At 38.9% G+C, this 144,179-nt stretch overlaps 1 protein-coding gene across 1 annotated transcript; it reads right to left on the bottom strand.

Moving 5' to 3' along the window:
- Positions 1-25,867: 25,867 nt before the first annotated feature.
- On the bottom strand, positions 25,868-120,690 carry LOC118815838 (disks large-associated protein 2-like). Its single transcript, XM_036582224.1, has 10 exons — positions 119,542-120,690; positions 95,731-95,945; positions 89,013-89,169; positions 87,913-88,132; positions 38,100-38,446; positions 35,532-35,617; positions 32,863-33,263; positions 31,777-31,868; positions 30,900-31,053; positions 25,868-26,276 (listed from the first exon to the last, which is right to left on the bottom strand). The coding sequence occupies exons 1-10, from the start codon at positions 120,613-120,615 to the stop codon at positions 26,059-26,061; spliced, it is 2,964 nt and encodes a 987-aa protein (XP_036438117.1). The 5' UTR covers positions 120,616-120,690; the 3' UTR covers positions 25,868-26,058.
- Between the last annotated feature and the right edge of the window lie 23,489 nt (positions 120,691-144,179).

The raw sequence follows: 144,179 nt of genomic DNA, 5'->3' as shown, positions 1-144,179 counted from the left end.
ACACCTGTGGACTCCTCTACTTAGGGCAGTGGCAAACAGCAGCCCTTTGTCACACCTTTGTAGAGGGGTGACTGGTACGGTACTTAGCCCAGGTGGGTATTTAGATGAAAAGGAAAGGAAAAAGAAACGAGGGCTGGAAAAAAAAGAACAATTGCCCCAAAACAACCGTAAGAAAAAGAGGGTTAAAAAAAAGAATAAATTGCCCCAAAACTACTTAAAAGACAAAAAGAAAGCTTAAGCAAGAAACGGCTCCAGCCAGACATAAAGTGTTTGTTTTACAAGAACGAACAGGTGAAACATAAAGCTGGTCTTCCTCTCATAATTACAGAGGAAATGTCTTGTTTTCTATTTCTTTTATTTCACTTTTCTATCTCAGCATTTGTTTAAGCATGCTGTTTTAACGTCCCCTTTGTATAAAAAAAGATATTTTAATACGATGATCAAGCTGATAAACAATAGACATTTTAAGATCTCATCTTTACCACGTGTGCTAATAATTCTGGAGGGCTCAGTAAATTGAGAAACATACAGGGAGAAAACAATGACACATTGCACCATTAACTTGTACTGATGTTTATGGTAGTAGTAAATGGCAAAGGCATAGGTAGCTCTACACTCTTAAAGATGGTTCTTCAAGGGTTCTTTAGTGAAGACAATGGTTCTATATAGAACCATGAACACTCAAAGAACCATTGGCATGCTTAAATGGTTGTTTGTATGGTGAAATCATTCTTCAGATTGATGGACAATGTGATGTATATGGTTCTACGAAGCACCAAAAATGGTTCTGCTGCTGTTATAAGCGTGACACAATAACAACAGAACCCTTCTTGGTGCTTCAAAGAACCCTTGAAGAACCTTTTTTTTTACTCTTATCCCCCAAGTACTCTTATCCCCCCAAGTGTCCAAAATAGCAAAGGTTTTTGAACAAAATGAACAACAGTAAACAAAAATGATTCCATGTACACTCTGGCCTAAAGCAGTTCAAGTAGCCGACTGTGGCAGTTTGGCCTCATAGACTAACAAACACTAGCAGAGCTACTTTGGATTTATTCTGCTCATATTGGCAAAAAATCTTCTGCCAAAGACATGAACATTGGGACAAACGAACAAATCACAGGCTGTCCCACAAATCCAAGACTCTGCAGTTATTTTCAGGATGGATGAAGGATGCTCAGAGAACACACAATCAACACAGCATGAGGATTCACACTAAGCCTGTAGAGGAAAAATGTCTGGAGAGAGAGATATAATCACCTCAGCCCAATCAGTACAAAAAGATGGAACAGACAATACAATAAACAGAAGTGCCCACGAGATCCGGAATTATTTATAACATGCTCTTAAGACAGTTCTGAAATAGAACATGAAAACTGAACCCAAAATAACAGTGGCACAAGCCTCTGAGGTCCTGAAGAGAAATCTACTGACTCCTGTCTGCTTTTAAAAAGCATAAGGGTCATTTTTGGTGCCCGAGTCCAATATTTTCACCAAAAAAATATTTAATAAATACCTGATGTATATCAAATTATTTGTCAGACAATTTTCAGTGCATCAATATAAAATCCATTTTAGTTTCTTTTTTTTGGCTGCAAAGGTCTAAAAATGTCAGGTGGTGCAACCATCTAACCATATATAGTGATTAAGTAAAATATCAAAAGGTAATTTAGGTTTAATAAATTCTAAATAAAACAGTTTGGCATGCTTTTATGGTTGAAAACTTTAAAGGTGTATATAAAGGCAACTTTAAAATAAAGGTGTGTATATAAAGGCAACTTTAAAAGCGCTCAACTCACCGAAAAACCTCTGTCCACAAGTTCTCACATCCTTAAATATCAGGCAGCACAACCAACAACAGAGGACTTTTATTTTGACATGCTTTTATGAAAGAGGGCATCATAAAGAAGACCCCAAGTGACCTTCATGGCCAAGGTCAGTAGCCCTTTCACACATGTTGGAGAAAATGTGTTTTTTGGTTCAGTGTACCATGTGAGGCAGTCTGACCTGAGGAGAACCATGAAAATGTGTTACTATTATAATAATGTTTATTCATTTGAAACAGTGTAAATATAAACTCAAGTTAAAGGACAAACAGTAGATGTCTGTTTAATTTGAAATTAGTCTGAAAAGTCAGGTGGCTCAACCAGTAATTTTCAAATGGAGCAAACAGACCAGCAGTTTTTTAAGTGATCAACTAATTATTTAACAGCCTATGACTAGTGAATGAGTACTAACAAGCAGGCTAGTTATAGCAAGCTAGCTATTCTGGTCATAGTTTACCTCAGATTTATACTGTGCCTAGATATTTTCACTCGTAACTATTTACCCTTTCATTCTGTACGATGTATTTTTAATAAAGCCTAATGTTTATCTCAGAGAGGAGCCGCTAAAACAGCGCTGGATTAGAGCAGCATAAACAGATAAAACATAATGAACAAAGGAGGGAAAACTATTGCTGTTTTAAACTAATAAGGTACATTTATTTTTGTCTTAAACTGGCCTGAAAACCCCGTTACCATCTAGATTATGGTAACTGACTAGCGTTAGCGCTTCTGACTGACTAAACTGTTTACGTTACCAAGCCAAGGTATATTAACCTGAGCTGAGCTTCCTCAAACCTCTGTTATTAGTACCCATCTTTATAAGTCTGTTAATAATATGTCTCAGAATGATAATTATCAGAATAATGGAGGGCTAATTTATTTTTCTTAGCTGTAGCGGTTAAAAGACCATTCAGCTTTCACTGATCCGTTAAGATTCTGTTGAATTTTGAAATGAGTGAATGTGTTTGCGCAGGCTCAGCAGCTAACACGGCCATTATTAATGTACAACTGTGAGATTTATGATGATAAAGAAAAAATGCCAACAGCACCATAAATCAGTTTTGATTTATACTGGATGAACATCTAAAACTACCCATTTGATTTTTTTTATCAAACATTTTAATACTTGTATTCACAAATTTGCATTGTCAGTTATTTTGTTAAAAATCAGTCATGTGACCTAAACTCAATTTAATACGATAAATAAATAAAAAAAAAAAAACATTTGTCATACAGTTTGATCATTAAAATTTTTTTTGTTGTTGATTTCTGCAAGCATTTGTCCAAATAAAATTTAGGAAATTTCCAGAAATTTAAAGAAAACTTTAGAAATGTACATTACTGGGTTCAAATATAGCACTATGTAATTTTACAATTATTTTACTATGACAGGACAGTTTAAGGAAAGTCCACTCACTGTAAGTTATTACATGAAATGGTTATGAATTCACTGCCTGATGTCTGAGACATTGTTGTATGATAGTTTTGAGAAAATTCTGGTCTAAAAATCCGATATGGTGGAGGGATACATGCTGGGTGTTGTGGGGTGGAATAGCCCCCAAATAAAACATTCATCACTATTCCATATTAAAATTTAGAAGACATGTTCATTGATGGTTTTGGTTCACTGGTGGTTTTGCATAGGAAATAAAATGTCTATAGTTGTGTTGTTGTCATGGTGACCCCTGGTTTCTATCACCACCGCTGTAAAGAAATCTGAACCATTTCACACCAAACCATTCTGAATCACTCTGTTTACATCTCACACACTGCATTATGCAGACATTTTGAAAAATTGGTGGGATTCCCCTTTAATGGTGGACACAAACCACTGTAATCCCAGAGCTGTTTCACAGATTTTGACAAGTTTCTGCTTTTTTTTCACGAAACTGTGCATTTTAAAAGCCCCATTTTGTCCTCACTTTAACACATGCTGGGAACAAAATGGGGCACTCCAAAAATGGTGAGATCAATATGTAAGCTTTCCAATAAAAGTGATGAGAAGGTATTTTCAGCATCCCCACCATAAACAAAGCCTAAAGACCCTTCTATTCAGTGTCTGTATCCCATTTTCAACCTCAGCACATGAGAAATACCACAGCACTGCTGACAGAAGAGTCTGACATACATTATATTCCTTTTTATGTCCTGCTGAATGTGCAGCCAGGTAAACAGTGAGGAGGCTAACAGTAGCCTGTCTCTCACCCTCTACAGACAGCACTCCACAGAGCAGTTACAGGACTAAACATGTCAGAAACAGCTCTATATGACACGCACTGAAGGTCAAAATCATCGCAGCAGAGTTTAAACCGCAGCTGAGGAGAGTAAAGCTTCAACGCACCTTCACTGAGAATCACCTTCCTTCCGCACAAACGCACTGTTTTTTCCCCGCCCGTATTCCGCCATCCTGCGCTGTGATTGGCTAGTACTTCATACTCCCAGTTGTCTCAGCCAATCCTAGCGCAAATGGGGTGGGGCTTTCCGGAAAACGGGCGGGAAAATAAACACTGCAGTCCCTGATCACCTGCCTATATACACAGCAGACCTTATCCTACAATAAGTACTACGTATACAACTAATAACAATAATTTTACATATAGTGATTGTTTATTCATATTTCTAATGTAAATCTAACATTACATTTTGTTATAGCTCCATAATTCCATAGTATATCCCTCTATACTGCCTAACTCCAGCTCTTACTTAGCGAGCGAATTTTGAAATGTCAAAGGTGTTGCATCTTGGCAATCAAAGCAAAACACTGTTTAGCTTGTATAGGACAGATACATTATTCTCCTTTACATACACTTAAAATGATGGTTCATCAGTAAAGACAATGGTTCTATTTAGAACCATGAGTTCTGTATAGAACCATTTGTATTCTTAAATGGCTCTTTGCATGGTGAAATGGATCTTCAGATTGATGGAGAATGTGTTGGTTCTATATAGCACCAAAAGGGTTCTTCTGTTGTTACAGATTTGGCATCATAATAATAAAAGAACCCTTTTTGGTGCTGTACAGAACCATTTTCAAAAAAATTCAATATAGAACCATATACAACACATTCTCCATCAATCTGAAGAACATTTCACCCTGCAAAGAGCCATTTAAGCATGAAATGGTTCTATATAGAACTCATGGTTCTAAATAGAGCTACTGTCTTTACTAAAGTAGCCTTGAATAACCATATTTTCTAATGATGTACATTTATCCAGTTTTAGATTTTGAACTTTGGAGAATAATGGAGATATTCAGTTTTTAATTCATGCTTTATTCAGGCTGAAAGACAGGAGGCTAGACAGTGTTCAGTGTTCATAGAGAACACCGGGACACTTTCTACTTCACCTTTACTTTCATGTTAAACATTTTCATTTCAGTGGAAAACACAAAAACAGAGGGTACACTATGCTATTGATTTATGAGGGAAGAACAGAAAAATGCTGTAAATTTACAGTAGAACATAGTTTTCTTCAGAAAGCTCCATCACATCATCTCCATTTGACAACTGTAGTTACCACTGCGTGAGCTTCCCTTCTATTAACAGCTCCAGTAGAGCTTCATAACCTGTTCTTACCTCCGGAAAACTGTGTGACACTGTGTTCCTTGTTTTTGCTGCTCTTCTTTTTTTGTTTTCCTGGCGATTCTGAAAGCCTGATTTGAATTTTAGGCAGCATCTTCACTTGAATAGACCTCTGAAGCTGTGCATCACTCTGTAATCGGCATCATGACAATATTAGGAGCTCCGGGTTTAAGGTGGTTTTCTTTATGAGAAAAATGAATAGCATTTTTGAAAGTCACCAAGGTCACAGGAGCCCCTGGAGTGGTGAAAGAATGCAGGATGCATTGCTGCTGGCAACGTAGTTAAAATTAGCCTTTAATTATTATCTAACAAAAAAAGTATTTCGATTAAGAACCTATTAGTAAACCTAAGACACGTTTGGAGCCCTTCGAATCGTCCTAAACGCCCCTCCCTATATGGCACTTCTGGGTAACTCTTCATTTGAAGGCTACCTACACAAAGACATCATAACACATGGATTCCAGTAATGACAAGACCTGATAAGATGGTTAAATGAGTAAATGACATTATAATGACATAACAGACCTTGAAATAAAGTGACAGGCATTTTTCAACTTGTAACACTGTTATGAAGCATCATTCCTAAGAAATGGAACTTAGTTACATATCCAGTTTATGTACCGTAGCATCTTCTAAATGTTCTGCATGTAATTTTGGAGTATTAGTTCTGCAGCATTTACTGACTGGGTTATTCTATAAGGACTCATTGTGAAGATGGGGCTCGCTCACTGGCTGTGTTCTGTTAGAATAGCAAGTCTTTTTTCATGTATTTATGCATTTTAAATGCAAACATATATGACAGGAAAGCATCAATCAAAATACACCAACAATAGAATAAAACCGACTACAGCCTGTTGATAAAACACAACAACTTCTGCATCAGCTGTGCCTTCTTTAACAGGAGTGAACACTACAAAGCTTCTACTTAAATAAAGATTTTGTGGCTGCAGACATGAAGCCCGGGGTCAGCTGTTAGTGTCTGCAGCCACAAAATCTTCATTTTATGTCTTTTTTGTCTTCTATACATGCGTTTTTTTCAATGCTTATGCATGTGTTATGAAGTCCCTATGTAGTTCGGCTTAAAGCGTTACCAAATATATAAGAAACGAGATACAAGACATCTTTATTGTCCCTGTACAAGTACAACGAGATGTCGTTTGGAGCAAGCCTGTAGATGCTTAACCCCTTAAATGGCCAGGACCCACGGGCAGGCCCCAAGTTTTATTAAACACTTCTATAACCTTTTATAAAGAACAGCTCAGTCAGTTTGTATTAAAGGCCCTGTAGTTACAGAATAATAAGCCTTAGTGTGTAACAAGTCTGGTATTTTAAAGGATTAGTTAAAGGTAAAACTATTAAGTATAAAAGTATAAACACACTTATATAGACTAAGATACAAAATATAGGATAAATAAAATGTAGTGATATATATATATATATATATATATATATATATATATAAATACATAGAATAAAAATAAAGCATCCATAAAAAGAATAAAGTGTCCTTAAAGAAAAGTGTTCAGTACTGGGAGCAATGTTGGAGGGATACTGCACAGAACAATTATTTCACCTGAAGGCCTGGTAGAACAAATAATTATTGCACTTGAAGGGTAAATAAATAGAAAAACACTAGAATTGCACTTTTACCCCTTAACAAGCCATAGGCCCACCGGCAGGCCCAAAGCTTTATTATACACTTCTAGAACCTAAGAATAGCTCAATTTAATTTGCATTGAAGTCCCTGTAGTTACTGAATAATAAGCTTTAGGATTAAATAAACCTGGATTGTTAAGGGATTAAAGATAGTAGTATAATAATAGACACAGTCTCTGGTTAGGACAGTGCGGTCAGTGCCAGTAAATGGACTGCACATAACAGAGGATGTGCAGATATATAAATGTGGTAGCACAGCTGAGGTCCAGTACAGTATTTTTCTCTAGGTATAATAATGACTGTTTAATCTGTCATTTAATGTCACAACTATAATATTGGCAGAAACAGTTAATCTGTGGATCTGTGATGATTAGTATTGTCTGAGCTGTATTAAGCCGAATGAAATGTCAGTTAGGTAACTTTTCTTCTGGGCTCCTCAGCAGGAGTGTGTGACACTGTTGATCTGTCTGTTTTGCTGGTGGGAATTGTAATCGGTTAATGCTTCACTCAGTATTTAGGAGGTGGAAGGAGCTCTAGGCTTTCAGTGGAGTTTGAGTAAGAATAAACTTTCAGCTTAAAGCTCAGTAATTATGCTTCTCACAAATTGAGCTCTTTACAAATGCACACAATTTAACTTCACTTAAAGGCCCCCATGTCACAGATTTTTTTCTCACTTTTGAAGTAAAGTGTTTGCTGTAGTATGTAGACACTGCTAATCTTTCAAAATGTACAATTTGCTACCCAGTCTAGAAAGTCCATTTGTGGAAACTAAGCTGCAAAAACAGCCTTCCTTGAATTCGTCACGAAAAACCAACGTTTACAAACATCTGCATAATCAGCCTACAGCTGAATACAGTTTAGCTCCGCCCACTCATGATGAGTCCACAAACAAATCTAAACAATGGCAATGAATGAGGGCTAAAATGACTTTCATAATGCAGGTTTGAAACAATAAAAATCAGAATCAGAAATAAAAATAAAAGAATCCGTTTCTTTACAAAAAATACATTTTATTTACTTTCACTACCATATTGGGATGTGTTCTGGTGTTTTAGGTGTACTGCATTAACATTTCGTCGGGGAATAACAGTGTTTACTAACCTGTTTTTAGGTTGTTAAAGTGGTTTTGTATCTAGAACCAGTACACAACATTGTAATTTTGTACTTTACTATCAAAGCACACACAGTTTGGAAACATTTTAAAACTGGTTATTTTGTTGTTTTAACTGCACACTCAAAATTATATTTCTTCAAGGGTTCTATATAGAAACATAATCACTCAAAGAACCCTTTGCATGATTAAAGGGTTCTTTGCATCATGAAAGTGTTCTTCAGATTGATGGAGAATGTGATGTAGATGGTTCTATAGAACCTTTTTGAAAAGGTTACAATGTCAGGCTTGTCACAATAGAAGAACCCTTTTTGGTGCTTATATAAAATAATTTTCAAAAAGGTTCTATAAAGAACCATCTACAGCACATTCTCCATTAGTCTGAAGAACGCTTTCACAATGCAAAGAACCATTTAATCATGAAAATGGTTCTTGGGTGTTCATGGTTCTATACAGAACCATTTTCTTTATTAAAGAACCCTTAAAGAACCATCATCTTAAAGTGTGTAGAGTTGTGCTGTCTAAGGAAGTGTGACAAAGGAAGTGTCAGTGTTACTACTTTTAATCACACTGAGATTAAGGCACTGCTTGTTGTGTCTGAGGTGTTAATGTCGCTCTCTGTCCAGTGATTTATATTCATTCTCAGTGAGAACGTTTCTCAAACAGCTCTCAGCCCAGAGTTCATTCAGCTCGGACCAGCACAAAGCCGTGCGGGACGAAAGGTAAATGACCCTTCAGGTGAGGCTTTGGTAACTCCGTCACTGGACTGTTGCTGTTCAGCGGAGGGTCCGTGGGCAGGGTTTATGGTGGATGGTCAGTTGTCTAGAGCTGTAGCCAGACAGTCCAAGGCCAACTGCCCCCAACAGCACGGCCCAGCGGGGAGACACAGTCGCATCTCCTCTCACCTCCACACTCTGCACAGCCTGCGTCTGAGACAAACACGCAGACGTACATACAATCAGCTCCATAATTACGGGCAAAGATGAGTAAACAAAAGTCACACAAATGTCTTTTACCTCAATTAAAGTCTCCATTTTTCATTCATGCATGGCAGCTGTCCTTTACATCGTTTGAGACCCTAAACCCTAAATTAATCTAAATAATTAATGTAAAAAAAAAAGTTTTTTTGTAAATGTTAACATATTTGCAGGATTGTTTACTTCATCAGATTCATGCTATAGCTGTATGTCAGTTATAAGGTTTGGATCCTCAAATCTGCTGGTATTTCCATCTACAAAGTTCTGCTCTATGGGTGACCGTGGTTTTAGTGTATTAGGTGCCCAATTATGGAATGAACTTCCTGAGTCTCTAAAACATTCTGGATTATTACATTAACTGTAACCTTAAAAATAATGAAAGCACTTTACAAAGTCAGGAGTTTGTTGTTGGTCCTTTAAGTTAGTGCTGCTTTTCTCTGGTTTACAAAGTCAGGATATTTTTGTCTTGAAAAATGCATGAAAATAAAAACACATTTAGATTTTCCATATAATTCTGCATATTTTGACTATTAAATTCTGTACATGTTTACTATTAAAGTCTATAAATCATATTTGAATCCATTTTAAGCTGTGAAAACGTGCAGATAGTAAACATTTAGTCCACTGTATGAGGAGTCTGAGCTTACCTTCAGATATCTGAAGTATCCCGGAGAAACTCTGGGCAGACGGAAAAACATCTTCGCTGTCTCCATGACCGAGGTTAAGGAAGAGACTTCAGAGTGTTTGAATGAAGCGTTTATGAGCTGAGGTCAGTAAATAAAGAGCAGACAGAACAGCGGCTTCACGTCACTGTGTGTATATATAGAGTCTTCTTCAATTACTTAATCCACCACGTGGTTGATCTGTGTGCCGGACAGAAGAGTCTGGTGTGAGGGCTGAGGTGTGGAGACAATCTGTTCCACTTGTGTACACACACACACAAATGACTGAAGCATGCACAAGGGTCACCGAAGGGCAGTTTTCCAGCCAAACAGGGTGCATGTTGTCTGTGGAAACAGCAGGAACACTGCCAGGACAGTGTAAGGATTTTCAACTAATATGTAGGTGGCTTAACTGCAGTAGATCAGGTTTATCTTTATACCTAACACTCTTATCTGTGAAAAGAACTTAAGACCAAAGAGTACTACATAATGCCATGTGTCCATATACAGTACTGTACAAAAAAGAACACACTTCATTTATTTAATTTTACAGTCAAAACATTAAATATATATAATTCTTTTTTTTTCAGGAGATTAGGTTCAAGATAATCCACTTACAAAAAAAAGGAGAAAGTCAAAGGAAACCAAATGAAAAAACAGGCATGTTAAAACTGTGATTCAAAGCTACAGAGAAAATGGGACTCCTAACAACCACCTGGAAGACCTGGTAGACACCAAAACTGTCCCCATCAGATAAACAGCACTTAAAGCTTTCATCTTTGAGAGAGAGGAGAAAATCAAGCTGCTTCAGATCTGAAAACATCCACAGGTGTTTCTGTCCATCCTTCCACTGTGAGAAGACGACTCAGCGCTATGGGTCTGAAAGGATGTGTAGCTGTCAAGAAGAACCTCACTGAGAAAAGGAGACGGACACATCAAACAAAGAAGCTGAACAATGGACTGACCACCCCAGAGTCCAGACCCCAACATCACTGAATATGTTTGATTGCTTCAGAAAATGATCAACCAGCTTCTAAGACTGAACTTTGGAGGTGTGTCTGCAGATTTCTTTGAGAAACTGAATCTCCTGAAAAGAATAGAAGCAATAATGAACATCATGATGTTCAGTGAGAAAAAGGTGTTTTAAGTGGATAAAAATTGGCAACATTTTTTAAAATTTAGGTTTATTTGTAAAGATTGTTTATAAGTGTGAATCTCATTCCTGTTCAAACACACCAGTCAGTCCCTGAGCTTTTAAGAAGGACTGACATTCACAACACAGCAGTGACTATTTTTAAACTAAGTTTTAGTAGATGACATCAGAGTCCTCCTGCTTAGCTTAAAGCAACAGGCTGAAAAAAATCTCATTTACACAGTTTTCCTTCTTATGCCAAATGAAGCTGATCAGCCAAGATATATTTGGAGTCTGAAATTTGTTTTTTAAGTTGGTGACACTTTATTTTGAGTGGTCCTTTTTAAAAGAAACAAACACTCAACAGACTCTCAGTAACATGTCAAACACATATGAGCGTTGGGATTAGGTTTTGGGTTGAGGTAAAGTTTCGGTTTTTGGCAAGGTTGGGTAAGGTTCGGTTTTGCGTAATGGAAGTAAGATATACAATACATACAATACATCTACTTAATGTAACTAACGTATCAGAAGAACATCTTCAAGAAGCAAAATTCTGACACCAAACGTCTTGGTTGCCTAACTACATTTTGTGATAAGCAGAAAGTTCTGTACATTTTTATTCTTGCTACACTACATTTTTATAAAATCAAGGGTTCGTCAAGGGTTCTTTAGTAAAGACAGTGGTTCTATTTAGAACCATGAACACTAAAAGAACCATTTGCATGCTTAAATTTCTCTTTGCATGGTGAAATTGTTCTTCAGATTGATGGAGAATGTGTTGTATACGGTTCTACGTGGAACCTTTTTGAAAATATTTCTGTATAGCAGAATTCTTCTACTGTTACAGTGCCAAGCTTGTAACAATAGAAGAACCCTTTCTGGTGCTATTTAGTACCATATACAACACATTCTCCATCAGTCTTAAGAACCATTTCACCATGCAAAGAACCATTTAAGCAGGCAAATGGTTCTGTATAAAAAATCATGGTTCTACACTGAGCCACTGCCTTAACTAAAGAACCCTTGAAAAACCATCTTTTTAAGTGTGTATATACAGGTTAGTGTGTATGCAAAGGTGAGGTGTTGTTTATGGTTCTCTACAGCAGCAACAAAGGTTCTTCCATTGTTACAAGCTTGACATCATAACAATAGCAAAACCCTGTTTGGTGCTATACAGAACCATTTTCAAAAAGGTTCCATGTAGAACCATATACAACACATTCTTCATCAGTCTGAAGAACCATTTCACCACTGAAATGCTGCTTTGAGTGTTTATGGTTCTACACAGGGCCACTGTCTTTACCAAAGAACCCTTGAAAAAACATCTCTAAGAGTGTATCACTTTAAGGTCTGTGTGGTGTACAGTGTTGTGCGTGTAACAGACAGGGATTTGTGTTTTTTGGCAGGACAGCAGCTGCCCCCCGCATTCTCCACTGCAGGACTCCTACCCCCTGCCCTGTTTCCTGATAGGATCACCATGGCTGCTGTGAAAGCCAGAGAGAGAGATTAATGTCCTCTGGGACACAGGTTACTGTGATGGTGTTAGACTTTATTTATAAACAACAACAAGACTACTTACACATGGCTGCTTCCACCATTAGAACAGAGCTCACGGTGTAGGGTTATGGTTCACTACAGCGAGGTCCAAACCCATTTCACCCCTAGCTCCTACCACTTAGCCCTCTGTTTTGCACGTTCACGCCTAGGGGTAGCGTGTCCCAACTGTTGTTGAGATAGAGGGGTAGGGTGAAGTGTTAGGACTACATGGCCCTCCAAACGGAGGTTTTTCAGAGACTCACTCCAAATGGAGTCTTATTAGAAAAGAGAAAAGCAGCAAGATGGCTGCACAAGCAACTAAAGAAACCCACAAATGTGAGATTTTTCTCCGTTAAAACATTATGAGAATCATTGTATTATCTTAGTTTCAGTGTATATCTGTTTCAATGTATTATGGTCCCTTTCTTTATTACCAAGCATAAAAATCAGTAGTAGTATGCTGATGTCTTGGTAGCTAGCAAGCTAATTTTCCTGTTCTGTTAAATGGTACAGCAGTTACATTCTGGCGCCTCAGGTGTGAGAACTGCTGCTCCATTTAAAGTGGAATGCGAAAATTCAAACTAAAAGCTGGCGAATATCTGACTTCATCTTCATATCACTAATTGTCACTAATCACTAATAATTGTCAACCCCTCTTTGAAGGCATATGATGCCCTAACTGTAACTAAAGACTGGCAGGGAGGTTTGTAGAGAGTGAGTAGATTCTGTTCTGACCTAAGAACAAATCTCAAATAAGAAAACATTGGTGAATGTCAGAATCTTCGCAAAAACTGTGGGTTTTAGGAAGAAATTTCTTCTTAAGAATGGTTGGCGAATGAGGCCCAATAATATCATAGTAAGGTATCTATGTATTCAACGGTAACATGACATCTATTTACATTTTCCTGCTTTCAGCAGACTTGTGTCCTAAATCCCCTGAACGTCCGGTTCCAGCCTGCTGACCCAGAGCACTGCAGATTTTCCCCTGATTTAACACACCTCAGTTCATCATCAAGAGCTGAATTCCTGGGCTGAATTAGGTGCGTCACAGCAGACAAGCACTAAACTCTGCAGTTCAGAGCCTCTACAGGACACCAGTTTTCATCTCCTGCTTTAGTGCACATTAACCCAGAAAAGTGCACTTCCTGAAGAAAATGCAGATTGCTAGGGTGCTGTTAGATTAGGTTGCTATGGTATTTTAGACTGTTGTTAGGTTGTCACTAGGGTGCAGCTTGGCAGTTGCTATGTTATCCCAAGTGGTTGCTAAGGTGTTGCTAGGCGGTTTCGATTGTATCTTAGGTGGTTGCTGGGTTGTTGGTTCATATGTTATTCCAAGTGGTTGCTAGGGTGCTGGCATGTTGTTGCTGTGCTCCTGGAAATGGTTGCTAGGGTGTTGTTAAGTGGTGGCTTTGGTATACCAAGGTGTTTGCTAGATTTTTTGCTAGGTGGTTTGTATGATATATATGGTGGTCACTAGGGTGTTGCTATGTGGTTGCTTTTGTACTGGAGGTGATTGCAAGAGCTGGTTAAAATGGTATCTCTCATGGTTGCTATGGTGTTACAGGTGGTTGCTAGGGTGTTAGTGTACTTGTATGATAATGGGAAACTTATGAACAACCACTTTTGGAGCAAAACAACAAGTGCGTTTACATGCACTCAGCAATCCAATCAAAAACGGTTCATGTAAAGTTCATGTAAACGTGTTGATCAGATTACTGACAAAATAAGATTTTCTGCAGTTATTGGATTATTAAGTGCATGTAAACACACTCAGTACCAACTTAAAAACAAACAGTTTTTACCAAAACAGCATCTCTTCACCTGGAAATTAAACAGATAAATGAATTAAATGGATACTTTTTGTAAACATTCAGATTTTTAACAGGTGCAAAAACAAATGAAAAGTCATATTTGATGTACAAGAGGAGCTCATCAAGACTATAAATGAGGTATTTCTTATAGAGAATTCAAGTTGCCACTATAAATATTTAAGTTGAAAGCCATTACCAGAACAGGGACTGAAAAGCTGTCTGGCTCTGGTCACCACAACGGTCACACAGGATGATGGAATCAGATATGAAATCACTGACAAAAATGCAAATACATAGTTTTTTCTTCAAAAAAGTTTAATTGCAGTTCTATTTACAACAAATGATCATAAGCAATATTCAGTTATTCAAAGAGGCAAATTGATCAAATCGTAAATTAGGCAACGTACCGAAGCAAATTAATAAAACAGGAGGAACAAATTATATAAAGTCCAAAACCTTTCATAAAACTCATCTTGAAAAAGAAAGTCAACATTTTATATTCAGAGATATGAATGTGAATCGATAAATTATAAATAAATAGGCAACTACCAAACTATTTGTAAAATGCCAAAATACCAAACAGCAATGAAACATCAAACCATACATTCAGTTTTACGATCCTGCATGCTGTCATTTGTTTATAAAATAATCGACCAAATAAACAACCAAAACATGGTTCAGAATAGGAACGAATTCCCATTTAAATGAGGCATATGTTTATATATTAATATATGTATATTTCTGTTTACAAATAATAAATATTTGGCATTAATTCATCCTCATTATTGATATTTTAACTATTCAAAGACATCTGAATCTAAACGACTGTCTTCAGGGAGTCGTCCTCTCACGTTTCATTCCACAGTTCATGAGAGGTCTTGCTTTTTCTAACCACAAACACATCGAATGTCTTTTCCAACAAAGTTTAAAAAAATGCACTCTCCTCAGCAGAGAACGTCAGAGAAGAGAAAACGAGAACAAATGTAGCATTTCTCCCAATGGGTGTGGTCCGCAAGTGAGGGCAAAACAGGAGAAAAAACAACAACAACAACAACAAAAAAAACAAAACAAAACAAACAAAAAAACCCCAGAAATTTTATACAATCTGCTTAGAACCCCAGCTGGACTGTCAGATTGGAAAACTATCACAGCCTCAGACCAGAGAAAACACAGCGCCGCAGTATTCTGCACTTGCTCTTCTAAGGTGAGGGCCTTCAGGCCTTCTAGAAAAGCAAGCGTGCCGAGTTCCCTCTGAGCCGATCATGGGCCGAGTGTATTCTCAGTAAAGGTTATTGCTAATCAGGCAGTGGGGCGTTAGTCAGTGCCCAAGCCTTTAGACTCCTGAACTCATCCAATCAGCTGTCTATAGTCACAATCAGTCATTATACATTAACTCATCTGTCAGATTAGTGTGAAAATAAGGTAACAGGACATTTTAAAACATCCAACTAATGACACAAAGGAATAAGAAATAAATTGGTGTGAAAGAAAACTGAAGATTTGAAGATGTTTTTAATTACTCAGAAAACAATGATTTAAAAGTCAGAGATGTTATATTGTAGACACAATTGACATGTCCAGACTCTGCCCACAAAACGTTCTGTAGTAACTACTGTTGCTAGGTCGGACAAGCATTACAGAACGTTGGTAAAACCCAAATTTGGAGAGAATTGCTCGTTACGAATTATGTCTGAAAGGTTACACTGGTGGGATAGACTGGATGTAGTTTTGTGTTATATAGTCGCGATAATAGCTGTGTCCCAATTCAGCGGCTGCATCCTTTGAAGGCTGCATTTGAAGGCCGATTACGTCACAGCGGTGCAACTATTATGTCCCATTTCGAAGGCTCCTTCATATGTGGCCAAGAAATGTGTCCTTCTTTTCCATGGCAACGAAGGATCTAACGGGTGGATCCTTCGCCAGCCAACATATCCCGAGGTTCACTTCATGATGGCGAGGATTCGAGAACATGGCATAATCAGCAGAGGAGCAAACGGCAGCTGAAGAGACACTTTTAAATGTAAGTACTGGGTTTCAACTGAGCGAATAGCTAATGATACAAATGTTAAAAAATGCCAATTACGCTAACGTTTCGTCCCATCTTTAAAGAACTTTAAAAGAACTTGACAGGAGCGGTGTTTCGTGATGCAGCGGTAAGGGCGGGATCAGCGGTGCTATGATGTGAACAGAAAATCCGCCGTAGGGCAGACCGTCTCATTTCGGTTCAGCCTTCGCGGGACAAGCCTTCATAGACTGCATCCTTTGAAGGATGCAGCCCCTGAATTGGGACACCCCTAATGTCAGCATGGTGGCAAATCTGTGATTGATTACAACCTGCCAAGTTTCAATTCCATACAACAGCACAGTCTGGCTGAGCAGCGCAGCATTTTCAACTGGAAACTCAAGACTGTGCAGCAGCTTTAAACAAACAATAAAGTCTGATATGAATAATCAAAATGGGTTCCCGTACAGTGCCACAGAAAAAAACACTTAGGTTCCTTAAAGAACCTTTCAATGCATGGTTCTTTAGTAAACTATCTGTAAATGTGTGAGTGTAAAGAACCTTTTACAGTTTAAAGAACCTCAACATGATGTAAAGGATTTAGGAAGAATTTCACTTGGCATCAACTCTTAAAAGTAAGGGTGCCACAAAGGGTTCCTTGTAAGATGCCATAGAACAACTACTGTTGGTTCCCTAAACCCTTATAACTCCTTAAAATCCCAGGCCTATTACATGCTAAGGCTTATTATTCAGTAACTACAGGAATTTCAATGCAAAGTGACTGAGCTATTCTTAGGTAATAGAAGTGTTGTTAAGGGGTTAATGGATGGTTCTTTGGAGAACTATTGTTGTAAATGAGATGTTTAAAGAACCTCCACAAAGAAAAGGTTCTAGGAAGAACCCTTAAAATGGTGAAGAACTTTTATATTAGCAAAAACAATCTTTGCATCATGTGAACTTTCTTCAAGCCTTTCAAAGGTTCTTTACACTCACAAATGTCTTTCTCAAACAGGTGACAAGAACCAAAAGTGGTTCTTTTACATCATCATTCAAAGAACGCTTTGTGGCACCTTTGCTTTTTAGGAGTGTACTCTGACGAAAACTGAGACAGTTTCTTATTAGACTGCTATGAAAAAACACATTTGTGGGCAGAACATGAACAGGCCAACTGGACACATTTGAGATATATTATGTGAGTGAGGGTTGATTGTCCAGATCAAATGATTCTGATTCACTTGAATCCTCTGCAATGAGGACCACATGAGATGGTCTTGCCAGCAGTCAGAAAGTAACATAAACTGTAACATAATGACTGTTCATGGCATTCGCACAAAGTCACTCGCACATCAGAGGGTGTTAGAAAAGTGTAATCAATACGTCTGTACAAGTTCAAATATCTCACTGTGATGGTTTAAGCACCAGTAATTTTCAGGGGTTCACGGACAATAAATGGTTATACCCCTTACATTAAAAATTACAGTATATTAATGCATTCAGATGGGTAACAGCAGACAAAACAAGAGCATCACTGATAAAATAACTCCATGGATTCTGAAAAGAGGAACTGGAGACTAGTTTCTTTTAGGTTAAAGGGGTGCACCATAGCTGAAAGAAGCTGGAGAACAGTAATTTATTTCTATGGATGAGCATTTGATCATGAGGGCTCAATTTTGACAGGTGTGCTTAAAACAAAAAGTAAGAAATAATCAATGACAACTGAAAATGTAACTTTTGTAACAGTGTGTTCTCTTTCAGAGGGGAAACAGTGGCTAAAATCGGTTATTTTGCTTATATGGGGCACTAAGCTGAACCTCTGACTACTACTGAAAGTGACTGCTGGTCAGTTCCTTGGCAAAGAGGGTATATATAGATGTATATTATAGCTGTTGGAACAAAAACTCTTTTAGTGAAAGTTTAGACAAAATTGGAGATAAGTTTTTGTCCCGAGAGTAACGATATACTTATTAGACATTAAGTATTTGTAGTTGAGTGCAGGGTTCTGTTGGATAATGTGGGTTTTCAGGAGAAACCTACAAGGTTAAGGTTTGACTACACTCTCAGCGCTGGTTCTTCAAGGGTTCTTAAGTAAAGAAAATGGTTCTATACAGAACCATGAACACTCAAAGAACCCTTTCCATGATTAAATGGTTCTTTGGATGGTGAAAAAGTGCTTCAGAATGTGATGTAGATGGCTCTATATAGAACCTTTTTAAAACAGGTTACGATGTCAAGCTTGTAACAATAGAAGAACCCTTTTGGGTTTGAAAAAGGTTCTATATAAAACCATATACAGCACATTCTCCATTAATTTGAAGAACCCTTTCAAAATGCAAAGAACCCTTTAACTATGCAAAGGGTTCTTTGAGTGTTCATGGTTCTATATAGAACCATTTTCTTTACTAAAGGACCCCTGAAGAACCATCATTTTTAAGTGTATAGAGTTTGGTCTTTTCTTAAGACTTAATCTGAGTAAAATCCAATGCTAGCAGCCTCACTCTCGGCTGTCTCTAAGGACCGGTCATTAGATCAGGCTGAGGTTGCTGAAGTACAGAAGCGCTCCCTGAGACACCATCACTACATGTTTGGACTGGTATAAAACCGTATTTCTCTAAAGGAACTGGGTTGCACAGCTCTTGCATAAGCAAAGTAATTCCCCTTCTGCCAGATTTAAGAAACTCCTTTTCACAAAGTCAGTGATTGGTCAGTTTGGGGAAGTTCTATCTTCTCTGCGATATATTAGAGCAGACAGCTTCAGCTCATCACTGCAGTTTATTTTAGCAGATGCCCAGATTCTGGGCTTTAAGGCTGGATTTTCAAAGCCTTGCAAGAACCTGAAACAGCTTTCTGTCGAAGGCTTCAAGCACAGTGCTATTTCTTGGACCATTTCGCTCAAGACACATAGAATAAATTCAAAGTTTTGGTGACCCTCTGCTCTGTCCCAGACCATTCTGTGTATCCAGATCCATCTCTTTAGCCATGCAAGACACAGGCTTTCACTGAGAATGTTGGACATTCAGGTGTATGAGACCTTTGCAGAGGACAGATGGAGCAATTCTAGCTCTTTTGTTGTGCTAGAAGTTCTACATTTATTAGTTATCTAGTGGTTCTGGGGGAAAATGACTGTATCCTTATATATATATATAGTCTATATAGTAACAAGTGACAAACTGTAACCTTGTTAAGTAACTGACAAGGTTAATTACTTTGTTAATTCTCTTCTTGTTACTTCCGTTTTTGAGTGCCTTGCTATCCCTTTGCTGCTTTAGCACTGTGAATTTCCCCACTGTGGGACTAATAAAGAATGATTTTATCTTATCTTACACCATATGCAGTGAGTAAAGCACCTAAAACCTGCTTTACATGTCTGATATTATTACTCTGACTGTGCCTGATATTCTGTCCTATTCCAGATCAGACCTCCCCAAGCTGACCAACCATGGCAGCGAAGTTACAGATCAGAAACTTTGCTTATATTTATGCAAAAGCTGTGTTTATAACAAGAATACTTAACAAGATCTATTGGGGATTATTTTAGACAAGCAGTCAGAGGATTACACTGGCTAAGAAATAGTTATTTATTCATTTACCTATTTATAATTTTGACTGAGCACGGGAGAAAGAAACTGACCCAAGTGCATGTTCTCAAATGCCGAATGACTGCTGCTAGCTGGATGCATACATCATATTGCTTTGATCATAGAGAGAAGTATTTTGGAAGTCTTCTAGTTGTAGACTTGTAAATGCTGCTGAATTCTGTACGCTTCTCCATACTGACCCTATTAACGCGTGTAAGCTTGGTGCCAAATGGGGAATGCATTAGATTAATCTGTACAGACTGGGAAACAATCGTCGCTAGGCGTTTGTGTCATTCCCATGATTTGGTTTACAACCGTGACATAATGTTTAATTACTGATGCCAAATTAGATCCAATGATCAGACAAGAGTAGCTCTGCTTTGAGTTCAAACTGGCAATTTTGCAGTGCAGAAGCAGAAAAATACATCATCTTTCATGTAATAAGTATTTCCTATAGAAATAAGTATAAATAAGGGTGGCATTTGTTTTCTTGAGATCACTGCTTATTCAGTGTCAGGGAATACTGGCTAAATACTCAGTTTGCTGGTGGACAGACCACCTGAAGTTGATCACAGATGAATGAACATACAGACAAACACTGTTAATGTGATTTACATATTGTTAGCTTTTCCTCCGTTGATCAGAAACAACTCGAATGTAAATATCGCTCTCTATCGGCTTACTGAAACTAAGCCTTTACTCAGCCGTTGAGCTGCTGCATAGGACAAAGGCATGACAAAGTGCTTGGGTTTTGCCTTGAATTGATCCTTAGCCTTAGTTTGGAAAACCAAGGACTAAGAAGTGATATGACTGAGTGTCTGCCCATGGTATGATTCACTATTGCACGTTCTGGCAGTTACTGGCACTGCGATGTCAACAACATGGACATTTATGAAGCACGCAGACGGGTAACTGACGTCGAATGGTGTAAACCTGTAGCCCTAATGAGTCTGCAAGAATAGCAGCCAAATATGAGTCAAACCTCGACAAGATACTTCCATTCAAACTCAACCTCTACCACACGCATACACACACTCAGACACCATTCATGTACTTCACTGTCGTTCTCTCAGTGCACTGTGCACAAAACAAATCTGCGTCGATATGTTAATCTGACACTAAGAACATTGGTAATAAATGGAAGGTAAATGAACAGTAATCTAAGAAATCAATGCCTCACCAGCATCTCCAGAGTCAGAGAGAATCTGAAATACAAACCAAACAGAATCCCGTCTTTTGATTATGAGCAAATAAAGCCTAAAAAACACCTAAAGCTAAGCTATAAAACCTAAACTATTGCCTAGAATGACTAGAGATGAGCAGAAATCAATAAAAAGGCTCAGTTATAGCACGATCACTTCCACAGCCCTTATACTCCACCATCACGAGTCATAACAAGTAACGCCACATTCACAGTGCAGTATCTGGCGCTTGTCAGTGACTTGTCAACTCTGCAACTCTACCCAATCACTTAAAGTCTCCACTGTCTGTTTTAAGGCACCGAAGGATAATTCCATCATTGATAATCACTTATATTTCTATTCGAATAATGAAAGACACGTTGCATGTTATGTAATGGATCACGAAATATACTGACACAAATGGAACAACACTATCTCTGCAACAACAGAATGCCCTATAACTCTACAATATCATAAAACGTGTAAATAGTCCATGTGGGGAAGTTTGTGCAGAATAGACTGGCTGGAAAAGAGACTTGGATTATAGACTGCATTATAGTGTGCTCCAAACAGCACTCTGCACAGTAAACAGGTACATATGTGCCCCAGAAATCTGGTTAAACCTTTTCAGCAAAATTAAGCACTGTATTAAACATACAAACTGTGCAAAATTGGAACTAGACTCAAAAGTACATTAGTAGCAGCTTTTGTGGACCTGTCAATACCTCTGCACTCAGGCAATCTATTGTGGATCTACTGGGAAAAACAATATACACATAAAGGTTGGTCTTAAAAACCTTTTTAATATTTTGGCCTCTAGTTTAACAACAGTAAACAGTGTAAATGCTGAGGTATGTCTGTGGGTTTGACCAAGAGCGAGTCTGAAAATCCTGCAACCATCTGTTGAACTAGGTGGACAACAACAATGGCCAGAAACTGAACTGAACTGAACTCAAGGCTTATTACTCCGTTATTAATCTTAAGATTAGTAACTACTATGAGAGAGGAACTGAAGCGTGCATGTATATACAGGCCCTCAGAGTCGAAGGGGTTAAAATGATTGTGATTCATGAGCCATGTTACAGTCATTTTACACTCTTAAAAAGATGGTTCTTCAAGGGTTCTTTAGTAAAGACAATGGTTCTATATTTAATCATAGCCATATTCTCTGTTCATTTTGCTCTTGTGTTATGGTTTGCTATCTTTTGTCGACTAGAGGAAGATGGGTTCCCCTTTTTGAGTCTTGGTTCCTCTCAAGGTTTCTTCCTCTTACTCTTAGGGAGTTTTTCCTTGCAACTGTCGCCATTCGTGATGCTCATGGGGGCTTGGACCTGGATTTTTGTGTAAAGCTGCTTTGCGACAACGCCTGTTGAAAAAGTGCTATATAAATAAACCTTCACTTGACCTTGACTATATAGAACCATGAACACTCAAAGAACCATTGAGCATGCTTAAATGCTTCTTTGCGTTGTGAAATGGTTCTTCAGATTGACGGTTCTATATAGCACCAAAAAGCGTTCTTCATTTGTTAGAAGATTGACATCGTAACAATAGCAGAACCCTTTTTGGTACTATATAGAACCATATCAGTCTTTAGAACCATTTAAGCATGAAATGTTTTCATAGTTCTATACAGAACCATTTTCTTTACAACAAATGTTTGAAGAACCATCTTTTTTAAGTGTGTAAATTAAGATCTTATAAGGTGAAGATAATATTTTTTTGAAATTCATATTACAGAATGTTAAATACATAGATGAATTTGTTATTCCCTGTCCCCTGTATTGACCTTGACAACACTCACTTCACATATGCAGCTCAGTCTGTAAACTAGACAGTGACATCATTTGTGTTGTTTGGGCTCTGGACTCCACCACACTGGGTTTGAAATGAACAGAAAGGTATTTTGAGTTTGAAGTGAAGAATATCAGCCTCAATTCAAAGCTATTTATATATACATAACGTGTTGCTGTGAATTTACTCTGATTTTTCAGCTGCGTGATGACCTGCTTTACGGTCATTAACACTTACTTTTAAGAAACAACAGTGCCACTTCTTAAATCAACTCTGGCTAAGAAACAACTGATCAGACAACTTGTGATTCCTAAAAATGGTGGTACTATGAATAGTATGTAGTATATAGAGTATGAATAGTATGTAGAGTAGTATGAATCCTTTATGGTTCGCCCACTGCAGACACAAATACCCTAAAATTAAAGCTGATATTCTACACTTTAACCCCCGAGCCATTGTTTCATTTCAAATGCAGTGTGCTGGAGTCCAGAGCCAAAAAATTAAAACAAAAATTGTGTCACATTTTTGATGAACTGCACTGCATAAGTGTAACACAAAAGAATTTCTTATGAAGAGATAAAGAGACATTTCTTACAAAAATACATCACAATAAATTAACTCAGTTATGTCCTTATTACTGTGTTGCATTGCAAAAATTGTTTTACTGTTGTTAAACTAAAGGCCTTTGTAGAATCGCTGCTCTGTGAAGAAGCAAAAGGAAAAACAATACATAGAAAACAGTATTTGCACAACTGAGCAGTGAGTATAATGCATAAACCAAATTGCTGAAATAGTTATCTGATATTTGAGTGGATGTTTCAGGTACAAGCTTTCCATAGCAGCAGCAGAACTGTGGTGTTGTTGTTTGTTTTCTAGATGTTACTAGTAGAAGAGAATAATATATATATATTTTTTTTGCAGCAGAGGCAGTACATTCACACGTTTTTGCTAAAGATGACTTTAAGGCTGCCAGGTTAAGGAGCGCCAGTTTGGTTCTCATTTGGCAAGCTGCTATTGTGTATGAATGTAAGCAGCTGCTGAGATAAACTGGACACTAGTTATTGTACGCAGTTTAATACTGAGGGACTACAAACAGACAGCTCAGCCATATCAGTATGTATTAGGGGCAGGATACTTCACATGTAACACGGTCACTGAAAAGACGATAACTTGGCATTATAGCAGTTAGTGTAAGACTTTAAAATGGGAATTTCATGAAAGATTCGTATAAAAGAATAAATGGGTTGCAAACAATGGATGGACTTAGGGGAGCTGGTTAAGCCCAAGTCTTAACCTCCTCCACTGACTATTTGAAACATTAAAAATGGGGTGAATATTCATTCTAGTGAGATTTCTACCCTGTTTTCTGCATGTACTAATATAAAACTCTAAAAAAAACGAATTAATATTACATGTAGCTGAAACTATAGTATTGAAAGGAATTTGGCCCAAATCTGAAAACAGCACGAGAGCAAAATGAAAGTAAATCAGAAAAGGTTCCTAAAAAGCCATAATAAATACCATAAATATCTCTTATATCTCGTATGTGGAGTCTTTGTTTTTAGATTGCATTGTTTTTTCTGTACCTAGAGAATAAAATCTCCTTTTTTTTATCAGTGTCATGCTGTCTTTTATCAGATGCACTAGTTTTGGTCACAGCATAGCTGTCACAACATGGAAGAAAAATGTTTCACTAAATCAGGAGCTTAACACTTTTTAAATGTTCCATGTTTTGTTAAAAAAAACTGTGAGGGACATGAACTCCATTGCTCTTTAAAACAGACAAGGATCAAAACAGGTGCCTGATGAATGACAGCTTGAACTGAGAAACTGCAAATAAAAAAACAAATGAATAAAAAAACAGGCATTTTTTCCATTTTCATCCTTGTGTGCATGTGAACCAGTCAACAGCATTGAGGAACATCATGATACACTGGTACTGTGTTCAGTCACATCTAGATATCATTAAGTCATGTTCATTCAGTCTTTTATGCACACATTTCTTTCCTTTGATTTCTTTTTCTTAAAGGCGACGGGGGGCTTGGCACATAGTTTCACATGGTTGAACTCACTTTGCACCAGAATAAAAGTATGATATACAAAAGACTCATTTTTCCATTTTAAACAAAGACCTCTCCCTCCTACAAACCAAAGCTCGTAATTAGAGATGCATGTTAAGGAACATCTCTATTAAAAACCCCATAGATGGATTATGGTGTTGTGCACATAAGGGCTAGGTGAGGGACTTTATTTAAGAGTATAAAGCAGCACCATATACAGTAATTGAATACTATTAAAGTGTCTTTTGCACCTGCATGTCCCAGACTGCGTTAGAAGTGGTAAGACCTTGAGGAAGATTGGTGTGCCAAACGCTGATTAGCACTGTATATGATGTAAGCTAAAACGAAACAAAAAATATCTCTTCTGGTTTTGTCGCTGAATGAGTCGGCGAGTATGAAGTTGGTTCTACATGACTATAGAGAGGATCCTTTTTGAAATGGGAGGGGTAAACCGGTGTGGCCTTTAGAAGCAATCTCAGTAGCGCTCTTTGCAATTCAACTGCAACATTATCATGTGTGTGTCAACATCAACATTTCCCTTGGAAATACAAACAGGAATCATTTGAGGTGCAAAAATGCATTGTATAATATAATATAATATAAAATATCAATATATTCTCTTTTCTATCTAGCATGTAGAGTCTACTGTTTGTAAAAGGATAAATAGTGTATCTTTTCAAATTGAGATGATTCATGTAAAAGTTTACCTCACTAAACTCAACTCAACTGTCCATTTCCGTTTCCAACCGAGCGCCTTTTTAGAATTTCGCCAGCGCGAGTACCACCTCCAAAACCTTAGAGGTTACCTTCCGAGAGAAGCTTTATCTGTGGCCACATACTGCAGATGAGCTAAAAAATTGCTCTTTGTGACTCACCCTGAATGTGTTCTAGTCACATCATGCACAGTCCACCATGGCCCACTTCCATCTGTCTTTTTTCCTCCATGAAGGGCAACAAAATCTCAATCAACAAGGGGGCCGCCTTCGAGACCGCTGCGGAGGTCGCAATAATGGATTGCTAGCTGTATGTGCATTGAGAGAGCAGAAGAAAGCATTTAAACATGAATAAACAGTGGGGGCAGGACTGTGTGAATGGTTTCTGTAATAGCAGCACACACAGGTGAGAGGATGGCGCGGCTGGATGGACGAGTGTGGGTTTCATAGACGTGTCTGGGCCTCTGGGATGTAGATCTCTATACTGTCTGCCCGCTCTGTGGCTGAGTTCTGGCGGAAAGATGCGGCCCGCTTGGCGGCCATCAGCCTGCGGCGGGCCTCCTGCCTCTGCCGGTCCTGCAGGTCCAGAGAGCGCTCGCGCATCACCGCCCCACGACCTTTAGGGGGCCTCTTTGGCATGGGAGGAGGCCACTTCCTCTCCTGAGAAAGAAACCACAGTGAGAGAGAGAACTGAGAGAGCCCCCAGGGAAGGAATAAAAAAAAATAGTGTATTATCATAAAAACATTCGTAGGAATGCATGATGATATCGGAATCATATCAGTATCAGCAAATATCTGCTTAAAAAAAACATTGACTCATATTTCAAATTGATATTTGATTATGTATGTTTACTGTTCCCCAGAAGAGCAGTATTTTCAGGTAATGCTGGGCTACTGTACTAAAATATCTGCTTTTTTACTTATTTTATTGCATTTGTAACTCTAAATACAAATAAGAAATAAATGTTATATTTATGTGTAATGCTGATCTAAGCAGATGGATAGTCCAATCAGTTCTACATTTTATAAATGTTAATGTATTGGGCGGTAGATACTGGACATTCACATATTGCTGCATTTCTGTGTTTGTGTAAGCAAGTTTGTTTTTGTACTTTAGTGATGTAGCCAGGAATTTTCAGGAGAGGTGAGAAAATACTAAATAAAAAATATACGCTTATAACTGTGATGTCTGTTCTTCTAAATGGATAAATTTGACACACTCATCTTTTTTGGTTGGATGCCAGATGGTAGCAATTTTGTAGCAGAGAAAAAGCAGTTGCAGTCAGGGGTGGAATTTGTCATTTATTTATTTAATGGACGTTCTACTGTCAGCCATATAAACAGGAGCGTTGCTCGGCCAGTTTTAGCTCCCCCTAAATCATCCCCTTGGAATTATTATAAGGTTCTATTATTATTAGAAGGTTCTATCTGACATTTTAGTCAAAACTGAGTTATTTACATTCCTATTCTGTGACAACATCTTGACATTATGTGAGGTGTTTTTAAGTTGTTTGCATTTTTGGACTTTTTATCTAGAAAACAATTACAGTTAATTACAACATAAACATTAATTTTATTCATTTATCCATCTGTTCTTTATTTATTACAGTAGCTGGTTGCTGTCTGAACTAAAGGGCACTTAAACTAATGGTTTTCACCTAAACTAGGTGAATAATAAAAATAAGTCTCATAAAAATGTCATAGAAAGCATTAAAGTACCTTTATGTTTTAAAATAATTTACCAGTAAACTGTTTGTGTTCCTGGAAAAAAAGCAGAAAGTGAGTTCTTAGGATTAGAAGGCTCTGTCTGCATTAGACCTGTTCCAAAAAAACTCATTTACAGATTTGATAGGATTTTGATATTGTACGTTTAGAATACATTGAAGGTGTGTGTCATTTTCATGTATGAAAGAGGCGTGCTCCACATATCACTAAATTTCCTTCGGGAACAATAAAGTGTCTGTCTGTCTGTCTGTCTCTCTCTCTCTTTCTCTCTCAGTTCCGCTATTTGGACTCCGCAAAATAAATGTGCATTGTGAGTTCAAGCCATCGACAGTACTTTGCATTTATTATTCATTATTTATTTGTGCCATGGTGTCTCCAAATTTACAATATTCTGGGATGGCAGGGCTTGAATTGTGGGAGGTGCTGCTGCTGCTCTAATCCACCACTGCCTCAGCAGTGCTACCAGAGATTTACTAACCACAAAGTAATGTCAGTTGGTCAACTGCTGATGTTGTGACATGATTTTAGATCAAACAAAATAAACAAACATAATAACAAAATAAACAAAATAACATAAACATAAAAAATAAAAGGCCTTATTTAATATTTATAATACACAGGCTCAATCAGTATATGCACTATATGGACAAAAGTATTGGGACACATCTCTTAATCATCGAATTCAGGTGCTTCATTCAGTTTGACTGTAAAGGTACAGAGCGGTTCGGCGAGTGCTGAGGCGCACAGTGCATAAAGGTCGCCAACTCTCTGCTGACTCAATTACTGCAGAGTTTAAACCTCCTCTGGCATTAACATTAGCACAAAACCTGCACAGGGAGCTTCATGGCATGGGTTTTCATGGCTGAGCAGCTGCATGCAAGCCTTACATCAGCAAGCACAATGCCAAGCATTAGCTGGAGTGGTGTAAAGCTGCCGCCGCTGGACTCTGGAGCAGTGGAAATGAGTTCTATGGAGTGACGAATGCCAGGAGAACATTACCTTCCTGAATGCATTGTGCCAACTGTAAAGTTTGGTGGAGGAGGGATAATGCTATGGGGTTGTTTTTCAGGGGTTGGCCAAGAACGCTTAGCTCCTCTGAAGGGAAATCTTAATGCTTCAGCATATCAAGAAATTTTGGACAATTGTATGCTTTCAACTTTGTGGGAACAGTTTGAGGAAGACCCTTTTCTATTCCAGCATGACTGAGCCCCAGTGCACAAAGCAAGGTCAGTAAAGGCATGGCTGGGTGAGTCTGGTGTGGAAGAACTTGACTGGCCCTCAAAGAGCCCTGACCTCAACCCCGTCAAACACCCAAACAACTAGAACATGACTGTGAGCCAGGCCCTCTTGTCCAACATCAGTGTCTGACCTCACAAATGCTTTTCTGGATGAATGGGCAAAAAATCCCACAAACACTCTCTAAAATCTTGTAGAAAGCCTCCCAGAAGAGTAGAAGCTGTTATAGCTGGAAAGGGGGACCAACTCCATATTAATGCCTATGGATTTAGAATGAGGTGTGAATAAAGACAGTTGCTTGTTAGCTAGCTAACTTTAAAGTTCCCGTAAGATAAAGAAAAGGGGATAGGCCATTAAGCATAAACATTAGCTCACTGAGGTCCAACTATTTAAAAAATGTTAAGCAAATTTAACAAATTATTTGTTTTCATATTTCTGTAAAGTATTTACAAATAATCACACCAGTATTAGCTATATATTGTTTTTACTGTATATAGCTGACAGTGGTGTTGTGTTGTAAACAAAGTTTTATATCCCTGAATTACTCAATCTGTCGAGGGTCATTAATACATGGCAGCTCTTAGAAGGCCAGTCAGATGAGAAGATTTTTGCCAGTTCAAACAAACAAAAAAGAACTCATTGATCCTGAGTTGTAAATCTGAGTTTAATAAAAATTACACATTACTAAAGCCAGGCAGGGAGAGGGAGAGAAAGAAGCTGAAGGAGATTTACAGAGCTGAAGAAGTAGGTCTAATGAAGGTCAGTGATCAAGAAGAATATGCATGAGTGCTGTTTAAGCTTTCAGTTACAATTAATACTGAATTTATAGAAATGTTTTTTTTTTATATATCCTCATTTGTGAGACTAAATTTAGAAATATATATTTTTTGTGCTGTTTATTGTTAATGTGAGCATCTAGACTGTTTAATATTTAAGCGCAACTACAGAACAAAATCATGCACAAACTGAGACTGAGCCAATCTTTAATCTATAATCTAATAATGTGTTTGAATAACATATTTAGGAGCTGCAGCTTATCTTTATTTTATTAATAGGTATTATCTATCTTCTACTTCATTGCTGTTCAAAGAAAAAGAAGTATCTCCAAAATGGTAACCTTTACAGGAGAGGGTGAAAACCTTTTTTACTTTCGGTGTAAGTTAATGTAAAGACCTTTTTTAGAAGCAATTTTTGGCCAGTTTTGTTGGTACAATCATCATGAATTTTTCATATAATGTGAAAAGGACGGCTGTTGAGCTCAAAAAAATGGAGATACTTCTTTTGGACACCGACAATCTATAGATCCACACTTAACACAGTATAAAGAAACAGATCTTCTGTGTGCCAACTTGACCAAATTGGCCACTTTTGGATACATTTTTTGCCTGTTGTTACTCTAAAAGTTCATAATGAACAGGCATTTTGGGGCCGTTTAAAAACATCATCCTAGGGGAGCTTGTCCCCAGACCCCCTTAATAAAGGCTTAGCCCCCAGCTTTATGACAGCAGGTTTTAAAATGTATGCAGCCAACCTTCTACCGCTGTCTTGCTAGCTGACTAGATTCCAAACCAAATTACTTTCACAGAAACGACATACAATTCTGACCGGTTAATCCAGATTTTCACCACAGAAGCTGGTAGCCAGTACAATGTGACTGAACAAGCTGATGGACACAATAGGTCCATTTCATGCTTGTAAATAAAAAGGAGCGGATAAATATTAGCAAATCATTAAAGATGAATTTGTTGACTTTTAGGGACATCATTTTAGTGCCACTCAGCTTTAATGGTGCTCTGTTTATATCCATGAATAACAGCCATGAAATATTTAAGAGGGGCTGACCAAACAATGGCCGTGATTTGCTGCTGGTCTCTGTTTGGGGGGAAGAGAGATTCTCCCTCAGAACTGTCCTTGCTGATGGTTGACCACTTAAAAACAGTCTTTGTATTTATAATTATGCTTGTTCAATTACTTTTGAGCCTGTGAAAATGTAAAAAATGGCTGTAATTCCTAAAGAGTTGATACAATATTTTTATTAAAGCCCTTGAATTAAAGCTGAAAATCTACATGTAAATCACATCCTGACGGTTTTATTTCAAATCCACTACGGTGGTGTACAAAAATTGTGCCACTTATGGACCTGAGTGTACATCCTGAGCATTGTAAACTACTATATACTCACTGTGAGTAAAAAGATGGAGGAAATAAGGAGCTGATTCACTGCAAATCTGTTTACTGATCTTATTAATCACTGAAGTCATAAAAGAGACGAAGGTAGCAGAGATGGAATGATAGGGATCACTAGATGGAATTTTAGTAACTTGCCTTCTCCTCTGGACGCTCCACAAGCCTCCAATCATTGCTCTTAATCTGCTGCAGCTCATCGAACTTGGCAGTGACGTCATCGATGGAGAGCTGTAGAAGGTCCCAGAATCCGGCCAGATCCTGAGAGGTGGGCCTGGGCATAGCACTAGGGTCCTGCAGGGGGAAAAAAAACAAAATCAAAATGCATACCTTTGTTAAACAGATGATAAATCTTGTTAGAAATAAAAGATCACTTTTCTATTTCACTATTTTTACACAGAATGCAAAACATGTTCTAGATAAGTGGCACTACAAAATAATACCAAGCTGGTAGACTGAATGAGGCACCACTAGGGGTCACCACCTTATTTCACTTTGGGAATCCTGTCATCTTTTTCTGACAGACCTACCTGCACTATTACCACTACTAACACGATTCAGCCAAAGGCAACTCTATTTCAGTATAATTATAGCAGTGTTATAATTTCCACAAAATAAATCAGCCTCACTGAATCAGAGAAAATAAAATGTATTACCATTATTACACGTTACAATTAGTTTTACATTATCATTTTTATATGTCTAAAATACAAAATAGTACATGTTCTGTAACAATAAAGAAAATTAAACATTATACGTCAAAAAATCCCAGCATCACTAATGGAATGAAAACTGGTAGGGGTCTTTTATCCACGTTAGCATTTCTGGGTGAAGTATTCCCTTAACGCCTGTCATTTCACAGCCCTCACTTTCATGTTATTAGCTGCATTAATTCTCCCCAGATAGCACTGCACTAAAACCGTTTTTTAGTAATGTGACATTTGACTAGAAAAATCTAGCAAAGAATGCTAAATTAAATAGTTTTATTATCACTGTATTATATAAGAGTGGACTTACCAGATTTTGCTGACACAGCCAATAGAACTGCTGGAATTTCTGGGACATGAGAAGTTGTGCGCTGCCCACAGCACTCCGGATCTTTCCTAAAACTGAAGGCACAATGACAAATAGACGAGGGAAAAGAATGTTAGCGGACATTTTTAACTGTTTTACTCATTTCATTTACATACTGTAACTTCATTTTTGCCCAGTTTAGACACTCTCAATTGTTCTTGTTGTTCACTGGCTCTCTGGAGTGCAGTGTGTATGTGTGTCTGTGAGTGTCTTTGAACACTCACTCTCCTCTTTATTTAATGCAAATCCATGAATACTTCATGATTAAACAAACCACTTTTGATTCTCTGCTCAAAGTGTAAATAAGCATGCTTTTAATAATTTAGCTGAATAAATATTTAATATTTAGTCTTTTATTCAAATTTGTCCATTTCTCTAAATTTAGATACAGGTAATTATTTTTATTGTTCAGCTCATGGTAAGGGATAATGAGATTTTCCTCTGTGAAGACTTCTGAAAACTTACTCAATGTCAACAAAATACAAAGTGATAAAACATATAACAAATGATCTTTTGTATATTTATTACAAGCATATTATTATGTATGTGTATTATTAAAAAACCTTCTTGGGAAGTGTTGATACTACACTACCTGTCCAGAAGTAGTGCCAGCATTGGGCTGTAGAACAGTGGAACTGTGTTCTCTGGAGTGATGGAGCTCCATCCAATACCTTCGGGATGAGTTGGAGTGATCCAGAACTGACCATCCAACATCAGTACCTGACCTTACTAATGTTCAATCAACTCCTCACAGCAATGTTCAACATCTAGTGTAAAGCCTTCCCAGAAGAGTAGAGGCTGTTACTGCAGCAAAGGTGGATAAACTCCCTGTTGACCCCCTTCATTTCATGAACAGCTGTCTACAAACTTCTGGACAAATAGTGTACTTCAGGGAACCTTCCCTACATCCAGATTACAAGGCAGCATAAAAACGCTGTAAATATAGCTCAGGGTTTCTAGGGAGCAGTATGCGCCTATCTTGAATGTGTGCGCGCAATGCCTGATCTGATGACCCCTCAGAACACTCACTCTCCTCAGACAGGTCGTGCTCCTCGGCCTCGCGCTCCATCTCCTTACACCAGCCCTCCATGCGTTTGGTCTCATTGTGGAGAAGCTGCATGTACCAGCTGCCGTCACGGCGCAGCGGCGACACGCGGCCCGTCTCGGCCTCCTCCAGTGAGGGCTCCACCAGCCAGGGTTCAGGCTGAGGGCTGGGCGGCCCACTGGGCCGGTAGTCCTCACGGTAGCTGAAGAGACCCTGTGTGCGCACAGTGCGGACAGCACCATACTGCGTGGGGGTGCTGGGCTCAGAGTGCCGCTGGAAGCCCCCAAACTGCAGACTTTTATCCTCCATCGAGGGGAAGCCCTCCAGCTCCATGTCTGCCTGCACTGCCGTCGTCACGCTGTTGGAGCGCTTGAATCGGCCGTGCCTGAAAACACGCGCAAAGGGAGTTTGTTACAAGATACTGATAATATATTAAAACCACCGAAGACACAACTAGATTTCTAGTGAATTACACTGTTAAAACACTAACACTACTCATATAAATTAACAAAACATGATCATTAACAATAACATTAATAATAACACTATAAAACATAATATTATTAAAAACTCGCACATTTTCTAAGATGTTCTTAATATCCTGCAACAACATTTAACACTAGAAATCACAGGTGGGTAGTTCTGAAAGGTCTTGAAAGTAAAAATCCTCCCCAGGATTTTGTTCCAGCTGCCTACTTTCTCTAGTTAGCTCAAGTCAGCAGTAGAAGCATCCAGGCAGTTGAAACAAAACCCTGGGGAGGATTTTTTAACTTCTGGACCTGAACTACCCACCTCTGCTACAGATGTAAAATTCATGAACGTTTATGGCTGATTCCATATTTTTTACAGCCAAACTGGCTGATTTTATTAGCCATTTCTTTGTGGGCTACATTGTGTGGCTACATGAACAGATAAAACACACAAGCACAATTCCAGTGCTTTCTATTAGCCCAAGTCATTTTAAATTCTTACACAAAAAGTCAGCTGCCTGTTTAAATAACAGGAATCATTCAAGTGCTACATTCAAAATAATAGGCGACTGACCATTCCGCACACTGAGTCATGTACAATTATTATTCTACCGTTTTGGTTCAGGTGTAGCAGCAGAATTCAAATACAGCGCGAGTGCTCTTACCTGCCTCACTTTATTTACATCATAAAACTGCATCAGATCTGGCAGAATCAAAATAACAAATTATCCAATTGCCAATTTCAGTCTTAGCTGATTTTGACTGTGCACCAGTATTTCCTCCACATTCATTTTCCAAAAAAATGCCTCAATAAGCTGAATAACCTTTTTACTCTTTGAGCCTACATTCAGCAGCCCATAATACTACCTGGCTAATTGCTTCTTTTGAAACATTACATTTATATTTATCAGCTAACAACTAAGAGAAATATCTATGCCAATTACAGAACACTAAAACTGACTCTAAATGCAGGTTTGGGTGTTGAGCTGAAGAGTCTGTGATGGTAGTATTTTCACACTTTTTAACAGAACAACACTTAAAATGGTCCCTGACTTACTAAATATTGTATTATGTAATCTCTTAAGGAATAAAGCCGGGCTCCACGGTGGAACTACTGCCAAAGAAGGTTGAGTTCCATAACAGCATGACTGACTGTGCTGTCACTCGATGGGAATAGTGGCTCTCTGTTTGTCAGTTCAAAATGAGGACAGCAAAAAACCATCCTTCATGATTTAATTTCCAGTAAAAACGGCCACTAAGTACAACTCAATCATATTTCAGGAGATATTTCTGAAAAGATTAGATACAAAATAATCTACTTACATAAGGAAGGGGAAGGTCAAAGAAAAAAAGAATAAACTTAAGTTTCCAAAATTGGAGTGTAAAAGCTACAGAGAAAATGAGACTCCTAACAACCACCTGGAAGACCTGGTAGACACCAAAACTGTCCCCATCAGATAAACAGCACTTAAAGCTTTCATCTTTGAGAGAGAGGAGAAAATCAAGCTGCTTCAGATCTGAAAACATCCACAGGTGTTTCTGTCCATCCTTCCACTGAGAGAAGACGACTCAGCGCTATGGGTCTGAAAGGATGTGTAGCTGTCAAGAAGAACCTCACTGAGAAAAGGAGACGGACACATCAAACAAAGAAGCTGAACAATGGACTGACCACCCCAGAGTCCAGGCCTCAACACCACTGAATGTGTTTGATTACTTCAGAAAATGATCAACCAGCTTCTAAGACTGAACTTTGGAGGTGTGTCTGCAGATTCTTTGAGAAACTGAAAGTGAGTCTCCTGAAGAGTGGAAGCTGTAATAAAGGTAAAGAGTGACACACTAAACACTGAAAACACTCATATTTCATTCAGTTGTTGAGGCTTCTGTTAAATATGTTTCCTTTTTTTCCTAATGCTGAAAAATGAGTAATTTGTACTTAATGGCCATTTTGACTGGAAATTAAATAAATGAAAAGTCGTTTCTGATAGTTCTGTATGCTGCTTGAAAGCGGGGTCATGGAAGAAGGCACATGTTATCCCTCCCTTTCATAGACTGGTAGCTATAATGTGACAGGGGAGACAGTGGGTGGGAGAAGACTGGGAGAACACTGGGAGAAGAATGAATAAAAATAAATTTAAAACTAAGTATTAATAATAAGGGTCTTGGACACACAACGCAGCACTTACCGTTTCTCGTCCTCTACCTGGATCCCCACTGACTGATACTGCGGCAGACCTCTGCTCTCTGGCTCTGAGTCTGTGGCTGCTTCCACCTGGAAAGGGGAGAAATATATTCAACAAAGGTAAACAACCGTTTGAACTGGTTCAGCCTGTCAGCAGACGACAGCTCCCCCCGGCGCCAGAAGAGCTGCTAGCGTATGGAGGTCAGGGTGGGGAAGGGATGGGTGATGGATGTGCGGCTGGAAGTGTGCTAAAACTCACTGATCCTGAGAGAACGGCTGCAGCTGCTTCAGGCACAAACCTTAACACACACACACCATCCTCCACACACACTGCACTGCTCATACATATCCTTCACACACCCAACGTTCTCCAACTGTCTTTCTGCCAGTTAACAGAAGGCTCTGTGTTAAAATGCTCTAAATGAGGAAAAACTGCAGATTTAAGATGACATTAATGATTTAACTGTAGAATTATGACATCTAAGACATGTCCAGCTCTCTTTCTAAGTGTCGGCCCCATCATTGGAAGATCATAAGTTCAATCCCCACCGATGCCACAGCTATCCGTGACCAAGAGTCCAAAAAAGCAAAAATTGGGTTTGCTTTTTATGGGTAGGTAGGATAATCCTCCATCTCCCCAACTACTCAGCACAAAGCTAGTCAATGCAGGCTTCTGTTAGCGAACATAACACAATTGTCAGTTAGCGTTCTCCTCCAAGTACGTTGAGCTGTCCGATAACATTGCATTAGCTGCAGTTCTAAGATCCTCTGGCTGGCTTCACATGTTTGGGGGGAAGCATGTGTTATCCTCAGTTACAATTGAGTCTGTGGAGATGCCTCAGGTGTCTACTATACAATTTTTGGGAATTACCTTCGATGGGAGTCTGAGTTGGAGAGAACAACTAAACTGGGTTAGCAGAAAAATACATATATCTACTGGTATAACGAGGAGGGTTGGTCATCTGGTCAGCACAAATTGTCTTTTTACTCTTCATTCTTCTAATTCAAGCTTATCTTTCATATTGTAATACAGTCTGAGCAAGCACCTTTTCCTCTACTCTCCACAAAATTTTGGTTCCCACTTAATCAGATTTATATCTGTCACCCGCTCCTTTATTTCAGAAACTTCAGATTCTTACTATTTATGGCATTTTTCAAATATGTGTTTTCATTTATAAGATACATTCAGGTGAAGGAAATGTTCCAGTGCAGTTTAAGAATAATTTCACAGCAAATTCGTTCATCCATATTCAAATCTTCATACTTCTAAACTTCTCACTTGTAAAGGTCAATTTTTAATAAGATTTAGAGATACTTAAATATGGAATGGGCAAAAAATGGTCTTAGTTAAAGTATTCTAAAAGATGTTTAAAAGACTATGTAATACTCATATCGTAACTATAGTTCAGGAGTTAATATGGGTGTATAAATAAAGGAACAAAGTCTCATTTGCCAAAAAGACATGACTTAAATGCCTTGAAGTGTTGTTTCCATACATCTGTGTTGAAAACATTTAGAAGTGCGTTGAGTCGCTGTTTCAGATAAGCCAGTTAATATTTCAAAGCATCTTGTCCATTTAAAGTATTCTGCCAGCTTACGTAGGTCATATTTAGGGTAGTTATTTTTTTGTCCTCATATACGTTACTTAAATTTGCGACTGCAATGATACATGCATGAGAGATCCTGCTGGTGTGGGCTCATGCCAGTTTCCTCTCTTTCAATGATAGTTACAAAGGTGACTCAAGTGCTAATAGCTCACCCTTGTGGATGATAATCAGGATAACGTTTTCTTTTTCAAACTCCAATTATTCATGGCCAGTTCATATTTATTGTTTGTTGAAATAAATAATAAGTTCAGTAGAATAATCTAATTAATATTACTCAAACATAACTGTGTTCAGTACCAGAAACCATTACTGCTTTGAAAGAAACCATACCAATCAGAGATAAATATGTGAATGGCAATGCTGAGAGGGATGAGTCTGAAGAGGGAGGATGGAGCAGATTAATGTTACGATTACCCCTGCTGGATCTGTGCAGAAAAAACAGAGTGTCTTGGTCACATTTTTTCATTTGTATCCAATGTTATGAGATTATTTAATCATGCACACAGTACAAATAGAAGAGAATTGCTAAGAGTGTTTTTGCAACACATAAGAAAGAAAAAAGCTGTAAATCGATTATCATATTGCTAATCTATTGCAAAACTGTGCTGATAGTGGCCCCTGCGCTAACATTCCTCACTAATGACTTTGTTAGTCATTCTGATAAATGTGAGCTGTGTTGGTGTTGCAGGCAGTGGAGCAGCTGGTGTGGCCTCAGTGGGAGTGGACGTCTATAGCACATTAGCATCATTAATCCTTGTAGTTCAGGCTCGGCGCGGGTCATTCTGGCAGCCTGTCCTCGGCTCCACTGCATCACGACTCCGATCCCAATTTATGACTCCCACAATGCACTGGCTCGGCGGGTGACTCACTCTCTATTTGTATGCTCCTGGCTGCTCCAGGCTCTTGTGCGGGAGTGGGCGAGCGAGCAGCTGGGTTATAAATAAACGGAGGTGAAATGAGGTTACCTGAATTCCAATGGAGGAGCGCGGGGTCTTGAGGTATTCCTCCGCTTTGGACACCAGGATGGCCTTGTCGCAGGTCTGCACCGAAGTGTGGCTGCCCGTGAGCCGCTTGGTCTCCATGGCCAGTGTGACGGCCTTGGCGCTGTCCAGGCTGTCGGTGGATGTGTAGATGGCCCTGCCCAGGCTGTCCGTGGTCCAAAGCCCGCCTCGGGGCAGGCGTCCCTCATGATAAGCGTCCTGCGTGGACTCTGTGCTGCTCTGAGCCGTTACTGAGATGATGGGCTTGGTGGTACTGCGGGGTGGCACGGGAGGAGGCGTCTTCTTATAGTCAGGCGCATAAGTCACCGTTGCTTCTAGACATAAAGAGGGCACAGGACAAAGAGCCACATGATTATGACACTGTAAGAGTCTCATAACGAGGAAGCGAAAGGATCATATAAGCAGGATAATAAGGCAGAGTTGAGGTGAATGGGCTGGAAGTGTAATGAGGGATTATGTAAAATGCAGGGGAAGTGCGCCTGTACAGTGTGAGAAAGACGTTGTGTTGTTCACAGCCTCAAGCCATGTCCTACAATGCTGCAGCAGTTAAACAGCTTGTCTTCCAGGTAGTTCGGGGGTTTTGAGGGAAGTATAGTTCCTTTCAAGTGTAAATGAGAATATGATGATAATCCACCCAGATGGTGTCTACAGTGAAATAAGTTTTAATGAGAGACACACGCTCTTCAGAGGAAGGCTTCAAAGAAATTTGCGCAACTGGAAGTAGCCTTCAATACACAGAGTTGATTTATGTTTCTCCTGCTATCATAAAGGCCTCTTCACTGCCACATCACTGGGCTCCCTCACAGATGTTTGCTGACAGTTTCAGTATAATGTCTGTAGTTTCCTTCAGAACAAAATCATATATGTGGTAAATTACTGCTGTTGGAACAAAACCTTGTATCTCCTTTTTTTGTAGTTTTTTTAGTTCTTGACATAATTTGAAAATGCCTGTTGCTCTTAACATTGTGTGTAAATTTCCTGATGAATGGACCAAAAGAAATGGGCCAGAATGACTTGGAAAAAAGTCTGGTTCTATTGATTTACATTAAAAGTATGTTTTTTCCTTCTCCTGTAAAGTTATCATTTTGGAGATACAAGGTTTTGTTCCGACAACAGCGAAATGTAAAAGCTCTTTGCTTCGAACATTGTTAATTCATGACAATCACGGCAAATTAATAAAATGTTAAGAAGCATATTCAATTTTAAAAAGTTACTGTTTATTGCTACTACGTAGAAAATGTTATAAAAGTAAACAAATTATACATTCTTAAAGAATGTGTTTTTTAAGGGTTCTTTATTAAAGAAAATCACAGTGGCTGAGAAGACCCAACAAACTGCAAATAAAAAACAAGCTGCAAACTCAGAAAACACTTTAATCAAAATGACAACATGGGCGCTGCATTTTACAAACACGCTGCAAATTCGTAGACACTCTGCAAACTCAGAAAGCATTTTCATCAGAATGACGACACCGACACTACATTTCACAATCGCCCTGCAAACACAGAAAACACATACAACTTCAGAAAAGCTCATCAGCCAGTCACAACACAACGAATATGTTTCCGGAGGACACTCAGAGAGGACAGAGCCATTCAGACTTTAAAATTCTATGCAGCACAAACATATACCAGTAAAAGTAAGTTAACTTTTATTTTAACAGATTACTACTATCACTGTATCATAATGGGAAGCTGTAGAACTAGTAACACTAGATTAACTACCACAGGACAGCTATGACATGTCAGATAGCAAACTAGCCAGCCAGGTTAACCATGAATTTGGGATGTGATTGTCCGAGTGTCCGTGGTCTTCTCTACATCTGTCTCTAGTGTCTTGTCGGCTACCGTAGAAAGTGCATGATAAGCTGTTTGATATCAATTATTAAATAACAGTTAATTAGAGTTTTAAACTATAACTGAGCACTGCATAAAAATATGATTGACTTTTGAGAAGGGTTCTGTATAGCATCTACATCTACAGCACATTCTCTATCAATTTGAAGAACCGTTTAATCAAAGCGTTCTTTGAGTGTTCATGGTTCTACACAGAACCACTTTCTTTACTAAAGAACCCTTGAAGAACCATCTTTGTTAAGTGTGTACTATATAATAATAAGTAAATGCCATTAACTCAGCTCAGAGCACTACAAACTGCTTTCCATGCAGCCACTGAAGTTTAAAAAAATAAAGTCACATGTGGGAGCACGATAAATTGTCAGATGATAAGAAAAATACTCAGCGTAAAATTTGCGCTAAGAGATTAGTCTACCATGGAGGCTCTGACTCCTCACTTCAGGTGGTAATATCAGCTCTATTTCTCATCTTCTTTTCTAATGAAACAGTTTTACAGTGAGTTGAATACTTGACAGCACAAACAGCAGATCTGTTTATTGCGACAAAATCACAACCACAAGTTTTTATGGCTGTATCAGAGAAGAGTCTCCTCCTTACACCGTTAGTACAGCGCACAAGCTGCTCTGAAACTACCACAGACCATCTTACGCACTGACGCAAATTCAGGGGGGGCTCAGGTGGAACATTTCCTCCCCACTTTTAGCAAGAAAAGTCTGGGGGTCACAGGACGGTTATAGAAAAAAGTATCTAGATGAGCTGTTTGATATCAGTTAATACACGGCAGTTAATTAGAGTTGTAAACTGGAACTGAGCGCTGTATAATAATATATATAACTGACTTATGCCATAAGGATTATTAACAGTCCTTACTTTTTCTTAATTGTCATCATTATTATTATTGTTATTGGGGTATTTTACTAAAATATTTCAAGCAACATGCAGACAGAAAAAATGCCACTGTATAAGGCAACAAACTTAAATCCTTACACTTAATATATATGACATTATTATTCATGTTAAAATATATATTTGTTTTAATATTGACATACAAAGCATGAGACATCTCTAACAATGGGTGTTTTCACACTACAGTTTTTTTCTGGACCCAGGAACGCTTACTCTGCGAGTTTGGTATGTTTGGTCAAGTGTGAAAACTATTTTCAAGCCCAGGAGCGGATCAGAGAACCCATCTCTAGTCCTAGTAAAATCAGTGGTCTGGGGTTAACTTCCTGTGAGCTCTGGTGAAAACTTAAAAAAATAATAAAAAGCAACAAAAAGATAAAGTTAGTGCTGACCATTCTGCACACCTGCCCGCAGAAAAGTGACGTATGGAATTGCGCAATCGATTCACGGTTCGGATGGAATTCTTAAGTGTGAAAGCAAACCAGTGATGTAGGTGTACTCTGTTTATACAGGTTTATGTTTGAATTGTTGTATGTAAGCTTTAGCCGCCTGACATTGGTCCCTCTCGCTTGTCAGACTTAATGTTGATAGATGTAAGATGTGTGTCCAGCACAGCCGATGTGCACTGAAACATTGATTAACGCAGAGTGCAGGTACAGTCACAGAAGAACAGAATCCAGGCTTATTACACAGATGTCACTGTTAAAAAATGATAGACAGAAATGGTCAGGGTTGAGAAGATAGTATCAAAAATGAAGACATAAATAACATCATGACACATCCCCTGCTGTTCTGCCACAAATTTTATGATTTGTATAGATGTTTGTACATTTGAGGTGCATAGCTTTGTTCTATCTGCAAAAAAACATTAAACGATATGGGGACAGAACTACTGCACGAGACATATGCTTTATATGGTATAACCTACACTCTTAGCCATGTCAGCAGTTTGATTTGAATCAGATCTCGCACCCCAGAAATAAGGGGGGAGTATCATTTAGGGAGGTTTTAAATACTACCCCAGCAACATCTGCTGACATTTCCACCAAAATTAATCTTAAAAATAACCAGCCAACTTCTTTTATGAAGAACAGTGTATGCATGTTTATAACCTAGTTCATTAAGCACTCTGGATTTGTCCTAGCTAGATATCACTTAATTAGAGACAAGTGAGGGTAAACTGTTCCAATATGACGTTTCCAAAATCTCATTAAAAGAGAAATGAAAGTCATATTGCTCAATAACGAGGAGGAAGAAATAATAGTCAGTGTTACGTGGTCAGAGGTGAACAGTGTTATATTACGTGTGTTAGTGCTCCAGAGCTGTAGGCTTTGCTGTGTTCATAGTGTTCTTATAGTTATGACTGAAAGCCATTTAGTCCCTCATCTGCTGTACCAACAACCAGCAACTTTAGTTCATCACTGAGAGATTCTGTGTTTGGCTTTAAGTCCTGTTGTGCTGTTTGCTGTAGGACAAATAAAAGATCCACTGTTATTTACAGACTGAAACAACAGAAATCATGAGTGTAACCTGTAGAATCCATATGCATGATGTGTCTGCACACGGAGAGGAGTTAGATTAAATTTGGCAGTTGGAATTTGGTGCTGCTTAACTTGTGATTGATAGCATCAGCAACTGAAATGGCAAGTCCTGTCCCTATATCGATTATATTTTTGCAGATCGTAAAAAGCTATGCATGTCACATACATGAGCACCTACACCAGGGGTCGGCAACCCAAACGTTAAATAGAGCCATTTTGTCCTTTCAAGAAAAATCAGTCCACTCTGGGAGCCACAACATTTTATGTCCATTTTACCATCTTGGCTGTAAGTATGTCTCAGTATGTTTTAATGTCATAGTATAGGCTAATAAATATAATGTAATCAAAAATGCAGACTTATTTTGCTCTGCTTTAAGCGTTAGCTCAGCTGATTTCTCACATCTCCAGCAAGAAACTTTTCCAAAGGTAGAACATCATCATCATCATCATCATCGTTAACCGCTTAATCCAGATAGGGTCGCGGTAGCAGTTGGGAGAGCAGAGAATCCCAGGTGACCCTGTCCCCCGCAACTTCCTCCAGCTCATTCCCGGGGACCCCAAGCCGCTCCCAGGCCAACTTGGAGATATAATCCCTCCAGCGGGTCCTAGGACGACCCCGGGGTCTTATTCCGGTAGGCCGTGCCTGGTACACCCCCACCGGGAGGCGTCCCGGGGGCATCCGGATCAGATGCCCGAACCACCTCAGCTGGCTCCTCTCAATGCGGAGGAGTAGCGGCTCTACTCCGAGCTCCTCCCGGATGGCCGAGCTCCTCACCCTATCAAATAGAGTGTAGCCCGCCACCCTGCGAAGAAAGCTCATTTCTGCCGCTTGTATTCGCGATCTCATTCTTTCGGTCATTACCCACAGCTCATGACCATAGGTGAGGGTCGGGATGTAGACCGATCGGTAAACAGAGAGCTTCGCCTTACGGCTCAGCTCCCTCTTCACCACTACAGTCCGGTACAGCGACCGCATTACTGCTGCCGCTTGTCCCAGCCTGCGGTCGATCTCACGATCCTTCTTCCCATCACTCGTGAACAAGACCCCGAGATACTTAAACTCCTCCACCTGGGGCAGGTCCTTTCCCCCTACCTGGAGTGGGCATACCATCCTTTTCCGGGCTAAGACCATGGACTCAGACTTGGAGGTGCTGATCCGCATACCAACCGCTTCACACTCAGCTGCAAACCGCTCCAGTGTGCGCTGGAGGCATCCATGTGATCCAGCCAAAAGAACAACATCATCTGCAAATAGCAGAGACGCCACCCTCCGGCCTCCACACATAATGCCCTCCTGACCCCGGCTACGCCTTGACACCCTGTCCATGAATATCACAAACAGGAGTGGAGACAGGGCACAACCCTGGCGGAGTCCAACGCTAACACTGAAAGAGTCCGACTTAATGCCGAGTATACGAACACAGCTCTCACTCCGGGCGTACAGAGATTGAATGGCCCGGAGTAGTAACCCCGGCACCCCATACTCCCGGAGGACCTCCCACAAGATATCTCGGGGAACACGGTCGTAAGCCTTCTCCAAATCCACAAAACACATGTAGACTGGGTTGGCAAACTCCCATGCCCCCTCAACAATCCATGAGAGGGTGAAAAGCTGGTCCATTGTTCCACGGCCGGGACGGAATCCGCATTGTTCCTCCTCAATCTGAGGTTCAACTATCGGCCGAAGTCTCCTTTCCAGCACCTTGGCATAGACTTTCCCAGGGAGGCTGAGCAGTGTGATACCCCGATAGTTGGCACACACCCTCCGGTCCCCTTTCTTGAAAATAGGGACCACCACCCCGGTCTGCCAGTCCAAGGGTACTGTTCCCGAGGTCCATGCACTATTGCAGAGGCGTGTCAGCCACGACAGCCCCACAATATCCAGAGCCTTAAGCATCTCCGGACGAATCTCATCCACCCCCGGTGCCTTGCCACTGAAGAGCTTGCCAACTACCTCAGTGACCTCCACCAGGGAAATGGAGCTTGACACGCCAGAGGCCTCTGGCCCTGACTCCCGTGAGGGAGGCATGTCACCCGGATTAAGGAGTTCCTCAAAGTGCTCTTTCCACCGACCGACAATATCCTCATTTGAAGTCAGAGTTTCTCCACCCCTGCTGAATACAGCCTGGGCGCAGTCACCCCGACCACTCCTGAGTCGCCGGACAGTTGTCCAGAACCTCCTCGAGGCCGACCGAAAGTCTTTTTCCATGGCCTCACCAAACTCCTCCCACGCCCTGGATTTTGCTTCTGCCACAGTTGCAGCTGCCACCTTTTTTGCATGTCGGTACCTATCTGCTGAATCGGGAGTCCTTCGGGCCATCCAGTCCCTAAAGGCCTCTTTCTTCAGCTTGACGGCCTCCCTCACCACCGGTGTCCACCAGGGGGTTCTTGGGTTACCGCCATGACAGGCACCGACAAGCTTTTGGCCACAGCTGCGCCTGGCAGCTTCCACAATGGAGGTTTTGAACAGGGTCCATTCAGACTCTATGTCCCCTACCTCCTCCGGGACATGAGAAAAGCTCTCCCGGAGGTGGGAGTTAAAATCATTCCGAACAGGGGCCTCCGACAGTCGTTCCCAGCACACCCTCACTATTCGCTTGGGCCTACCGGGTCTAACCCTCAGTCTTCCCTGCCCAAAAACCTCCATGAAAAACGGACGCAAAACATCGTGTACCCTGCCCGGGAGAGGGTCACCGGGACCTACCCCTGGAGCCAGGCCTGGGGGTAGCGTCCCTCCGCGAGCGCCTGGTGGCCGGGCAGCCCACGTAACCCGGCCGGGCTCAGCCCGAAGAGGCAACGTGGGGGGACCATGTGGGCCCACCACCCGCAAGGTCCAGCATGGGGGAGTGGTGCAGTGCCGTACAGGCAGTGGGAGATTGCAGGGGGGCCCTTGGTGGCCTAGGCCCCTGCGGCAGAAACTGGCTCTTGGTACGTGGAAAAGGTAGAACAGTTTCTTGTAAAATGTCTCTCAATGTTCAACTTTTTACGAAGTTGAAATCGCTTCTCATTCTCCAGCTTCTTGATCGAATGTTCCCGTTCCACCTTAAATGGTGCCTGAAGCACCACAATGTAACTGCTGCACCATTTAATGTGGAACGGGAAAATTTGAGCAAGAAGGTGGCGAATAAGGTGCTGACTTCAGCCTTGCGACTTTTTAGTGTTTGACAGTTTCTCATTGGAGATTAAATGTATCAGGAAAGCAGCTGGAGTGATTATAAATGCAAATAAGTCCATTCGTCTCTAAATTATCAATGTTCATCTTAAATCTTTCTCTTTGCCTTTTCATTAGCTACTAACTAGGTGAGACTGTTACCCTGTGTTGCTATGGTGACCAGCAGTCTGGGTGCCAACCTTCAGGGTTAAAGGGTGAATTAGCAGTTATACTTTAACTCCAGTATTTAAGAGCATTTACTGTTAAAACTGTGTTGAACGATCAGCAGAGCTTTATTTTACTGAAAAGGAGAATTATTTTATTTTTACCTAAAAATCTAATTCTGCAAAATAAGCCTATATTCTGTGCTTCTGTGACCCTACGTGCACTCAGCGTGTTTATTTCTGGTTGAAGTGACAGGAAATTTTAAATTTTAATAAAATATGACCTTTTTGTTCCATTTTTGTTTGTTTGCTATTTGATTTTCTGATTAGTTTGTGAAACTGTAAAGTGAAGCTATTTCCTGATTCTTGCACTGATAATAACAGAACCAAAAGTGAGAATCAACTTATTTTTCCAGTTTTCAATACTGATTTTTGAACCGAAAATCAAATGACCAAAGTAACACAGACCTTCAGCCAGCCCTAGTTTATGGTTATCTTTATCGCACAGTAATAAATTAACTGTCCTGGAGAAATGAGCTCAATTTTACTGTGATGAATCTGTATTTTGGAAAACAGCAGTGCAGAGTTCATAAAGTTTATAACATGCTCACTGCTCAAATGTGCACAGTGACATGTTCTTAGTGATCAATATGTCAACCAAAGCATAGAAATAGCAACTGTTCACCATTAGAAACCTGTGAGATGAGTCACAGAGCGAAACAGAATGAAGAGGAGAGAGAGAGAGGAAGAAGGAAGAAAGACACGTAGAGACAGAGGGGGAGAGGAAGAGACAGAGAGAGAATATGATTCACAGCAGAGATTAAAATAGAACCAAAAATGAAAAGCAACTTGTATAACAGTGTAACACCACTGCCCATTCATGACTGAATCCAATTCACTCACAGTTATCAGTAGATGCTACAGCTTATTCACTTACGTTTAGGCTACTTTTTTGTTAACGCTTTTAAACAGTACTATGAGAAGCTGAATGACTACAGTATATCTTTCTTTAAGCTGGCTTAAAAAAGCACTTTTTTCCCTTAACTTCTTAAATGGCCAGGGCACGTAGGTGGGCCCAAAGTTTTATTGCACACTACTGTAACCTAAGAATAGCTTAGCCAGATTGCACTGAAATCCCTGTAGTAACTGAATAATAAGCCTAGAAGTTTTGACCTGTGCTTCACGTCAGATCTGGTTGCCTGTGCTTTTCATACCCATAGCCTGACCTCCTGCCTCCTTTTTATCTCAAATTTTTAGTCCTAATTCTCTTCAAGTGATTCTTACTCACTACATGCGTATTCTCCGAGCACTGAAGGACAGAAATGGCAGCACAATATTGTTAACCAGCTGGATGGGACAGGAAAGTATGTGTGAAGCGCAAGGTTTGATATTTCGCACTTCTTATTTTAATATTAAATAATACTTTGCTAGGTGACTTCATTCAAACTGCTGTCCCACATTAAAAATTAATAACTTTAAAAAACTATTAAGTTTTCAGACCTTTTTTATTCAAAAAATGCTGTCCCACGTTTTCATGTCGCTACCGAAACATTGTTTTAGTCTGTAGGCGGGGCTTACTTTTAGCCACACCCCTGCATTTTGACCAGGAAGTGAGACCGCGGATCCCATTATTTTGAAGTAAATTTGTCCCAAAGTCTGAAAATCAGTGTGGAACATTAAGAATTGTCACTACCGAAACACGTATTTTCTGAAATTAAGCAAACTTTTTTTGTGTTTTAATGAAAGACATTATGATTTTATGCATGTACAACTGTTCAAAGCTATGTTTGCTAACCATGTACTGTTACTACTAGTCAACAAATTGTCACTACCGAAACAGTCATTATTGAAACATTATTAAAGTTTTAGTAGTGTTATGATTGTTTTGGTAGTGACAAAATGGAATATTCAATCAACGGTTTTAACAAAATAAACATAATTAAGGAATAGGGTCACTCAAAGCCAAAGTATTTTAGTCTATGTAAGTCCAAATCAGTTAAAAGTCTATAATGTGTTTTCAACTCATTCCTTATATTAATAGTTCTAATAAACAACATATTCACTGATAGGACCTTTTATCTCCACGTTTGTCTTTTTAAACATATTTTTTTGCAAACACCAGCTGCCCTGTACAATGTGTACATGTCATGATGAACCTACCAATGGAAATGCCCAAAATTAATTGGAAAAAAACTTTTACATTAACTGTAAAAATTTATATTAAAGTTTTTTTTCCCTTTTCCTGTAAAGTCACTGTTTTGGAGATACAACATTTTGTCCCAGCAGCAATAAATGAATTCAGCTACTTTAAGGCCCCTCATTGCTGATACAGGCATTCAATTGTGCACACACAGTTTGTACAGTCTCCATAGAGAAGCACTGGAACTGTGTTCTCTGGAGTGATGGAGTTCCATCCAATACCTTTGGAGTGAGTTGGAGTGATCCAGAACTGACAATCGAACATCAGAACCTGACCTCACTAATTCTCAATCAAATCCTCACAGCAATGTTCAACATCTAGTGTAAAGCCTTTGTTGTTTATTTAGTGGCGATGGTGTTTAGATGTTGTGAAGAAAAACTCCGCCGATACTGAGTTGCCAGTAAAAAGGTTTATTACATAGTAAAACAGTATCATATCAAGCACTATAGAGTACCTGGGAGAGGATCCGTGCCAATTCTAAATGTCCCCTCCCGAACAGACTGACCAACAGCATATATATATGGTTCTTGTTGTTGAAACAGGAGACAGAACATATGGTTCTTTTTAAAATGATCTCATCTATTTGGACCTAAGAGAAGAATGGAGAAAGTGAGAGGCCCTCTCCCAATGGGAGCAAAGGGGCCCCCCAATTCACATTCCTAGCCCCTGCACACACAGAGCACATAGGGCACTCCTAGATACTACCACCTCAACTTATTGAAAGAGTGTTTTTACCTTCTTCTATCAAAGGTTTCTTTTTAAAATATACTTCACCTTCCAAAAGAGTAGAGGCTGATAATGCAGCAAAGGGGGGACAAACTTACTATTAATACCCTTCCTTTCAGAAGAAACACTGAATGAGCTTTTTGGACATATAATTAGTACATCCCAAGCTAAAAATCTGTTCCTAATTGCAAAAATCTCAAATTAAAAGAACTGTCCATCTATTCATACAGGTGGAAAAATGCTGTGTTGTTACTCAAAGGCCATTGTTGCATAGAATAAGCTCTGGACCATAGGAGGATGGTCCACATTTGTGTCTTGGTTCCTCACAAGGTTTCTTACTCTCATTCTTAGGGAGTTTTACTTGGCATTGACACATGACGTCAAACACATGAATAACAAAAGCTGACAGAACTATTACTATTGCCATTGAGTTCCTACCCTGCAATCTAACCCCACAGAATTAGTATCTCAGATGGAAGAGGATCTAAGTGGCAGCTGCTGAGGCTGTATTCACTAGTCTTACCCAGTGAATAACTCAGGGGGAGTATGTTGGCTAATTGGATGATATTACAGATGGTTTATATCTGCATTTAATATGCAGTTATATGAAAAATCGATGTGTTTTTTTTTTTTGTCGAGCAGTGTTAGACTGCCCTATAGTGTTCATATGTGCCTTCCTTCAAACAGATTCCTGTACACTCATTAAATACTGAGCCATATGGCTTCTGTTGCTTTGTTGCATCATAAGAACTCGTTTGTGGCACAGGCAGAACTTTGAACAATAGTGCTGCAAAGGGAGAAGAACATAACACTCACAGAAGTTTTGTGGGTGCATGTTATGACTTTTCTGGGTCTTAAAAAAAAGCCACAACGTGCAAAGCATGATAGGCAGCACGATGATGATGCACAAACAAAACTAAAGCATCTGAGTTCCAACACAGTTTCTGCTCCTGCTGATAGCTGGTGAGTGCCTTTAACAAACAAGCCTTAATGGCAAATGTCAGCCCAGTAAAGGGAATGTTAGGCTCCATGTTAGCCAACAGAATGTCTCACAGAAGAGATTAACATTTCAGTAATGTTAAGTACAGTGTAGTGGAATTAATGTCATACTAAGGTAGCAATTCAATAATGAAACGGCCAGTCTCCAGACTAATGACGGAGAGGATGCTGAATCTGTTTTAGGATGCATTCAGCACAATGAAGTTGCATGTAGACTTAAACACTACAAGATGTACGGTCATAAAATCATGAATGTGCCAATCGTTTATGCCAGCCGTAAACAAAGCAATGTTCATTGCAGAAACCTTTAGACAGTGATGTATCAGCTCTTGATCAGGCAGACATGCCCCATTCAGAATCATATAAATGGTGAGAGAATCAGGAAAACAGGAAAGGTGACAAAAAGTCAGTAAACCAACTCTTCAGAGCTTTTATTAACATCACTGTTACTTTTATTTATTTTATTTTCTATTTATTTTCTATGTTAGCTAGCATTTGTCAGGCTATCTGCTGCTAGCTCAATTATATACACTTATTTCTAATGAAACAGTATAAGAGTTCTTAGACTTTTAGTCAAAAATAGTTGATAGATTGATCAATTGTAGAAGTAATTGCTAGTTGCAGCCCTACATTTTATGGTCGGCTCTAATTTTAATTTCAGTTGAGAGTGCAAAAAAAGTAAATAACTGGTTTGTGTCCGTTCTTTTTAATCCATCATCCAATATCATTATCTGACATCACTAATGCGCTTGTGGCTGAATATGATCAAGTCTTCACAGCAATGTTTAACATCCAGTGTAAAGCCTTCCCAGAAGAGTAGAGGCTGTTACTGCAGCAAAGGGGGACAAACTCTCAACTAACATATATGGATGTAATATTAAGGTGTCCACATACTTATGGCCTAGTAGTGTATGTGTATGAGTAAGTGTGTATAACAATCACATTCTTATTGTGCGACTGGTTACGGTTTCTTTTCCTATCTGCTGTGCTGCTAAATCAGAACCAGCTAACTGCTAACAGCCTACTACCTACACACGCTGCACCCGCCATAAAACATGTCTGATTCTGTCTTTCACTCCAAAACTCTGCGTGCTATAAGATCCTTTATCCTCTAAACGGGTGTTATTTGAGCATCAGTTACCAAAACTGAACCTGTACCATGGTGGGTTGCACATGTAGCTGGCTAACTACACTAGCATTAGCATAGCCCAGCAGGGTGCAGCTCACTACACAACAATTCTGTTTTTTATCTTTCTGTCACATCAATGCAAGACATTACATTTGTGATATCAGATATGAGTCTTTATCCTCTAAATGTGTGTTTTTTTAAGCATTGGTTCGCTGGAATCCAGCCTGCGTCGTGGTGGGAGGCACCGTATGCTCACATTAGCTTAACGACAACAGGTTTAATTTTGGCTTTCTGGCCCTCTAACATCATCTACTTCATTTCCACAGATTTGAATCATTATCACCTAAACTAAAGCTTTTGTTAGTCAGAATTAAAGCTGTTCTGTAGTGAGAAGAGCTGGCAGCATGCTAGCAAAGCTTATACTAACCAGCTACTCTCTCCTGGTTAGCAGCAACATTTAACAATTAGAAACTGGTGTTAGTTTGAAGCTGGTTTTGCGCACTGCACAAAATTGTGCACTGTTTGCATTTATCTGGTGTCCGTAAAAGCAAACTGAACTTGATTGTTTTCAGGTTTGAAATATGGTTATGATGTGAGAAACATCAATTTCTTCAGTTAGGGTGTGAATGACCACAAGCAAAATAGTAGCTGCAGAAGAGTGGAACTTCATCAGTGTGACACAGTGTGAAGTCCAGTAGGAGACTGGACCAGTGTGTTAGAGAGATGAAGAATAGCATCGTCCTCCTAGTTGGCAAAACTATGCCTTGCCACTGGGTTATATTCACTTGGAGCTGAAATGAATGAGCAGAGAAACTTTCTTTTGCTCAGATGTGACCAGGGTTTGAAACTATTTTCCAAACCAAAAATAAACCCCTGGAATATGTTGTATCAACATCTCATTTTCACACCACTGATTTTTCCTTAATATAACAGTTCACAACCTCTCAGTATATCGCTACTGTTGGAACAAAGGCTTGTATTCATATTTTAGTTGCTTTTCATTTTTTGACATAATTTGAAAATTCCTGTTGTTCTTTACCTTGTGTTCAAACTTTATGCTGAATGAAATGGCCTAAAATTACTTGGAAAAAAGTCTCGTTACACTGACTTACATTAAGAGTAAAGTATACATTTTCCTTCTCCTGTAAAGTTATCATTGACTTACATTAAAAGTACAGTATGTTTTTTCTTTCTCCTGTAAAGTTACCATTCTGGAGATATGAGGTTTTGACAGTAGCGATATGCTGCACTGCTGTATAGACGAACTTGAGCTTGTTTGTTTGTGAGCTTATTTGTGTTGTAAAGACTGCTTTGTATCCTTTCCTAATTTCACAGTGCATGATGTGATTGATCACATAAAAACCTGCATCACTGCACTCTTGGTTATAACTTTTGGGCAAGCCTGGCTCACAAGTGGGGCAACTAAACTAAATCAAACTACCACTTAAGTACACTTAAAAAGAACTCAGTTCTCTACATCTCAGCACTTCTAGAGGAACCCTCTGTGCAGTGGACCAATCACAGTCAGGAGGAGGTCTCAGAACAAATGATGCAGTTATTAGGACCAACTACAGTGGGGGAGGTCTCAAAACAGAAAGCTTCTCTTAACAGGTAGAGGGAGTGTTCAGTGTGATGCTTGCTCTACCATGTAGGAATCATCTTTTGTGCTAAGATGCTTTGGGGAAACCCAGTCTTGAGACAGCGCACCATACAAAGCCAAACCACCACATCATTTTGGCCAAAAAACATCATTTTGCATCAAAATATTGATTTTTGATTAATATACTGCCAGATTAATAGAAAGGCTAAGTTAAATACAGGGCTAGAAACCTCCAACAGATATGCCCAAACAAGAAATGTGCCTGCTCACAACATACAGTGCATCCTAAAATGCAGCCAATAGAAGGTGATGCTAGCAACCCCTGCTATGTTAATCTATATAGCCTTTTAATCTGGGCATATGCAGCAAGCAGTGCTGCACTGTGCACAAAGTTTCAGTTTTTTGCTGTTTGCTGCTATCGAAGCATCTACAAAACAGTGTCATGGTATTCATTGGCGGGGCATCGCCCCATTAAATGGCTCCCTGAAGCTGGGCCTGCTTTTGGGTACACATAGCACAACTAACAATGGCTCAGACCAGTGGTCACCAACGCTGCTCCTGAAAATCTACCTCCTTGCAGAACTCAGTTCTAACTCAAATTTAAAGCACTTAATCCAACGAATTATGTGGACTGACAGTCTGGATAAGTAGTGTTCAATCATGGTTGGAATGAGAGGAAGGTAGATCTCTAGGTGAGGGTTGGTGATCACAAGCTTCGATCATTGACAGTATATATAAACTAGACCCCGTTACCTTACTATTTTCAGTGGGGACCAGGTGAGATCAATTGTGTCACATCCTGATTGGCTTCTCGTGTGGTGGATAGCGGTTACGTGTGAAATTGTGGAAGTGCCTTAAAGAAGCAATTCTACGAGTCCGGTGCAAATAACTGAACTGTTTGTAGGAGCTTCCCAGCAAATTTTGTGAATTCATTAAACGTGACATAAACCATCACAAATATTCAGAACAACAAGAGAAAGAGGACACTGTAAAAACTCTGCTAAGCATGTATTATATTACTGAACATTATAATATAAACAAACATAAATAAATGAAAAATAATCATTTAAAATAATGTAAATGACTGTAACTATTGTATTGTATTGCAACATTATTGTAGCAGTAGTAATACGTTACCCTTGCAGTGCTTTGTATTATTGAACAGCTTCTACCCCAAATTGTACAGCGCAGTCTTTTAAGCCGCAGCTTTATCACATTGTTTTTTGTACTGACGAGAATATGTTGAAGTTATAGCATGATTGACAGGCCTGTGGATCAAATGACAGAGAGTCAAGTCTCTCTAGAAGAGGTCAGCACCAGAGGTGACCTAAAACAGCTTGGGTGTGTCTTTATCTTTGGCTTGAAATTAGTCCGAAATGAATGAAAGTGAATGGAGAGCTTCTCTAAAATAGACGCACTGTGGAAGGCAAAAGCTGGGGGCCTGGCTCGGCCCATACTTCTAAGTGATGGGTACAATGGTAGAGAATGATCGCCTTTTCTAAAATTGAAATGATTCCACAAGCAGACTGTGCAAAATTGCACTCACAAGGTAGATAAATATGTCTGCATGTTTCAACAAGATATGCTGCAACTGAGAAACAGCTGCCTTTCTATTATGTGTATTCTAGACTTGGCATTGTACTTGTGCTCATCAAGCCTGACAGCAAGTGTGTGCTCCATTGTCCGTGCTCTGAGCATGCACATAGGAACACAAGAAAACAATCGCTGTGATGTGAATGCTATGTTCTGTGCACATTTAAGTACAAACATAAGATGTTTAATACCATTGTCAGGTATAATCAGTTAGGTATAATAATCAATATACCTCGCATGAACATTCAAGAGATGCAAATGTGTAGAATTTAACTGACACAAAATTTCAGCTGAATTACATATGATTTCAGATATTCAGAACCCAATGACACATGTGCTTCATTTAAAAAACATATGATCTGAATGAATAATTAGAGGTTTTACCTGGGGTTGGTTCCTGCGTTCGTTCAACATTGCACGCAGTTGGGAGACGAAACTGGATCCCTGTAAGGAACAGTTGAGAATTATTAGAGGAACCTGTGCACAGAAACAGCCCACCTTACCTCCAAACGTTTCTTACATGAACTTCATTTAGACATTTTACATTGAACTGAATGGCATTTTCAGTGACAATCTGACACCAGATGATCATAGCTACAAATTGCACCATTGTGTCTTGGCAAATTTAAGTACAATTACTGTCATTACTCAGGGATCCATGATGTCAGATTGCTAGTATTTGCACATGAATAGACACAGTGAGTTCATACATCCATAATGCAAAATGGACCAGATATCTTATGTGCAGAAACATGTAGTCTGCAGACTGGTTGGACAATGAGGTTCAACCTCAAAAAGGGTAAAAACAAACAAAGAAAACCAAAATGTGTGTTAGTGCAAAAATAAAGAGGCATATTATTCAAAAAATGGCAAACCTAAGAAGAATGTAAAGGGAAATTTCACAAATATCTAAGTTCCTAAATGTGATGAGCACTGGCAGCATAGATGAGGCCCTTGATGGGTAGCTCAGATGGGTCTTAGCACATTTCTAATATGTTTAGAGTAACAGATTTCCTGTTTATGAAGTGAAAAACTGTACTAATCGTAATCCTTGTAAGAACGTCATTTTGTTTAAGAACAAGCTCAATAGATAGCTGAAAGACTCCTCCAATTGCACTCTGTTAGGCTTTAAGTTGAAGTACTAATTAAAGTATTCAATACAACACAGCAGCAAACAAAGTTAAAAATATATCTTACAATGTCAGTGGTGAAGCTAGAACTATATGTAGTATCAATCCAGTGTGGAAAAGTGAATGTGCACTATGGCTTCCTTGGCACAAACATAACATTTCAAAAATAACATAACATTAACATAATTACATGAGTAGAATCGATTACAGAGTTATAAAGAGAAGCTGTCTACATTAAATACTACCGTATAATGTTAATCAGTGTTAAGGTGTATGTATAAAAATTAAAAAGACCATGAAACCATGGGAATATCCCACGCTTTATATTTTGTTGGTACAGGTGGAGGAGATGACAGTCTACATTTAATTGGATATTCAATTAGCAAAAATGGTTCAAATGTAATCCCTAATTTCCAAACACACACACTATCTAAGCCACTTAGATTGGGGTCACAGGCCCTAATTTTCATTTTGCTTATTTATTAGTCAAAGTAGCAGCGCGCCATACTGTGTAGTTACCTGGCTCATACTATTTTCGTCCTAAAATAATGAAAATAACTACCTGATGGTTGTGTGTTAAGAGTAATATCAGTTTTTTAGGATCCTGTTGCGTTATGATTATGGCCTATTCTCATCATGCACCCCTAATTACTACAGTTCTAAGCTTAGTCAGCAACTTATTGTTCAACAAATTATTGTTGTGTTAGTACAGGGGTTGGCAACCCAAATGTTAAGAAGAGCCATTTTGTCTTTTCAACAAAAATCAGTCCACTCTGAGAGCCATAACATTTTGTCCGTTTTACCATCTTGGCTGTAAATATGTCTCAGTATGTGCTGAGGTACAAGTACAGGATAAAAATATAAATAAAAACGAAAACTTATTTTGCTCTGCTTTAAGCTTTTGCTCAGCTATAGCCACTTTTCTCACATCTCCAGCAGGAAACTTTTTCACAAAGGTGAAATATTGTCTTCTAAAACATCTCTCAGCCTTTGACTTTTTATGAGGCTGAAGTTTCCCGTTCCACCTTAAATGTAACTGTTGCACCATTTAAGGTGGAACAGGACAATTCGAATGAGAAGCTGGCGATTGGGAAGTTGACTTTTAGTTACATTTTAAGTGTTTGACAGTTTCTCATTGCAGATTAAATGTATCAGGAAACCAGCTTGAGTACTTATAAATGCAAATAAGTCCACTCATCTCTAAATTATTGATGTTCGTCTTAAATCTTTCTCTTTGCCTTTTCGTTAGCTACTAGCTAGGTGAGACTGTTACCTGTGTCGCTATGGTGACCAGCAGTCTGGGTGCCAACCTTCAGGGTTAAAGGATGAATTAGCAGTTATACATTAACTCCAGCGATTAAAACCATTTATGGTAAATTGTGTTAGAACAATCACCAGAGTTTTTTTTCACCTCAAAGGAAGATTATTTTATTTTTACCTAAAAATCTAATTCTGCTGTGGAGCCTCAACAAGACAGTAAAGGAGCCATATGCGGCTCCTAACAACATAACAGTAATGAACGACACTTTACTGCTCTCCACATCTACAAGCCTTTCAAATGAGATCAGATCTTACACTCTAAATCGTAATTCTAATCAAAATAGTACATAACGATAAACCTGTTGATCTTGATGTAACGTGTGCTGCTGAAATTTAGCAGTGAAATTTCCCTTTACCAAGAAATATGAAGAAACTGATACAGTGAATGACTGTACAGTTAAGCAAGCTGGTCTGGCAAATGAACAAATGAATGAATTTGCGATATACAGTAAATACATGAAAGAATATGCCTGTCAGAGTGAAAGGCACAGATATGCAGTCCACAGATTAATGCAGGCGATCTCTATAATAAACAAAGGGACAAAAACAAAGGTGGGACTCTTTAACAAAATTGACCTCTAAGTGACCATCGTTGATCTCTAAGTGACCATTTTGAGTTAAATATGCAAGACAACCAAAAACAGGTCACTTAAAAGTCAAATTTGTCATTGAAGCATATGTGGTTAGAGTGGCATAAAAATATCACATTATTTGAAATAAAAATGCAAGGAAAGATGTGAATTCAATCAAACAGCTTTCAAGTAGTACAACATCAACATGAAATACAGGATCTAATAATATACTGAAACCCTTTTTGGATTTAAAACAGGAAATTGTTCAGAAAATAAATATGGCAAGTAAGAGGCAACTAAGAGGAAAACAAGTAGCTTGTTTACTACTCTGTGTGCTTCAGAGAAAGAGAGAGAGAAAGAAAGAGAGAGAGAGACAGAGAGAGAACTGAACTCCAGCTTTGAGTGCACTTTAAGTGTTCACTGTCAGGTGCATAAACTCCAGGACAACAGCACAAGACAGTGATCCCTGTTGCTCTGCAGTCATAACCACATGCCAGTTTTCCAAAATAGTGGCAATGTCTACAGTTTGGGCATTACTATAGGTCATAACTGCATCTTAAGATATGAGTGACAGCTTAAAGAGGAATTCCATCTACTTTTCAAAATATCTGCATTACTTAGTCATAGAAAAACAGAGTCATTTAAAGTGGTTTGATTCATTATACAGAAACTTACAGACTCGGTTTTCTTTACAGTGGTGGTGATAGGAACCAGGGGTCACCATGACTACAACACAAATATAGCCATTATATTTACTATCCAAAACCACCAGTGAACCTACACGTGTCTTCCGAGTTTTATGTGGAGTGTTGGTAAAATTGAAATCTGAATCTTTGGGGACTACTTTGCCTCACAACACCCTGCATGTACCCCTCCACTATAAATGTATTTAAAAATATATATGTTTAAGGCCAAAACCTTCTCAAAATTATCATAAAACAATGTCTCATACATCAGGCAGTGAATTCATAACCATTTCATGTAGTAACTTTCTGTGAGGGAGCTTTTAGAGGTTGGTGTCTGGTTCCTATCACCACCACTGTAAACAATTCTGACTCAGTAAGTTTCACTAGAACAGAGCATTTCAGACCAAACGACTCTGAATGACTTTACATTTTAATAAATATGTACGAATTTTAAAAAATTGATAGAATTCCCCTTTATCCCCACTGATGGCTCATGATTAGAAATTAATCCCATCTCCTAATCTTTACAAAACATCTTTCATCATTTTTCTTAGCATTAAATAAAACTACTGCCCCTTTCTTACTGACCATATAATATTAGATTTTTTGTGCCTCTATGTTACATTTTGTAAAAATCAATTTTAAATCAGATTAGTCCCACATAGTGTTTTAGACTGTGACTGCTGATACTGTCCATTACCTCTAGGGGGCTCTGGCTTGCAGTGTGTCAGTTGTAAAGACACGGTCCTGCGCCGTGTTATGATGTAATGACTGTCTTGCGCCAATAGGGGGCCTTGAAACTAGCTTGTCCCAATGTAGAATACAGTACACTCAATGCTGTTTCTGCAGCTGGGAGTCTGGGAGTTTGACCAGTTTCTCTATTCCTCACGTCTGTCTATCAATTGATCTGCTTTGATCAACACAGTAACTAAACAAAGAAAAATCTACACATTTTCTCCTGATAAAAAAACCCAGAATAAATGATTTTCTTCTGAGAAATTGTTTACACAGTTTTAAAGTTGTATTAATGAAAAACACCAACTTTACCTTTACCTTTTTCTTTTACGACATTTTTTGAAATATAATACACAGTAGGAGCCACAGTGTTGACCAGTACACATTACACATCACCATGATGACTGTACATTCCCCTCAGTGATAAAGGCAGATGTCGAGGTCCAGTAGAAACGCTGGCTGACCGGGGGCTTTTAGGCTGGGTAGTCCTTAACGTTTGTGAGCACAGCTCTCACGAGGTGAGAGTTGTATGCATGTGATGACTGACAAGTGACACACGTGATGGTTTCGGTGCTACTGCACATGATGACGGTGAGCGGGAACACTTACTTGAATGGAGAACAACACAAGGGGTCGGGTACTCCCTCAAACTGCTTACAGTTCCTAATACAGTTCCTGCCTACAGTTCCCAATAGCCATTGAGTTCTGAGTGAAATTTCACTAATTCATTAATTACTTTTCATGGTTTCCTTCATGAACTGACATACGTTTTCTAGTCAGAAGACAATCCGCTGCTCATACAGAAACAGAGACATGAAAGTATGCTGATTTTTTGTGAACAAGGTTGCATTATATACATGAATAACTCTAGTTATCAAGCTGGGACAAAGGTGGACTAATAAGCTCCGGTGTAACTGTCACCATATGTTCTGACCTTTTTATTAAGTCTCGTGTTCCTTTAGAAATGTTCTCATTATAAAGTGATGGCTTTAAAATGTGCTTTAAGCAGAATGATATAAAATAAACCATCCAAATTAAGACCAGTTTTCATTCTTTGCCAAACCAGACTTGCGTTCTGGCATTGTGTATGTAGTCAAGAAGACTGCAAACTCTTAAAGATGATGGTTCTTCAAGGGTTCTTTAGTAAAGACAATTTAGTAAAGAGCCATAAATGCTGAAAGAACCATCTGTATGCTTTAATGGTTCTTTGCATGGTGGAATCGTTCATCAAATTGATACCGAATGTGTTGTATATGGTTCTATGTAGCACCAAAAAGGGTTTTGCTATTGTTACAATCTTGACAGTGTAAGAATAGAAGACCCCTTTTTGGTGTTATATAGAACCATTTTCAAGAAAGGTTCTATATAGAACCATATACAACATTTTCTCCATCAGTCTGAAGAACCATTACACCACCAATCATTTCTTCGAGTGTTCATGGATCTATATAGCACCACTGTCTTTACTAAAGACGAACCATCTTTCTTGAGAGTGTACCCAAAGGTACGATGGGCCAAATCTGCCATCACATCGATTTCAAGTGTGGACAACAACTGTCTGCATCCCTGCTGTGTGACACTATTCAGGTCTTGACTCGCTGCTTTGAAAATGATTGATGTTGAGTGATCAGCTAACATCCTGGGCTCAATGTACTAAGCTTTTTGAGCCAGTTTCAAGCACAAATGGGACTCATTCTTACCATGTTTTATGTTCAAAACTGGTGTATGTGCTAGGGGATGCATGGATATTTAATTTTACTACCTGACTAGTCATTCAAAAAAGTATGTGAGTAGTCATAACAGGTAAAACATCCAAAATAATTCTCTGAGGTCTGAACATAGGTGAAAAGTATTTTCTTCTTTTGATTGTGTTTCAGTCTCAGACTGTCTGTAGAAAATGTCCATTAGAATGTTTAAAGCTACCTTTGCTGCGACTCCTATTGTGTTTTAGGCCAATAAGTTAGTAACATCACATACAACAACTACCAAATGGACGGAAGAACATGCTATCGCTCATCAAAACAAACAAAACAACGATTTCTTTTTCCTTTAATTAGAATCGGATAGGGTTTAAAACTGTTTGAGGATATTTGTGGACATTTGACAGCCACTCTGAAAGGAAGCAATACAAAATAACGCCAATAGGCAGAAATGCATTCTTGTGTGAGGTAACCGAAAGATCTGCTTCAGACAGCAGCCAACGCTCTAAAAGTGAACGCTTTTTAGAGTAGTAAGTTAAATCACCTAATATTTATAAAGTAGTGAAATAAGCTGCTACACTGCTACACTGCCAGTGACACCAGTTACAGACTTTTACTTGCACTACAGTACTGAACTGAAAATGTTTACGGTATCTTGTTTTTAAAAAGTATATTAAGAATTAAGAATTATTATTGCAGTTATTCTTGTAGTAAGTAGAAAGTAAGGGTGATTGAAAGTAAAGGCGATGTCCTCGGTGGCTGGTATACTATGCGGCTCAGTTTTCATTGTGCATGTCACACTAAAGAGTCTGCGATTGGTTGTTTTGCAGGTCAGTCAAATGGCTCTTTCCTATCAAAGTTGGCGTTTCTCTAAACTTGCACAGTCTGGTTTACACGGCTGTATTTCAGTATGCTTTTCACAACTAAAACTGAAACTGTTTTTATCTTAAGTAGTACTGACAAAGTACATTTTTCTGGAGTCTCCTCCTCACTGTTCACTATTGCTCATGCACTAGCCTATGCAACCCCTCGTACGAGCCTAAATGTGCAGTTTACATACACATGCACATAAAAAAGGCAAAAATATGTCCTAAAAAATAGGTGGAAATATTGGAAGCGCGGCTGCTCAATTTACTGAAGTTTAGCCAACTAGGGGCATCCATCTCTTAAACAAGGTACACCTCGGCATTAGTGCCTTAAAATGTGCCTTGATGTGCAATGTGTATTATTATTTACCAAACTCTGTTTTTCGGACCGAGCTGTCCAGGGTGTATCCTGCCTTCCACCCAATGACTGCTGGGATAGTCTCCAGCTCCCTCCGCGACCCAGAAGGATAAGCGGCTTAGAAAATGTGTGTGTGTGTGTGTTTTGGACCCATACGGAATGTTCTGGTGGGTAAGAACATCACTGTGAACACATTTCTTCATCACTGAAATTTAATTTTCTCTTTCATCTTGGACTTGTTGATGCCCCCACTGGGCCTTTTAAACCCTGCGCCTTACAGACCCAGCACAGTGAGTAGGCAGTCCTGGGCCACGCCTGTGTGATTAGTTACAGCCTCAGTACATCAAATGTTCATTTCAGTTGCATTTTGAGCACATGCACTCAAATTAAGGCACATTTTTCACTGCACCTGAGCACATTTAGCCATTTAGGCCCGGATCAGACTCCAGGTCCATGTCAGGAAGCCTAAACTTACTTCATCTGACCACCAAAAACACTCATCTAGACAACAGCTTGCAGGGTTAACTGGCTAAAGCTAGCGTTTTAGAGCATTTTGGCCAGCCAAAAACTACAAAACTATTGTTTATATCTTGGGAAATTTTTAATTTCAGAACTATATCATTTTTTCTCTGCTGAAGGATCAGATGAAGTAAATTATTCGGAGCTCAAGGTAGGGTGCACCCACTTGTAAACTCTAACTATCTTTAACAAAGTCTATTACGTGTAATGAGACTCTTATTCAACTCATTCGACTCACTGTACTTATTCATGTGTATTAATGCAACCTTGTTGTAAATGATTACCAATTTGTCAGTACATACTCCACTGTTCAAAAGTTTGGAATCACACATTAAGTTTAAATTCATTGTTTTTATTATATTAACACAAAATAGAATGCATAAATGATTCTAATATTCTTGTCTTTTGTATATCTAAATGAGGTTATAATAAAATTAATATCCAGAATGAATTTATAATTAAAAAAATGTACAGGGTGCCTCATATTTCAAAAGTGCTGTTTTGAGGCAGATGACTTGTCAAGAAATTATCATATCAATTATCATATCAATAGATAATTACAGTATATGTATTATCATTTAATGTTTGTTGTTAGCAAAAAATGTGAAATATTAAATAAAACATACAAAAGCACTGCCATTGGGTTTATAATATTTAATTCTACACTGTATATGTTAATATTCCACATTAAATATGAATTATTAACTTGACAATTGATTCCAAATTTTTAAGCGATGGTGTACATCAAAGGGTATTCATGGAAAACATGAAAAGATTTACATTAAAGTGGGACTTTTCATTAAGCCTCATCATATGAAGCGACAACTGTACAAGTAAATGTAGGTTACTACCTGAATGATGGGCAGTGTACTGTACTTTCAATTTTTCAAGTGACTTAAAATACATGAGAATTACTGCTGCCATTATTTAATTATGCAACAGTCCTTAAACAGTAGGTTAACGGCAGTCGAGAGGTGTTCAGGGCCGCGCATTCAGAAGACTCCTCAGAACAGAATAATCTGCCCAGCTCTTATATACTATAACAAGGTGGAAGTACTTATGTGATGGCGAGCGGTTATGTGTGTTTGTATGGTTAAGCACGAATGAATCAGAGAATGCGAAGATGGATGAAAAATGAATGGATGAATGTGTATTCAGGTGGGTGAAAGGAGGAAGGGAGCTGTGGTGTCAATAGTCCACCAGAGCCCAGTTTGGCTCGTAAAGGTCAGACAATTTTGCTCTTACTCTCTACACCCAGGCAGAAATGTGCCAGTGTCAACTCACACATTCCTCCTGTTGTGGTGACTTTTTTAGTTTTTTTTTTTTTTTAAACAACATACATACATATATACATACAGTGGTGATGCCCCCATGAATGCAGAGTGAATTAACTTTTCCTGTATGGAAAACAAACACTTTGACATAGTCAGTCTGTACATTTCATCCCAGTGGAAGTAAATGTAACCTTTGTTAACCGTTATTGTTTTTTCTGCTGGTCGAGTATTCTTAGAAACAAAAAAAAAACAAATGAAAAATTTATAATGTAACTTATTTTTTAACATAACAACTTTTACACAAAAGGAAGTAAAATGGAGTTCTTAAAAAAAAAACAACGGATAAAATAAACTAATAATTTTTCAATTTTTCTGGAGTTTAATATATATATATATATATATATATATATATATATATATAAATTAATTATAATTCAAATTGACCATTTGCAAAATTATGATTCGCCTCTCAGCCAATCACAATCACCTCTAAACATTCCTATCTCTGTCAAGCGAAGGAAAAACTCTTTAGAAAAACAAACCTGCAGTGAGAACGGCGGCGGCAGTAAATTAGTCCAAATTATTAGAGTAAGAAATAGTAAAAGGCGTCTCATGCTGTCCTAATCATCTGGAGAGTGGAGTTGTTTTCATTTCATTCCTAAAGCTGAAGAGGTTTTGGAGTATGTGGAAGACCAAACTCACAGCTCAATGTCACAAATATTAAGAGTCTAAGGTAGGCTAAACTTTATCTGGGTTACTGTATTTTACATGATGTTAAATAATAATGTTACAGAACAATGTTGAGATCAGTTTGCCAGTTAGCTTTTCTTAGCTGTTGACAGTTATCTTGATAAATTATTCAGATTAAACAGAACTGTACTTGGGATTAAAACATTATGTGTAAAGGTAAATATTAATGTACTCATACACATGCTGTTCTTTGTATTGTTTCATAAAATTTTGCTGAAAGAAAAATATGACGGGTAAAAGATGACAGGTCCTTCTTGCAACTAATATTAAGAGTGTTTACTTGCACTTAATAATCCAATAACGGCATGAAATCAGATTTTGTCAGTAATCTGATCAACGCACTTACATGCACTTGGGTAATCAGATAACGTGAAAACTCCTGGTCTACATGATTCAGGCAGTAATCAGATTTCTGCTTTGCAACCAGCCAATAAACTCACAGAATAATAAGGACGTGATGTAAATCCTGCCACAGCTACTATTATTTAAACATGGAGTCACTTTTCCAGCAAATATGAATATATATCATCTAGAAGATGAAGATTATTCAAATCTTTCATTTCATTAAGCATGTTATTGGTTTCACTGTTGCTCCAAAAGTGTTTTGCCATCTTGCAGGTGCTGTGTTAAATGCTGCTTGCAGTTGACAGTACAGCGCTCTATTTGCGCACATGTGCAGACTGACAAAAATGAAAGAAATCAGAGTAAGGGCCTACATGCACTGAAAAACCTGTTTACTGAGCTAAAATCCAGCTATTTACTGGACTTCTTGAAATCTAATAACAGTCTTAATCCAACCTCCAAAATCAGAGTGCCGAAATCCGATATTGATCGTATTATTGGTGTGCATGTAAACACACTCATTGCTCTGATTAGCTCCAGTGTTAGCTTTAGCATTAGTGCATCTGAAGGGGTAGCTTGTGTCACTAAAACCTCTTCCATAATAGACATGAAAACCTGCTGCATTAGTATTGAGAGACTAAACAATTTCCCTGGTTTGATTAATGCAAACATGATTTCCAGAATCCATTTTTTGTTCATTTTAAATTGGACTACATCCATATTTTGCCTGTTCTCAAACATGCATGGCTGCACTGAACACCTTGTAAAGCCAGTTTAGTTTCCTCCGTGCGCTTTTCAAATGTGTTTGTATTACTAACCTTCTGGTGCCTGTTAGCACAAGTGTTACAGATGCTATCAGGTAGCCTGAACTGAAATTTTAATGGGTGTAGCAATATAAACTAACAGAGGCAGGACTCAGAATTTTACAAACTGGCAAGTGGGTAGGCATCAGCGATTCATTATACAAATCTGTCAACATCTCTTAAATCTGTGCTGTATATTGAAACCTTTGATGCATGTAAGATGTGTGTAAGTAGTTAAAGCCTTCTAAGCGTGCCATACCACACAGTAGATCACATCTCCCTGAAAAATGGACAATTCATTCTGGGATAGCCATAAATGGCCATGGGCTACACTAGTCGGGAGAAAGTTATGCCTCACTCGCTAACGCAACCCTGTCAAACAGCATCTTTTGAGGTCAATCAAACATTATGTTGGTGTGCTGAAAAGGTTTGGAACTGTCTACGTTGAGGAATCAGGCTGTTCATTTCATCTTTTTTTTTGGAGGGGGGGCTAAACTGTAGTAGGCTGAATTTGGGGGACAGAGGTACATGTGTTAGGTTAGTTTCCGAATATGGGCAGAAAAGTCTGTTTTAAAATTTTAACAGTGTTTAAACAAAAAAGTAAAAATTCAGATTATATGATATGGGCCCCTTACAAGAATGGATCCACACATTAGGCTGAACAAAGTATGTGACCAAGAGATGAAGCACAGGACAGCACAGAGAACATCAGTTCTTCCTGTTGCATTTCTGGTGATCTCATGATGTTCTCTACTTTGACTTACACTTTTTTCAGAATTAAGACTTGATCAGATCGATTTTTTTTGTATTATTTGCATTAATATAGTCATTTGGATGCTTTAAAACTCTTTCAGATTTTACTTCAGAAGGCCTGAACTTTAAAATTTAGAATCTTTTAAAGGGTAACAAAACCCTACTATTTTCTGCCCCTGGCTCAACTTTGAAAAATGCTCAAAAATAGGAAGGGCAGTGATCTACGGGTTGGGAGGTGGGGCTGCGAGAGAAACCGGGTGGGCTGGGCTGCTGTGGTTTTAAAGCTGACATTAACTACCAGAAAATATGGAGAGTGACAGAATCAAACGGCACTTTTGCAACTTCAAGGTCTTACGTTGAAGATTCTTCTCCACAACCATCCCCATCTTCAACAAGGGAAGTTGTTTCTGATCAGACATTATGTCCTGAGCCTTAACAGTATCAGCCACTGACTCACACTGCTGAGGAAGCGGGAGAGGCATCCAAGCAGTAGAACATTCCCTAAAACTGTGACAGCTAGCTTCTAATTATCTGTTAAGCAGGCCCATATTCAATATAACCTGATGTTCTCCCTCACTCTAGGCTCGTATGGTTTCATATTTATGTGCGCGGCACGAGCAGAGCCATCTCTCTACATTGCTCTGGGCAAGATTGGGACGTCATCAGGGGGTGGTAACGTTGGTTGACTGATTTGCATACTGTAATGTGTCATCGTACTTTGGTATGAAGACTAACATCCGCACCTATAGCAGAGCTGAACCAGAGGGGCGCTGCAGTGGCGGAACTGAGCACGATAAAAATGATATTTTTACAATTTTGAAAGATGTGTTCACGTTTCTGGTGTATATTATAATTACAGAGCAACACATTGCAGCTATTAATGAAAAAAAGGTGTAGTTACTCTTCAAAATGGAGTTTCTCAAATAAAAGTCTAAATATCAACAAAGTTTTTCCTAGGCTCATTCCCTCCCATAGTTTTCAGAATAAGCAGTCCCCCAAGAGCTTGTTTTTGTTAAGGTTCTGCAAAGTCTTTATACTTTGTCATTTTACATTTAATGAACTATTTTACTATACGACTGGTTCTCAGAGACACTGAAGTACTGTAGACTCAACAAAACCAGAACTATTTTTTCAGGGTGCTTTTCATTATTATAGACTTATGAATGTACATAGATGAAAGCAAGAATAAAATGGAAAATCAATTAGAGCAAAGCTAGCTTTGGACCTCTAGGTCACTAAGTGTACGTATTTAGAGTTTTAACAAGTGACCAGTGTTAAAAAATATCATCAGTTGTTTAGTTTATCTGGTTAGACTCCCCATGAATGAAATGAAACAGCATCCTTGCTTGTTCAAATGTGATATTGAGCACTTGGTTACTGATATTCATAACAGCTGCAGATGTGCTTACAAAACAGGCAAAAATGTAACAATGAAAAATGATTCTTCTAAATTTTACAAACAGATGAACTGCGTTTCACAGTGAAGTGGCATAATAGAAGTTTATCACATGTACTGTATGAATACATCGATGACCTGAGTAGCACAAATAAAGCAACATTTCTGAGGATTTAGTTTGAGGTTATAATCAGGAGTGTTTTCCCAGAGCTGTGGCTAGCATGTCAGAATTATTATTTTTTTTTTTTCTTCAAAAATGAAGCACTTACTGACGAATTATTTTCTCTTTCTATGTTCTAGCTGAATTTTAAACTGCCAAGTCTGGTCAAATTAAGTAACATGAAGACGAAAATGATGTTTATGATGAATTTACAACAAATAAATTAAAAGAAAAACGATGCCCTGTCAGACCTACCGTACAGTCTATGCCCCCCAGCTAACCTACGGGCGCCTAAAACGGGAAAAAAAGAACGTAATAACTTAGTAAAATGAGAATAAAAACAACACTGGGACGTACAAAGCCTAAACACTGCCCCTGAACCATGCATTGTGAACGAAGTGTGCCTCTTTTGCAGTGCCGACATTTCATGACACATCATCTCTACCAAACAAATAAAACAGCACATCTTTTATGTGACACAAAAAAATGAAATATTCATTCAAAATGAATCTATAGTCTTCTTTTTGATGTAAAAGGTTTGGATTACAACAGTATAGCTATGATCCCCATTGAAATGTTGATGTCAAATAGCTGAAAAGATTTTCACATCACAGTCTTTATACTGATTATGAAAAATACATAAGGACAATAAAACAATAGATCAGATCTAAGACCAGATGGAAAAAAAAGACCACAAACAAAAAGGATCTGGAGGGAAAAAAAACAACATTTACCAAAGTATTTGTCAACTGGAGTAAACTGACAGACATTATATGATTTCTGCATTGTTGTAGAAAACATTTGTCCCATTATAAAGCAAAGCACAGAGTGGAATGAGATGCTCACTTGATATGTGAGGGCAAAATTCGCCAAATTATAGCCTGAGTTTGTGAAATTACATTAATGCTATTAGTGGGACCCCAAACAGTCTATAGAATGATTAAAAAGTTATTCTGCATCATAGCAAAGCTGATGTTTCACTAGAAAAGAAATCACTAAATACGTATAATCTATATTGCTCTAAATCTAATTTCTTTTTTTACTCTCCATACTTACAGAAAGCAAAGACACACTGATCACTACTACAAACTAAAGACAAATTCAGCCACGTTAGGATCATCACAGATCTATGCTCTTAAAAATAAAGGATCCTAAAGCTTCTTGGCTTGGATGTTGGCTTGGCTTGACATTGATCTAAAGAAGCCTTTTGCGTCCAAAGTATGAACACATCAAGACTTCCAGTGCATATGCGTAAAACATGATACTACTAAATGTAAATTGTGAATGTAATTATAATTAGCTAAAAATGCTAGAGAAATTCTTCAAGGAACCCTGATCAGAAAAAAAGTAATTATTTGTTGAAATTTCATCAAAGAAGACATGACATAATTCCTTTTGTTAAGCTTTTATAAGAGATATTACATTAATTCACAATAAGGTTACTCAGCCCATCATCGAGTTGCGCAGTGGACCACAATCACATTTTACGGGAAGGAATTTTATTTCTTATTTCTGTTTCAGCACAGATCATGTATTAAACCTTAACTGTCTTAGTCATTAAAGGTGCATTTCAACAACAGTACAATTTAGACATCATTTCTAATGTGGTCTACTCTGAGCTGGGTTGTGATGAGCGGATGGCTAATGTTAACAGCATACTGAATAGCCGTAAGTATGATGATGACACAATGTCAGTCGTGTTCACTGCATTTTAACCTTTAGTTCCATAAATCTACTGTCTACGTATCATGCTTCAGAGAACACATTAACTTCTGCCTGTGTATACCAGGTTTTCCTCTAATGTCATCTAGAATTACTACTTGAACAGACATAATTATCTAGCATAACACACAAACTGTGATTTCAAGATAGAACTTTCAAGCAACATAAAAGAACAATGTAACAGGAAGTTCCACAGATTCATGCAAAATTGTCTCGCTCATATACATATTTTAATTTCATAGATAAGAACCATAAGTTTGGATCGACAAAACAAAACAAACTCACCCACACACAATGCTTGCATAGAATGAATAGACAGTGGCCTGGCTTCAGCTGCCATGGCTTCAGCACCATTACACAAGCACGTTCATTTTTCAGGTAAATAAGTAAATAACTCTAGTTTTTTATGATAAAAAATAAAAATAAAAAACAAGCCAACAAAAAAACATCTTTGCAGTTGGCATAACATGGATGCTGTGATATCACATTCAGCATCCATGTAGTAAAATATATATATCTTAATTCTGAAATTCAATAGAGTGAATTACAGAAAACCTCTCATTCAGTAACTTGTTATTTTAGACAATGTGAAGACAGCAATGCTGTGAACCATCGGCCTTCATATTGAGTTTGGCCATGTATTAATATAACATCACGCTTTTATTTTATAACATGACATAAAGAGAATCTTCATGAAAACATGTCTAACAGCACTAGTAGAATCTAATACTGACAAAGATTCTCTTAAAAAAAACAGTTAAAATGGTACGTTATGCAAATTAAAGCTGCATTGAGATATTTTACAACCCCATTTCCAAAAAGGTTGTTACACTGTGCAAAATGTAAATAAAAACAAAATGCAATGATGTGCAAATCATTTAAACCCAATATATTCAATTGAAAATTGTACAAAGATAACATATCAGATGTTGAAACTAAGAAATTGTATTGTTATTTGAAAAATATATGCCCATTTTGAATTTGCCAACGACACGTTCCAAAAAAGTTGGGATGGGGCAACGAAAGGCTGGTAAAGTTGTGTAATGCTAAAAAAATCACCTGGTGGTTAATAGGCAACAGGTCAGCAACATGAGTGGGTATAAAAAAGCGTCTCAAAGAGGCTGAGTCCTTCAGAAGTAAAGATAAGGAGGGATTCACCACTCTGTCACTCAGTCTGTGAAAGACTGCACGATCAAATAGTGCAACAATTCAAGAATAACATTTGTCAACATAAAATAGCAAAGAACTTTTGCTTTTTATCATCTATGGTACATAATAACAATAAAAAATACAGAGAATCTGGAGAAATCTCTGTATGGAAGGGACAAGGCCGAAAACCAGTATTTGCTGACTATGATCTTTGGGCCCTCAGGCAGCACTGCATTAAAAACAGACAAGATTCTCTAGTGGAAATCACTGCATTGTCTCAAGAACACTTCTGAAAACCACTGTCTATAAATACAGTTCATCGCTGCATCCACAAATGGAAGTTAAAAATCTAAAATGAAAAGAAGAAACCATATATAAACAGGACCCAGAAATGCTGCCACCTTCTCTGGGCCCGAGCTCAATTAAATGGACTGAGGCAACATGGAAAAGTGTCCTGTGGTCCGACAAATCAACATTTGAAATTCTTTTTGGAAATCAGGGACACTGTGTCCTCCGGGCTAAAGACCCCTCAGCTTGTTATCAGTGCACAGTTCAACAGCCAGTATTCATGATGGTATAGGGGTCCATTAGTGCACATGGCATGGGTGACTTGCACATCTGTGAAGGCACCATTAATGCTGAATGATATATACATGTTTTGGCAACATATGCTGCCATCCAGACGACGTATTTGTCAGGGAAGGCCTTGCTTATCTCAGCAAGACAATGCCAAATCACATTCTGCATGCATTACAGCAGCATGGCTCCGTATTAAAAGAGTCCAGGTGCTAAACTGGCCTGCCTGCAGTCCAGACTTGTCACCCCCTGAAAACACATTATGACATTTGGCACATTATGAAATGAAAAATATGACAAAGGAGACCCCGAACTGATAAGCAGCTGAAATCTTATATCAAGCAAGAATGAGAAAACATGTCACGTTCACAGCAATTGGTCTCCTCAGTTCCCATACACTTACAGAGTGTTGTTAAAAGAAGAGGTGATGAAACACAGTGGTAAACATGCCCCCGTCCCAACTTCTTTGGAACGTGTTGTTGGCATCAAATTCAAAATGAGCATATTTAAAAAAAAACAATAACATTTCTCAGTTTTAACATCTGATATGCTGTCTTTGTACTATTTTCCTTTAAAAATGTGTTTTTTTTTAATAACCTCTCAGGTGTTAGGTCATTGTTCAAAAACTGAATGGCATAAAGACCAATCTGTCTGAAAGACCGACAGCAAAAAATCTCAGAGTCTGACAGTCATGATCATGTCAGATGATTGAAGCCTGTTCAGATAATCACTAGTGAAGGCGGTGGCAGTACATTCCGACTGGAACAAAGGGGTTTGTTAAGGGGAAGAGCTTCACTTGCTCAGTGATTGTCCAAAGTAAGCTGTTCAAACTCATCATTGAGAGTGTACATGTTACTGGGGCTCTGACAACATTAAGCAATCACTGGCTAACTGTTGCATAGAGACTTGACTGTAGTTTGAGGTATAAACTAACTCTGTCATTCAGACAACCCTTGCCAGCAAATGGGATACTGGATGATTTGAATGGACTATGATAAACCATACAAACTAAATAGAAATGTCACTGTTTACAGCCTGTCCAAGAATAGCACAAACATACATGGATTAAAAAAAAAAGAAAAGCAGGTTGCATATTGCTGCTGTCAGAGCAAAACCTTTTTTGTCATTTTTCAGTTTTTGACATAATTTGAAAATACCTGCTGCCTTTGACATTGTAAATTTCATGATAAATGGACCAAGAGAATTGTTTTTTCCTTCTGCTGTAAAGTTCATTTTGGAGACACAAGGCTTTGTTCTGAAAGCAGCAGCAGGAGATCTTTTATGACACAATATCATAGGAATACATTTATAAAATATTTTATAAAATACATTATGACTAAATATATTTTAAAATTTTCTGGATATTTGCATGAAACCTTTTAATTTCCTCAGATTACAGCATTTAATGGTCAATTACAACGAAAGCCAAAGACCCATTCACACAGTGAACAGAAACTGTATTATCTTTAACTTTATGCAGTGGACAAGCAAGGGGATTCCAGTGTGCCCACTCAGTACAAAGACTTAAAGGCTGAAGAAATCAATATAATGGAAAAAAGCTACTGCTTAACTAATGAACACTAGCAATCCTAATCTGTTTTTCTAGCTAGCTATCAACACCAGACCTGTCCACCTTTTTCCTGAGCTTTCCCCTTTCCCCTGATCTGTAGCTGAAGCCAGTTTTTGTTTTCATTAAAATTCATGACCTCATACAAAGGAAAAAAAAAGTTTTAGGAATGTAGTTTAAAAGCTTCACATGTCATTGTTTAAGCTCTAAATAGTGTTAAACACAGTGTGGACAGTAAATGCAGTTCATCTTTAGCTTAGCAATAAAATCTACCACAAGAAATAGCGGACGTTAGCATTACCATGTCTGTGGTATTCGGGCTACTTACAAACTGAAGGTTTCTATATTAAACATTGCTAAATAATTAAAAGTGCCAGTGGAACATGCTCATGTATATGATCAAAACAAAAAAAAAATGAGAATTTATGGGATACCCCATTGTTTCTGTTGGTGCAGGATGTGTTGAGAAATGTTTATTGAGTAATTTCGACAAGTAGATTTACTTAAACTTATATTAATGTTAACTTTACTAGCTATCGACCTGCGATAGTAACATTAGCCACAGGTAGCACAATGGTAGCAAACCTATCTGTCAAAATTACTTGATTAACACTAGAAATTAAGTGACTCAAAAGATCACACGTTTATTCTGCTCTCTCCATTACAAGATTTCTTATTTAAAATTAAGGTGCTGTGAGAAAACAGCAGGAAAACAGTCCAAAAAAAAGAACCCAAATGTTTTGGTGGGCTCGGGGCATGGACATGTTTACGAAGCTGTGGATGTTAGAAACGTACTTTCTAAGAGATTTTTTGGGCCGGTGTTGTAGTGTCCAAAAATAAGAAGTAAAATCCAACCTTTTTATATGTTCTAATTGTGTTCATGTGCCAATAAAGTGCTGGCTATACTTCTGTTCGCAGGTTTTGCTACTTCACAATTCTAATGAGGGGTCATGGCAGCAGCCATTGGCTTTTCAAGAAACATGAAGATACAGACAGAAACACACCACAAAGTTGTATACTGTTACTCACAAGGCACGTAAATCAATGTAGCTATTCCCTCATTTCCATCGAATCACAGTAGGGGAAGATCATTTAAAGAGACGTCTTCTGTCATTTCATGTATGTAACATATAATTTGGTCTTTGAAATGATTTTGAAATACCGACATTGCAGTGGACTGCCAGATGTACAGCATACAGGGTGGCAGACATTCAAAATGTTTGTTTGATGCCTTTATCATCGCTTGTATCTTCAATATTTAAAAAATCTACATCTCTGCATGAGCATCACTCTGGCAAGGAAGTGCATTTCTACAATGCATTCTTTTTAATATCAAGTGTAGTGGGAGTATTTTGTACATGGCATGATGCACACAGCAAATGGCAAAAAAAAATAGATTTGAAGCTTAAAATTGCACTTTGTGCATGTGTTCTCTACTGCTGCTTGCTGATATGAAGCCAAGTTGTGTTTTAAGTATTGCATCTTGTGGTGATCATTGCAGCCCTAATTGGTGGAACTGACATGCGATAATCAAGACTGGGAGCTCATAATGGAGGAGAGAAGGTATAGAAATAGTTTTATTAAGAGACAGTGGAAAAAATAAGTAACTAAAAAAAGTGTCAAGGACAGGTTTATCCAGAGCCAGTAAAAAGCATTGCCATAAAGCAAATTCACCCAACAGATTAAAATAACCAGGATGTAAGACTCTATAGACACAGTATCAGTAATTATGACTGAAGCACAGAGGGTTTCCTGACCTGCTGACTGGTGCATTAAACCTTCTGCTTCATAATACCATGCAAAAAAAAATCCCAGAATATTTATTAAGAGTGTAACAATTCATCCATTCATTACCATAATGAATAATCCCATTAGCTCAATGAATAATCCTTTCTTCTCTAACACTCTCCTGCCCATCACAAATTCATCTTTAATGCACAAAAAACTGAATTGAACACCCGTTTTATTAAGTCGGGGAGAGTAAAATAATGTTTCTGTGGTTGTAACTGCAAATATGAACAACAAATATGACTGGGCTTGGTGGCTTTATAGACGAGTCCATGGAGAGATTTTCACCAGTTAAACATCAGACACCCATGGTTTTATAGTGTTGTTTTGTTCATTTCTCAGTTTGAACGGCCTCTAAGAAGATTTAAGCCACCTTTACATTCTAAGAGGAGAAAAGCACCTACTGAGAGTACATCTGTTTTTTACAGTTGCCTTGGAAACTATAATGCTCATGGGAAAGGAGTAAAAGTGTGCAGATGTAACCTGCCGCAAAAGTTCTCATCACACCCTTTGTGCATTTGCTCATGTAACAATAGCTTACATGTTTTAGTGTTCAGAAAAATCCCATTTTGTACAACACTATGCTGGTACAGAATGTTATTATGACATATATACATGCATATTATATACTAATCATAATGTCTGGTATGGTATGAGATTGCTCAAATAAAAAAGCTTAAATATAAACATAAATCATTTTCTTTTTAAATAATAGCTTAAAATGTTTTCATTTTCCATACAGACAGTATCATAACTGTGTTTTCACCAAAAGTGATGAACAGCAGTACGTAAGTGAGGTTATAGGTAACATAAAACTTATACAAATGCTTATAAAGTAAAGCCTGGAACCTGCAGTAAAGTGGTAACAAATTTCAAGGTCATTTATATAAGATGCAAAAATAAAAATGTGTTTTTACTACCTGTTTTTGCCTGTTTTCTCCCAGTGCCAGTAGGTCTCTTTTCTATCACATGACTGTGCCACCAATTTGAGGAAATACATGAAATCAGCCACCACATCATTTTCAGCTTCAATCATTCAACTGTGCTGAGATCAAGTTGATTTGACATGTACTATATTACTATATTATATATATATATATATATATATATATATATATATATATATATATATATATATACACACACTCACATACATATATCAGCATCTACACATCTGACTTCGTACGATTCTTGGTAGCACAGCAGGAGTTTGTACCATTTGACCAAGAAGAAACATAGCTAATTTCAAGTTTGGTCTGACAACCTTGTAACCTCCATGGCTACAGGTTGCTATTATTTTCTATTCTTAGAGTGTATTTTACCACCGGTCCAGTAGGGGCCACTGGGGGGTTACTCCTACTCTAGGCTTTTTTAAGTAGGAAGTAACTTAGGAAAAAATGAGAGATGTTTGCTGAACGCTTGTTCTCTCTTAAGTGTTGAAGTTCCTTAGTGGGAAACCTTTTGTTTTGATGGTCACTATACATTTTGCTTAAGGACAATTAAACAACTACCATCCAAGAACAAAAAGACTGTTAATGGACACAACTAATCAGTTGCTATAAAGATTGTAAATATATGGTTGTGGAATTCTGTGTGTTTTGGGAGCGTGTTTGTAAGAAAATATACCTGCTTCATTAAGTATTCTCTGTCTTGGTTCGCTACATGATTTAGGGGGAAGTGGGCAGACATATTCTCAGATTCTGTGTAGACATTCTCCTTTCTCCACAAGTGGAGCCTGAACAGGGACTTCTGTTTTGTTCACTGTACTTATATTGAATGCCTTTCACTCTGATAATGCAGGCCCGACATGGGGGAGCAGGGAGTGGGTCTTCACCCCTGCCAGATTTCTCCTCGAGTCTGAAGAGAAAGAAGAAAATACACGGTCTGAATGCCAAGAACAACAGTCATTGCCATAACCTCCACCACCACCACCACTAGAGGACGGTGTGGAACCCATTTTGACTGACTGTTTTAACTGTGGAGGAATAAACTGTTAGCCTGGAGAACCAGGCCATGAACAAGAATGGAAACAGAGAAGTGGAATGAACACCTGCAAGCTGTATAATGATGAAGACAAGGGGACAAACTAAGAAAAGTGTTTCATATGGAATTGAAGAACTTGAGAAGTCAGAGGTCGATTGCTTGAGGTGAAGGGTCAAACAATTGGACAGGAGGCTGCAGTCTTTGTCTTCTTTAGCCTCCACCTCCTGTACCTACAACCCCCAAAATACCAGCAAGCTCAGCAGCAAGCCCAGCAAGTTGTGCCATGGAGCACCTATCAGCCATCCACCTGAAACCACCAATCCAGCAAGAGATCCTAAGATTCAGAGGAGCAGACGAAAGTGTAGAATAATCAGAAGTACTTGTATGATCATGTTACATTAAAGCATGCCCTAATCATAGAATTTATTTCTCTTGCATATAATTGTAGCATTGTTCCTTTACAAAGATGCTGAGCTGTGGTAGAGCTTAGCTAAGACCCAATAGCCTTTGTGGAGAAATGCGAGTCCCTGGCCTTAAGACTGCTGGACAACCATAAAATACGGACAGCTCTCACATCAGTGCTATCAAAGACTGGTGGAAATCTAAAAGGAGGAACTGGAGATCATTGAGTCATTTCATAGTTGTTTTCCTCTGATCTTTCCTATACAAAGACTACAAACCTGAGGCAGAAAGGTGTCAGCGAAAGCACAGACAAGGTGCACACAAAGGCATCAGAGACTTTGCTTATCATTTTCGGGTCTTGTTTCTCCGATGGAGGGAGAACATGACAAAAAAGGACTTGTTTCAAGCCATCCTCAGGTATTTTAACCCCAGACAAGCTGTTGGAGCAGAGCATAATAGGATCGTAATTATTGCATCTAGGCTTTAGTAGATACTGGAAGGCCAGATTTTTATCCTTGCCTTTAGCCAAACACAGGCCACCAGGGGACTGCATTCTTTTCAGTTTTGCCACCTGTTCTACGTTATAGACAGACAGGATTTGGCTCAATAACTTTCCTATATGTCAATGACCATATCAAGTGTTTCTGGAGCAACAACAGGTCACCAAGGATGTTACAGATAACTTGCTACATCAAGGAATTATCTGGCTATCAATGTCATCTTAGGCTTCTCTGGTGTTGGTAGTACCCAAAAGAGATGGAGGTATGAGGTTTTATGTAGATTACTGCAGACTGAACGGTAAAACATCTAGATGAGTACTCAATGCCACAAGTCCAAAAAAGAATTTGGAGTCACTCCAGGAAGCTGTGATCTTTGTAAACATTGCGGTGTATTCACCCACAATAGTCAACCTTCTCCATCATCTTCAAGAGGTATTCAGACATCTCAGCAGGGCAGGGTTGGCTCTAAATTTGAAAAACTGCCACCTGCTGGGTCATGTCATCTCCACTGAACCAAGCAAGGGTGAAGTAGTGAAGAACTTCCCAGAGCCACATTCCATCAAGGAATTGCAATGTTTTCTTGGTTGGCAGGATGATATCACAGGTTTATTCCACACATTTCACAGAAGACAGCTCCACTCAATGCACTGAAAAAGAAAAAAATGCTACTTGGATGTGGATTGAGCAGTGTCGGAAGGGTTTTGCTGACATCACGGATGCTCTCAAGATGACACCTGTTGTAGTTCCACCTGGCTTTTACAATGGATGCCAGTGATTTGGGGCTCGGTGCAGTCTTGTCCCAGAAAGTTGATGGACAAGAACATGCTGTGGCTTATGCCTCTATGCTGCTACAATGGGCAGAAAAAAACTTTCACAGCGGAGAAAGAATGCCTAGCAGTGGTTTGAAAAATGAAGGATGTACTGGAGTGTTCACAGTGGTAACACATCATACTGTACTTTCTTGGGTGTTTAAACCTCTCAGCAGACACCTAGGACAGATGGCAACTGTGTTGCGGTTGTTAAACATTGCATACTGGCCAACAATCAGAAAGGATGTCTGAGGTTATTGCAGAATGTGTGCGATGTGCCAAAAGTATAAACAACGTCTCAGCAAGCTGCCAGGCCACCTTCAGTCTACCCCATTAGTGACACCAGGGTACTTGCTCGGTTGGTGCTTGGAACAACTGTCTAGGAGTCCAAGTCAGGAATTAACATCTTTGGGTCATGGTGGACTACTGCAGCAAATTGGTAGAGATGTACCCACTTAGCATGTCCTCCAGATAGCCCAAATCCTTATAAAGGACATCTTCACAAGATGGGGCACGGCCCCCCTATCTCGTGGGGTCCAGTGCAGAAACATACTATTCACAAACCAATCTAACCAAACAAATTAATCAAACTCTCGAAATTATGATCACTTCTTACATGAAGTCAACACACCGTACAAACACCGGCAGTGGGATCAATGGATCCAAGAGTTCCACTTTGCCATTAACTCAGCTTGGTAAGACAGCATAGGGTTCATGCCAGCAGAACTGGAGGAAGGAAGGATTCTTTAGGGCCCTCTTGAGAGGCTGTTGGCTCAACCTCCTGACCCAGACCAGGCACCATGATCTACTCCAGTAAGTCCGCCAATTCTGGGTTTATGGCTAAACTACGCAAGGAATGGAAGGAGCCTGCAAGAATACTCGAAAAGTGTCCTGTGAACTGAGATTGCTTACCTCTATAATCTTACACAGACCAACACTGTCCACATAGAACAAGTCAAATGCTTCTATGGGCAGGTTAGGTCTACAAAGGGTGGGGTGTGTAACCGACACAGCTACAGGTTGCTATTATTTTCCATCATTAAAGTGTATTTTACCCCCAGTCTGGTAGGGACCAGAGGGGGATTGCTCTTACTTTTTTAAAGCAGGAAGTAACTTGGGAAACTTGAGAGATTTTTGCCAAACACTTGTTCTCTCTTGAAGCTCCTTAGTGGGAAACATTATGATTTTATTCTCACGGTAAGTATTGCTGGTTATCAAGTTTGTGATTTTGATTAGTGCCTTGCTTTTTTGAATCCCTGCAAAATAAGTTTTTTCTGACTGAATATATGTTGTTTTATAACCTAGACAAAGCTATTCTTTGTTATTCTTAGTACAGCTCATTTAATGTTTGTCTGTAGTTTCAAAGGGAGTTTGTTTTATGTGAGCACTTAAATACATGTTTGGGGTTTTCAAAGTTTCCAACCACTCTTGCTGGATCTCCTTCAGCAAAGTCCAAAGGACTCCTCCCTACAAATGAAGGAGAAACTAGTGGGAGCTATTTCATTCACATCCTTAGAAGACTGCTTAAGGACAGTTAAACCGCAACCATCCAAGAACAAAAAGACAATTAACAGAAATAACTAATCATTTGCTGTAAATATTGTAAATATATGGTTTGATGGCTGTTGGGAGGTTTGGTTGGGGAATTTTACTGGGTCTACTTGTGAGAAAATATACCTGTTTTGATAAGCATTCTCTGTCATGGTTTGCCATATGATTTAGAGGCAAGTGGACAGACAGTCAACTATCCTCAGATTTTGTGTAGACATCCTCTTCTGACTTCTCTAGAGGGTGGGTTACAAACTTATGGTAGAGTATACAGATACTGCTAGCACTAATATTAGTTTAACTGCTGCATGCAGTACATGCCATATGCAACGTACATCTCTCTGGAGAAGCTTGGGAGTAAAGCACTGTGCTCAAATGAACAAAATCAGAGAAAGAACACTCAAACCTTGACCATACACAGCAAGTAATATTAATATCTCTATATTAAGTAGCAAAGAAGAATTTCTCGTAAAAGTTTGTCACAGACCAACTTGAGACCGGTTTTTGTGCTTATAATGGAGTGGAAAGGGAACTACCCAGACCTCTAAATATAAAACAACAACTGGTATAAAAACAACAGTTTTTCATGTTTTTCAATTTCATGTTATTAGCTAATAAGGAAAGCTAGCAAGCAAGATAGCTAATTAGTCAAATTAGACAATAAAGGCTTGTACTACAGTGAAATAGCCAAAAATGAAATTAATCATGATTATCTCCAAAAATTATGAGTATGACCAATTTTGTTGTCTCTAAAGCAGGTAAAAAATTAACTGAACCCAGAACCCTAAGTTTCTTTGGTTCCTCTCTGGGTCGGTTTTTGAATGTGAAGTGAAACACCTTTTGCAAAAATAAATTCAAATTTAAATAAATTCAGTTTTTCTCTTCTTTGTGCAGTGTTAACGTGTCCCTTGGGCATACTCAAAAGAATGCAGATAAGACATGTTGTGCATTGTAATGCTGGATAATTGTGTTAGTAAGATTTTTTAAAAGTAAAATGCAGCAATATTAAATGATTCAACTGAAAAACAAACCCATAATTCATAACACCATTGCTTGTTTTTTCCATAAAAAGGTTTTCCATTTTTTCCGTGGGAATTAGCATGTGTCCTGTATACAAACATTGCACTCATAACATTATGACTTTCTGACATTATTCAAGATCCACAGAAAAGAAAATATAAAGACAACATTTCCTTAACATTCTTAAATGCAAACAACTAAACACGCATTGTTTGGTCGTTTTAGGCTGATATCCGACTATTTTTCAATCTGAAGAAGGAAGAATGCAAAAGAAAATATATTTTTCAACGAAATAAGCCCACATAGTCAGCTCAAAGTTCCAAAGTTATGCTTAATTTATTTCATAATTCCCAAAATAAAAATATTAAGTACTCAGGTTGGAGCAAACTGAACCAAAGAATGGCAGCAAACTGAACTGAAAACAGCAATAACAACAAGGACAATAACAACCACAAATACCAATCAATATTTCTAGCCTGATTTGCAAGTACAGTCTTTTGTCATCATGACCATGACATTTTCTTTTTTATTCTTTTCTTTGCATATATGTGTTGAGTTTATGTCCACGTAGCTGTTGTAGGAAGATTCAATGTATGGAAAATGTCCAAGGTAGCCAGCACTGTTTATGTTAGATTCTTGACCAATGAAACACAATCACTGTGAAAATGTAGCATTCTGAATACAGATTTAACATCATGCTGTGTGTTCTTTAATGTATCTCATCTGACTGTATCCCGCAGAGATGGCTTGATGAAAAAATGAAAGGGCTGATGATGTACGTACTAATTAATTTGAAGTGAACAAAGAGGCTGCAGGTACACATTAATCATTAATGCATTTCAAAAATGCAACCAGAAGCAAGTGTGACAGTCTACATAATATAATTTAGCAGCAAGACTCCTATAGTCTGCTTTAGCAGAATATTTTAAGTGAGCTGATAACTCACTAAACACAGATGTAGTTAGGTTTTCGGGTACAGGAGGTTTAAATTTATTTTAAAATAATGTCTGCTTTGCAGCGACGGCATTAAACTACATTACTTTGCTACATCACTAGTCTATTACTAGCTAGATCACTAAAGTGCTGTTGCAGCTGACAGCAAGAAAAAACGGGTTGAGTGGCGTACTCCTAAAAATGCATCTTAATGAGATCTTGTACTGTACCCCAAGCGACCGTAGGTTAACAAGCCAAGTGACCTGAGTCACCAAAGTCACTTTTGGTGAAAACACAGAGTAACTTCCTATAACTTTGGCATGACGATTAGGATTTTCTCTTTACAAAATAAAATACCTTTTATAGTCTTTGCTTTGGACAGACTACATAAAACAGAACAGCCAAAAATATATATATATTCAGGTTAAGGAATGTTTCTCTTTGCGATTATATATTTCTGTGTACTATTTATTTTATTTTATAAATAAATTTCTCTTTCAGAAGGAAATTATACAAACTTTTTAAAGAGAATTCACAGTATAACTCGAGTACATGTATGGGGTTGTGCACATGGACTTTATCAGTTCCTCACAAGATGAAATGAGCAGTTTATAACAAATTATGTAAACTTCTTGGGAAGTTCTCAATGAATTTCAATATTACTTTATATAAATCATACTCTTTTAAAGAGGTACAAAATGTAATCTGACATCACTTATAATTTTCCATCTTATTTCCAATTAAAGCTAGTTTTCAAGTTCCTTCTACAGGCAATCAAAATACAGCAAAACATTTGGTCCCACTTAAATTGGGCGGACCCATACAGACGACTGACTCAGATTGTAAACTCAGTTGATAAATACAAGTACTGGGCATATATGTTATATTATGTTAACTGTTATATGACTATTAATCATCTTCAACTATCAATAAAGCACTATTCAAATAAAGTGTTGATTGTGGTGCTAATATGTTAAATCTTAAATTAGTTGCCCTGAAAAAATATTTTCAGCTTTACAGGGAAAGGCTTTGTGTGAAGGAAGCATATACCTTAAACATATACCTTCAAGTTTGCCCATACTAGCTTTCTAAACAGCTGTTGTGACGCAAGGGCATCCACAGTAACTTAATCACCACAGTGGCAAAGTGCTGTAGTGTATGGCGTATCCTGATTTCACTGATGCACATCATAATTTAGGATGCGTGACTTGATCAATTGGTAAGAATTATATCCTACTTCAGCAAACTGAGGGCAGTCACAACATGTCAAAACTGGACTGAACACTCGCACAGTAAACAAATCCATTGCTATCACATTCATTCTGCCTCAACATACTACATGTCAAAATGTAAACTCATTTGATCAGATCAAGTCAGCAGGATGCAAGAGTATGCATGTATACTGTAGTTACATGAGAGGCTTAGTGGTTAATGATGTAACACTGACCAAGACAATCAGATGACTGTGACATTCCTTGCATTGCTTACCACATTCCTAGGTCAAATCTGTGAAGATGTAAACAAATTCAAAGAAATAACACAGCAAAATGGATCCCTCAGTGTTGGCTCAATTAGCCTAATGTGTGCCAACGTGGCATCTTCTCCTGACCTCAACATAAAAAAAGCCTAGCAATCATCTCTGCATAGAGCAAAGGGACAAGGGCTCTGCACCCTGGATCTTTGTGTGCACAGGCCTCAACGCTGGTTGTGGTGCCTTGCCCCTGGTTGTTTTAGAGGGCCAGTGATTACCATGATCAGAATGACAGTGACAGGTATGACATAGGCCCGCTAGTGTACTTCCTGCACCAGAGTTCTAGACTGGCGCTCCTCTGGCCTTCTGGTCGACTTCGGGTTTTCTTCTTCCTGCTGGTGTCCAGCCTGGAGTCCCTCAGCGGCCTGGCCCCAGGAGGGCCGGTGGGGCTAACTGGGCTGGCAGGACTTGTCGGACTGTTGGAGGTCGTAGGTCCCTCAGGTGTTCCTTCAGTGATCTGGATGCGGGGGGGATTCATCAGATCAAAGATGTTAAAGGGTGCCGGCTCTGGCTGGCACATGACTGAGGCGTCCACAGTGTTTTGTCTGACTGGAACACCGTTGCCAGTCTGAATCCCGACAGACACTCGCTCACTGGACGGAGGGGTGCAGCTACCAACTCCGGTTGCTGCATCCCTGCACAGCGTCCACATGTTATAGCACTGAGTGAAGTTGAAGAAGTTACTGTTGAAGGTCTTCAGCTCACTGCACACGTCCCTGCGCAGTTCTGCCAGCTCATACCGCATAGCTGCGATTTCATCTTTCCACAGCATGTTGAATGTTGCTACCATGTTGGCAGACTCCTTGAAAGCCTGAATGGCCTGAGGAACATGTGGCTCTGGAACGGAAGGAGTTGGGGCAGGGGCACGGTAAGACGGTGGAGAGGTGGGAGGGACTGAGATGGCCGTCACCGTGGAGCTTGTGCTATGATGGCTGCGAGCAGCATTTTCTCTCTCGAGACGCTCAACCTCTTGGTAAGCCGAAGAGCTGGCTCCGTCATCGTCTTCGATCATATCCTCATTTAGCAAGGAGGTGCCCTCCAGTGCATCATACCCCTCTGGAAGAAAGATTTAAATACGCACATACAAAGACATTCAGAGAGATGAACAGCTCTGGAGGTGGGTAAAAACCTTTCACTTCCTGCCAAATGCCAACACAGGATTATACCTTCCTTACCTATACCTGTAGTACGTGAGTAAAAACTGGGCATCCAAACACTTGTGTCACCAGTTGTAATTTAGTAAAGAAGGAGCAATCAAGACGATATCCAACTAGAAGAAGCTAGATGCCGAATGGCATGTAATTTTGAGAGAAGTTACTCAAGTTAGCTAAAACAATATAAAATATCTCTTCATCTATCTGAGTGCTTTGTGCCTCTTGTTATGAGGGATGCACCAATATGGGAATTATGGTGCGATGCTGGTACTTTCTAAGCAATTATCTGCTATCTACAGCTCTTCTTATACTAACGGTGGCTGATGCGTAGCCTTGCTGAACTTTTAAGACACCACTGTTTTTATTAGATGTTGTTTTAAGGCAGGCTTTGTACAATGAAACCAGAAGGCTCCAGTGCATGTCCCAAAAACAAAAGCATCCACTTTGATTTAGCAAATTAATTCTGGGTTTTGCTGGCCTTCACTGAAGGCAAAATGAAGGCGTGGTTATTGGTCAGAAACAATCAATGTTGTTATGAGCAGAAATGCTATGGCTTGCACATCCTCCAGTTGCTCAAATCCTTTAGAATGAATCTGCTTATACAAGTCAAACACAATGCATGGCACTGTCACAGCTGGCATGTGCTGGGTGACTGTTTTTACTCACACACTGTAGGCTTTGTATTGTGTGTTTACACTGCCTTCTCACTCCTGTCAAACAACATCAACCTCCAAAAGTCTTTCCATCTTTTCATCATGCAGTCCAGGGGACAGCAGCGTCCCTTTGGCATTTGCCATCATCATCATCATCATCATCATCATCATCATTAATCTGTTCAAATCAAAAGATCAAGTGCTATATCAAAGCAGCCGTCTTTTCAAAGCATCATCATGTCACCAGATTTCATGTCTAAAGTCTAAAGGTTTGTTTTTTTGCGCAACAGAAAAGATGAAAAGGCAATCGAAGAATCACAAGTGAGTGGGCCAAGTAATAGATATGAACCCTATTGAACATATCAGGTCCCCCTCTGTAAAGATGATTGGACCATGTGGAGATGTGGGGGCAGAGACAAAGCAAAAAACAACCCTGCTAAGTCTGTGGGTCCTACAAGGGCTGCACCAGGGAGAGGCTGCAATCCCACTGTCCTACATGGCTGAAAACGTCCACACCAAAGATGCCCGAGTTGTTGTAATAACTCAAAAAAATGAAAAGCACCCCATCTTTTTGCACTGATAGCAATTTTAAAATACAAAAATGAGAAAGACACAGGATGTTATTTTAATATAAAATTAAAATAAACCCACATAATTTGACTGTAATGTTAAACAGGGGTCCAAGAACATCAAAAACAACTCACAATACCCACTGTGGCTGTAGTATCAGGCAGTAAACATCACAATTACACAATTATTCAACATTGTGTGTAATATATTGAAGCCTCTTTGGGGTTTGTTAGTTGTTTAAAGATGCCAGATAGGACATAGTGCTATGGGGCAATCATTATTTTCCCTAATCTAGTCTTAAAACAATGTAGTCCCTGAGCAGTTGAGAAGGCAGTGCAAAAACACACATATACATAGATATATGTATGCGTGTTGACAGTATAATACCTGTGACAGGCACCCCTGCAGTCCCTCCTGCTGCTCTTTCCCCCTGGATCTCCTTGCAGTGCTGCTTTCCTCCCCTCTGAGCCATCACAGGAAACCTGCCCCATTCAAGGGCCTGCTATGCTTCACAGTTACAAACTAGTTTCAGAGCTCTACAGTCTTTTTGGCTCAGACTAATTAGGCCTGCACCTATGTGCTACTACAGGCACTACGAGAAAATCAAGGCAGAGCTTGATAATGTTATCTTTATTCATGCTACACTTTTAGATCTTCAGGGCCCATTGTCAATGAATTGTTGTCAAAGACCACATTCAAAGGGATTGCTACTGTAGATGCGAAACATGGAAAAACTCTCAATATTTGAGCTTAAACACTTGCTTAAAAACTGCCAATTCTTCTAGAACTTATGTACTGTTTCCAAAGAGGGACAAAGTGTCTGTTATTGGGGTGTTGCAAAACAGATAGAAGCAACCAAAACCAATTCTACAAGCATGTTTAGACAGGGAGCGCGAGGACCTCCCAGGCTTTGGGTACAGAGTTGTACAGGGTGAAAGCGCTTCAGCAGGGTATGACCGTGGGATTGGGGAGCTCTCCTTAATCCTCAGTTCCTGCAGTCACTTGGTTGGCTGTGGTGGTTTTGACGAACGAAACCAATTGTGTATAAAGGTCCAATCAAAAGAAACTCCAGTTGGAACAACATTTGTGTATAAAGGTCCAATCAAAATAAAAGTCCATTTGGAACGACAGAAACAAAAACCCACATCAAAAGGAAGGAATACAGAATTCACTGAATTCACTACAAAGTTCAGTTGGACTGAGCAAATAAATTGAACAAAAACATGAACATCTATTGGCCTATTCATACATGGCTTACAATATTTGACATCAAATATTTAGAGCAAGAAGTATTTCAATAGGGTTCATAGCTATACTCCAGGTGTACACAGATGCACCATTCATATGTGTGTTGAGGGAGTGGCACTGTTTGCACAAAGAACCAGATGTACCCATGCAGCGGTAGAATTGATGTATGTGTTGCACAAAACCTTTTGTTCCATTTAAACGTCAAAAAACAATGTTTTATTTTTCTGCTATGTATATAAAATAATGTAGATGACATTGTAATGTGACAAATTGCTATACATGCTTACAATCTGTGATAATACCCAATTATTACAATGTTAGAGTTTATAATAAATTCTGACAAACCTAGCTTCATATTATGCATACTCAATTAAGATTATTTTACCCAATTAAGATGTATATACTGCATTTGAAAATATATAATGAGATATAATGTTTAAATTTTTGTTTATTACAGCATAGTGCTGCATTAAAAGGCAAGTTTAATTAGATGATTGTTATGGAATGGAAATCTCACTCACTGGCAAGATTTTGACACAACTATGATTATTTTTTATCCTGACCCACTCACACCCACGACATGTTTCTCTTTCATTTAGTTCACAGCAAACTGAGCTAATTTATGCAACACAATATGCAATGTCAATCAGAATTTATCAACATTCAGTTGCTTTATATTTCATTGTCATTACTTTGTGCAACCAGGACCAGAGGACTGAAATGGAGCTTGTCATCTTGTCATGGCAAGCTGCAGGTTATGCCATTTACTAGCCTGTTCCTTTGCACTAGAGTTGCATTAAGAGGCTAATCGTGAACACAGAGCAAAGAAGGAGTCACAGTGATCTCTGCCGTCTAAGGTCTCTATCTCCACCTGCTTTGCTCCTGATCCCTACCTCCTATTCTCCTTCTTTCTGACCTTTTCTCTAGAGTTTACTTTCACGTTCCCAAGGTTGTGACATGCTCAGCACGGCTTTGCTTGATAAAAGCATGCTCTGTTGTTTGTTCAGGAGTGTGTGGGGCATTATGAAAGCGTCCACCTCCACACTGGTCTGTCTATGCTGCCCCCTCCCAGGCTAGTCTCTCATCATCACCAGATGGCACCAACCCAAAGCCCAGAGGATGATGCATGACTCGTGCAAACGCAATTGCAGGCAACCATCATTTAACACTGGGACACAGAGGCAAAAGGAACGAAGACACAAAACAGACAGGAGTCGACAGGAAGGACCAGGAACATTCAAACTCAGCATCTCTCAAGCACAAGGGTACCCCACTGTACATATGTAGGTATGTCAAAGTATGTACGAAGCGTGTGTTGACTGTATGACGGGTATGTGCTCTAAGCCTTCTCTCTCTTTTTCTGGAGCAGGAGGGGCGCGGGTTGAGGCATACGGTTACCTGTTGTGGATCTGAGAGTTGAAGTGACAGTGGAGGATGTCATTGAAGGCAAGCAGTCGTCATCTTGGGAATACCCAGCCTGAATTGCACGCAGGTAACTGTGGCTTCGAGTGCGGAAAGAGCCAGGCAGGTCCAAGGCCTCCATGGCCTGGGATTCTGCTTCGCTAAAAACGGACTCGCAAACTGACTCAAACTGGCCATTGACCTCAGTCTCACTCACCTGAGAGACAAAAACAGGAATAGCAGTCCTTAATTTTTCCTCTTCCTTTCTCTTTCTCACTTTGATTCTTCCCCTTTGCACAGTAAATATGAAGGAGCGTTAGAGGGAGAAAATACAGCTGACAATTTCCGACCTTCAACATTTCAGCACAGTTATCTTTTCAAAATAAAACAAAAAGAAGTTTAACACATCAGAACAAGAGATAACATTGCTAACTGAAACACCATTTCCACATTAAATACAGAGAATTGCTGGAATATGTTTGAAGACCCTGCTTGGAAGAAAGAAATGGTTAGATACCAAACGCATGCAACAAGGAGCAGAAGCTATTGTAGCGCATCTACATTTACAAGACACTACTTGTAATGCTCTAATGGTACAATCTAACACATACACAAAGAGTCCTTCCTTCACTGTAGCATAGCAATGAATCATACACAATGTAACATGCTAGTAGCCAGCACCAACTCCAATCACCATTCCAAAGCAACAAGTTACATACACCAGTGTAGAACCAGAAACATAATCCAACACAACAACAACAACATAGAAAACCAATTTCCCTTCAGCAGGCAACTGCAATCCATTCAACTGTTTACCACTAATTAAAAGCTTTCTTTTCTTTTCTCTTGTAATGTAAGTAATCATCAGTTAGTACTGCATCCAATAAAACATCTATATACATACAACACATACATAGCACTTGGGTTAACTGGCTAGTTTTGTGTATCAGCTCATCTGGTTTTGCATGCATTCGAGACATCGTACTGGACTGACCCATGCTCTGAGCAAGTAAGCCTAAGAGTGTGACTATAACCAGCGGCTGATCATCTGTCCTGTTTGTGTGTGGTGCGGTACGGAGGAAACTGCTCACACTCACCTGGCTCACGCAGCTTGCCTGACTGAGGTTGCTGACCGCACGCATGTAGCTCTGGTTGCGGGAGCGGAACTGGGGAGGGTTGTAAGTGGTCGCTGGGTCCAGGGATACACTGGGGTGTGGGCGCATATCTCTCGTCGTTTGCAAGTGGTAGCCTTGGCTAAATAAAGGGAACAACCACAAACACTAATGTAGCCATGCGGCAGTCACCTGGGACCTGTACTATCAGAATGTATCATCACAACTCTATTAACCTCGTTTTATTGCCTACAAGGTCACATTATGAATCAAAGCTCTTGAGTTTCTCAGTTAACTTTCTGAATGTAATTAAATCCAAACAAGGTGAATGAACAGGAACTTGCTCTTTATCACTAACGTACACCAGGGCAGGTTTATCTGTGGGGTTTAGCTCAAGGGGGTGAGGAAAAGATCTACTGCTAGTTGCACCAGTTGAATGTTTAACTGTGGCTCCTATGAGAGACTTGAGAAAAGGGAAACCTAACATTAACTTTCCTTTGAGCAGCAACCAATTTATTTGTCCATTCATTACATTTATTGAAAATTATTAAATGTATCATTTTTTTTTGCATGGTTGAGTACACAATGATACAATTACTGAAAATGCCCATCAATAGTTGAATTATTACTTAGCGACAGATATTACTTCATTTGAACTAAGTATATAACACCAAAAGGGAAACATTAGTTACCTCACTGTGTCAAGTTCATGGCTGCTGTATTTTCTGTTTATGTCAGATAGTGTTACTGGTTGACTGCAGATGCGACAGCATTTTGATCTACAATCACTTTACGCACTAGTGCCTTAAATGTTTGAGTTACCTGCTCTCACAATATGGTTTGGGAAAACATTTACACCCTAATTCATGCTTGAAACTAAATTTCAGCTGGTGCAACTGGCTACTGGCTCTTAACTATGCAAATCACCTGAAGTAATGACACTAGATTAATACATTTTCCTCCTTCATGTTCAGATAATCAGGCTCAGAACATGCACATTATCACAACATAATATCCTACACATAACTTTTGGTATTGAGCGGTAATTCAGATTTGAAAAAACTCAAGCACAGACTGCTGAGCCACAAGCTTACAGTGCATTTTCCTCAGTTACAGGCTGCAGGCAGTAACAAACACAGTTTAGGCAACTGTTTACTTTTCATTTTTATTTCCCGTTTCTAATCCTACTGTTTGTAATATGTTATCATCAACATGAAACTCCATATGCCATAATTTCCTATTACTATTAGTAATTTTAGAACACTGAAAAACTGCATGAATCATGAAAAGACCACATTCAAACAACAACCAGAGTACAGTAACTGCATTAACTGCATAGTAACAAGTAGCTGACTGGATGGCAGCACGTGCCAAGAAACATAATATTATCAATTTATTCTTAAATATGTTTTGATTGCTCTTCTTGTTCCATCATAGTTTACTTTTTGCCAAAGTTGAGTAAAAAAGCTTTGCACTCACAGAACCTCATTCTTCCTGAGTGTTTATCTTAAATATGTTCTTGAGAAAGATCCTAAGAAAAAGTCAATGTCAGATTTATGACACTTTGAATGGTCCTTTTTAGATGAAACAAACACTCAACACACTCTCAGTAACATGTGAAAAACATTTAGGATTAGAGTTTGGGTTGAGGTTGAGGTTAGGGTTAGGATTAGGGCCAGGGATAGGGTTAAGTTTTGGGTAAGGTTGGGTAAGGTTAGGTTTTGCATAATGGAAGTAACGTATTAACAATACATCTACTTAATATTAGTAATGTATCAACAGAACATCTACAAGATATTTACTTAAGTGTATTCAGATGTTTCACTACTGCTACTTCGCTTATATGTTATTGATATGTTACTGATAATCTGTTAAGAGTTTATTAATCATCTACAAAGGACCACTCAAAATAAACTATTGTGATACATATCGCGTATTGTTAAAATGCCTTCAAGTACTGTGATATTGTCTAATCGCCCACCCTTATTATTGTGTCACAAAAAAATGTAGAAGTCTAGGAAATTACAGTTATTTTATCTTTAAAAATGAGCCAGAAGAAAAACATAATCTTGACTTGATCTGTGAGGCCAGTTCTAAAATTCTAACTTTTTTGTGACCTAACATTTTTTTGGTATCTGCCTTTTTGGTTGATTGGATGGTTATTTCTAGCTTGCTTCATGACACAATTCAGGTGAAAGGGACTAATTAACAACTTCCCCTTTCTTACAAAGTGCTAATATACAATAAACCATACATTTGCCTGCAGTAATAGCCTTTAGAAATGAAGTCTAAACTGCAGAACTAGAAACTGCAATGGAAAAGCAATGGCCACTTCATTTCATGATTTTTTCAGTGCTGAGACTAAAAATAGCTTCACGGCTCTCATTCCTCCCCCTGTGTCCTTAACAGCCAATTCCCTATCATTTGGAATTGCCTGCCAGTTTGCATTTCACTGCGCAAAAGTCATTCTATTCTTTATGTGATTGCTCATTAGAAACTTGAAGAAAACTGATCCTAATAATGTTCTGTGTCTTTTTTACCAGTGTGGTGAAAATTCCTTGGACTGTTCATAGTAGCTTGGATTAGAGACGTAAGTTAGTATCTGGACAGCCAAGTAATTGGTAATGTTCATCTATGAGCTCAATCCTGGTCCTGGAGCTCTATGACCCTGGCAAGATCAGATCCAACAGACCTGGATCCAGTAGTTAAGATTTCATTACAAAAGCTTTCATTACCTGGATCAGGTGTGTTAGATTAGGGTTGGAGCTAAACTCTGCAGGGTGGTAGATCTTCAGGACCAGGATTGAGCACCTCTGTTCTAAACCTAATATACACATTAGAAACATCAGGTATTGAATGTGGATATACGTTTAAGATTTTTTGGATTTGGTCAATTTAGGGTAACATGTCTAAGTGAAAACAAGTGATTAGCTTACAACTGAAGTTTCATCCGCATAAGCTGCTCAACAACTTTAATGTTGGCATCATCAGGTGCTAGTCAGCAGACACATTTCAGCAAGCCGGCTGTTGCTGTGGAAGCATGACTGAGTTATTATTGTTACATGATTAGATAACACAGGCCTTACCATAGAATAAACTATTTAAACTAATAATGTGAGGATTTCAGGTCTTTTTGAGCTGAATGACATTATTCAAAGTCAGCCTACTTAATCTCAGTCAGCAGAACAAGCCCAGTATTCTACTACTGGGATGGGATTAGTTGTCAGTGGAGAGGCAGGGTAATGTAACTATTACTTGGGTTTCTTGGTGATTTTATTCCATCCGAATCAATGACTTTTTATGGACTTTTTATGGATGCTCCAATATCAGTAAAGGTTCTGCCAGCTTTAACCTGCTGTAAAATGCACTGTAGAAAAAACCCATGTTCTATTAATCCTGTGTAAACTGCCACGTCACATTATTGAGTGCTGAGGCGCTAAAAGAAGCATTTACTTGAGTTCTCGGTGGTCCAAATCAGGCCAGAATGTACCGTCCTACCTCGAGTGCATGACTCGCAATAAAGCATAAAATCACAGAAAAAGAGTTGATTTTATGCAGCTAAATTGCCTATAAATTCCCAAGCTAATGACAATGATAATTACAAACTGCATTAACTCCAGACAGCGAGATAGACGATTATGGTAAACAAGTACATTACAATTAAATGAATAGTTTGGACACATTTTATACTCATGAGAAGCTCAACATAATGCATAATGTACTTTCTGGTGTGACAGCAAGGTATATATCAAGTAGCCACTCCCATCTCAAGATTTCTTATCCTGTGTGAATTGGCCATAAACATTCCAGACATCCCATGGAAAATCACATTCACCCATGTCCCAATGTAAGAGTAATCCCAAGAGTAGTAAAGAGAAAATCATAAAATCATACTGAACACCTGAACAACCAAATCAAAAATCACTTTCCTTACACTTTAAAAGGTATTCTAATCGGGGCTTCTGTATTTGTGCCCAATTTAAATGTCTCCAAGTTCCAGTTCTTATAAATCTCTTGCTGTAATCGACCAGAACACCACTATTCTATTAGGATACACACTACACAAGCGTTCTTCCTCCCTGGATCAGCACAGAACATAAAGATGGCTTCCCTAAAACAAATATACAGCCCACATAAGCCACTGAACTCAGCCTTTTGACTATTCCAATCTGTTCCAAAACACTGTTCAAAGCTCAAAAAGCTAAGGCTGTGGAAAGTTCTCTAAGTGACATATGCTCACCCGTTCTCCAAAGTCCTGTTTTTCTGAGTGTGTGTGTAGGTGGGTGGTATCCATAGGCATAATGCCGCAAAGCTCTTGCGTTTTGGGATACAACCAGATTAACACCATATTTTTGCCAATCGAACGTTAAAATCTATGAATGTGGAAATTTCCAAGTTTGGACTAGATCAGGTGCACCAGTCTCAAACCAGGCTTAAAAGCCATAGTATGTTTTTTAATTCTTAAAAAAAAAAAAATTTAATGCCAGAGTGATTTACCACTTCACACAGGTAGGTGAAGGTAGTGTTAGGTGTCTTGTCCAAGGAATAGAATAGACAGGGGATCAAAGCCCGTGCTACAGCACAGAGGGCCAAGGTGTTACACACACTATATACTATACCAACCATGTTTTGAACTGGTGCACCTTCTATAGCCAGACCAGAATTACTTGTGTACAGATAAAGTTCTGACAGACTGGTCACTGCACATGAAAACTTTATTTAACTGCCTATGAGACGCTTTCTAGAAGTTCTACATCAAATCCTGTGCATACTTCTATTGAGCGAGATGTCACATGTTGGTAACCTCAGACTAAATATAAGCGAGTTGCTTATGCATGCCAGCAGACACCCAGGGTGGGAGGCTACAGTGATTTTCTTAATTATAGATAAGCATTACATGAATGCTAAAGAGCAGAAATTTCCAGACACTGTAGCAAGTTGATCAGTGCTCTGGAACAACAGCTCCTGAAATGTTATTGTTTCTTCTTGTTTATTAAATGGTTAGGTGGAATAAACTTCTAGACTAAACTATTAGCTGCTTCCGCTTGCTGTACCACTATAGGATTAACGGGATTAACCAGATAAATTAAGCAGCTTTGTAAACAAACAACTTTGCCTGCCCACTGTAAAATGCAAAGCAGTCCCCAGGGTAAGCAACGTCACTGGACAATTTCCAGCACAATGTAGTGAGGGTAAAAACTATAAAACTTGCAGATATGAGTTTAGTAACATCAATGTCACTGAAAATAGTGATCACAGCAAAGATGTCATACTTTACATACTTAATATTGCATAGCATGTACACTATACAGACAAAAGTATTGGAACACACCTCTTAATTATTGAGTTCAGGTGTTTCAGCCACACCTATTGCTAACAGGTGGATAAAATTAAGCACATAGCCTTGCAGTCTCCATAGACAAACACTGGCAGTCGAATGGGTCGTACTGATGAGCTCAGTGACTTTAAACATGGCACTGTCATAGGATTCCACCTCTGCCACAAGTCAGTTTGGGGAATTTCTATCCTGCTAGATCTGCCCCTGTCAACTGTAAGTGCTATTATTGTGAAATGAAAGCACCTAGGAGCAACAACAGCTCAGCCACAAAGTCTAAGATCAAAATGCACAACGCCAAGCATCAGATGGAGTGGTGTGAAGCTGCTGACACTGGACTCTGGAGCAGTGAAAACGTATTCTTGTGAAGTGATTAATCTTCTTTATCTGGCAGTCTGATGGACAAGTCTGGGTTTGGCAATTACCAGGAGAATGTTACCTGCCTCCCTGTAAAGTTTGGTGGAGGAGGGATAATGCTATAGGGTTGTTTTTCACGGGTTGCTCTAGGCCCCTTAGTTCCAGGAAATAGAAATCTTAATGCTTCAGCATACAAAGACATTTTGGGCAATTCTGTGCTTCTACATTTGTGGGAACAGTTTGGGGAAGGCCCTTTTCTGTTCCAGCATGACTGAGCTCCAGTGCACAAAGCAAGGTCAGTAAAGGCATGGCTGGGTAATTCTGGTGTGAAAGAACTTGACTGGCCCTCACAGAGCCCTGACCTCAACCCCATCATACACCTTCAGGATGAACTAGAATGGACATTGCGAGCCAGACCCTCTCATCCAACATCAGTGTCTGACCTCACAAATGCTCTTCTGGATGAATGGGTGAAAATTCCCCACAGACACTCTCCAAAGTCTTGTAGAAAGCTTCCCAGACGAGTAGAAGCTGTGGGACCAACTCCATATTAATGCCTATGGATTTAGAATGGGATGCCATAAAAGCTCCTGTGGGTGTAATGTGTAGGTGTCCCAATAATTTTGTCCACATAGTGTATGTATATATATTGATATATATAATGAAAACATTTTCATTAGGTTAGCATCACTAAATGTAGGGATGAAGAAACTATTCAGAAAAAACTCAGATGCCTGCAATTCTAACTGCTAACATAATGCTGCCTCTCAGTTTGCTCTGACAGTCCATCAACAGAAAGGGAAAACACAACAGACTTGTAAAACAAACAGATTCAAGCCATACAATACGTCTGCGACCACAGGGAGGCGACTGACCCAGCTTTCGCATGAAAGTGCAAAACAAACATTGGTCTAGAAAAATAAGCTGAAAAACGCCTGCTCGGGTCTAAGCTCAGAAAAAGCACTGACAAAGTGTGAGCTTTCTGAAACAAACAGAGCATATCAGACCTACCTTTGGCTGTCTATATGAGGTCTATGCATGATGGGTTTGAGAACGAGTGCGTCTGGCCGGACAGACTTTTGAGGCGATGTTTTGGGGCTGGTGTCAGAGTCGCCGCTCTCGTCATCTCCCATGGCTTTCACGTAGCTGCTGCTGCGCATCCGGCGACACGGAATCTCCTCATCTTTATCAATCCCTGGATAACCTCCCCACTCGTCCTGAGGAACCTGATACCGAACAGGAGAAAACATGAAACATTCTACTGTTCCTTTGCTGAAACTATTAAAAATTAGCCTATTATCAAACATCACAGTGTTCCAGCCTGCATATTCTGTACTGAGCAATGACACACACACACACACACACACGCACCCACACACACACACACACATACACACACACACACACACACACACACACACACATACACGAACATACATATACATACAGTACTGTGCAAATGTCTTACACTCTTAGCAAAAAGGGTTCTATATAGTACCAAAAAAGGGTTCTTTGGCTTGTAACAATAGTGGAACCCTTTTTGGTGCTTTAAAGAACCCTTTTCAGAAGGGTTCTATATAGAACCATCTACAGCACATTCTACATCTGAAGAACACTTACATGATGCAAAGAATCCTTTAATCATGCAAATGGTTCTTTGAGTGTTCATGGTTCTATATAGAACCACTTTCTTTACTAAAGAACCCTTGAAGAACCACCTTTTTAAGAGTGTAGGCACCTAAAAACATTGTTTAAAACCATTTATCTTGGCTGTAAATGCATTTTGCTTCTATATCATTATAATACATGCAAATAAACACTGAAGAACAGATTTCTCCTAGACGCTCCACTCCTGGCTCATCCTTGAAAAATGCTCAAAAATGGTAGTTCCAGTGTTGAGTGCTACAGAGGTGGAACTGACCACAATAAAAATGTTATATTTATAGTTCAGACAGATGTGTTCACATCTTAAGCAAGGCTGGTGTATATTATTATTACAGAACAATGCATTTTAGCTATTAATGAAAAACAAAGGTCTTAGGATGCTACCATTACCAGCACACTTGATTAACCACTCCAGGTCTTGGATAATAACTACACAAAATACCGGCCTGCCATAAAGAGGGGTTTGCAAATGGTTAAACACAGACATAAAACAGACATAAAATCACTACTTATTGTATAAATTTATATTTATTCTGATATTTGTGTTTCTCTGAGCAAATAAACACTCATCGTTCAGATAAATAGCTTTTTAACTGTAATTTTCCCAGGTGCCTAAAACTTTTGCACAGTATATAAAGCTGCTTGAAAAAGAGGACATGTTGTGTCATGTGTTAGGAAACAAAATGTCAAACTAAGTGGAATTTATTTTTAGGGATGCACAGTGACCTCTGGGGAGAACCAGTACACAGACTCTCCCATTCTGCACTGGCTCTCACTGCTTCCAGCTCCACCCTGACACCCTGTGTCCTGCCTCTAAGTCCAGCTTACACTCCTGAGCAGTTGTGAGCTTTAGTCTTGTTTCTGACCCTTGTTATATTTTCTTGGTTTTGTTGATAAAGGATTTGCCTGGATTGTACCGACCTGCTTGTGTTTTGTCACTTGCCTATTGTGATATGAGTGTAAGTCCCAGCCCCATATTTTGCAAATGATATTGGAATCATATCCGTATCAGCAGATATTTTCTTAAAAAAACATAATTGCCAACTGACAGATGTTCAGATTTGAGCAATATTTTAAACCAACATTTGATATATTGGCCAGCTTCAGCCTGGGAGCCTGAATCCCAGGAGCTCTCCAGGCTGGGCCTCGGCTCACCAGCGTCTCTTTTATTTGCAAGTACAATGGGAACCAATTAGCTGCAGAGGAGCTGAGTCAGACTGGTGAAGGCTGGAGCTCACAGACCCTCCTGTGAAAATCTCACTGCCCTTTTGGCTTCACCTGCAGCCTCGGCTGTGTAATGAGCCGATCTCACTCCGTACAGCAGCACAGAAAGAGACTTCGATTTGTTTCCAAACTGTTTTGAAACAAACAAAATGTACGTCATTTATGTGACTCGTTAAGTGCATTTTGCCTTGGAAGTGATGAATGGTGCTGCAGACCGCAGTTCAAGAGAAGAACTCCTGGGCATCTGCCGAGTTTTTAAAAAAAAGGTTTAAAGCTGAATGCCTCCTTGACGATATTACCACATATACCTTACATAAAAACACAGCATGTAATGACAATTTATATTCGAGATATGCAAGATATTAAGGACACTTTACTTGACGGGCATCTATATTCATTCATAACATCTTACATAAATGCTTTATAACATGTTCATGAATGTTTAAATCAACATTCATAAAGCATACATGTTTTACATGTTATTACATGTTATTATGGACTACTATGTCATTTTACTGAGAGATATTTTTAAAAATAAAAGTCTCTGTATTTTATTTTGAAAAACTACATTGTTTTCAGTGAAACACCTCATTTCTGGACAGCTAAAACAAAAAATTGACCTTGCTTTACCATTTTGGTCATTAAGTTGACAAATTTCATCTACACTTTCAACTTCTTTTTAGTTATTTATTTCTTCTTTTAAGCATTTGTATTTTGCACTGTATTTTTGTTGTTATTCATTTGTTTTTCTTTTTCCTTTTTACTCTCTGTCTTTTTTAAAACTGTGCCAAAGGGTTTATTCAACAGTCTACACACTGTTGAGAAAAATGTTATGTATCCTAAGTTTAATTCTCTTGGGGTTAAATTCTAGCACTTTTATTCCAAGAATAATACTTAAGGATTTGTTCTATTCTTAGTGATGTTCTTCCTCGCTTATGGTATTGGAGGAGGTACAGGTATAGAGAGGGAGAAGGTATAACTGATTATTGAGCATTGATTAATTGACACTCTTTGAGGTTAAATGTTTTACTGTTATCCCAAGGATTAATCATTTCTCTGTACCTCAAAAGTGATGGAGGTTAACCTGACTGAAATGCATGTTATGTGGATCTTTAAATTGCAATGCAAAGTAATCTACATACATTCATGTGACTATACAGCATGTACAGGGAACAGATGAGTATTATGGTCCTGTAAAATTCCTTCATGCAATAAGTCCTACCACCATACTAATATTTAGTTCCTAGCAAATTTCTGAGTAATTTACTGTCCATGTAGTAAAGTGACATGCAAAGCACCAAATGCTTAATAAAAATCGAATAATTAAAAAAAGTAAAGGTGAAACATGCCTGAGTGTCAAAGCACTTAATGACCAAAAGATAAAGAGAGGTCATTTTTATTTTGATTGTCCAGAAATTTACTTTTACTTTATTTATACTTTTTTCAAAATAAAATGTATCTCAGTAAAATGACATATTAATGTTCATTAATATCATGTAAAACATGCATACTTTACAAATGTTGACTTAAACATTCATTGATATGAGGTGTTTATGTAGGATGTTATAAAAGTGTTATGTTAATGTTGTTAATGTAATTATCTTTGGCTCTCATGCTGCTCACATGGACTATATTGATGAAGTAAGAACCCATTTTTGTTCAAACTGAGGGGCTGACAGCTTATGTTCTTAAAACTAGGCTGGTGTCAAAACCAAGGCTGAATCCCAAACGGCACTGTACTCCCTGAATAGGGTGCTAGCTATGAAAGTTTACAAATTCTAGCCACTACAGCCAAATAGTGCCTGATTTACTGAGTGTGGATGTGGCTGAGTCCCAAATGACTATTTCTTAGCTACATTTTACAGGATCCAGTATTTAAATTAACATATAGTGCACTATGCAGGGAGCAGGGAGCCATTTGAGGTTCAGCCCCAACACGAGAAAAGGGGTGCCGCTGGATTAGTGCTAAATAAGACTTGCAGTGGTAATTTAGTGACCAAAAAGTACTTATAAAGCATTTTTTTTGCATTAGACAGTGTTTTGTTATTATATGCTCATTGTTATATGGCAGGGGTGTCCAATCTCCTCTGAAAAGGGCTGGTGTGGCTGTAGGTTTTCATTCCAACAAGGCAGGAGATCACATGATCAAATGTTTGAAGCCAGATAGGAACTGATTAAACAAGTAGAATCAGGTGAGCTTCAGCTTGTTTAGAGTGAAATCCTGCAGCCACACCAGCCATACATTACTTGGAACTACATTACTTAGCGGAATACTTGTTTATGTTGATTATTATTAATAATAACAAATTATTTTCTGAAAAATTGTGTATTTGATCATATTTTAAGTTCGCCACCATTTTATAAAATCAATAAACCACTTGAGGCCGTGCGTTACTGTGATTTTATCACAAGGAAGGGAGTTCCTCTGCCTCGCGTCATGCCTAAGAACACCCTTCCCGTGATAAAATCGCAATAACGCACAGCCTCCCATGGCTTTGCCTAAGTAAACGTTCACTGGACGATTTCTTACTCCAATTGTGGTGTTTTTGGTCTTCTTTAAAAATGACTGTACCAAAAACGGCAACTAGTTTTGAATCAATGCCCAAATTTTTTTGGGGGATTTTCATGGATTTCAACATCATGGTTTTAGCATTTCAACATTATTAAATGTCAATGCACTATAAAAGTTGTTTTTGTTTTTCTAGTGCATCACAGGTACAACTGGGCAAAATGGCATTAAACCAGCATTTGAGAACTGAAATTATTATTCAGGTATGTGTTCTGTTCTCAGAAAGTGGCAACAAATCAAGGAAATGCAGATTTTATACTGTGCAACATAAACAGCAACACACATATTTTTCACACAACCTTTCAAAACACTGAAACCAAAAAATGAATTCAAACTTTGTCTGCATTCAAGGTGTCTACTGGAGTATATTTCAGTGTGTACATGCTTTTCAGATATAAAGCCACAGGTCAGCACCTGCTATGCAGTCGTGAGTGAGAGAGTCGTGAGTTTCCAGTCATCTTTCAGAGCGACGGTAAAGGCTCATTCCACTTTAAGGGCCTCTTCTGCTCTGAGTGGAATCATAGCCCAGTCTGCTATGTGATGTGAAGACTGTGGCTAAATGCTCTGGCAGGAATTCAGTTCATTTGTTGGGGGAGTGACAATACCAGTCAGGAGGTGCTAAAGACGATATTGCTGACATATATCGTACGCCCAGGATTCAGCAGATCTTTGTCAGCCATTCTGCGTTCAGATTTCAATTTGTTCTGATAATTATGTTTCAATAATTATCCGATTTATTATTAATTTTGTTCAAATCTCAGTCTCCATACTTTGATCTGAGCCCTGGGGCCTTGTCCACCAAAAGTCTTGCTCAGTGATATTTGCTATTTAAAAATAAAGACAGTAGATGAGCACAAGGAGGAGATTAGATATCACTGCTTGAATAAACTGTTGTCAAGTGATCAAACAACCCAACATCCACTGCTTCCAGAGGTGCGGACTGTGTAGACCTGTCACAATTTTAGCTGATGATAAACTAATTGCGATTAACAATTTAATTGCCTTGTTCATTATATGCAACTATAAAAGTCTGCCAGATTAACTATCATGCTTTCCAGCTGTCAATATTTAATGACTCCAAACTGATGACAAAAACAGCTTGAGTCTGGGATGGAAACAAAAAGGTTCAATTCAATCGCGTTTTGATTTTCAATAGGTGAGACCAATTTTGTAAGAAAAAATGTCACTCTAGGCCCTCTAGAAGTTCTAGATACATTGCTTAATGTGAATGCAAGCAGCAGCTTAATCAATAAGTTGAAACGGAAAACAGCAGCGGCAGCTCTACACCAGAGCTCACTACTGAAACAGTCGCTGAAAACTGCTACACGGTAAAATATACACTAAAACGTCTCTCACAGGCATCAGGCAAAACATGGAATGTCTTTCAGAAGCTTTGAATGTCTGTGTTTAATCTAGAACTGCCAAAAAATGTTTAAGTGAATCTCTGTCAGTTTAGCACTAACAAACTACTAGAAACCCATAGGGATGCTAGCAGACACTATTGTTATATGTTATCATAAACTCTTAAAAAAGATGGTTCTTCAAGGGTTCTTTAGTAAAGTAAATGGTTCTATATATAACCATGAACATTCAATGAACGCTTTGCATGACTGAAGCGTTCTTTGCATCAAGAAAGGGCTGATCCATTCTAGCACCAACCATCTGACAATGCATGTCATATAGAATGAATTAATGTTACATAAATACCTATAGCAGCACCTTTTATCCAAAAGCTTATCAATAATTCGGGACTGACCAGTACCGGTTCTCGATACCCATCCCTATCAGTAGGTGTTTCATTTTACAATGGAATGGGGAAAACAACTGAGCTTAGTGATTTTGAATTCTTGCATCCAGCATCTCTGAAGCAGCTGCCATCCTGGATTTTTCAGAAATAACAATTCCAAGGGTTTATACAGAACGGTGCAAAATGCCAAAAACTACTAGTGGTGGGCGATCCAGTGGACAAAAACAGCTTGTGGATCAGAAAGGCCAAAGGAGAAAGGCGAGAATCGTGAAAACAACCTGGGCTAAAACTAGATAATTCACATCCACACAACGTTCCTGCACAATGTATCCAGCATCTTGTAGAATCCATGCCTCAGTAAAGAAAAATGTTTGTCTTGTAACTTTTGTTTTCTTTTACTGTGTAGTCCATGTTCATATAACTGTAAATATGTTGCCTGGCTTTGGAATATTCTAAAGAAGAATGAGGCTGCAGGCTGCATAGTCTAATAACAATAATTGACTACAATAACATTAAAGGAAAGCCACAATAAAACTCACTGACACTATCGTGAAGCAGCGTTGGTAACAGGGCACAATCTGATGACAGTGTATTGCACACAATCTTATAAGCCTACAAGTTATTAAGCAAATCAATATAATTAGGACACAGTTACGAACTATAAAGACTACAAAAATAATGTAAAAAGCATGATTACTATGTATACAAACTAGAATTTTGTAGGATTAATAGTTCCGTGTCTAACATCCTTATAATGAATTGGCACTGTCACACTGTTATTGAATTCCATTATTTTTCTCCAATCTGGTTTGTCTGTGACAAATGTGGGCTCTGTGCACTTCATTACATGACTGATGTAATCACTGAGAAACATCACCCTCTACACTCCTACCAATCAATATAAAATTTATAAAATGGTAATTATCATAGAAATCACAAAACCTTTCAGTTTCTGAGCACTTCTGCGTATGCAGTTGTTCATATTCGAAGCCTGAATAAAACTTTGGCCTCAAGACAAATTTGATGTCGCTTTGCTGGCAATCACATATCAAAATGTTCTTAGATAAATGTGGATTTTGAGTTGAACTTGCTGTTTCTTTTTGCAGTTTTTTTTGTTTTTGGTTCTTCTGAAAGTTCCCAGTGTCTCTAAGCTGAGACTCACCTCTCCACAAAGGCCTACAGGAGCAGCTGAATTCATTATAAGCTCATCAGATTCACTACGAATGAATACAGCTTTTCTTTTTTTCACACCTTCAGATTTGTTTTAAGGGGAACGTAGGCCAGTGTGTGTAGGATGCGGCCATAGCAACTGCACACGAACCACACACATTAGCACATCATGCATATGCAAAAGCAGAGATGCTGCTCCAGATGCAAGTCTGGCTCTGCTTAAAAACCAGAACCAGCCTGTGCTGTTAATTAGGATTAATATAACATGATCATGGCTTAATTGCATGCTTAATTCCCAAAAGTTTGCAGTTAAGTGGTTTTCTTTGCTGTATGTTACTGTATGTACTGTATGTTAAATACAGCTGATGAAGTGCTAAGAATCTGAGGTAAACTTTAGTTGACCTGTGCAAATTCTGAAGGTGGTGTAGTTGTAAGCAAGTGGAAAAAACTTACTCATAATCATGTTCCTGATTACAGAGCAAAGGACATATGCAAGTGTGAGAAAAGATGTAGCCGCTACAGCTGTAAAAGTGTGCATATTTAGCTTTCAGAAACAGTTCTGCCTGCAGACACACTCACATCATGGTCCAGGAATATTGTGCGCTGCTCTGGATGTGTTCACATTTATTGATCATGTCTGTCCTATCTGTGCTCACTGCCATTTCACAAATGGCTTTTATTTACATAGCACTTTTTACTACAGTCGTTGGTATAAAGAAGCTTTATAGAAAATCTGGGTCCAAGCCCAAGTGAGCAAGCCAAGGTCAATGGCGGCAAGGAAAACTCCCTAAGAGCAAGAGGAAGAACGTTTGAAAAGAACCAAGGCTCAAAAAGGGAACACATCCTCCTCTAGTCCACACCGGATAGCAAACAATAACACAACAAGAGCAATATGAATAGAGTATAAAAAATTCACAATTCATATGAAGTGTTAAATATAGAGAAAAGGAAAAAAGAAACCAGCCTTTCATTGTACAGACGTATTTAGATTAACCAATGATAAGTGATAACCTATGACTGTTAGAGGCCTATCAAAGTAACAATGACAAACAGATCTATGAAAATCAGTCACTGTTACCAGTGAGAACCAGTGACTACTGTTAGGAGCGAATCACAGTGAAAATGGGAGTTAACCCTCTGTGGTCTGAGAGCATTTTCTCAATTTTTTGCATATCTTCTTAAAATCTCCTTTTAAAGGCTCTTCATATAACAAGACACTCATATGTTTCATATCAAAATACTCTGTTATCTTCATCACTACTTTCTAAAACCGCTGCAGCAACTTCAGCAGCTGTAAACTCTCTGCATGCCATTTCACATGTGTCTCCAATGTGGACTGAATGAAGACTGAAGGGTTTCCAGCGTGATGGGTCAGTCCTTAATGATTTCCTGAGGGTCCATTGGTCAGTTTCACACAGAATGTAGACGAATACACGAATCCACCAGTTCCACACGGTGAGAGGCAGATGATGTGTATCTCAGCCCCTCTTCTCAGCCTCATAACTCTGGATGTGAGTCATGTACAACCTCGCGATATGATGGAATGGAAAAGCTGACTCGACAGATTCAGGAAATGTTTGAGCCATATTTCTGAGCTGTGTTTTCACAAAGACAGAGAAACATCTATAGAAACATCAAATTTGAAGCGCAGGCGAGTTCTTGGACCCCAGAGGTTAGATCCATGAACATCAGTGACTGCTGTGAGAAGCCTATAATCATTGTATCGTATTTCAAGAATTTTTGTTGCATGTTAGTTTAACGTTATGTGTTTTCTAGTGTTTATTCACTGGGTTATTTTGCTTAAGACTTTTATTGTAGAGGGGGCTAGGACTGCCGGGGGTTGTATGTATCTGCAAGTATAGAGCTGAATGAGAAGACATGAGCTGAGCAACGAACGAGCTGTGAGTAAAGAGAAAACTCTGCTCATGTACACTGTCGCTGTGGCCAAGAACAGCTGGAGAATAGAGCACCATGACTTGTGCAAAGGCTGCGTCTACTGAATAGCAGTGAATGTGACAATTATGCTATTATAAATATGTGAAGAGCTCAGTGTATGCAAGGAAGCTAAAACAATGTCTCTGATCAAATCTTCCCAAACTAATGGCAATGGTGAAAACTCGATCTGCACCTCAAGCCCCTCGGCTTGACCTGCCATCCGTCAAGACGCATGGAGGACAAGCATCAAGACTCTTCTCTGCGCGGCACCCAGGTGGTGGACGAACGTCCACTGGCTGTCCAACCAGCAGATTCCCTCGCGGTCTTCAAACACAGACTGTAGACACATCTCTTTTTACAGCACTTAAGTGAGCATTAATATAAATACTTATTGAAATATATCATACTGCACTTATTGAAATGTATTGCACTTATACTGTGTCTAACTCTGTTTCGTTTCTCTAGGTGTCAAAATAGGCTATTGTTTCTTGTAATCTCTAAGCCTGGGAGTAGCTTTTACTCTAACCTGTTTGTACTAGCTAAGTTCTCTGAGTAGACAACAAAGCACGTTCGTAAGTCACTCTGAAGAATCTGCTAAATGCTGTAAATGTAAATGTAAAGAGTTGTAGTCTGTAGGCACTAGTATCATTAAGAGTGCAGGTGAGGCTTCCTGCACAGCACTGGACAGCAGGAAGCTTCAGAGTGGTCAAACAGAGTGGTTAGAGATAGACAGTATCTGTAGTACACTGGTGCACGCATTATATCACAGATGCTTTACATGAATCACAATGTAGGGGTCAGTCGTTTAGTGGTAGAGGTCAGTTTACACATGTTAAGACTGGTTGGAAAGTGCCACAGTGCTGCACAGAATCACACTGAGAGCACCAATGGATGTCGTACACACAAGCTTAAAGTTCAAACTTACTTCATGCTTTAGTTCACTTTACCCTCACCTCATATGGATTTGATGCAATAAAGCTTTACATAAATGAACGTAATTGATGTATATGGTATCAGCTGACTAATTAAATAAGAGTTATAAGTCTAGTAAGACTAGTTGAGGCAATGTGACAGATTGCTTTTTGGTTTAGTTCTAAGTTTAATGAATGCTAGAAGCTTTGGACATTGGTATTCGTGTTCATTCCTTAATAAAAAAAATGATTAAATTTTTTTGGACACTGTAGGTCATCTGCTTGACATATCCATTGTGTAGAACCCTATACAGAGGACTTTAGGTGAAATAAGTCATTTTGGTCTCTAGTCTTATGAAATAATATCATAAGTGAAGGGTAATAATATCATCAGAGAAGTGGAAACAACCAAGACACAATGGACTGTGATATTCAAGCTCCTAAACTACACAGATAAGAAGGTCATCTAGCAAACTGCAGTGAATGAGGAAGGGGGCTCCTGGGTACGGCTGAAAGATTCTTTGTTTTTGTATCAAAATCACAATGTAGAATGTCCACATCGCAAAAGCTGCTATTTTTACTATATCCTACATCACGTGTCAGGATCCAGTCCTTGCAGGTCAAACACTACAGACTTCAGCACACTACTTCATTAAACACACCTGATTCAGCTCATCAATCCATCCAAATGACTGATGGGTAAGCACCATACACTATACCAATAAGAGTCCTTGGACAAGACTCCTAACACTACCTTCGCCTACCTGTGTAAAATGATCAAATTGTATGTCACTCTGGATAACAGCGTCTGCCAAATGCCAGAAATGTAAATGTTTCCCACTGAAATACAGCTAGTGGTGAGGAACGCCCAAGTATATTTAATTTTAGCTAATAATCCATTCTTAGAAAACAAACAATATGCCTTGTTACCAGTTTGGCTGTAGTGCAAGTGAATTTCAGGGTAGGAAAATTGCAGAGAGCAGATGAGCTGTAACCTGACAGAAATAAGGCCTACAGTAGTGTAAAAGCATAAAGTTTTTTGTGAATACCTAGTTATAGTTAACAATTAATGCATTTAAAATCAATGTCAGAGTACTTGGAATATATTTAAGAAGAGCTCATGTGACAAGTATGAGACAGAAGCACCGGTAGCGAGTAGAACCTGTAGTGCCCATGTGTCAAACACAAGGCCCGCGGGTAAACAATGAAAGGAAATGCAGATGCAGTCAGTCAGTGAGGCAACTCATGTGAGCAGTGAGAGAGAGAGAGAGAGAGAGAGAGAGAGAGAGAGCTGAGAACCAGTACAGTAGGGTGATAGTGCTGGTGATGCCATATTTGGTAGCCCCCATTCCACATCTTCTGGATACCAAACCCGAATTACGAGTTTGGCCATTTAAAGCAACCACTGACACATTTAATCAATCAAGAGATTATAGCTTACCAACTCAGCGAAATAAAATCCAATGAATCCACTTTCACTTGCTATATTTCCTATGGGAGACTTATTTGACTCGGGACTGAAATAAGCTATACTTCCAGTCCCTGATCAACAGCAATGAAGCGGAACATTTATATCATATTCATTAATGTCTTGTCTTCTTCATTACATTTATCATGAGACATGTACAAATCCTACAGTATGTCAGTGCTCAAGCCTAATGCATGCCTAATAAGTTTAGGTAAAAAGCTTTCTGAAGAGCCGATGCGGACTGCATCCTGCGTGAACAGACAGTGGAGTGTGTAAGATGGGCTTGAAACCATGAAGGACCGGCGTTATTTTGGGGTTGTCCTTGCCTGGATGTCACAGAAGCTAGCGGCTAAGCCTCACCAATTACACTGCGCAGATGACTGCTCTGGCAAGTCGAGAAGATAATTAGCTGGCTTGTTTACATCTTGCTTCAAAGCTCTATCAGCCGAGGCATCGCAGACGATAATCTGCTGCATATGCATTTTGCTGCTCCCACAAGAGAGAGTAGAAATAATATGCACCAGTTGTGTAGATACTGAAGGAGTAAAGCTTAAAGACAGCAATACAGAAAGTGAATGATTCTGCTCACGACAGGGCAGTGGGTAACCAGACAGGTCTTTACCGTGACAGACTGGGAGTAACTGCATTTGGGATGTTGGAACCACTGCAGTATGAGGACTTGGCTATTATCCAAGCAGTCCCAGGCTTGATTCCATTCATGCTATTGTGCCCTTCAGTAAGATGAGAACTCAAAGTTCCCATTGGGGAAATTGTTATTGTATTTGTTCAAAGTTGCTTTGGACAAAAAACGTCTCAGCTAAATGACAAAATGTAAATGTTTGCACACATTGTTTGGCCTCTCGGCGGTCTAACGCACCAGACGAAGTCAGTGTACTGATTTCGAGCTGAAGTATAATGAAATGTCTCACGCCTACAACAGTCTTGCGCCTAACTCAAAATTAATTTTCCACCCAGTGGATGTGCAGATGGGCAGTCTGACAGTATAAACACACTGCCAATGCTGCTCCACTCCAAAAGAGAGATGATGAAGAGAGAGGAATCAGTCAATTTAGCACTTAAAAGATGAAACACTGCCTGCAGGACAAAAACTGGACATTAACATTAACAAGATCAGGCAAGCCTAATTTTGCTGGAAAGGTATTGGCTGCATGGTATTTGTTATACAATTACTAATACTTAATTACTAAATACTACTAAATTATTCTACTAGCACTACTACCAATAATAAGAACTGTTATTTTCACTACTACTACTTTTTTACTATTACTACTACTAATAATAATATGTAGAATTTTCAGTAATTGTTCAAGTAAATCAAGTTTCCTTATTTAAACGGTACAAATACACAAGAACAAGGTGCGAAATACAGGGGGGTCCTGAGGGGTCTGAAATCCCCTAACTAACCTCTTGGATTAAAAGTCTGGGGGGTCCCTGAAAAAAAAATATTATGATGTTATACTGTCTGTTCGGGAAAAACAGACAGTCAAATACAAATTCAGGTCATTGTTTAGCTGCTTCAACCAGAATCAGTGAGTTTCTGTCTTTGATATTCCTAATTAACTAGAGCTGCAGCACTGCTCTGCCTCAAGGTGGCGCTGTAGCAGACTGGTTCACCCAGTTGGACCATCATTGCCCGGCAACTGTAACTAAGCCCGGCATTCCTCTGAAATATTAAAATAATATATGAATTATCTTTGTATTTTCTCATTTGTAGAACACTTCGAATGACCGCAGTGTATGAAAGGTGCTATATAAATAAACTTCATTTCCTGGAAAACAGTGTGCCGCTGCACATCTGAAAATCTGAAAACCTGTCCAATTTCCCCAAGGTTTGGTGTAAAGAGTGACTGTTCCTCATTTCTCAAACTGAAGACAGAAGAGGAGATGCGTAAGAAGTTAATGTGAGGAAGAGTGCATTACCAAACTAGAAAACAACATTTCCAGAAGAAGAATTGCTAAATCAAACATTTTTGAAGCTAGCATCAGCGCTGGTATGGCAAGTGAGTCAGCAGCCAGTCAAGTAGCTGGTCAACATGGGATCCCCCTGAATACCAAGGGGTATTTCACATACACCAGGGAACCCTTACAATGATAGCAGTGGCTTTCAAGGCACTATAAGATACAATTTTCAACCTGTGCTGGCAAACAAGAGGTAGCAGCTAAATCTGTGTTCACCAGGAATTCATTTAACAAATCATTTCATAAATCTAACATGCTGTATCCAAGTTATGACTAAATCCATGAAGACTGATTTAGCTAGATCTTTAACTAGGTTAGCACGCTGTAGGACTGTTATCACTCTCAAATGATTTCTAACCACACACTCACTCACACAGATAACTACATTTTGCTTCAGTTACACAGAATCCTGTGTGAAATCTGGTCAGTTTAGCATTTTCTCCTGAGAGTTTAAAAATATAAGCAGTAAACACTTCCTCCCTAGCTGCTAGCATATGAGCTGTTACTGCTAGCATTATAGCTTCTGAGCTAGCTAATGCTACATTGGTGAAATATTTAAATAGGGGATAATTCTAAAAAAAAATAGCATCCAACACATCAAAATACTATTTCAGGTTACATTCTGGTGTTCATGTACTAGTGTTTGATGACTTTGTCCCCCCCTGAAAGAGTGTAGAATTGCTAAATAACACTGTTTATAGTGCAAGGTGAGAATTTCCAACTGAAGTCAAACAGTCTGAACAAAACATTCAAAAACACTGCTGTTTTACTAAACCTGTTATTAAGAAGAACTTTTGTGACTTTTTAAGCCCCCCTGCTGAAAAAGGACCGTTAAAAATCATTAGGGTTAAAACCCAAAGGTTTTGCTTTTTAATGGGAATTGTCTTAGAGACCACTAATTTCTATAGCTTTAGATTCCTTTAGGAAACCAACAAATGCATTTAGATAAATTGTCATATAAATGATTGCGATTCGCGATTTAACTGTATTTTCTTGTTCAGTATATGCATCTATTAAAGTGGCCAGATTGGACTGTCAGCCATCTTGCTTCCTAGCTATGTTTACTCTGTAGATAACACTGACAGTGCAGTCAAATTGTACAATACACTACACTGGCTGTGCAAACACTCTTTTACACAAACATCTGCATTAGACAGAATCACGTGTAGTCAAGCAAAGCTTATATTTTTTTCTTTAAGGTGAAAACATAAGCTAAATCAAACCCTCTCATTCTGCTAGCATGCATGCTAAAAACATCTGAATTAGCTACACGGCTATTAAACAGCGATTACTCAGTGCTGCCCTCTAAACATGTTAGGGCACTAATTAGAAGTTAATACTTTTTGTTTCACAAGCCCCACGATATCTCAATGAACGCATTTACTGCTTTCTTTTATTTCCTTTTTCTTTTGCCTCAACCCAGCTCACACGTTTTATATGTTGTGACTTAATTTTATTGTGAAATCTAACCTGGAAAATGATGGCAGTCATCTCAAATAACTGCTATCATCTCAAATAACTGCAATTTTTTAATAATAGTTGTGCCAAAGCTAAGGCAAGACGTCAAAGCAAAAGCACCCATCACCTTCTCCTGATATGAAGCTACACTTCACGCTTTATGGACTTTCAGTCTGAAATGTAGAATGCATTCTGTGTATCCCGCCAACAGCGGCTCAGTCTATTTACCACTGTCCCTGTGATCTCGATTCCAGACTTTCTGTATTACACAAAGACTCCTGGAGCAGATGTAATTTCACAGTGGAACTGAGTGATGTCAAAGAGACGGTTGGAGTTCACTACACAACACCCTGACAGCTGTAAAAATCCACCAGATCACACCTATGTGGTGATGTGATTTGCGAACAGAAAACCCCTGCCTTTGAATCGCGCCTCTCTTTCCTCAGAGTAGGAGGGCTGATTTCATTTCAGCGCTGCGGCGTAATCGAGTCTGCTGTGTCTCTGCTTGAGTGAGTAGGCCAGATGTTAAAGCACACCTCCCAGACAGGAACACGCCCCATTACACTTCTTCATTTCCATGGCACCCAGCTCACCTGCAGAGAGAGGTGATAGCTCTCCCATTTTCACACACATCCAGGAGCTGTGGTATTCTCTGGAGTCCCGGGAGCGTCCCTCCTTCACACAACTTGACCTTCACAAGCATCTGTGTGTGTGTGTTTTACAGAATCTAAATGTCACCTGACTGCCATGTGGGACTGATCTGACAAAAAAATCTATGTGGGCACATATTTTGGGACTAATGTGCAGTATGTGAAAAGAAATCTAATCTAGAGCATCTGCTTAAACTACACACTTAAATTTATGATTCTTCAAGGGTTCTTTAGTAAAGAAAATGGTTCTATACAGAACCATGAACACTCAAAGAACCCTTTGCATAATTGAAGTGCCCTCAGCCCAACAGCATGCAAGTGCCTAAGGCAGCATTCAAAAAGCTATCCATGGATGCGAATGATGAAGGAAACGCACACAGGGAAGGTTACAAACCACTGCTGATTTTAAATTAAACAGCTATCTATTTTCATTTCAATTTAATTTTAACAGACTATACGTGAATACTCTGTAGTAGTGTAGTTAACTAGTAATCATACAGCGCTGATACACACAAGATTAGCAATTAGCTGCTTAGCTTAATGGTCTGCTGTTCAACCGCACCAGTTAGAGTTTCCCTTTAACTCTGCATGCTTGCACCTTGACTCACCAGCCAGCCTGTTTTTGCTTGGATAGTTCTCACTCTAATTTCACCCCAATCACACCATACAACCAGCACTAGGAGAGCAAAAGCTAGCATGAGAACCTGTGAAGTGCCACCAAATCTTTTTCGCCAACTGCCGCTCACGCAACACCATTGGACAGCTGAACGTGCTCGGAGGAGAACACAAACCTCCAGTTCTGTTACGTCAGCTAACAGACACCTGCGCTAGCTGGCAACACACTGAGCGATAGAGACGGGGAACCATCCTACCCACCCAAAGAGAGCGAGGACTGCTGTTCTCTCTTGGACCCCTGGCCACGGATGGCTGTAGCATCAACAGGGATCAAACTCATGATCTCCTGATAATGGGGCCAACACTTAGTCGATTGTGTATGATACTGTAGATTTAACATGAAGAATAAAGGAGATGCAGCAAAGAGCCAAATTAAGCTTTTATTTGAGAAGGTACACAGTGTGTACTGAACCTGAACTTTCAAAACTCCTAAACTGAGGGTTGTGACACCTTAGACAGCATAACAGGTTAACAGCAGATAGGTTTATGACAAATTATCAGAAGTGTGCAAATGTTTAAAATAACCACGAATGGAGCCACATCTTTTTTATCATCTAATATTTTATGGGAAAAAATCATATATTTCATACTATAAGTATCACTTCAGTCCAGGCAATTTAGCCTATTTAGAGTATGTTCGTTTGGAACAGTCCTTTGAACGAGTGAACTCAGTGACCACATTGCTGACTCAGGATTGAGCTGTGGAGCAGTGGAACTGGTCTGATGGAGCTTCATTCAATACCTTTGGGATGAGTTAGAGTGATCCAGAACTGACCATCCAACATCAGTACCTGACCTCATTAATGCTCAATCAAATCCTCACAGCAATGTTCCAACATCTAGTGTAAAGCCTTCCCAGAAGAGTAGAGGCTGTTACTGCAGCAAAGAGGGACAAACTCCCTATTAATACCCTTCATTTTAGAGAAAACGCTGGATGACTAGGTGTCTGCAAAGTTTTGTACATAAGCTGGATTTTTAAATTCTCTTGACTTGGCCATGAAGATGTTATGAACAAACTGGGAAGACACCACAAAATTCTAGAATATATAAATGCAACTGTCACCTTGTCGTCATAACTGACAAAGTTTTCACATAAAGATGTTTTCCAGCTACTCCTGTCTTGACACATTATGAAGAGCATTTGGTTAGAGGGTTGGGGGTTATCTAAAATAAACTGCTAGCATAGAGTCTTTTCTAATCTCCTGTAAGAGGCTGGGGGAGGAAATTGTAGTAGCTCCAGCTGGGCTTGCCTAAATTTATCTTACCCACTCAGTACTGCAGAGGGCTTATCAGCATTAACAACTGTAATTCATATAATCTTAAAATTACTGCTGATTTACACCCCCGGTGGATGAACGCCATGCTCAAGGAACTGGTTCATCATTCATAAAATTCTAAAAACCACACGTAATGCAAGGTAAAGCAGGTGTTACAGCATCAACCGAGTTGTTTGGCCTGGTCTTGTTCTGAATTTAACACTTTACCGCACCACTGGCATCACCTCTGGTGCTCCGATCTGGTCTTCTCCCAACAGGTACCGGCTGAGTTAATTAGGACTCGTTAGCATAATTACTCCCTCTAGAAGTTGGAGACAAAGGCTGATCTCACTTGCCAGTTTGCTTCCTTCTTGTTTCATTGCCCAGAAACCTGTGTTCTAGCTCTGTCCTCCTCCCAAAACACAGATTCATCAGTTCTGCCTCTTGGAATTGAAGTGTTTAAAGGAGAATTTCACTGAAATTCTACGGTTCTGTAAATTAATCACTGCAAAAATACAAATAAATCTGTTCCATGAACATAATAATATTATCCACTTCAAGCTAGCATGAGGATTAATTCAAATGCAATGTAATAAACTGAATCCTGGATTGAAACTTTAGGGTTTGTAAGAGAGCGATATAAAATCTGAAAATGAATTTAACGATTGAACGTAAAACTACATGCTCAAAATTCAACTTCTAAAAAGCAATCTGTTTTTGTATGTCAGTATGTCAGCATGTCAGTGGTTTTGACCATGGCTTGATTGCTGGTTTGAGTATTTCTATAACTGCTGATCTCCTGTTATTTTCACACACAGCAGTCTCTAGAGTTTACCCAGAACGCTGCAGTAAAAAAAAACATCCAGTGAGCGGCAGTTCTGTGGACAGAAACGCCTTATTAATGAGAGAGGTCAGCGGAGAATGGCCAGACTGGTTCGAGCTGACAAAAAGGCTGCGGTAACTCAGATAACCACTCTGTACAACTGTGACGAGCAGAAAAGCATCAGAATGCACAACACATTGAATCTGGAGGTGGATGGGCCACAACAGCAGAAGACCACTCTGAGTTCCATTTCTGTCAGCCAAGAACAAAAAGCTGAGGCTGCTGTGGGCACAAGCTCACCAAAACTGGGTAATTAAAGACTGGAAAAACAAGCCTGGTCTGATGAATCTGGATTTCTGCTGAGGCACACAGATGGTAGGGTCAGAATTTGGCTCTAACAGCATGAATCCATGGACCCAACCTGCCTTATGTCAACAGTCCAGGCTGGTGGAGGTGGTGTAATGGTGTGGGGAATGTTTTCTTGGCACACTTTGGGGCTTTAAAACCAACCATCACCGGAATGCCACAGCCTTTTTGAGCATTATTGCTGACCATGTTCCTACCATCATGGCCACAATTCATCTTCTAATGACTACTTCCAGCATGATAATGCATCACGTCACAAGGAAAAAGTCGTGTCAAGCTGGTTTCATTAACATGACAATGAGTTCAGTGTTCTTCAGGGGCCTCCCAGTCACAGGATCTGAATCCAATAGAACACCTTTGGGATGTGGTAGAACAGGAGACATGCGGCACGAAAGTGCGCCTGAAAAATCTACAGGAAGTGAATGATACAATCACGTCAACATGGACCAGAGTCTCAAAAGAATGCTTCCAACATCTTGTGGGATCCATGCCAAGAAGAACTGAGGCTGTTCTTAGAGCAAAGGGAGGCCCTGCCCAGTATTAGTGTAGTGTTCCTAATGAAGCGTATATCAGGAATGAAGGGCAGTTAATAAAACCAGACCACAGCTTCGGGAAAGGTATGAAATCAGTCTCCTATTCACTTTCCACAGACAACCATCACGTCATGTTTCCACATTATGTAATAAGGTTGAGGTTACTTTCAACAAAGGCATCAACAAGGCATATACAACAAGGCATCTACACAACAAAGGCATCGCTGACAGCGGTTAGCAAGTAAGAAGCACTTTGAACAGTTCTGGAATTCATTAATGTTGTTTTCAGAGGAATTCCCCTTTAATAAAACAGGCTAGTCTTCCTGGCCTACTCATGTTTTTCTTTTATTTAAGAGTTTTATTGATTATGTTATCAGACAGTGTGAGTGATTATGTTATCAGACAGTGTGCGCGGGAAAAAAACACTATAGAAAACCTTAATTATCATTACAAAAATGCTACAGCACTGATCTGACTCAGCAGTAGGTTTAAAATTGCCAAATATGAATAAAGTTCACAGGTGGAATCACATAGAGTGATAAATCAGATCTAAAACAATAAAAGAAGGAAACTGAAAACAAGATCACCAAAACATGCATCACATGTAATAAATCTTTAGATGAATCAGTCAGTAACACCATTAGAACTGATCCAATAACCCACAGCAGGATACATCAGTCCCTTTATTTCATCCAATATTCTTCATTTGTCCTTCTAGTTACAGCTCCGTCCTGTGAAATTTAGTGAACTGCAAATCGTCCACTATTTCATGAATCATCAGTCAGAATAGTTGCAGCAGAGGAAACAATACAGTGCAGTGCAGGGCTGTTCTAGGAATTACTGGAGAAAATATGACCTACACTGTACTCATATGAAAATAATGAACTGACTCCACTGCTTGCTGACACCTGGCACACACCCCATCATTATACAGAGGCTGAACCTGGAGTTCCCATGTCTTGCCAATTTAGGAGAAATTTTCAATTCGTTTTGTCAGTGAAGGGTCATATGATTTCCATGATACAGAGAACATGAATAAATGAAAAACTGTTATGCTCCATATTTTGTTTTTGTTTTCTGTTCTGTCTTACCAGTTGGAGCCTCACTCCATAATCCAGTCTGTGTTTTCAACTCATCACATCCCACTCCAATCCATGCTTCAGTTATGTTCTGGTTATGACATTGTAAGGCAGAAAGAATAAAAGAGGCCTCCTTGGCTCCCCCAAGAGTTTTTGCTCACTTGTTTCATGTTCCTCATTTGTTTGTTTGCTTGTTTAACCTCTAACTGTTTGGCCTTTTGACTGCTTTGTTTTGACCTCGTTTTGTCAGGGAGTTAGGTAAGCTGTGTTTTGAGTATTCTTTTGTTTTGGTTAAGGCTACTTAGTCTTGGAGTGTAGGTTCTGTTTGTTGTTTTGGCCAAACCTGAAGACGAACTGGTGATTGCACTGTACAGGTGTATGATACACTGAATTTGCTGTTAAGAACCATTAGCTGTATTTGGTCTTATTATTATGCATGACACTCACATTCACAAAGCATACATTGTACACCACACCAGTCTTTTACAGCCTGACCCTAGACCGGGTCATAACAGAATTTGGGGGCTCGTCTGGGATGTAGAACAGTGTGAAATATATAGGCATTTATCTGTCGCGTTGGTACGCGATTCTAGTCTTTTTTTCAAGCCACAAAAATTGTTGCCTAAACTACAACTCCTTTTATTAGGAAAGGCCTTTAACAATGACAGAGACTGTTAATATATGAAAAATGATGAGAATAAATTATTTATCGCAGGTTTAGTTTAGACATCCACGCCACTTCACTTTGCAACAGTTGCTGCTGTACTGCGACAGAAGCAGCAGCTGCATATACTTGAGCGTTCTAGTGGTCACACAGGGTGTGTTTTGGGACTTACAAAGTGAAGCAGACCGAAAACACCTGCATGTATGAGCCAAATGTTTCTTGATGTTACTGATGTTATTTAGTCAAAAATAGTTTCAATAAAGAGATTAAAGTGTCATTTCTATATTGTAAAAATAAAAAAAAAATGAATTCAATAAGACGAAAAATGCAGAGAAAAAGAAAATGGAAAAAATACACCAGGATTTGGGATAAAATTGTTTTATACGGTCATCACAATTAATATGATGAACTTTTTTTGGGGAAAAAAATCAGCAATTCTGTAAATGACAAATTAGCAATCAGGCTTGATAAGCTGTGTTGTCTTCTGTGAGTCCCTCACTCAAACAGACTTATTTTTGTTTACTGTAGTAAAATAAAAGATATAAAAACGAGAACATTTCTTTCACCAACAAGCTTTGCATACTTACTAAGGGCACATAGATACAATGTGTGTACTGCACTTTGTACTGCATGGAAACTCGTGAAATCATGCAGTCATTCACCACTGCTTCACCTTTTATTGATCTATGCATCTAAATCACCAATGGCTCCCAGGTGCACAGAGCAGACAGATACAGTGTTACTGGTATCGAGTGTGCACCACATTAATAAAGGCTTCTCCTGTGACAAAAGTTGCTGCTCAATCAATATATCAGTCAATGCACCCTGTCAAAACATTTAAATATGCATGTTGTTACTATTGCAGCAAAACCTTGTATCTCTGAAACAGTAAATTCACAAGAGACAGACATGATGATTTTAACTTTAACATGCGTTAATGTAACCAGATTTAGACCTGGTTGATTCTTTATAAAATGCTCTCACAATGTTAAAGGCAGCTGGAAGTGCTCTGAAAAACATTAACCGCCCCCAAAAATAACCTCTGGAACTCTAAAATCTTCTAATGTGCGAAACTGAACCCAATTACTATCCTCCAAATACCATTCAATTCATGAAGATTATCAAGCCTGATGCTCTCAGCTGGGAAGCAACTGTCATCTCCATCACAAAGAAGGCCAGGCAACACATCCAACTAGGACCACTGCAGTCATGCAAAGATGCAGAGTCATTAATGAAACCATCATCACCTTCTTCATATTTGTCTCCTCAGCCACTCACTGCAGGGCAAAATCATACACGCTGTCAAGCCTGCTGAGTAAATCAGTGGCTGACACCTCACATCCACTGACGGTCCAGGTTAAAAAAAATGAACAGGATCACCATCAGGTCACCATCTGTTCCAACCACTTTCATTTTGGACAAACTTAATGTCCACTAAAGAACACAGCTAGGAGATGATGAAGCAGTTCTTCCTCAGGACCTTAACACTGGAAAACCAGCACATTCATTTCAACCGTACATTAGAAATGAATATTAGAGGTGCACAGTCAGAATCGGCCAATATTTGAATTGGATTTTTGCAAACCAGCATTTGGCAATCTGCCAATTTACCATTTTGATTTTGCCCGATATGTGTTGCAGTTTTATGAAATTAATAATTTAATGAGTATTTGAATGCTGCTGCTACACCTCTACCAAAACATCATAGCATAATTATACATGTCTCGTTAAGCCAAACAACCAGTTCCCTCTTAATTTCAATGTAATGCTTTATTTGATTACATGTTATTAAAACAGCTATTAGATTTTTCATTTAAGGATTTAAAATGAAAGTTTTGCATTTTAAAGAGCAAATAATGTTACTTACATGTTATTTACATTATGATTTTGTCTAATAGAAAGTTCTGGGAAAATTCTGGTTAAAATAGAGAATTTTGTAAATTAGCTGACTCATTGGTGGTCAGGTGACCTTGTGCAAGTTTTTAAAATCAGTAATAAAATGACAAATTATTTTGACAACATTTTAATTACCCAGCCATTAAAGCACATAACACCAGTGATACTGCCTGATAAACAAAATCATTAATAAATTAATGAAATATAATGATTCTCATGCCTTAAGATGCTTCCTCTCTGATGAGCCTCGACCCAAAGAAGCAGTTTAACAGAGCTGAAAATACTGTGTTAAAATGTAACATAAGAGTCCTGATAACACCAGTGACCAAAATCTCTGTGATAAATAATTTTTTTTAATAAAATACATTTTTTTTTCAAATGTAGTATAACAATAATTGTATAAAAAGTAAGCATGAGTCTAAAAATCCAGAGAAATCATAAGGGAAAAGGTTTATTTAATCTTAGGTCAACTGTGTAAATGTACATACTGACTTTTGGAGCTGTGCCTAATATTTTAGGCATCTTTTTAAGCCCTGCAACATTTGTGACATGGTTTTCCACTCCAAATGGAGAATGACCCATCTAAAAATTATGACTATTATTGGCTGATACATCTTATGCTTCATACGTCCTTGATCCCAGTTTAGGATCCAAACAATCATTCAACCATCACTTGTCTCATCTGAACTGGCAACTTCTCTGGCCCAATCACCCCAGTTTTAAAGCCCAAGATCAACTGAACATGCTACTCACCTGCAGATAATGACTGGTGCGTAGGGAAGGCTTTAGGTCGTGATGGACCGTTTGCTTGTCCAGGTTGAGTGAGGACTTGCGGTATGCCTCTTTGGCCTGACTGACAGTGAGTGTGGACCAGGAGCTCCTCTTCATAAACTTTCCCTCAGGTGCCATTGCCAGGTTCTCACAGGCTGAGCACTTGACGTCATTGTTGCTCTTGGAGGTTTTAAGCGAGAGGTCACCAAAGTGAGTGTGCACTGAGTCTGGGAAGCAGTGGCCTGCGTGCTCCACGTGGTGCCGGCTCATGACGCTGGGCGTGCGGTAGGTACTGTCGCTGTCCAGGTTATCGTCAGAGCTCCACCAGCCGCCTGAGCGGTGCTTACGTTCCTTGCTCTTGCTGCGTTTGCTGCCGTGCTTGGAGGAATGGTGACCGCCGTGGTGGTGGTGGTGGTGGCCCCCACTGTCCCCCTTGGTGCCGTTCATCTTGGAGGAGCCCTCGAGCGAGTGGGACTTGGTGAATAGCTTCTGCACAGAGTGCACCAGGTGGCGTATTCGCCCAGGGCTCTCGCTGCGCTGCTCGCTGGTGGCCGTGGTGGAGGTGCGCTGGTACTGCAACGTGTGGAAGCCGTCTCGGTGCAGAGGCAGCTGCTTCTCAAACTGGTCCAGGAGGTTAGCTGGGATGCGGTTGCTTTTGCTGCCGGCATGATGAGAGGCGGAGGATGCGGCGGCGATGGCAGCAGCTGAAGTGGCGGAGGTGGTGATGGTGGCACAGTCGTCTCGCGTGGCTGAGTCGTAGTACTGGGTGCTGTAGTGCATTCTTGGAAAGGTGCTGCTGGAGACGTGGTCAGCTGCGGCAGCAGGAGGCAGCATCACCGGGGACATCGTCATGCAGTCGGAGTGAATGGAGCTGCGGGGCGAGTAGCGGTGATGGTAGTCCATGGCGCAGCTCTCCGTGGGGCTGAGCAGGTAGGAGTAGCGGGGGTCAGACACGTGCATGCCGTGCAAGTCGTGGGGGTGGTCACACTCCACCAGGCCGCAGGGGTGAGGCGAGGGGATCTGGTGCTGGGCACGGCTGCTGGATAAGCCCTTCATGTTCCTGGTTTGAGGGACGCGTCTGTCCTCATTGAAGTGTCGGGAAGGTGACCAAGGAGTTAACTGGTGGTCTGTGACAAAGGCAGATGAAGAAAGAGTGAGTGGAGCGCAGAAAGTGGATTTTTTACAGTTTCTCACTTATATAAAAGAAAAGCATCTTACAAAAAGCCATCCATTGGCAGGATTTGTCATAGTTTATCTGAGCATATATGAACTGAAGTGTTAAGTGGGAGGGCTACAAACAATGATTAATTACTGTGTACTAGCACGCTCCTATGCATCATTTATCAATTTCTATAATTACAACGTGATAGACAGAGAATATGCAAAAAATCAACTACACTAAGCTACTAAACATCCTTCTGAATGAAGTTCACAAAATACTTTATTATGCTGCACAACTTATAATAGCACTAAAAGGGCTACTCCACAAATGCTGCGTATACAAGCCTACAAAACAGCTTCATATTCTATTATTGGAGCTCTATTAATTATCTTTGCCCTGAGCCTGTTTTAAGTAGTGGATCCTTTCTCACTGCTATCTTCATATTTCATAATTAAAGTAACAGTCAATTATGGATATGACTCAGTGAATTTGATCATACAGAGGGACAACAGGACCAGAGAGACCACTCAAACCCCTGATGGGGGAGGGGTAGCTACAGCAGAGCTACAATACAGAGAGGGAGCAAAACCCCAGAGCCATGACATTCAGTAACCTTAAGTGAACAAAACCAGCTTCTGTCAGTCATTCTAGCAACACCGCAGGCCACGTTATGTTCCGCTGAATATGCTGAACTCACTATAGTGATATTAAGAATATGCTTCAAAAGGTTCTGCGTTCTTAAACAATATTTTTATGCAGTTAAAAAAAAAAAAGTAAATCCCTCTCCAGCAAGTACCGTAAGATGAAGCCACACTTTTTCATCTTTCCACATGCGATTAACTAATAAATATACAGTTTTAATCACGTTTTAATTTTTGGCAGGGATGGGTGTGGTTAGTAGAGTATCCTCATCTTACTGTTCATTTGGATAACTGTATATTCAAATGAGGCATGTGTATTCTGAAAAAAATAACATGAAACAGTTTCTGACTGAGCATGTGATGTAGAACTGCAGAGTATGTGGGGACACAAGCAGCTGATGTTGGGTCTCACGGTAAACAAAATGGCCACATCTAAGTGGAGCTGTATATGGAAGCAATTTAACCCCTTAACACACATCTATAACCAAAAAATAACTCCATTAGTTTGGATTAAAGTCCCTGTAGTTACTAAAAAATAAGGCTTAGTATGTAATAAGCCTGGAATGTTAAGAGGTTAAACAAAAAGTTGAGAAATTTAAGTTGTTAAACTCTTAGATATAATTCCGGTGCACTGACAGAAAAAAGATACTGTAAAGGTATATTTTTGATAACTAAGGTGCAAACAATGTACATGTGACCTCAAAGATACAACAATGTTCTTTAAATACAACTGTGTAACTTAACTTCTCATAACCTACTGAATTGCAATAAAACATGGTACAGTTATATTCCCTAACTAAAGGTACTGAAAGTGTACCCTTGAGAGCAGCACTCCAGTGACAGTTTTGTATCTTTTTTCTGATAGAATGTGAAGTCACATAACAAGGAATGACTGGCTGGACTTTTCCTCTGAATGGGGGTTCTACTCAGCTTTTAGAGATATTTTTAACAATAGGCCCTTTTCACACTTCTGCATTTTTTCTGCAGGAGGTTCTCGTTGCAGAGTAACGCTGTTTCTGCTAAAGCAACAACAACGATGAGTAGAGCATGTACAGCTTACTCAAGTGTTTGAGTCTGAAGCAAAACGCTGCTGGAAGAAAACCTCATATCTTTATTTTTGTCGTTTTTCAGTTTTTGGCATTTGTTTCTCTTTACATTGTGTGTTAAATGTCATGATGAATCGACCAAAAGAAACGGCCCAAAACGACTTGACAATTGACTTACATTAAAAGTAAAGCAGGTTTTTCCTTTTCCTGCAAAATTATCTTTTTGGAGATACAAGGTTTTCTTCCGACAACAGCAAAAAAAACAGCCTTATCTCAGTTTCCATGATTTGTGAGCTGATGATGAGGAAAAATAAGTTTGTGCAATTAACGAAGGAATAAACGGATCAAAAGAACCTCTGTGTCAGCATCTGACCTCTGCATAACATTAGCGGGCAGTTTGTGCTTTAATGTTGTTGCTGCAGCCGCTTTCAGAGGAGCAGTTTTCATTTTCTCCCTCAAAAACTGTCAGTATCTGAGAGATAGATGTTCATTCACTGGCGCCTGTGTTTATGGAAAACATCTACAGTGGTGCTACAGACCCTGACCCTGACCCCTGACAGCATGTGTGCATGTTTAGCTTTTTGCCAGCTAGTTTATTGTTAGCAAGCTGTTTCAGCATCTCCAGCTAACATGGCTAATCTAGCGTTTTGGTGATAGTTATTTTTCCTGTCCACTGATTTATCACTCTGAAGACGTTAGCTGTCGTTACTGTACTCTGTGAAGCATTTATATTGTTTATTTAGTTTGGACTCCCACATTGTCATGTGTTCTGGAAACACATCCTCAAATTCCAATTATGACAACTATGACACGGATAAAGTGAGACACCTTTCTGTGGCGAGCTGAAGTGATACGAACGCTTGTATTTTTGAGGTTAATAGGTGTCTGTAAGGCGATAGCAGAACTTCTTTTACCCAGCGTTTACTCACTTCCGTTTCTTGTGAAAAAGGCCTATTCCAACAGAATGCAGTGGGCACACAGTGGTGGGCACCCTGTAAATTACGCATTTGCCAAGACCTTAAATGATCATATATAAAGGAACAGACGAGAGGAGAGTAAGAGAAACGCTGTCATTCTTTGGCAGTGTATTGAGCATTCACAGTGTCCTTGTACAGTATGAGTCATAGTGGGCACATACCTGTCCGTAGGTGAACTCTGTATTTTTTAATATTATTATTGCGCAGCCAAGTCCACAGAGTTGAATGAACACTTACACTGCTCATTTACATCCAGCTGGATAAAAATGAACTGTTTTCTACTATTTTACTATGAAGTTACATGAAATTTTTAAGAAAGGCACAAGTTGAAGAAATTTAGCCAACATTCCCCAGCTGGACCCATGTGACTGAGATAAATGAACTGCAGATTTCTTTAGGACAGAGTTAAGGAGTACCATAAAATCTGAAAGGTGAGGTAAAGATTAAGGATTAAAATATTGAAGTAAAAAATTGCAACACAAACCACACATCCACACAGTCCCTTTATTTCACACATAGAGAGTAAAAATGCTGGATGCTCCTGGATAAATTCCTCCAAACTTCTCAATAAGGAGCAGATACTGCTGCGGCTTTAGGGATTTAGGCCAATGTACGGCTAATTAATTTAACTCACTGAAGGGTTGTAGGTGTCAGTTGGAGCAAATGTGACATTTATGCCCACCTCTCTCCAGATGGAAATGAGGGTGGTGTGAATTTCAGTGTAGGGCTAATTAAACTCAGCTGCGTACAGTGAATGTGAACTTCCAGCATGTGCAAGTTGTCTAAATCAGTTTTAGAGATATTTTTCTGGCACTTTTTGAGAGCTCAGTTAGCAAAAACATCTCAATTCGGTGAGGCAAGGCCACAGGTTTACAGCTGTTTACAAAAAAGAAGCCATGGTTAAATGTCAAATACCTGCAGACTTATATCTAATATCATTAGACACCTCCATAAATGTGAGGAATGTGGTTTACATCTAGGATTACACTTTAGCAAGGCCTGTAGTATCCCGTAGACCCAGTCATCTACGTCTTGTTCTGTTTGACATTAAAAGCAGCTCCTTTACAGAAAAAAACCTCAAGAGAAAATTTTTTAGAAGCTTGTCAAAGCGTGTAGGTCAATCATTTCAACAAAAAAATGAACTGACTTTTGTTATGCAAATGCTTGTGCTGTTTGACAGACAATTAACCCGCTGAGGATTGTGATTACACCAGAGTGATGGTTCCTGGATGCTCTCTGTAGACTGTAACCCCACTGGTGCGATTAGAATTACAAATACACTTTGTACTACTAACAAAAGAGCTAAAACACCCATTTTTCCTGTCAAGACTGTGTTTTATCCACTATAGTAAAAGAGACTAGACATTTAGGCTGGAGAAGGAATATAAGTACTGTCTGAAAAACAAGACAATGGCACTGCTGATAACACAGTAGAGCAGGCAACAGGACAATATTTATTTAATTACATCACATTATGTCATAATGATCGTTATAAAACGAATAGTTCTGGTCCTAAAGTCTGACTGGTGTATGGTGAATTGTGTATTACTGCGCCACGGCACAAAAAAGCCCCTGTGCTGTTAATGAAATAATCTTTGACTTTCATGCTGCTCGCATGGACCACCAAGTGTACTGATGAAGTGTACTGATTTCTGTTTAAACTGAGAGGCTGACAGCTTATGTCCTTAACCAGAACGTCTGGTCAGCTAGCTTACAGACTAAAAGACAGCAACAGCCTAAACAACTTAATATCACAGGCCTGAATTAAAGTACCTACGGTATGATTAACTGTAAAACGGCAGAATGAAAGTCTAGAAAAAATGTCACCTGAATGTATTACGTTTAAAATGTTTATGTTTTGGTCAGAAGTTGCATCAAACTCAGGCTGAATCCCAAACGGCTCCGTACTCCCTTAATAGTCTTCTAGCTGTGAAAGTTTAGAAACAGCCCCAGTATGAGAAGAGAGGCACCGCTGGATTGGTGCTAAATAAGACTCGTGGTGGTAATTTGGTGACCAAAATGTACTTTTTTTGGTTTTTGCATTAAACAGTGCTGTGTTATCAAATGTTCATTGTTATACAACAAATAGTTAAAAAAAGTCATGAAATGCACAAAATATACAGCGATGGGCGACCGAATGTTCTCCTCATTCAGCGGCCCATGGTTGCTTGGCAACAGTACCATACTCTAAAGGAACTACGTTTCTTGGCGAATATTTATCTCAATTATTATTAACATAATAATAACCTAAAATATTTTCTGAAAAAAATGTGCATTTTATCATATTTTATGTTGGCTGCCATTTCATAAAAGCAATAAGCTACTTGAGGCCAAGCATAACTTTGATTGTATCACAGGGAAGGGAGTTTTAAGAACACCCTTCCTTTGATAAAATCGCAGAAACGCACAGCCTCTCGTGGCTTATTGCTTTATCATAATGTGAGGTAGGGGTGGGCAATATGGTAAAAATATTGTATCATGATTCTTAAAGACATCTTCACTCTACACAATATGCATCACAATATTTAGATTTGCTGAGATTTAATAAGTTGGATCAGACAAAATAGAACCTGTAGTGCCACAAAAAAAAATACTACAATGATAATAATAAACTTACAATTACAATGATTTTTATTGAATGTTTTACAAACTGTGCTGCACTAAATCTAATTAAATTGGTCTATAATTGCTCAGCATAATGAAACGTGTAGTTAGTGTTCTTTGGGTACTCACAATAAGCCAGAAAAGTGTACTGTGACATAATATCATGTGATAACAATGAAATATTGTCATATTACCCTCCCCTAATGTGATGTATTTATTTAATTACATCACATTATGTCACACTCCTCTGAGCAGATCGTAGATATCATCAGCACTTGAAGAACACTGATGAATTCAATGTTTCATCACAAAGAGAGCATGATTAGTCCTGCTTAATTGGATTTAGTGCAGCACAGTATGTAAAAAGGAAAATCTGAGCTCAGATTTTAACACAGTATTTTTTAAATGTGGCACTACAGGTTCTTTCTGCCTGTTTCAACTTATCAAACTTCGAAAAAAACAAAACAACATAATGTGATACATATTGTGGATCTTTAACTATTGTGATATTGTATTTTTACCATATCTTTTTACCATATCGCACCCTATAAGACAGCTACTGGGTGAGGTGTGAGAAATAAGCCTACAGTCTTCAGTGAGACAGTGGAGGACTCCTCTCAGACTGGCAGAGAGTGAACCTCAGACAGTGATTACAGCAGGTTTGGGATGATGTGCGTGAACAGCAGGTGTATCCTGTGATTCAGAGCTGCCTGTCCTGAGAGAGCCCATTTCTCCTTATTGCTATTTGAGGCAGAAGAGGGGCAGTAAGATTGTAGGAGTCTGACAGAGGAAGTTGCTCATTCATAGAGCTTTACAGAGGATCTGAGGACAATACACGGCAATAAAGTTGTACAAAATAGAGGGGGATGTGTGAAGTTGTGGATGGAAGGTGTTTAACTAGTCCCAAATCAGGTTAATCATAATGATGATCTTGAACACTCAGTTGTTGTACTCAGTTAATTACTTATTCTTCATTTATTAAAATATGTCTCTTCTCAAACGGTTGTGAATGGCTTTAGAATATTAAAGTAATTCTCTTAAAATAAAGGAATGGATGAAATTACATTAAATATATTCCTTTGTATGAAATGTAGAAACATTGTCAGTGTGCCTAGTCATTGTGCCTCAAGGAAAGGTGCTTTCACAGTCTGAAACAGAAACATACATCCATATGGACATCTATATTCCGCATTGTACACTGACTGAATAAATTATGTGTAATAATAAAAAACACCAAACAATTTTATTCTTTAGAAGCAAAAAGTGGCCCCTTTTGCAATAGGGAGGGCTGGCCTTTTAAAGACACCTCTAGACCCTGTCATGCTGAGTCTATGGAGTTCTCAAAGTGGGAGGGAAATTTACATTTGAAAGACCTTTTAGCAACGTCTGGAGCACTCCAAAGTGCTGGAAAAAAGTCAGTGATGTACAATAAGCTAAATACATTTAGGCACATTCACAGACTGCAAGCTCTTAAGCCTAGACTACAGGTTCTGAGAGTTGGGCCCATCTGAAAGTGAGTGGACTCAAAAACCTAAATCAACGGAGTAGTTTAACTTACAAACTGAAAATATGTTATGTGATAGTCGCCCGACCCATGAGCAACGACTACGGTCGCGTAAGAGCGCGGGAAGGCGGTGCCTGAGCCGCGCACGCTAAGAGCCGCAAGTGACACCGGGAGAAGGACGTCAGCCAGGCGAGAGTGCAGAAGAACGACAACAGAAACGAGAGGCACAAAGGCAACACATAAGTCCCGCACTTCGCCTCCCGGGCCTGCCTACTGTTCTGCAGCGAGGCTGCTAGATTATGCGTCACGTTCGATCCTGGCGGCCAAGCTGTGGAGTGGTGACGGTGACGGGAAGGCGGAGCAACAAGCTCTCTTTGCCCCTTCAGCTCAGGAGCTCACACTGCCCTTAATGAGAGCCAGCTGATGCTGATCTGGCGTCGGCAATGTGAGCGCCTTTAAAAAGAGCAGAGAAGGAAAAGAGAGAGAAGAGAGAAGGACGAGCAGCAACAGTGACAAACTGACGAGCTGAAAAGCTTGATTTTGCAAAAAAGGACTGACAAGTCTAGCTCTGAAGCCACTGAAAAGTGGCCGGCTTTGGTGTGGTGAGATTTTGTTCATGTTTGAAGGTGTAAAAATAAAGTTAAAATGGCTGCTGCAACCATCAACCCTGCCTCCAGCATCATTCCTGATCCTGGGGTAGCATAGGCCATGCTACAGGTTGACATTAATTAAATGAATTGTGTTGTCTTTACGTAACTGGTTTACATAAAACTGACCTAAAAATTATGAAACCACACTTCAGTAAATGAAAACTGTTCATGCTGATCAAAAAAGAATTTAGTTCGCTCCCAAATGTTTGTTTTGTCCCATCAACAACTGAACTTGATGTTGAGGTAGCAAACTCTATGTATTTTGACTCTACTCAGTTTGATTGAATGGAAATTTGTGGCATAATTGAATTAAGTTCATACAACAGTTTATCGTTTTGAGTGTGGTGTTCTAAAAGTGTGTGGTCAACAGAAGTACAGCTGATGACAATGTGTGAAATTAGTCATAATGTGTGGGGTCTCTCACATCAGGTAGTGTGGGCCTCACATTGCAAAAATATACAGAAACATAAAGGATTATGCAAACCCTATTTAAAAGTCAGCAAATGATGCTTTAAAAATGTTCAGAAGTTAATTTGATCAGCATCGATCATTTCTGTTCAGAAATTATTAGTTTAGTCCCTGGAGACTTAACTTTCAATAAACAAATGAGTAGCTGGTAATCTAGAAAGCCAGCATACATTGCCAGTCATTATATTATGTGTTTATATATTATATGTTTAAGAACTTGAAAAACTGACTGCCTTTTTTTCCTCGCACCAATAAAGTTTGACAAAGTTTTACAAAGCTGGTCATGTGGCTCTTTTTTGTTATTTTTTTTAAAGTACACACCAGGAAAAAGAGCAATGATAAGGGAGTTCCAGTCTACTTTGGTAATCACAAAAGTATAATAGTAGAACAGAAAGGCTCAAAGGCAGCCAGACACAGCCAGACAGGTAAACGAAATTAACACACAAAATTATTCAAATTTAGACTACAATAGCAAATGATTTCAAGAATCATCAACCGCAAAATATGATGAAAACACAAGTGGCTCAATCAGCAAGACCAACAGTCCAGCAATACTGCTAGGACTCTGCGTATCAAAAAGTAGAAACTGTGGGTATTTCACATACATATCTGCCCATGCTGATACAGAAATATTGATAAAATGTAGAAATACATATCCTTGGATTAGCATTATAGACACATATTTAATGATTTGTAAATGGTCACAAATGCATAATCAAATATCGGTTTGAAATACTGGTCAAATATTAACATCTCTCCAGTGCTGATATTCATATGATTTCACTATCATTGTGCATCCTTACAAAGACAAACAGACATTCATAAGGTCAGACAGACACGTACCGAACTCCTATAGAGCCCCTCTGTTACCTGAAAAACACGAAATAATCGGCAGTCTGCAACATATGCAGTCCCATCATATGCAGTCCCATCATATGCAGTCCCATCTAGGTGTTAATCCTTTTTGTTGGATTTACACCTAGAGGGTAATCAGCAATCATTTCTTATTGCGTCTATCATTACTGGATAAACGCTACTTCTACATATACTAATGATAATAATAATAACCACTGGACAAATGTATTTAGTTCTGAGGTTGTTAAACCACATCCCTAAATTACAAAGTAAACAAGTAAAGGAGTAAATTTATGCATGAAACACCTGCTGCCCTATTTGAAGTGTGCTCTGTCATTTTCACTGCAGGTTATAAATGGTAATTTTGATTTGTAGCGTGTGATTTGCCCCTATCAAGCACAATGTTGGAGCATACGCCTGAAGCAAAGAATTCAGAGCAATGTTATTATTCACGTAGCAATTAAAAATACTTAGTTATACAATGCAAACTAAATGTGTTACTCTGGGATAACACTGCCCTATAAACTGTTTACCCCCTAAAATCCCAGGCTTATTACATACCAAGGCTTATTATTATTTAGTAAATACAGGGGCTTAGGTACAAACTGTTTGAGCTATTTTTAGGTTATAGAAGTGTGTAATAAAACTTAGGGCCCACTGGTGGTTTCTGGCCTTTTAAGGGGTTAATGAGAAGTCTATTCAATCTTCTTTATGGCAACCACATGCAGAGAAGTCATCACCAGGCCAGCTCCCCTACACAGTTCCTCTTACTTCTCACACAGAAAAAAACATCACTGTACTGCTAAAGTTCGTTGTGTCATCAAGGAATGGCCCCCTGAACAAAATGTTCTTGTAATATTAGTTTTGCACATTTCTTTTATTGTGTCAGTATGCTTCATAACCTGTTCTGCCTTTTATATAATCTGCTGCATTAACAACATGATTTCCCAGCACCGTTGTTTGTATTTATCTGACATGTAAATAATGTGATAATGAAATCCATAATAAGCGATCTGAAGTAAACTCTGAACAAGCAATAAAAGATGCCTCATACATCTTGTATACAGTGATAGAAACACAGTAGCACACAGAAAACACCACACACTCATATGTTCCAATGTGCACACACTCATGCTGTAATTAAAAATTCATAAAATGGTCAAGATTCAGTTTGATTTTACGTGTTAAAAATGTCTTGATTTCTCAGTGCTGTAATTCTATACTACATAGATTTCTGTACAGTTTCCCACGCATATTTCTCACTGGACTCCAGAGACTCTAGTGTTCTCTGGAGTGACGAATCACGCTTCTCCGTCTGGCAATCCGATGGACGAGTCTGGGTTTGGCGGTTGCCAGGAGAACGGTACTTGTCTGACTGCATTGTGCCAAGTGTAAAGTTTGGTGGAGGGGGGATTATGGTGTGGGGTTGTTTTTCAGGAGTTGGGCTCGGCCCCTTAGTTCCAGTGAATGGAACTCTTAATGCTTCAGCAGACCAAGAGATTTTGGACAATTTCATGCTCCCAACTTTGTGGGAACAGTTTGGGGATGGCCCCTTCCTGTTCCAACCTGACTGCGCACCAGTGCACAAAACAAGGTCCATAAAGACATGGATGAGCGAGTTTGGTGTGGAAGAGCTTGACTGGCCTGCACAGAGTCCTGACCTCAACCTGATAGAACACCTTTGGGATGAATTAGACATCAGTGTCCGACCTCACAAATGCGCTTCTGGAAGAATGGTCAAAAATTCCCATAAACACTCCTAAACCTTGTGGAAAGCCTTCCCAGCAGAGTTGAAGCTGTTGTAGCTGCAAAGGGTGGGCTGACATCATATTAAACCCTATGGATTAAGAATGGGATGTCTCTCAAGTTCATATGCAGATGAAGGCAGATGAGCGAATACTTTTGGCAACATAGTGTATAATAGTCTTATGAGTGTCGGCAGCTATTTTCTTAAAGAAATATCAGTAATAGATAGATGTTTAGATCGATATTTAACTGATATTTGATAATGTACTTATCAGACTCCAGAAGAGTAGAACATTGAAATGATGTTGGGCTACTGCACTAAAATATTATTATTTTATGGTTATATTTTTCTGTAGTCCTAATCAAAGTGGATCTAGTTTCAACTTCTACATGTCATAAATGTTTATGTATTCACACTGGCAGATATGTCCATGAAAATTACCATCATCAGCCTGCAATTCTCATATCAGTGCATTCCAATTAGCAACCACTGATATGATCCCACAAGAGGTTGGCAACCAAAGGGAACAACACCTTAAATGAAAATCTACTTATAAAGTAGACTAAAATAATCCACATAATGATACCCCAAATGAGTACAATAGTGATTCACTGAATTATCGCTAAATATATCTCAAGAAAAGGATTCAAATGAAGCTAAAATAATTAGGGCAATTCTCACTCAGCCAATATCTATCTTTGTGAAACGTGCACATAACCAAAAAAGAAATTATCCTATGCATTCACTTACGACTACAATAAAGCAACAAAAGTAAAAGAAATAGGCTTTCTCTTTGGCGTGTATCTTAAAAAAGGGAACCTAGTCGTGTAGCAGGGAAACACCCTCAGAGCTAAATCCTCTCTTACATAATATTTAGGCCCCATGATCCTTTGCAGTATATCAAAGAGCTTGAGATAAGATACACTGTTGTCATGGTAACCAGTGCGGAGCACACTGACAACACTAACAGGATTTTCAAGGCTGTTACAGACACTATATACCAGTGACTCGGACAGGGAGATTTTTTACTGGGGTACAGACGTTGCCTCGGCATGCCCCGTCAACCCACTGGGCAAACGGCCTTATTTTGTGTCGACTGGCTGCTCCAAATGTAAATGATAGCCACTGATCAAAAAATTCATGAGATGAAAATAGATGTAAAAAGAGCTAAACTGAATAATAGTGACTATAATACATTGGCAAGTCTTCAGTCTACATAACAGCATCAGTGCTACTGGATCAGCACACAATAAATACAATACAGCAACTAAAGAATGGGAAGCCCAGATCAATTAAGCTGTGCCCACACGTTGTGCACACTGATCTTTAAGCTGTACTGATTATGTGTCTCTGTTTCAGAGAATGTAGTGGCCCGCCAGTATGAGGTCGAACTAAGCATCCAGATTTGGTGGCTCTTAGAGCTGGGTGATGCACCAAATATTCACAATATGTTCAAGATTATGATTATTTTTGAAAATATAAAATTAGGCTACAGTAGGGGTGGGAATCTCTAGGCACCTCACGATTCGATTTGATTACGATTCAGAGGGCTGGGATGCGATTATAAAACGATTATCGATGCATCTCGATGCATCTTTTTTTTCTATATAGCATTTCTATTTTCTCACTGTGTGAGCTCAAGTTTCGAGTTCAAGTTTCAAGTTTATTTGTCATTTGCACAACATGTCAGGACATTTATGCATTGAAATGCTTGTGGTGAGGCTCAGATAATCACTACAGAAAGTAAATAAGTAAAAATACAAGAAAAACCAACTGAAATATATTAAATATACACAAAATAAACACAGAATATACACAGAATATAGAGACAATATACATTTTAATGTGATTAAGATACTCTGTGTTATTGTTATTTAAAGTGACTTGGTATTTGTAAAGCAAAGTATTAGTAATGATCCATAATGAATTTACTTCCAATATCTTCTTTAATAAATCAAATGGAAGTGATGAGGCAAGTGAACTAGAATGCTCTCATTCACTGCTCTTGTTTGGAGCACGAGACGCTGCTGCTACTCATCTGCGATAAAATGCGCAGTTACGGTGAAATAAGATCCAGTGGTAATGGATGACCACGCAACACGTTACAGCTATTCTACCCGTTTTCTTTAGTGATTTTATAACTTCGGTTTTGGTCTCGTTGTAGAGACGGGGGGGTCGCTGTGTCAGTAAAATGTCTTTGAGACGGGACGTGTGCAACATAGCGCGAAAGCCCTGTTTCGCAATGACTGAGAATTGCTGTGCAGACTGCAGGTCACCTAGCAACGATGCGTTATTCGCATTTATAAGCAGCGCAGTTGGTTTCCTGGTACGTTAAATCTGCAATGAGAGACTGTCACACACTAAAAAGTGGCGAAGTTGAAGTCGCTTCTCTTTTGAATTGTCCCATTCCACCTTAAATGGTGCTGCATTTACATTCAGCGCCTCAGTTAGAATTTAAGGTGGAACGGGTAAATTCGAACAAGAAGCTGGAGAATAAGAAGCGCTTTCAGCCTCGTAAAACTGTCGAACTTTGAGAGACATTTAACTGATCAACTTCTGAGGAAAAGTTTTCTGGCGGAGTTGGGAGAAAAGCGGCTAAAGCTAAAGCTTAAAGCAGAGCGAAGTAAATCTGCGTTTTCGTTTATATTGTTTAGCCTAAACTAGGACATTATCACATACTGAGACACACTGGACATTAAATGTTGCGGCTCCCAAGGTGGTTTGATTTTTGTTGAAAGGACAAAATGGCTCTTCTTATCATTTGTGTTGTGACTCCTGATCTAACCTGGCTTTTAATGCAGAGGGAGTCGGTCGGATTTCTCACTCATCCAGTTTTGTTTTTGTTATGTGCCGCCACAGTCTGGGCACTGCACTTCCAAGTTCCACCTTTTGTGTTTCGTCAACATTACATTATAAATTATATATTTAAAAAATCGATTTTTGACGTTTGTGAATCGATTCAGAATCGTTCACGTCCGCATCGCGATGCATCTAAGAATCGATTTTTTCCCGCACCCCTAGGCAACAGTGTGAACAGCTGTTCATGAAAAAACGAAAACAATATTTCAAAGCAAATGTGAGCTGTTTGCTGAACAGAACTCCTAATCGCTGCATGACCTCCTCCTGACTGTGACTGGTCCACTGCCTGAAGCAGGCTTCGGTGCTGCGACAGGTTAAGTATACTTACAGTACACCAGCATGTTTAGTGGTATTCGATTTTAGTTCTTTTCAACTTTTCATATGTACTGCCAGCTTACTGCGTTTATGCACATGGCTGAGTTTGCTGAAGACTGCGCAGACAGCTGCAGTAGTAAGTGTTTAACCTCATTAGAAAGATGGAGGCCTCGAATTATACTACACCATATAAAGGAAGTGGATAGCTCAGGGTATAACACCACTGCCCTACAAAAAAGATCATAGTTTGAGCCCTCATTTACAGAGAAATGTCAATACTGTAATAAACACTATCAGCAGTGCATCTGCTTACTGCTGAAAGTCACAGTGGCATAGTGCACTGTCTGTGGTGGACAGTGGGCCAAAAAGACAGAAAAACATAAAAATAAATTAGGTAGGTAAGTTTCAAATAAAGTTTTTAAAAATGTATTTTATTCTCCCACAACTGTCTAAGCATTGACCCTAATCATCCAGAGATCACAAGTTCGATCCCTGGTGATGCTACAGCCATCCGTGGCTGAGAGTCCAAGAGAGCACAGTTGTCCTCGCTCTCCCTGGGTGGGTAGGATGGCCCCCCTCTCCCTCATCACCCAGCATGATGCTAGCCAGCACAGTGTTCTCCTCCGAGCATGTTCGGCTGTCCAATGATGTTGTGTTAGTGGCAGTTTGAAAAGATGTGGTGGCTTTACATCTTCACAGGTCTCGGAGGAAGCCTGTGCTAGCTTTCACCCTCCTAGCACTGGTGATCTCATGTGATTGAGGGAGTCCTAACTAGTGGGTGGAAATGGATACGACTAAATTAGGGAGAAAATTGGGGGAAAAATATTTTATATCATTACACTGCATTGTGTTACTAAAACACTTAAAAATACGATTTTAAAAGTTTTGTGTAATATCAAATAGTTTTGTTCTCCCTTTGAGTGGGGGGTGGGGTTGGGGGTTGGGTAACTTTTTGGAGTGCTAAATTGAACATTCTAATGGGTCAGCTTTACACAGTGCTGGTCTAGAACCAAAAAACGGTCACCTCTTTCACCACCTTTTATAGATTTTATTACCCAGCATTTTAGTTCCTATGCCTACATTCAAAAATGCATATATAATTATATTTCATAAAGATTGTTTAGTCCAAATCATGTTTTTTCTGAACGTTAGATTTCAGAGAGAATGCATGAATTTTCAGGTATATATGGTTTATCGGCAAAAGAATGAAACATATACAGACACAATTTTTCAGTCGTATCAGCTCTATAAATTTACTGTTTGCATTAAGGGGAACACTGAACCCTGGCAAACTTCTCACCCATTTAGTAAAGAAATCAAGTTTTCCTTCCACTGAATATTTCATCTATACCACTTCCCTTTAGCTCACTGGTCCTTCTACACCCCCCCCCCCACCACCACCACCCCTCTCTGCATTGCTGCAGAGCTCAGTGATAAAGAAGATGTGGTTGCCAAGGCAACTAAATGAGTCAAAAGTGAGTCTGACCATAGTTCCACATGGCTGCAGCGTGGACGGCGTGTGCGCACACAGGTGGGAATGGACACGGGCCAGAGGACACGCGGCGAGAGCCACAGCCTACAGGCCTGAGGTCAAGGATGGTGCTGGTACACTCAATGTCCTCATGGGCCTCACAGTCAATGTTAATGAGGGCACCTGAAACATGCAAAATGAGCCTTAAATGTGCATGACGTGCTGTTTGCAAGACAAATAAAAACATACAAGCTAATTCATTATATTAGCCCTATTAATGTCTGAAATGTTACATTTGCTTTGCCATATGGAAAATATATGGACATGTATTTTTAAATATTTTTTAAAATAAAATACATATTTAAATACATTTCACATACATTGCAGTATGAAATACATTCCAAACACTAAAATGTATTTCGGAATATATCGCTGTATTAACCAAATATATTTTAAAATGTAGGATGAAATATTACACATAGAACTGTATCACACAATAATAAATGTATGTAAATGTATTTACCAAACACATTTGAAAATGTATGAAAACAGCCTGAATCCTGTCTAATGCACTTTACTGTCTGGATACATTTTGAAATGAATTTGTTTTCCAGTATCTTAATTTTATATATTAGCAAATGAACCTTTAACATGGTAAAAGCAAGTGTTGTAGGCATTGATACTCTGTAAAAATGCAGTTATGATTTGATATCTTGCTTATTTAAAATACGTTGTAAGTGTCTTACTGCATACGTACATGATTCATGCAAAGTACAATGCGAAACACATAAGTCAGTACTGTTCATATAGTTCATACTTCTAAAGGAAGCTTTCACACAATTTTTATTTGCTGGTTTATTCTGCTTCCAGTGTAACAAGGAGTCTGTGATAAAAGCTTGAAGAACTTTCATTATTGTGGGTATTTCATTGAAATCATTTCAGACAAAAGGAATGAAAACAGTCTATTGAGTCTAGAGCAGGCATAAGTGACTCTTACCTTCAAAATGTTTTGGAATATTCTTAGACTACTAATATCACAGCTCCCATCATCATATTGGAATATTTTTGCCTTTGCAGAGAACATTTTCTATATCGCTGAACACACAAGAATAGCAAATATCAATTACACCTCATGATTTGTAGCACTATACTCTGCATCCATCAGCTGCAGGCTGTAATAGACTGAACAGAAGAGATTCAGTAAGAGGTCTTCAGCATAACCCAGATGGATCATCTGGCTAACCCCCAGCCGCTCAGTCCAACATTACAGGGTACCCATTAGAAACAATCTAGCTGGGAGAATAATTACAGCCCTGAATCACTAAAATACAGGATAGACTACAAGACACATGATGGTCACCGACCCCTGGGTAATAGAAGTCACCTAACAATCCTGACAGCGAGAGAAAAGAAGCATAATTTCAGTTCAGGAGTGATATTACGATTCTTTCATGCACTGGACATGTACTAGAAAATGTAATGTTGCAATCCATTTCTCATGATCAGAAAGAAATATGATATCATTATTGAACTGAAATTATGCCTTAGCTTCTCTTCTCTCACTCTCAGGAAGCCTACAATGAAGTGTCAAAATCTGAGACTTTACAAATAATTGCAAATCAATGCTAATGAAAATGAGAAACAGTGATTAAAAACACTGTTCCATTCGCTCTCCTGAGCTGATCAGCACAGAAGCCTTTAAGCAGTTAAATAGTATGGGACTCTTCCATAGTTTGTACGAGGGACATTAGAAACAACTTGAGATTAGAAGCTCTGGTCACATTGAGTATCAAGAGCAGGTACAACACCCGAGAACATCTTCACTACAGGTTTGATGCTACTTGAAAGCACGACATCCTGGTTGATATGCAGAGTGCAGCAAAAAAAAACAAAGTTCCTCGAGCACAATGACACCATCTGTAGTCTCAGTTTTTAAAATGAAGACAAAAACAACAGCTAAGTGCAAAGACGAGTGATAAAATCATAGAATCCATTGGCCAACCGTTCTCTGACCGTTCTCAGCACACACTGTAGCCTATATACTACAGTAATATGTTTTATATGTTAGTAATAATGTTACTTAAATTGCTTTCACTTATTGTCAGTTTCTTTGGTTGCCAGCTGAGAATTTTGGTTTCCACACATTTTTAAGTTTGATATTTTTTTTCTGAGGTGAAGGTTTAGTTTTTAATAATAAAAAATCCCTTAAAACTGCTAGAATTTATGAGTGCAAATTAAAACATAACAATTGCACTAATGTCATTTTTTTGGTTTACTTATTTGTTAAAATTACTAATACAAATCAAGTAATGTGCTGAGATAAAACTAGTTAAGTTAATTTGGTTACGTCCTGCGGACTGAGAAGTCTTTTGCCCAAAATGCTTCCCAGCATTCCTGGTGGTTATGTTGATTTCTGTTTTTTCTTTGCAAAACGTTATTTTTAAATCATAAGCTATTCTCATGTTGAATGTGAAGTTTAGATGCATTTTACATGTTTGTTAGTCTTACCATGACAGTGTTTTTTTGCGTTCAGGTTTATCAGTTCAGTTTGGAGCTGTAAATGCAACAGAAAGACAAACATGCATGAAGCTATTAGATCCTCAAAAATGGCTGATTCTAGTCTTATCTGAGTTATTTGTTAGTGTAAGCAACAGTCCATTTAATAAAATGGAGTTATTTTAATTGATGCTAATGCATCACAAAAGGAAAGGGTTTGACTCAGGTTAACCTCACTAATTTAAATGTGAGCAGAAGTTGAAGTCGAGCACTGCCAGCTCAAAGCACACCATTTAGAATTATTGGCCTGTTTAAGTTAAACTTACTTGCTGCAGAAGTGTAGATCACCGAAAATTAGAAAGTAACTATAATTCATATATAAAGTTATTGAACCTGTTAATTAACTTAATTTTTAAGGCTATGAGTTTGCATGATTTTTTTATATATAAAGTTAACTAATTTAAGTTTACAGTGCATTGTCAAAAAAAAATCCAGTCATTTGCATGTGTCCATAGCATGAACCTCGCTTTTTCCTCACCCACTTTACAGTAGTTTCCACAAAAGGATGCAAATGAAAGACAGTCAGAAGAGAGCAAGTATATTGTATATTAGAGTATATCAGCATATCCGAGATACAGTTTTACATTTCCATACACTGTCTGGAGCACTTATTTCAATGCTGTTTTAAAATCATTACAGCCTTGACATTGACTGAATATGAATAAACTTGACATTCATTTCTTCCAATATAATGTTTCACCACACACCAGACAGTGTAACAACACTGCATGAATCAAGTAGGCCATGATTGAAGTGTGTGCTTGAGCACTTGTCCACTTTATCAAGTCATCTACTTGGCCCAGCAGCAGCTTAGTTGAATGGCCCTATGATTGCCATGTTCAACAGATCATTAGTTTCCTTATCCAAAAAAAAGCAATTAGAACATGCTAAGCTAATTGTAGAACAAGCCAATACATTCAGATTACAGTGGCTGAAATAGCATGACATCTGTTTGTTCTTTTCTTGAAATCCTCATTAAGTCATTATCTAACCCATTTGCCTCAAATCTACCGAAGGTCTTGATTACTTCAGATTTCAGCATGTTTTGATTGCTTTGTAATAGCCCCCTTTGGACAAGCAGTTAGACATGTCATTTTCTATCATCATTAGGAATAATGTGCCAAAACAAATTATTTTGCTTGAGAATCTGCGTCTTCACAATCTGTTATTTCATAGTTCTACATAGTTCTGCTGGATCGATACAGACTCGAAGCGGCAGCAGGCTACGTGGGAGGGTTTTTCATATTTTTCAATTTTGGTTTGAGTAAACAGGCATGTCATGTAGCCTGGAAGGACAAATGTCTTGCTTCAGGGGGCAGAAGGAAAAACTTAGGTTTCTGTAGCCCTTTGCTCCTAAGTGCAAAAGAAATCTGGTTTATTTGTAACTGAGAAATGCACTGCGACACAGAAGATATTAATGTTTTACTCCTTTACTGTGTATATAAACAAATAACATGCAGCCAATTGATTATGAGAGTATGGAAACTCAATTACTTAAAGGGGAATTCCACTGCTTTTTCAAAATTTCTGAATAATGGGGATGTAAACAGAGTCATTCAGAGTGATTTGTTGTGAAATGCTTCATTGTAGAGAAATACATAGATTTCTTTACAAATATAGCCATTTTATGTACTATCCAAAACTACCTGTGAACCTACACGTGTCTTCTGAGTTTTTATATGAAATGTTAATGATGGGAAAATAGTGGAAAATCTGAAAAAGAAAGTTTTCTTTGGAGACTATTTTGCTTTACAACACCCTGCATGTACCATTTCACCAAGAATATATTAAAATACATTTTTAACCAAAACTTTATCATAAACTATCATAGAACAGTGTCTCAGACATCAGGCAGCGTATATCTAACCATTGCATGTAATAACTTTCTGTGAGGGAGCTTTAAGAGGTGGATGTCTGGTTTCTACCACCACCACTGTGAACAATTCTGACTCAGTAAGTTACTCTAGAACAGAGCATTTCACACCAAACCACTCTGAATGACTCTGTTTACATCTTAGCCATTTAGCCATCTCAGCCTTTTTACTCAGTTAGGTTTAGGATGATAAAAATGTACATGCAAAGTGTTTGAGCGATTCTCTTTTACCTGTGAAAAAGTAGTATGAAGTATACTTTATATTATATTATTTTATTATATTATATTATTATAATATTATCATTGCAGTAGTATGGAGCATGGTAACATAATAGCACTGCACTGCACTATTGACAGAATATTGCTGCATTACATCACAGCCAAGTCATGACTGTACAAGTTCAGGGTTGCACGATTACCAGACCAAAAAAGGTAAAATATAAACCCTTTCATCCTCAATTTTTGTACACAGCAGTGGACTTTTGTTCTCAAAAAAGCTGCTACATGGGCCTAAAATGTGTTCAATTTATTATCTAGTCATGGACAATAGTGAATAACGTAGCACATCATTACTTCCAATAAAAAAGCTCGTTTTAAAGTCAAGAAATCATTTAGAAAGCCAAAGGGTTTATGTTGTTTAATTGTTTGAATCCAAAACCATCACATACATCAAACACTTGTTAAAGATGGATTTTTGGCTCTCGGTACAGAGATGGTTCAGGAAAATATATTTACAGTTTTCCAACGTTCCGTCCATAAAACCACTCCAAAAGCTTGCTAAATAAAAAGGCACATAGTCTTACTTTAAAAAAAGTGGTCTGACTTTTCTCATGTTTGCAAAGACAGAACATTATGATAGGACAAAGGGCAAGAGTGCAGCATTTCAGGGACAGCAGGTTGCAGGTTAAAAGTACCCATTTATCCTATTCTTGCTTGTGAAAATGGATTGCAATTCAGCACACAAGCTGCCAGCACAAAGGAGGAGCAGAAAGAGAGAGAGAGCGAAAAGAGAAAATGAGGCTTTCTCTTTTCTCTAAGGGAAAGCTGCTGTTCTACAGGTCCTGGCACCTTCCAAGCTGGTTGCATAACTTGGCATGAACAAGTGCTTCCTCCTCCACACCAAATCTCCCGTGAAACAAAGGATCACCGAAGGGAAAAGGAGAGCGCAACAGGCATCGCTCCAGCAGCACGTGATTCTTGCCATTAAAATGAACTCCAGCTGCGAATGACAATCATTCACTCCTCATTCTAAACTGAAGACTGTTGTTTGCTTCAGGGGTCTTCTTGCCCCATTTTCCAGGTGAGAGTGCAGCCCTTTCACAAACTACAATGGAATTAGTCTCTAAAGGAAAAGAGGTGCTGTTTCAAATGGAACACTGTTATTTCCTTCTCACAAATCATACAAAGGAACCACCCAGGTGTGACTCAAAATGTGAGTCCATTTTACTGTCAGTCAGGTGTTTTCCACCTGTGTGGTGCCTGGACAGGAAAACTGCGCTGAATCCACATTTCACTGCAAATACCATAAGCATCAGAATCAAGACTAGTGCTGCATCCAAAACCACACAGTACACATACACATACTTAAATAATATGCCAAAACTAGACCCACCATTAGAAGTCTTTCATTAGTTTCATCTTGCACCATTATCAAATTAATTTTGCACAAGTATCATTTTGAGATCTTAAAATGAACCAAGTTATTCCATTTAATTGTAGATCTTAAAATAATTAAAAGTTAAAATTAATAAAAAGGTTAGTAAAAAAAAAAATTTTAAGCAAATGTGACAGATCAAGATTTCCTTACGTTTAAATCTTACTTAACAATCTTACTAAGTAAATATGATTCATGAAAACAGACTGTGCAACATGTCTCACCCAGCTACTTCCACTTATACAGAGTTCCTGATTGCGTTTCAGCTTTGTAAAACCTAACAAACGGAAATGCGGTTAACTTATTTCATAAAGACGCTTAAAAAAATCCTCTGTTAACTCAGGTTTAGATACCAAAGTTAAGACAAATTCTTGTGCGTGTGCACATAAAAGCATGACGCTTATAAAGAACAGCCAAGTGCATGAAGCACGAGGCTGAGTCAAACAGCTTTTTTCCAAAGAAGGAAAAAGAAAACTATGTAAATATGTAGAAAGCAAAGCATTCACAACAGCAAAAAGCAGCACTGTTAGTGATGAGGAGTATTTACCTTATATTCTTAATACCTATGTAGAATGATTTGCTTCCTTTGCTAAAAAGCGATATTCTTCAGGTGGTTGATGCCACAAACATACTGAAGTAAAAACGTGACCAGAGACATCCACCTCCACTGTCCCTAACTGGTTAGAAGCTTGCATGGATTGGTCCAAGAGCTGTTTATGATCCGAAATCCTAAACTTAACCATGCCGGAGAGGAGGTTAGGCATATGTTATAAGTTGCCATGGCAGTGCATCTCAGTAAAAAGTGATTCACCACCCTGAGACAGAAAATCCAGGATTAGGCCAACCCCTCCTTCCAATCTTACGCCCTATAAATTCCCTTCCTGATCTTCCGTTCCCGTGACGAAGTGTTCGTAATCCCCACCGACACCCCATCCCCTTCCTGTTCCTCAGTCCTGCTACAGATATGAGGGTGTCCAGCCTTCTAGCTACAGGCAGAAGCTGCCCAGAACTCCATCCCAAATTCTCAAAGTCCCCCCCCTCCTTCATACTACCACCATGTTGAAGGCATGGTCTGAACTTTTGGGAGCCTTAGTGTTAAACTAGCTCGTACTGTGTTGAGGCTACACTTTAGCCTAGCAAACTCTGCTGTTGAGTTGGTTATATTAGCGTTTTTTACAATACAAAAAGTCTGAAAAACGAATCCTGAAAAACTTTTAAAACGTAAGAATAGCTCAACCAGTTTGCATTTAAGTCTTTGTAGTTACTGAATAAAAAGCCTCAGTATGTCACCTCCTTTTATGTTAACAACACTAAAATATATACGTCACATTTTACCCCGCACTAGCTTGTGTCCCACTCTCCACTGCACCGCACATGCACTCGCCCATTTGTAGAGAATATGGTGAAGGATGACTTGTCTGACCATTTCACCTTTTCCACGTCTCTGCAGACCAGTGCTGATGGATTTTATAGCGCTGATCTCTCAAATGGTCATTTGTCTTTGCAGTGAGGGGTTTAGGCACTGCAGTCCTACTATATCACTACTTATGTAGTTCTTGTTGACAGTTCGATTTTTTCCTGCACTGACATTCTCCGCCACCTGAGGAACTGCTGCAATTACATACTGCACTGAACGCCCAAGCAACTCACCCACTGAATGCCCGCTTTTGACCACAATATCTGGCCCTATTTACTGATGTCTTTCCTAGAGATCTAAAATCAGATGTTACTTTAGTCACTGTTCCTACTGAAACAGTGAGCTGTCTTTGTGACTGAAGCTCTTGCCATCCGAATCCCAATAATGAACGCTTTTTCAAAGTCGCTTAGATCTTTTCCTCTTTTCCATCAAAGTGGAGGTCAACTGGTCCTGCTTAGCATCTGTATACCTGCTACAGAGCATGGCGTAACTGTATCATGCATTACATCTGTTTGAAAGCATTTTTAACTCATTCTGTTCCTCTACTCATGTATTCAGTCCATCTTTTAATATGTCACACGTCTATACTATATATACACACACACAATCTCTTTATATTCAGTATACAGATGAGGAATGCAGTGTCCTAGCAACTGGCAAAGATAAGAAGCTAAATGAATGCTTTAATCAACACAGTTCCATCATATAGAAACCTAAGAAGAGGAGATGGTTTCTCATCACTGACAGACGTCTTCATTTGTTTTCTGCTCTGCTGAGTGTTACGTAAAGCGTGAGCAGCTTTTTCAGCCCTCTGACTGATG

Source organism: Colossoma macropomum, unplaced genomic scaffold (assembly GCF_904425465.1).
Source record: "Colossoma macropomum unplaced genomic scaffold, Colossoma_macropomum, whole genome shotgun sequence".
Classification (NCBI taxonomy): domain Eukaryota; kingdom Metazoa; phylum Chordata; class Actinopteri; order Characiformes; family Serrasalmidae; genus Colossoma; species Colossoma macropomum.
This window is presented reverse-complemented; position numbering and strand designations above follow the sequence as displayed.

Coding starts and splice junctions, on each gene's coding strand:
- LOC118815838 (XM_036582224.1), bottom strand. CDS start 120,615: ATGAAGGGCTTATCCAGCAGCCGTGCCCAGCACCAGATCCCCTCGCCT. Junction 89,170..95,730: donor CCTCATATAGACAGCCAAAG/GTAGGTCTGATA, acceptor CCCTTTATTTAG/CCAAGGCTACCACTTGCAAA. Junction 31,869..32,862: donor GCACGACCTGTCTGAGGAGA/GTGAGTGTTCTG, acceptor TTGTGCCTTCAG/TTTTAGGAAAGATCCGGAGT.